At 42.6% G+C, this 144,179-nt stretch overlaps 1 protein-coding gene and 1 long non-coding RNA gene across 4 annotated transcripts; one reads left to right on the top strand and one right to left on the bottom strand.

The window, feature by feature from the left end:
- The first annotated feature begins 61,368 nt into the window (after window positions 1–61,368).
- On the top strand, window positions 61,369–110,630 carry Ppm1a (protein phosphatase, Mg2+/Mn2+ dependent 1A). 3 transcript variants are annotated; one of them, XM_085697543.2, is made up of 6 exons: window positions 61,369–61,609; window positions 98,153–99,006; window positions 101,205–101,322; window positions 105,333–105,441; window positions 108,001–108,058; window positions 108,807–110,630. In XM_085697543.2, exons 1-6 carry the CDS (start codon window positions 61,369–61,371, stop codon window positions 108,834–108,836), a joined length of 1,410 nt encoding a protein of 469 aa, XP_085553669.2. In that variant the 3' UTR covers window positions 108,837–110,630. The 3 variants fall into 3 exon arrangements, with proteins under 3 accessions (XP_085553669.2, XP_085553671.2, XP_085553670.2); XM_085697545.2 differs by lacking the exon at window positions 61,369–61,609 and adding an exon at window positions 64,489–64,509; XM_085697544.2 differs by lacking the exon at window positions 61,369–61,609 and adding an exon at window positions 65,035–65,319.
- LOC125387809 (uncharacterized) lies at window positions 63,500–64,391 on the bottom strand. The gene is made up of 2 exons (XR_007228010.2): window positions 64,257–64,391; window positions 63,500–63,769 (listed from the first exon to the last, which is right to left on the bottom strand). It is a non-coding gene; the product is annotated as an uncharacterized LOC125387809 (long non-coding RNA).
- Window positions 110,631–144,179: the final 33,549 nt, after the last annotated feature.

Raw genomic sequence — 144,179 nt, 5'->3', positions numbered from 1 at the left:
ATCACTTCCCTCGGCTGTCTCATCGGTCCACGGTGAAGATGGGAGGATGTGTCAAGGTCAATTCTGTCTTTCCTGCTTAAGAAATCCCACTGGAGACCTGAGCATTGACCTCAGCCACATAAAGGCACAGAGCTCCTCTCCTTTCTAAAATTATTGGAGTTATGAAATGTTCACAGGCTCAAAGCAAATATTTGCGACTGTTTGGATTTTCTATTCTTTCTTTGGAAGTTAACTTGAAATTCTCTGGGCATATGTCAACACACAGGGACAGAGAACAGCTGCTTCTTGCTAGATCACAGCACAGCAACGAAAAGAAACAAGGGTCAGTGTTGGACAGGTTGAGCCTCGCTGACCTTCACGGTGCACAGGGAAGAGCATCGCTTCAGAAAGATTAAAACACTGACACCTGAGGTTAACCTCCATAGGATAGAAAGACTCCTGTACAAATCTAAATAATATACTAATAAATACACTCAGGCACTTCTCACAGGAAAATGGGCAAGAGAAACCAAGTGATAGTTTATGCTAATAGCTATGAGACCAGCACATAAAACCTTGGGGGTGAATTTGATAATCAGATTAAAAGTGAAAAGCTGTTTTACTAACAAAACAATTTAATTCTTATTTAATTTTGGCAGTTATAGAAGGTGAGGTGGGCATATGCCATATCCATGGCTACCAGCATTGCTAAACAACCTTCTTATATTTGGAGACGTTCCCAAATTGGAAGCCCTGCTTCTTTTGTTGTTAATTGTTTTGTATCTGAGACAGGGTCTCATTGTGTAGCCTTGGCTGTCCTGGCACTTGGGTGAGAGCCAAAGCTACATTTTAGGTTTTAATTACTGTGCCTAAGAGAGCCATGAAACAAAAATACCTCTGATCTGCCAGCCCCTTGCCCAGGGAAAGACAATTCCCAAAATGCTCAGGCTGATGTTTATGGCCAATAACAAGCCAGATGTGTTCACTCCTCTGAACAAGTTTGTCTGACCCATCTGTACCAGATGTGCTTGATCACATGTGGGTGAGAGGTTCACAGGCAGGAAATACATCAGGATGCATGCTTGCCCCTGATTGGACATACTGGAGGTATGTCAGATTGTAAGCTTTCCCGATTGGACCTGATGGCAAATACTTAAGTCGTTGTAAACCATCTCGGACCATCTCCTGGAAACCTGGTAATGGGCCTGACCAGACCCCACCCACCAGACCAGCATTTAAGTAAAACTTGCTTCAGGTTTGGCTTTAAACTGTGGTCTTATTCACAATTAGTAGGATTAACAATTGCTATGTAGACCAGGCCAGCCTTGAACTCCAAGGTCTGCCTGCCTCTGCCTTCAGAGTACTGGGATTAAAGACATGCACCACCGTGCCCATTGAGTCCTGTTTTTTAAAGAAAAAAAAAAAAAGAAGAACTCATATTTCCTGTCTCCTTAGCAGCAGAGATGCAGGCATGCAACACAGACTCCATGGGTTGAAAATGATCAATTGAGACTTCGTTATAGGTGAGTGAAATCAGAGAATGCAAATGCTTCCCAGAATTTACTTGCTCATGAAAATGTGAGCCTGGAAGGTAGCCAAGGCCCAGACACCACGGATAGGTTATAGTGGGGGTCTCCTGCTGATAATAGTCTTCTCAGGAGCAGTGCGATATGGTGATGACATGGGCATCCTTGTGATTGCACAGTCTTCAGACCGCTGCAAGCACCCACTTAGTCCTAAGTGTGCAACTGAGGACATCCATAAATACAGTATTGCTTATTTTACATCCTTGATGGGAATATCAATTAAAACATGATTTTTAAATATACTGTAACGAGAGTAGAATTACATCAGTCCCCAACACTTTTCTCCCTCCAGCTCCTCTCAGGTCCTTTTCCCTCTCACTCTGCCTGTGTCCCCTCCTCTACTCTCAAGTTAATAGTCTGTTTTTTTTTTTAAATTATACTGCTATAGACATAAATTTATATATGTGAATACACAAATATATACACAGAGCCTGCTGTGTCTGTTTTTGCTGTTTGTGTGTATGTGGTTTCAGGGGTGACCACTCTGCAATAAAGGGGTGCATCCCTGGGGAAAGCTAATTCTCCCTCTCCCATCCCTCATTTGTTGCCTGTAGGTCTTGGTCTAGGGATAGGACCCAGAAATGCTCCCCCTTTCACATTAGCTTGTGCATTGATATTGCCATTATTTCAACTTGTTTATTGCTTGTTTACACAGCCATTTCTAGGAGCGACTTCTTCACAGCAGGTTCCTGGTATTCTGGATCTCATATTCTTTCTGCCCCCTACCCTGAGACACCAGTGCAGGAGCTGTGATGCAAATGCTGCAACTTTTATAAAGTGCTTTGTCATTATATTTAATGATCCCAGGGGGAGGAGGGTGTACATTTAACTCACCAAACCTTCTTATAGGATTTATGCTAAGAAAAGAAAATTATGCCAAGGAAATAGTCTAAAGAAGGGAAATGGGGGCTGGAGAGGTAGCTCAGAAGTTAAGAGCACTGACTGCTCTTCCAGAGATCCTGAGTTCAATTTCCAACCACCATATGGTAGCTCACAACCTTGTGTAATGATTGTTTTATGGCCTAGAATATAGCGTGACTTGGTGAATGTAACGGGTACACTTAAAAAGCCAGAGGCAAGTGAACCTCTGTGAGTTCGAGTTCGAGGCCAGCCTGGTCTACAGAGTTAAAAGAGCCATGTCTCAAAAAAAAGGGGGGGGGGGAGAAAAAAGGGAAAGGACATATGGATAAACATGAACTAAAATCCCAATGAATTAGCAACAGTCTGAGGACGCAGTAAGAGATCAGTGAGTCATTTGTGGTCCCTTGTTGTCCAAAAGACCAGCGTTTCTAGGTGACAGGAGTTTGGGATGTTCTTCTGTAAAAGAGGATTCTGGGAAAGCACAGCTGAATTTCAAGTGACTGCTCCTCAAGTGTGTGTGCACGTGTGTGCACATGTGTGGGTGTGTGTGCATGAGTGCATGTGGTCTATGTGCACTTATGTACCAGTAAATATATACAGAATCTTCACAACAGTATCTCAAAACTAAACACAACTTGAGTCTGTAGCGGTTTTCCTAGAAGGTGTATCCATAGCTTTTCTTGTGTCTTGTGACAAAACACCTGGCTAAACCCACTTACGGGCAGGTGAGATGGCTCAGTGGGTGATGGCCACCTGAGCCCACGCCCAGAACCCAGGGAAAGGGAGAACAGGATCCATCCACAAGCTTGTCCTCTGACCTCCTCAGGTGAGCTTTTGTGTGGGCTCACACACTCCTTTTTTTAAAGCAACTTAAGGATGAAGATGTTTATTTTGGCTCACAGCATGAGGTTACAGTCCTCCTAACAGGAGATCCTGGTGGCTTCCATGCTCCTGGTGACACCACATCCTGGCTCATGGCGTGAAGCTGCCATCCTCCTGACAGACAATCATGGCAGCTTCCATGCTCCACATCCCCGGCCACGATGTAGAGAAAGTGATGAACATCAGTGTTCAGCTTGCCTTCTCTGTTTTATTTACTTGGGGACCCTAGCCCATGGCATGGTACCCCACAAATTCAGGCTGGGTCTTCCTTCCTACTCAATAAGACCTTTCTAGGAAGCATCATTATAGACATCTCAGTGGCGTATTTCCATGGTGACCTCAAGGCCTGTCAGGCTGACACAAGAGGCTAAACATCACACCAGATAAACATGCAGTGTTATTGTGTACTATACACTATATACCTGAGCATCTTAACACAGTCTAGATTCAGCCCAGTGGATGAACCTCATAAACAGAGAAATAAATGAAAGTAGCAAGTTATATCATAGTGTAAGAACAGACAAAGATTAAATTACGCTAAAAGTGTGTACGTACAAAATGGAAAAAGCTATAAAGTAAGAAAGTAATTACCACAAACATCAAAATTGTGGTTGTTGTAATTTAGAAAAAGTGGTGCACAAGAGAAAGATGCCATGCAACAGAACTCAGAAGGAAAGGCTTTTTATTGGGGGAAGGTCAATGGGATAAAGGGGGAGGGGAGAGGAGAGACTGACCTCTCGGGACAGGAGTGGCAGAAGAAAAGAGAGAAGAGAGAGAGACAACAGATGGACAGATGGAGACAGAGAGAGATGGGAGGTGGTCCTATTAAAAGGAATCCTAGCGAATGTACACAAGAGGTGCTTTTAGTGGCTACAGCTGAGGACATATATCCCAAGGTCAAGCTAGTACAGACGCCTGAATCCTAACAGTGACTGCCTCTGAGAGAGATTAGGGCTAAATTTAGAAGGGAGCGTCCTGGGACTTGTAGCTCAGGCAGCATTCTTTCTTAATCAGAGAGTCCTTCTGCAAAAGTTCATTTCACCATTTTGTATTAACAATGGCGTATTTGTGGTTACTCTCCTTCCTATGTATATGAAACTGAGTAGATAGACAGATGATAAATAGATAGGTAAGTAGATACAGAGAGCTAGACAGCAGACAGACAGATAGATGGATCATAGGTAGATTTTGTGTATGGTGAGCTGGCATTTGAACCAACAATCCTATCTGTTTGGCAAACACTACCATTGTGCTACATCTCCAGCCCAGTTGTTTATATTTTTTAAAAAAGGAAGAAAGGAAGGAAGGAAGGGAGGGAGGGAGGGAGGGAGGGAGGGAGGGAGGGAGGGTGGGAGGGAAGGAGGGAGGGAGGAAGGAAAGAAGGAAGGAAGGAAATAAGGGTTTCTGCTGTAGAAGATAATGTGAAGAATATAGAAACAATAAACCAACAACTACAGACCAGTAGAAAAAGTTTGCGAACTACATATCCAACAAATAATGGTCTCTCTTTCCACCATGCAGGTTCTGGGGATGAGACCTGGGTCATCAGGATTGGAAGCAAATGCCTTATCTGCCTGCCCTGTGGAGCTTTGTCTGGTCTTGGTCATCGAGATTCTTTTTCATGTTGCTCAGAGGTAGAATGTTTGCCTAGTTTATAAAAGGTCCTAGCATTTCAAAAATAAAATAAAACAATTGAGAGGTTTTTCTTTAAAAATGACTTCTTATGTCTTCTATCTTCAGTAGGCACTGTATTTTTATTGCTGTGCAAATGAGCTTTATGATGACCTTCAGCCCCAAATACAGTTTTTCCAAGTTATTTATTTTAGGGTGTTCCTGCTGTTTGTTTGTTTGGGTTTGTTTGTTTGTTTTCCATCCACGTTTTCTATGTGGAGTACTTGCTGTCTTGGAACTCAGTCTATAGACTGGACTGGCCTCAAACTCAAGAGCTCCACCTGCCTCTGTCTTCCAAGTACTAGACCTAAAGTCATTTGCTATCATGCCAGGCTTATTTATTTATTTTTATTTTTATGCACAAAATTTTCACAATTTTATGTGTAGTGATTTAAATGAGATGCCCCCCCCCCCATAGTCTTAGACATTTGCATACTTGGTTCTCAGTTGTTGACACTCTTTAGGGAGTCTTAGGAGATGTGGCCTTTCTGGAGGTTTCAAAAGTCACAAGCCTTCCCACTTGGCTCTCTCAGCTTCTTGCTTGTGGGTGACCATGTGAGCTCTTAGCTGCCTGCCACTTGCTCTCTCCACTCTGCCATCATATGGCCTCTAACCAGTTTGATGTGAGATTCCCCTCTGTATGCTGTGAATATGTTTTATTACCATTGGTTAATAAAGAAACTGCTTTGGTCTATGACAGGGCAGAATAAAGCCAGGCAGGAAATCCGAACAGAGATAGAGAGAGAGAGTGGGCGGGGTCAGGGAGATACCATGTGACCGCTGGAGAAACAAGATGTGAAGTAATAAACCACAGCCTCATGGCAAAATATAAAATAATAGAAATGGGTTAATTTAAGATGTTAGAGCTAGCTAGAAATAAGTCTGGACCGTTGGCCAAGCAGTGTTGTAATTAATATGATTTCTGTGTGATTATTCGGGCTGGATGGCTAAGAAATAAACAAGCAGACTCAATTTACACCTATTGTAGGATATTTGTACACTATGTGAAAGTTTAATTGCTGTGATTGGTGTAATAAAAGTTGAATGGCCAATAGCAAGGCAGGAGGTATAGGTGAGACTTCCAGGCAAAAAGAGGAAGTAGGAAGATAAATCTAGGCACAAACGAGAGACAAACCCAGTCAGACACACAGAATGAGATAGAGGCTAAATGTCACATGGTAAAACATATATTATTAAAACTATGGACTGTTCTAAGTTATAAGAGCTGGAGAGATGGCTCAGAGGTTAAGAACACTGGCTACTCATCCAGAGGTCCTGAGTTCAATTCCCAGCAACCACACAGTGACTCACAACCATCTGTAATGAGATCTGGTGCCTCTTCTGGCCTGCAGGGATAGATATATACATTATATGCAGGCAGAACCCTGTATATATAATAAATAAATAAATCTTTTTAGTTATTTAAAAACAAGCCTAAACTAAAGACCAAACTTTCATAATTAGTAATAAACCTCTGTGTCATTATTTGGAGCTAACTGGTGGGATAGAGAAAGATTCGTTACACCAATCCTCTGGAACTGTAAGCACCAAAGGCACTCTTTCTTCTCTAAGTCATTTTGATCATGTTTTATCACAGCAGTAGAGAAATGGTTAACACATATATATTCAAGGCAAGTTGCTTGTTATGTCTTCCTTTGTTTTGAGTTTTTCTTTTTAAAGTGTGGGGTGCCACGGCACACTTGAGATCGGAGGACAATGTTCAGAAGCCAGTTTGTTCCTTCTACCAGGGGATCAGACTCAAGCTATCAGGCTTGGCAGTAAGTGCTGATTCATCTCCCTGGCCCTGTTTATGCTTCTTTAACTTGAACTTGACAAGTCCTTTTAAACCCTGAAGGCTGATTTATAGTCATCTTTATCATCTACACTTGCTTTTCATCCATTTATATCCTTTTATTTTAATTATCTTATTTATTATATATTTATTGTACAAAATGATGGGTTTCACTATGATAGTTTCATATGTAGGCTGTACTTTGTTTGTCACTCCATTGCCCTTTCCTGTCCCCTCCCACTTCCTCTGGTCCCCTTCTTCTGCCCATATAATGCTGGTTAATCTTTTGCCAATTTGACAGGAGCTAGCATAGTCTTGAAAAGGAGCACCTCCATAAGGTTGACTTGTAGGAGAGTCTGTGGGACATTTTCTTAATTAATGATTGATGTGGGAGGGCCCCTCCCCATCTCACTGGGAATGGTGCCACCCTGCGCAGATGGACATGGAGAGCAAGTCAGGAAGAATACCCTTCCACAGCCTCTGTGTCAGTTCCTGACCCTAGGCTCTGCCCCAGCTTCCCTCAGTGATGGCCTGTGAGTGGGATACACAAACCGAATAAATCCTTTCCTCCACAGTTCCCTTTAGCCATGGAGCTTATCACAGCAACTGAAACTAAATGAAGACATCTCCTTTTACTTTTATACCATATGTATAATTACATATCGTAGTAATTATAATATATAATACACCTAAAATAATTATAATACATAATAATCTAAATCCCCTCATAGGAGAAAAGCCTTGGGCATATGCCTGAGTCTGACTTCTTTCACTTAACATGATAATGTTTCGTTTTGATCAATTTTTCTGAAAATCACAGACTTTCATTGCTGAATAAAACTCCATTGCTCTATGCACCATGTTTTCTCAACAATTTATCTGCTGATGAACATTCACACTGACTCTATAACTTGGAAACTGTAAATACTGCAGCCAAGAAAACGATGTCTAGGCATCTATATGGTATACTGACTCGTTTTCCTTTCAGTAAATACCCAGGGGTTGAGCAAAGAGGAGCTGTATTTTCAGTTTTCTGAGGCACAGCTTGTCTTAGCCACTGTTCTGTTACTATGAAGGGACACCGTGACCTAGGCAACTTTTATCAAAGAAAGCATCTAATTATAATCCACATTATCTTAAATTAAGCTCCTTAAGGAGAGGAACACTGACTAACCACTGACTCCTTGCCCAGCAGCAGGTCCCTGGCACTCACTATGTGGTCATGTAATATATAAGAAGCTTAAGGAAATAAGTAAGATAAGTAATGGTACTGAATACAAAATTGTTCTGATGATAGGATTTGTTTGTTTGTTCTTTTTTTTTCTTTTCTTTCTTTCTTTTTTTTTTTTAACAGGCAGGTTCATAGTATACCACCCTGCTGGCCTGGAACTTATATTAACCAGGTTTGCCTCCAACTCAAGGAGATAAAGAGATATGCCTGCCTCTGGCTTCTGAGTGCTAGTATTAAAGGCATGGTGACTCTTGGTAGGATTTGAAATAAAATTTATTTCAGGTTTTTTTTTTTCTTGTGAACGTGACTGATGAACCAACCTGCCTCCCAGGCTTAAAAACCATCTTGTAGTAAAGACAAACTAGGCTCTATGATTAAATCTATGTTTCTCATGGATTGGTCTATGTCCCACCCATAACCTTAACTACGAATGGTTCTGTACTACCTGTCCCAGGAAACCAGATCTTTGTTTCAAAAGCTAGTTATGATAGTTATGACTCCCTGTGATATCCACCTTGCAACCATGTCTTTATCTCAGCAAGTCTGTATGACTAACTTGCTATGTTTATGTTCTGCCACTGTAACCCTGCCCATTTTATCCATCAAATTCCCCATAGAAACTCCTGACCCCTGAGCTGTAAAAACCTCCTCGTGTCCAATGCTGACCTATCTATCAAGCCCCACCTTAGGGAGAGGCAGCCTAGGTAAACAAATAAAAAAGATTGTTTTAATTAATTGCTTGTTTTAATTAATTTGGGCGGGTGGTCTTTCTCCTTGGATCTTTTGGGATTAACAGAGGCATCATTGCAGATTTATACACATGTTTGATAGTCTAGGTGTCTTGATCCAGTTTGTTTTCTTTGCCAATTAAAGAATTAAAAGACAGGCTGGGCTGTGGTGGCACATGCCTTTAATCCCAGTGCTTGGTATTATCATTCATAACACGGGTGACCCAGGGCAGGTTCTGAGGCCTCAGCAGGTGGCCTGCGGTCTCAGCTTGAGACAGACAGATAAGAGTTTATTTATGGGTAAGGGGATAGAGAGGAAAGACAGGGAGGTGGGAGACCCGCTTGCCTGGGGAGTAGATTGGGAGTGGGTGGGGCTTGTCTCTTGAAGGGACAGGGTACAGAGGTGACAGGCCAGGTTGGCAGATTACAATGCCCAGAGGCAGATGGATCTCTATGAGTTCAAGGTCAGCCTGGGCTACAGGACAGGCTCCATAGCTACTTAGAAACCCTATCTCAAAAAACGAAGAAGAAGAAGGAGAAGGAGAAGGAGAAGGAGAAGGAGAAGGAGAAGGAGAAGGAGAAGGAGAAGGAGAAGGAGAAGGAGAAGGAGAAGGAGAAGGAGAAGGAGAAGAAGAAGAAGAAGAAGAAGAAGAAGAAGAAGAAGAAGAAGAAGAAGAAGAAGAAGAAGAAGAAGAAGAAGAAGAACTAAAAGACAGAAAAAATCTCCAGCACAGCAAGGAGCAGTAGAAAAATTCCAAGCACCAAAGTCAGCTGCAGACAGAATCAGCAGTGGAAGAAAGGCGCTTATTGAGAGTGAGAAACACCCAACAGACAGACTGACAAAGACCCCTTGCAGAGGGGAACCTCAGAAAGCCAATGATCCAGCCTTTTCCAGAGGGCAGGGCGTTTTCCTCCCCTAATTTAGGATTGGTCAGTTTAAAGAAAGATTGGATGATCGATTGGCCCAGAGCTGTTGAGTGGCACGTCCAGATCCCGCCTTGAGCTTGTTGGAGGGATGCAGTCCTTAAGCAGGGAGCCTGTGGGTGGGAGACAAAAGTCCAAAGAGCCTTTGTTTTAAACTGTCAGGCTTTTGTCTCAAATTAGGAAGGCAAGGAAGAAGACGGCCATTCTGGAAATTCGGCCCCCTCACATGCTAGGATTATAGTTGGCTTGTCATATCCACTTATCATTTCTGATAGTTCTGAGGATCTCAACTCTGGTCATCACCCTTGCCTGGCAAGTGTTTCCCACAAAAAACATACCCCCAGGCCACAGTATCTACCCATAGAATGAGCATTTTACCAGATTTGACAGCCACAACTCATCCTCAGACCAAACTCAGCCACCCATCCTTAATAAGCCAATTAAAAGAGTGTAAAGCAAAAAAAGGGGACCTTTTCCAATATAGACACAGTGGGAAGAGGAGCAAATGATCCCGTGGTTCCCCCTCTCTAAGTCTTCTTTGTGAGGGAATCTGAAGGGAGATTAAAACTTAAATAGAGGGTCAGGACATGCACACCCAAGAGTCTTCTTCTGAAGTGACCCTACACACCTTTGACCCATCATTGTATGGGCTTAGTCTCATCCAGTGAGTTGATCCAACAAGCTGTTAACTCTGTGTGAAGTCTCTTTCACAAGTTCCCTCTCTTGCTGGTGACCTTTTCTTTTCCAACATGAGATTCTTGAAGAAATTCCCTGTTTCCTTGGAGTCCACTGTTTCAATATGATAGCACAATGGAGAGGCACAAAATGTCTCTTTAGAATAACTTTTTCTGTCAGGCCCAGCCTTACCTAAACCCAGAGGAAGAGAGATATTAAAGAGGTAGCTAAAAGTTGAAAAAAATGTTAGGAAACTCATGCTGTCTCCACAAAAACAAAAATCCAGTTATGTCTAGGTATTTCCATACCCTTCCAAAATGGGAGTTTTAATTAGATTTTTTTCCCCATTGTGATTTGATTTCTTAGTGTCAGGGATGTAAAGTTTCAGGGGTGGTTCCTCCCACTCCTTCCTGAGAGCTACAGTCAACACTACACACACACACACACACACACACACACACACACACACACACACCAAGAGAAAGTGTTGTTTCTCTGTCTCCCAAGCTACTTCTAGGACATTTTACTCCACCCTTTTTAAAAAACCTCTTTCTTCCCAGGTTCACACTGTCCCAAAGACACCCACCCCACCCATCTAAAATAACAGCTCACTGGTCACGCCTTTGCTTCCTACTCTCTGATGGAAGAGCCTGGTTTATTCCTCTCACTTCCTGGAGTTCACAGGTATGACCCTCAAAGATTTTATAGTACCTGGGGCCACAGTTCCCTAGCCTCCTGCTTCCTGACAGTTCTCTCCACTCTTACACAGGGTCTCAGGGCCATAGTGAATGCCTAGCTTTTCACCCCCATAAATTTATTACCCCTGTAATCGTCTGTACTGTCCCTTTAAGAGACAAACCTCGCCCACTCCCTCTCCTGGTTGTTGAGGCAAGTGGATCTTCCTTCCACTTCTAGCCTGAGCTCTCTCTCTTTTCTGTCTCTCTACCAAAGAGGTAGCTTCTCCTCTCCTCTCAATCTCCCCTCTGTTTCTCTTTCTCTCTCTCTCTGCCTCTCTCTCTGCTCTTCCCCCTTTTCCCCTTTCCCCCTTTCCCTTCCCCTCCATAACCCACTAAATAAATACCCACTTTCTCTGCATGGCGTGTCTCTGTCTCTCACCTGTTGCATGGCTCCCTGCCTGGGACCTGGCCTGCTGCCTGCTGCTACCCCTCAGGCAGTACAACGTTTTGCCGTTACAAACTCACCAAGGACAAATTTAAACATCCCTTCTCTCAGCCACAGTTTCCTCCTTCTACGGTTCCTGGTTGGACCCCATGGGTTTTTTGACCTGTGATCTTTTTCACTCCTTTGATTTTCATCATACTCAACTGTCCTCCCTTTCGTACCCACTTAGAGGCCCAAGCCTATCATTAACATCATCCTACTATGATAGATGCTGGGCCTGATTGACATTCACTTCCACGGCATCTGCCTACACAACTCAGTCCGAAATGAACGCCACCATTCACCTTCCTTGTGTAAGGACCTGCCCACCTGAGTGTTGGCAGAGAAATCGCAAAACCAATTCAGGTTGGTATCACAACACCATCTTAATTACAGAGTTCCGTGGGTGATCTACACAGCCTAGAAATCTTAGCTTTGGTCCTCTCAACAGCCTGAGATCCCTCTGTCCGCAGCTGCTATTTCTCTGACTCACCCTCAGAAGACAATTTGCTGCAGACACTCTAGGTCTGACCTTGTATGTAGAATCCTAACTATATTTAACTGACATACAATCTCATTTAGTCTGAGCTCAACGGTTTGTAACCTGAGTTAAAACAAACCCCAGAGGAGTACAGGAGCGCTCAAGGGAATACAGACACACATACTCAATTACATTGTGCAAAGCTTTATAAATTCTTAATTGATCCATCTGAAAATGTTCCCATAAACTGTCTGTTCTCACCGCCCCCCTTCTCAGGCTTGTTTTATTGTTGCTATTGTTTGTTTTTTGAACTAGGGTCTCACTACGTGACCTTGACTGGCCTGAAACTCACTGTGTAGACCAGGCTGGCCTCCAGCTCAGAGAGTTCCATCCAGCTGCCTCTGCTTCAGCATCCAGGAGTTCTGGGATTAAGGGCATGCTCCACCACACCCAGCCCATTTTGTTGCTGTTTTTACTCTAAATAAAAAGTGTGTCACATTCCATCCCTCTGAAATCTTACTGTAGTACACTACCCAGTGATGTAAGGTCACAAAAATAATAATTCAAGAGACATTTTAAAGCTTGTTTTCTTCTTCTCTTGTGTGTGTGTGTGTGTGTGTGTGTGTACTTTTTATTCTTTTTCTTTCTCTCTTTCATTTTTTTTAATCGAGACATACTATTTCTCCATAATCCAGGCTGGCCCCTACACTCCTATGTAACCCCTTGAACTGTGTCAATCCTCCTGTTTCTGCCTCTCAAGCACTGTAACTACAGGGGTGAGTCACCACATCCAGCTTCCAGGGTCATTTCTAAATATTAACATCACCGAAGCTTTCTTTAATCAATACACTCTAAGCCCACAGCAGGGATTCATGCCTGTAATGTATCTCCCTTAAGAGTTTCCTAAGTAGAGCGTTAAGCCTAAGTGAAGGTGTTTTGAGTTTGCACAGTTTTGAGTTTGGAAGGTACAGCACAAAGAGTGCTGGCAATTCTGTTACTGACTCATAATTTTGGTGAGAGCCAAAATTATGGTTTACATTTTAATTAGTGTGCCTAAGAGATCCATAAAACAAAATGCCTCTGATCTGCAAGTCCCTGGCCCAAAGACAGATGCTTCCTGAGGTGCTGCAGGGTGTCACTGATGGAAGATAACAAGTCACATGTTTTCACTCCCCTAAACAAATTCAGTTGCCTCAACTACTCCGGATGTACTTGGTCATGTGCGGGTGCGAGGAAGTATGTCAGGATACATGCTTGCCCCTGATTGGACAAAGGTGGGAAGTACACAGCCTTGTGGGTTTGCTTTTTATAAGCATGTAGCCACTATAGCTCAAGGCCATTTTCTGGGAACCTTGGAATGGACCTGGCCAGAGTCCATCATCCTGGCCAGTATTTAATTAAAGCTTGCTTCAAATTTGGCTCAAAACTGTGGTAGTGGCCTTATTCTTGCCTAGTGAAATTCGCACAAGGAAAGTTGATGGGGGTCGGTAAGGGTAACTTCTCCGGCTAGGGCAAGGTTCTAGGACTCAAGGGGGTGAAGAGAGAGAACGATCTGAAGCAAAGTGAGTTTCTGAGTTTCCCCTATTCACACTGAGAATTCTATGGTGAGATTGCTGAATGCTGGTGCAACATTTACCAGTGTGCACCACTGTGTGCTAGTCACATGTTTTGTTGAATTCAAGGAAAAGGAGCTGTGGTTGGTTGTGTCTTAATCTCTGTTTGTGTTGCTGTGATAAAATGCCTCTGACAATAGCAACCGAAGGGAGAAAGAATTCATTCTACCTCAAAGTTCAAGAGCATGGTCCATCATGATGGAGAAATCAGGCAGTTGTCAATGTGAAATCAAAGCTCTCATCTTAAAGGGAATAAGAGACATTGTTCTGGAGGCATTTTGAGTGACCCTGGCCAGAAAATACGGAATTAGGTTACCCCTAATTCTATGTGCCAACACAGAAGCAGTTTCATGACTCAGAAATAAAAAAAAAAATTAAATACTTTGGGGAGTACATGAGAGAGGCAGGTACAGCGAGATGGGGGAGTTTCTGTGTAGCTCTGAGATGCTATCTGATGACATTCTCAGCTTTGGCGGGTGGAAGGCCGTGAGTGACTCTGTTAGGTTTCTATCAGCCGCATGATGTCAGTTCAGACACAGAAGTGGGAAATGAACGAATGTTCTGGAGGGCTGGCACTAGCCCTAGACAAAGTCATCGGCTATTAGACCTGCAACATTCCAGTCTCCCCACAGTACTAAAATTCTGGTCAACGAGTCAGTCTCTGAAGACACCACTTTCTTTCAAGGGTGTCTGTCCACATCCGCCAGAGCTTGAAGCAGCTGGTCACACGGACTTCAGGCTCAAGAAGCAGATGGCAAAGAATACCTCTTGCTGCTCACCCCCTTTCTCCTTTAGACAGCTGTACAGTCCAGGACAGCAGCCAGGGAAGGGTGCCACCCACACTGGGTAGGATTTCTCACCTCAGTCAACATGACAATGAGTGCCTAGGGGCCATCTCTGGGTGATTCTCCAGTTGAGATAACTAACCTGCTCGAGGTAAAAAGCACCCTGTTGACTGTCAACAGGTAAACAACGAAGCTTTTTTTAAAAAGGAGCCTGGCTGTTTTCAACCTTTGTTCTGACTGATAAGGTTTGCATCAACATTTATCCAAAGATTACTAGAATTATAAATTCATATGCATTTTCCCTTTACCTCAGGGAACACTGTCCCAATGCTGTCTTGTGAACAACAATCATGAATGATTCCCTGGTGAGTCTGAATTCACAGAGGCCCATTATTCTTTCTCTTTTTAAGATTTTCCAAATTTGGGGCTGGAGAAATGGCTCAGTGGTTAAGAACACTGACTGCTCTTCCAGAGGTCCTGAGTTCAATTCCCAGCAACCACATGGTGGCTCACAACCACTTGTAAAGAGATCTGGTACCCTCTTCTGGCGTGCTGACATACATGGAGGCAGAATGTTGTATACATAATAAATAAATAAATCTTAAAAAAAAATATTTTCCAAATTTTCACAAAGCAGAGACGGCATCACTATGAAAAGTCTTACGCACAGAGTAGAACAATCAGTTCCCTAAATGTAGCCTTGAATGTAGAGCTGGTGTCATGTTCTCGGGTGAAGATTTGCTAAAATTCTTCATCTGAAGATGATTTGCTAAATTCTTCATCTGTAACAATGATGCTAAATTCATAACTGTACTTTCTCTTTTAACTAGGCATGGAGACACATGCCTATAATCCCAGAATTTACAAGGTGGAAACAGGAGAATTACACGTGTGAGAGTAGCCTTGGCTACATAGTGAGTTTTGGGCCAACCTAGGTTATATAGGACTACTAAGAAGTAGATATTTGAGAGTTGAAAAACAATAATATCATCTCACAGTTAAACAGTAGAAAAAGCTCACTTTCCTAATACTCTTTGAGAAGGACTAAAAATTTATTACTTGAACTAATTGTAGACATTTTGTTCTTGATCAAAATGAAAACTCTAAAATGCACAACTTTCAGTTTTACAGAATATTTAACAGGCTTAATTCAATTTTACTTCCATAAATAAGATCTCTCTAAATAAAAGAGTGACTAATAAAATAATTAATACCTGACACTAAACAAAAGACATTTCAGAAGGTTTTTTAAAAATTCTTCTCTGATATTGAGCAAATTAGTCACTAACATTTGTTGGTAAATTTCTTTTCAAAGCAAATGAATCATAATACCAAACATATATTTATTTTTGTGTATTGGTGTTTTACCTGCTCATATGTCTGTGCACTGCATTTGCAGTGCTTGAGGAGTCCAGAAGGGGGCATCTGATCCCCTGGGACTGGAGTTACAGCCACCAGGTAGGGGAGGGGAGTCACACCTGAGTCACATGGCCAATGGTCTTAACTGCTGAGCCATGTCTTCAGCTCCTTCATAAATAATTTTCTCATTACATTCTTATATTACTTAATCTGTATTACTCTGCTCATTGCAATGCTAACTCAACCCAAATAAAGGTATTTTAACATTTTAAGTCCCACTTATTCAATGTTTAACATTGAAATTTAATGCGTAAGCATGCTGTTAAATGCAGGGACATGTGTTAGAGCAACCTGTGAAAAAAATTCCAGACCACATTAGGACAAAATTCTGTGCTAGAACCAGAGTAAGCCTATGAATTGAAAACTGAAAACAAACATTTATATATTCACTGAGTTTGTTTATTTTTATAACTAATTGTGGTTAATAATTGTATTTGTGTTTCATAGATATATGTAAATGAATTATGTGAAATAATAATTTATATTATGTCAAATAGTGCTTTTCTAGTTTTGAATTTTTGAGACTGAGTCTCACTGGATAGGACAAACTTCAAACTCCAGAGCAGTGGTTCTCAACCTTCCTAATGCTGTGACCCTTTAATACAGTTCCCCATGTTGTGGGAACCCCCAACCATAAAATTATTTATTGCTACTTCATAACTGTAGTTTTGCTACTGTTAGGAATCATAATGTAAATACTTGAAATGCAGGGTGTCTGATACATGACCCCCACGTGGTTGCCACATACAGGTTGAGAACCACTGCTTTAGACCTTCCTACCTAGGTCCTCTGAGTGCTGCCGCCCTGTGTGTGGGTATTTACGGTACAGGGGATTGTACCTGAATGCTGCTGCCCTGTGTGTGGGTATTTACGGTACAGGGAATTGTTCCTAGGACAACACGAATACTAGCAAGGCAAGCATTCTATCTCTAAACTGTGTCTACAGCCCTCATGCCCAGGCTGGTCTTGAACTCATGCTATAGCTCAATCAGGTCTGAAACCTGAGATCCTATTGCCTCAGTTTCCCAAGAAGCTAGAATTACGAGACCCCCACTTACATTTAAACTTTCTGAGACAGGTGTCTTAGGGTTTTTTATTGCTGTGAAAAGACACCATGACCACGACAACTCTTCTAAGGAAAACATTTCACTGAAGAGGTTCACTTGCAATTTCAAAGGTTCAGTCCATTGCCGTGGAGGAGCGCCCAGTGGCACACAAGCAGATGTGGTACTGGAGGGATAGCTGAGAGCCCTACATCTTGCAGGCAGCAGGAAGTCGAACGACCGTTACACTGAGGAAAGCCTGAGCGAAAGAGACCTCAAAGCCCACCCCCACAGGTGGAGTAGACATATTTCCTCCAACAAGGTTACACCTCCTAATAGCACCTCTCCCTTTGGGGGCATTTTCTTTCGAACCGTCACACGGGATCTCACTACGTAGCCCTGCCTGACCTGTAACTTGCTACACAGACCCAGCTGGCCTCAAACTGAGCTCATAGAACTTTGCCTCCCAAATACGTGAATTAAAGCTGGGTGCCACCAGGCTCGGCACTGTTTAGGATGAATGTGTTCAGACATTAACTTTAAAATGTGGAAAGGGTACTGAATTTTCAAAGCTCCTCTTATGAATACCCAAGCAAATTTTTTAATTATTATTTTTAAACCAGTTCCAGTATTTCTATTCCCCTTCCCAGATCTATGGGTGTAGAAATCCCAGAGGTCTCTAGGTGGCCCCTTGGAAAGGAATTCTCTCTTTTTCTTTTGTTTTCAATGCTGTCTCGTGAAGGAAGGAGACTTTTTGCCAACACAGCCATTCTACAAGTTCAAAAGAGACGCAGCTCCCCAACTCAGGGTGTTAGAATGGAAAGATAGAAAGGTTGAAGTCCTTGACCTTGTTCAGCTGCTGCAGCTTCAAAACTGCTCAGCTCTGGACTTTCCACCCAGGGAGAAAAACAAGCTTCTATTTGCATAATCTACTTGGGGTTGGGTTTTTTGTAGCCTGCAGCCACAGCATCTGAACTGATTTCGTCTGTTAATTCAATCTCAGAGAATTCTCAACAATCCCCCATAAAGCTTCCAGAACCCACACACCCTTTCTATTGTTGGCCTTTCTTCCTCTGAAGCCATCACTGCAGTCACTTGTCACCCACCTGAGGACCTTTAGCATCCAACTTCAGATGAACCTTGGAAGCAGCAGCCAGAACATCTTTATACAAACAGACCTGATCTAAAACGATGATTTGATTTAGGATTTTTTTTTCCCTTCCAAATGGTCTCCTTGAGACTTAGGTACCTCTGCAGAAGAGGAAGTGGGAAGTTGGAAAGAGCCAGAGGTGGTGGATGATTGACAGGAGACAGCATTTTCCAGACACAAAAGGGTTGAACAAGCTCAAGGTAGACAAAACCTCTGCAGTGAGGAGAGGAGGTAGACACTGTTATAATTCTGCTGGGTGCCCAGTCACCTGGTATCCTGTCCCTTTAAGAGACAAGCTCTGCCCCCAGCCCCCCACCCCCACCCCAGGCAAGTTGAGCTCCTGCCTCCTCTCCTTCTCTTTCTGTCTGTTCTTCTGAAAAGGCAACCTCTGCCTTCTCCTCCTCCCCACTTTCCTCTTTCCTCTCTGAGTCTCTGTCTCTCTCTCTCCCTCTCTCTCTCTCCTCCTTAACCCCCTTACCCTTATACCTTATATTCTCCCAGTAAACCCTGTACCCAAGCTCTCTCTGCACGGCCTATCTGTCCCCACCAGCTTCAGCCTCGGGTCACCCGCTTCATAAATCATGACAGGTGCCAAATCCCTTCCCTAGCCAAAAAGCTACTTGTAAATGACAGCCGTCATGGGGGAGGGGGTGGTTTTCTTCAATGGTGTGGCAGGAAGCTTATCAACCACACTCTGGGACATGCTCAGTAGTGTAGCAAGCTTTCTTGTTGGATTGCCAGTCCCCAAATAACAACATGGAGACTTATTAATTATGAAAGTTTGACCATTAGCTTAGGCTTGTCCCACTGGCGCTTATAACTTAAATTAACCTTCTTTTATTAATCTACATTCTGCCATGTGACTTGGTTACCTCTACTCTGTACCCAATGTCCCACCTCCTCATTGTCTCCCTGGCTTCTCCTCCTTTCTCTTTCCCTGCTTTCCCCTCACTCCCCAGAAATTCCACCTATTCTCTCCTGCCTACCTCTTGGCCATCCTGCTTGGTACTAAACCCTTCACAGCGACACATCTTCACATGGTGTAAACAAATATCCCACAGCACAGAAGTGTACTAGCCAGCACAAACCAGACTCTATACTGTTGTTGTTTTTAAGAGAGAGAAAGAATATGTAGTTGTGTGGGTCAGAAGTCATAGGAGGATATATAGTGTATGTGAAATTCAAAAAGAATAAATACAATTTTAAAATTTTTACAGTGGTACAAAAGCAATATGCAATCAGTGGAAAGCATACCTGGAATTGTGGATCCTTCCCCCATCGCCCAACCCTCACCATGGAGACAAGATTTCCCTGTGCAGCTCTGGCTGCCCTGAAACTTATAGAGATCCACCTGCCTCTGCCTCCTGAGTGATTAAAGATGTGTGCCACCACTGCGCGGCTTGAATTGTGGATTTTAATTTGCGGGGGGGGGGGGGATGTTTTGTTTTTTGAGACAGAGTCTCTCTACAGAGCCTTAGCTGTCCTGTCATTTCCGTTTGGGCTGTGGTAAGAATTCTAGTCATATCCTCTTTTCCACAGCCCTTACTTTCCTTCTCATCTCTCTCCTTCAGCGCCAATTTCAATCCCAAATCGGTCATCGCTAAGCCCTATGGTAAAACTCCTGTACAGTCCCTGTAATTGACTTCTCTTTGTTTCTTCTCTCACAACCACTAAGAGCGTCTCTGCTGTTTTATTTTGGCAACTGGGACTCACTGTGTAACCCTGGCTATCCTGGAATTCACTTTGTAGGCTGGGTTGGCCTCTGCCTCCCAAGAGCAAGAATTGAAGGCATATGCTACCAGGCCTGACATGTATATATGTTTGTTTGCTTGTTTGTTAATTTAATGTCATTCTATGTGTATAGGGGTTTTGCCTGAATGTATGTCTGCATGTATGTGCCTGGTGACCACAAAGATCAGAAAAGGACATCAGATCCCCTAGAACTGGTGGTACGGACAGTTGTGAGCTGTTATGTGGAAGTTGAAAATCAAGCCTGGGTCCTTTGGAAAACAGACCGTCCAGTGTTCTTAACTTCTGAGCCGTCTTTCTAGCCCCTTTGTTGTTGTTTTTTTAAAACAAGGTTCTGGACCAGAGAGATGTCTCATCGGGTACATCACACAGCAAGCAACTTGATCTGATCTTCATCCTCAGAACTTGCATAAGGGCACAAGAGCAGAATAGATTCTGCAAAGCCTTCCTCTGACCTCCACAGGGGTGTTGGGACACACACACCCACTCACAATAATGCATTTAAAACTTAAAAACAACAACAGCAACAACAACAAATAAACAGGGTCCTGCTATGCTAGCCTGAAACACAAGATCCCCAGAGTCTTGCCCTGGGACAAAAGGAGTGTGCTATCACTCCTGGTTCTATGGTACCTTAGTTTCCTTCATCCTTTATCTAATCCATTATCCACACAGAAGCCAGAGAACAGTTGGAAAGCTAAATCTGATCATGCCATCCTAGCTTTCTCCAATGACTATCCATTGCATTCAGATAAAAGCAAATTACCCTTAATATCGCCTATAAGGCATGAAATGATTATATCCCACAGATCAATAATCTTCTCCCATACACTTCCCCTTGGTTCCCTGTGGTCTGCTGACATTATCCCTCTTCAGGTTCAGGGGTGGGCAGGTAATTCTTTGCTTATACAAGACACATTGAGTATACAATATTCTTTGCTCATTCAAAACACATTCAGTATACACTATTCTTCGCCAGGCTGTGCCTTCTAGGCTAAATTTGAATGTGTTCTTTCTTTCTCCTAGCAACCTAATTCAGTTGTGTTCAGTTGTTAGACACAGTGCTTTTCCCTGACCATATCCATTTTCTCACTTCTCTGTTATTTCAAACAATATTCCTGTAATAGTTTTGTATTTGCATCCAAGAGTTCCTCTGAATCAGTACGTTTTAAACTGTGAGCCATAACATGCTGATGAAATGTGTGTGTGCATTCATGTGCGTGTGTGTGTGTTTAAAGAAAAGAAAAAAGAGGGGCTGAGAATGTAGCTGAGTTGGTGGCGCAGATACAGTCCCCAGCACTGCATAATCCAGATGCCTGTAATCCCAGCGCTTGGAAAATCAAGGCAGGAGTGTCAGCTTTTGTTACACCAAGAGTTTGAGGCCAACCCGGGCTACAAAAGACCCCATCTCAAAATAAAATAAATGAATAAACAAATAAATAAAAGCGTAGAAGAAGATAGAATGTGTGCTGTGTGTCGCTAGTGTAAGTTTTGTTTCATGAAACATCTATTTTAGGGGTGTGTGTGTGTGTGTGTGTGTGTGTGTGTGTTGGGTCATAAAGTAAAATAAATCTATGTCCATAAATTTAAAAAACTGTAGATTAGAGAGATGTCTTAAAGGTTAAGATCACTGGCTTCCTTTCCAGAGGGCCCAGGTTCATTATCCAGCACCCACTCAGAAGCTCATAATTGTCAGGGACTCCAGTTCTAGGAGGTCGGATGCCCTTTTCTGACCTTCCTGGGTGCCAAGCATGAAAACAAAACATCTAAACACATATGACTAAAGCAGAACGGTAGGCTAACTTTTTGAGGTTAGAAAGTCACAATTCCAGCACATATTTTAGGACGGTATGTATTGTTTAGGCCCTGACATCCAGTTGTACTGATGCACGTTCACGATTTCCAATGGAAAAACATCTAAGCATGCATGCCTTTCACACTCTGTTCTTGGATCGCTTGCGCTAGTTTCCATAAACTCCTATTCACATAAACAGTACCTTTTCTGAAAAGGGGGAGATTCTCAGAGTTAAACATCTTAACGAACATTTTACAAGAGTGAGTTATCTATGGAGAAAGTCGTTGTTTGGGTCCACAGACAGTGACGGAAACCAGGCGGTCTGCCGTCTTAGCATGCATTCTCTTTCCATAACTTTCCACATCACCAATTTACATTACGGCTAGGAATAAATCTTCTATGTTTATTTAAACACTGAAAGTGCAGAACACATCCATTTTATTGTATAAAACTCCACTGGAAAAATCCTGCCTGCTTAGGGTAGTAATCCCCAATCCCTGGACAGAATACCATGTTCATGTGCTGCTTTCTATTCTGGGTGGCACTCCGTTCCCTGCTGCCCTTTACCCTACCCTTATTGCACAGACGAGGACTGTAACTTAGCCAACCCAGCAAGTCAGAGCACACAGCTGTCTCTGCCTAGAACTGGAAGGGAATTGAAAGGCAATCTACCCCGAAGCATTTACCCTATCACTGACTTCCCATCATCCAAGGCCTGTTTGGTATCAGCCAGAAGACCTTTGTAAAATTCAAATTACTTACTATGAACGAGGCAGCATTTTTTAGCCATTATCCATTTGTTGAAGGGTAGGATCAAGCCCTTGAATTTGAATGAGTGGGATAGAAATAATTTAGATCTTAAGTCAGTACAAATGAAAGACAAGAAAAGATCTGTGTGTGCGCATGTGTATTTGTGCGCGCGCACATGAACACGTGTGTGCACATGTGCTACATATGTGTAGATGCCCATGGAGACCGAATAGAACATTGGTTCCCCTGGATCTGCAGTTACAGGCAGTTCTAAGCCACCTGACATGGGTCCTGGCAAGCAAAGTCAAGTCCTCTGAAAGAGTAGCAAGCCTTTCAGCCCAAACCATCGCCCTAGGCCCTCGGAAAGGTATGTCTAAAGGGGAACACCTGAGTATCCCTGCTGGGTGAGGAGAAAGAAGAGCAGAAGACAAACTCTCCCCACTTGGCATTAGTGGACTCTTGGGAGTGTCGTGAAGCACAACCAACAACCCCGTCCTCCTCAGTTCTGTCATACACATGTTTCACCCATTGCGGCTCCCGGGTGCCATCCATCCTGCCCCGGCGCCCCAGAAGCCAGTGCTGGATACAGAAAGCATCCAGGCTCAGGAGCCCATCTGGTTTGTCTTTGTCACAATCTCAATTCTATTACAATTCCTTTAGGACCTACCTTGCCCTTATTTTATTAAGTTTTTTTTTTAATCAACCTAAACAGATATTCTACTTGAGCAAAATGAAATGTATAGCCCAAGCCAGCAATGGAAAGAGAAATGCTGAATTAAAAAGCGATTGAAAACAGGCAAAAAACAGGTCTGTGTCTTAGCCAAACGAACCTTTGGCCATGTTGTGAGAGCCACTTTTTGTTTGTTTGTTTGTTTTTTTAACTGAAGGAGACGAATGACAATGCTTTGTTAGACAGAAGCCCTTTATGGCTGATATAACCAAGAGGTCTCTTGAAGAGAGGATAATGAATGAAGATTAAGCTGTTGTTGTGAGTCAAGAATCAGTTGTAAGAAGTGAGCTATAAATAGATCACTTGTCCCATTGCTCAAGAACCCAGGACTCCTTCATTTTGAAGTATGAAGACAGAGTTCCCCACATCAGGAGTCCACAACTTCTCTGATTCCACATCACTGTCTCAGGCAAGATTTCCATTAAACCCATCTGCAATGAGGTATAAAATGACAAAGTCGCTCCTTTGTTTTTTCCCCTCCTCCTGCTCAAATGTCATAGTTCATGTCAGCACACCAAACACTAAGAAGCCTTACATAGAAAAAAACCTGTCTGGTTTTGTTTTATTCCAAATGCACAACATATTTGACGATGGACCTCCACCCTGAATAACTACTAAAATTTAGGGGGAATCTTCAGTCTCGTGAGTCACATGCTCTTTTAGGTGATTTTTCAACAAATAGGCCTGGTATGCACTAGGTATTGGTGAGTGGGCCAGAAGGTGTGGGAGGAAAAGGTGCAAGCGAGAGAGAACAGTGGATATGGTCTTCCTGTTAGAGCCTGAGAAGCAAATGGTGTAATATTGCATTAGGAAATTGATTGGGACAGGATCCGTCTTGATCCAAGAGCCTTGCCCAGTGTTGCTGAAATCACACCACCTCTGAGAGTTGGATACTGACCAGGTCCTAGGTAGAACCTAGCAGTCAGGCTGCTTCTGAGTAGGACACCAAAGGTCACGGAAGCATGTCACCTGCCAAGAGACATGGCCACTCAGAGACTGATTCAGGTTTAACTCTGCGTTGTCTAAATCCAAAGCCACACACTAAATAGCAGACTCCTATCAATACCACCTACTCAGAAGGCCCATGCTATCACAAATTCCCATTCCAGTGTGCTTGCTTTCCAAAGGTTCCTGTGGGAAACCAAGACCAGGGCTTGGGACATAGCAGAGGAGTGATAATGCACATGTCTCTTTCAGTCTTAGAAAACATGGCAGCAGAACATGATATATCATCTTCAGAGGTGTTGTAGCAGTCAGATAACCACAAATGAACACAAATCTCCATCTAAGCATTAAAGTAGCCTGCTGTCCTGAACTTATAACAGAAGAGTAGCCTTTCAAAGTTCTGGTTGCTCTGCAATTCTGAGTTCTGAAGGACAGAAGAATCCTTTACTCACCTGAGAAATGCAAGTGTCTGTATCCCACCCAGGGCTGCAATGCCACTGCAGGCCCCAGGCCTTCTCTGGGAATCTCAGAAGTCTCTAGGGGGAGGAGCTTGTTGCACACATGGCCTCAGGAGAGTCACAGCTGCCACAGATTCCCCCAAAATGGATTATAGATGTTTAAAACAAAGGAGATTAGATTCAGAGTTCTTGTTTTGAGAAAAAAAGGGGTGGGGTGCTATGGGACAATGGTCTTGTACCCTGTAAAGATTTGTCGCTTGTATTGGTTTAATAAAGTGCTGATTGGCCAGTTGCCAGGCAGGAAATATAGGTGGGGTAACCAGAAAAGGAGAATTCTGGGAAGAGGAAAGGCTCAGTCTGCAGTCATCACCCAGACACGGAGGAAACAAGATGAGAACGCCTCACTGATAAAAGGTACCAAGCCATGTGGCTAACACATACAAGAATTATGAGTTAATGTAAGATGTAACAGTTAGTTAATAAGAAGCCTAAACTAATAGACCAACCAATTTATAATTAATGTAGAACTCTGTGTGTTTCTTTGGGACTGAATGGCTGTGGGACCGGGCAGGACGGAAGCCTCTGTCAACAAACTGGCATGCCATTTATGAATAATGAATAAATAAACTGCCTTGGCCTGTTGATAGGGCAGAAATTAGATAAGTGGGAAAGGCAGAACTGAATTCTGGGAGGAAGAAGGCAGAGTCAGAGAGATCCACTGCCAAAGATAGATGCTGTAACTGTGCTGGTAGGACACGATTTTGTGGTGATACACAGATTAGTAGAAAGGGGTTAAACTGATATGTAAGAGTTAGCCAATAAGAAGTAAGAGCTAATAGGCCAAGCAATGATTTAATTAATACAGTTTCTGTGTGGTTATTTCGAAAATAAACTAGCCAGATGGCCAGGGCAAACAAGCAGGCCCTCCTCCTACAAATGTGTGCCAGTTAAATCCACATAAAAACCAGAGAGAACTTGGAAAGGAATTCTTAACACAAAAGAACAGAGTTCAGCATGGCTTCTTGGTAGTGAGCAATTTTTTTTTTCAGATGGACTCTGCTGGCAGCGAGCTTAAGATAGGTCTTCCTGACTCAGCCTTGGCAGCAAAAACCACGCTGCTCCTTTAAGAAGGTTTCCTGGTTAATGCTAGTTACAGGAACAGTTCTGGCTCTTTCAGGAGAATGAGCATTTAAATGGGGTCTGTGAGCAGAGTGTTACAACTTGCTTACTGGCAACATAGCCCACTGTGTGTCTAAAAATAGGGCAATGTACATGGCTTTCAGAGGCAGCAAGCACATGTCCGCCATGTTGGACTTAGCAGAGCAATCAGACAAGGTCATGTTGGCCCATGTCTGCTTAGCAATTTTTTTTTTAAAAAAAGGCACTTCTGATCAGAAAATAATGACAGATACACAATAAAGACAGATTCAGATTAAAAAAAAGACCTCTAAATGTGTCACAGTATCTGATAAATGTACCAAAGCTGGGCAAAGAGAGAAGAGTATAGAGAGTTATGGGCGTATGTACGGGCTGGTGTGGATGTGCAAAGACCAGAGGTTGACTCTGAATGTCTTCCTCAACCTCTTTTCACTTCACTGAGACAGAGTCTGTTGCTGAACCCAGAACTCACCATTCAACTTCCTCTGGAGAGCCATCTTGCCCTGGGGATTTCCTATCTCCTTTTCCAAGTGCTAGGATTACAGGCAAGCTGCCCTGTGCATCTAAACTTTTATGTGAATGTAGGGACCTAAAATATAGCCTTCGTGTTTAAGCAGCAACCATTTTATCCACCAAGCCATCTTCTCCGCAATCTTTAAAACACTGCATCTCATTTCGGGTACAGCCTTTATACTCTCTTATACTAGATGAGGTTCAGGTTAGAGATGCCCTTTGACATGTCCCTTTAGGGCAAAAATAGAGCTCCAGTTCCATCTTAGAGTACTCACACAAATTGCAGATGGTCAATACAGAGCAGTGGGGTTGGAGGTAGGCACTGGGAGATCCAAAGAAACAATTAATTCCTTTAGACAGCTCCTTCCCTCTAGAGTACCACTGTCCCCAAATCTCCCACTTACCCTGACCTTGGTTCATGGCTTTACTGTGGGATCCTTGTATTACATTCAGCCTCAGAAACACATCAGAAAATGAAGACCTAATACCCTCCTGCATGGCATGGTTATAATGACTAAGTTCATATATATCATCAATTCATACAGTGCTGGGCAGTACAGTTTTTGGCAACCCTTTTAAATGGTGGTAGTAACTGACAGACAAAAGGCCAAGCTCAAGAAAGGTGAACAGAAAAGAGTAGCTGGAAACAAGCCTGTAATCCTTGCTTCTGCTGACCCAACCCCTCCCAACTCTGGTCTCAAATCAAATCTAAAGGTCCGTGGAAGAACTGACAGATAGCCTCGGCACCCAGCCATCTCCTTCAGGCCAGGGCATGTCTCCAAGACTGAGGCCACACAGGGTAGTATAGCAGGAATTATCCTCACAGAAGTCATTTCTTCATCTTTTCTTGGCTGTCTCATCTTGGGCAAATCATCTACAGTCCCCTCCTCTTGTTATTCTCCTGTGTAAAATGTCAAATAATAATGACATCTACCCATGATTGTGTGGAAATGAACTTCAGGGTATATGATATTTTATGTCAGAAGAAAAGAGTAATTGTTCAAAAGAAGCCTCATCTAGAAAACTTTTTATAGTAATGCATCAACAGGAAGGTAACTGGATTATTGATTAACAATAACTGTTCAATGGTTTTCTTTACATTTTGGGTATTTGCTTTTCCTTTGAACTCTGACCCATATGGTCTTCATAGCACAAGCCCAGACATTCTAAATCAGAACTTCTGACAGGAAGATTGTTTGTTTGTTTGTTTACGTATTTGTACAACCCCCGAGTGGTATTTGAGGAACAACAGGCTACCCACTCCTGCCTTATTGCCCAAAGCTGAGCAGAGCTGGGGCTACCACTGGTGAGCTCAAGTTCTGTGGGCCAAAAGGACAGAAACGCACCCTGTCTGACTCAAACTCTCCCCTTATTTAGGAGCAGGAAAGGTGATACTGGAGAAATCACCAGTGAGTGTAGACTCTGTGGATTAATGGGACTTATCCTCCAAAAGATTAAACATTAATTTGTTTTTCAAACTGCCTCCCCAGGTATCTCCAAAGTGAGCTGAGAGGACACACAAAGGGTCATGGGAGGGTTTCCTAAAAATGAGTGAGTGAGAAAGAGAGAGAGAGAGAATGAGAATATTGTCAAACTCAGGAGTGATCAGTATACTTAGAGCAAAGTGAGAAGTTAGAAACTTCCTATCTTCTATGTCCCTCCCATCTTCCATGCCCCTCCCATCCTCCATGCCCCTCCCATCCTCCATTCCCCACCCATCTTCTATGCCCCTCCCCTCTTTAGGGGCACTTGTAAATACTTGAAGTTAAACAGCCCCTTTTAAAACATCAAGAATCTTAAATACATACTTCATTTCTGAATATAGAAATGGTTCAGTTCAGAGGTCAAAAATATGTTTTGCTATGGAATGTATCTTATAGAGTAATTTCTTTAAAGTGTGAAGTGAAAGCAATAAAAAAATTTTAAAGAATGCATATTGGTTTCCACGGTAGCATTCTTTTCCACATTCCTCATATTGGAACATATTTATACACCCTCCTACATTACCATGTTACACTGAGTTGCATTTTTCTCCAAGGAAACTGAAAGCTCCAATTCCCACCACTATTGGTGGGCTGACTGGATATGTGAGCCTCAAGAGACCAAGGCCAAGGAACTAGCTCTCTCTTCCCCTTATTTCGTTAGTACAGCATCAGCTCTGGCAGCACAAAAACTTTTTGTATCTATTTCAAAATTCTCTGGGCACAGGCTTTGAAGAGATTTGCTACAGCCACCACAGTTGATACTTCCTTAGTTCTGTCCTTTAAATCCCAAACTGTCCTGAGAATTTCTGCTTCATCGGACACTCTCATTTCAGCAAATATAAAATAACATCTGCCCAGGACCTGAGTTTTCTCTTTTGGAACTTTCTCCCTCCCCAACAGGGTGAAGAAAAGGTGATAGAAACCTGGAGCATAACTTGGGGTATTAGTTCTAGGCCCCCTTCTTAGCACACCCAAAGCTACACTACTCCCCAAAAGTCTCTTTGCTTCTCTACTGCCCTGGGTCATGGAGTATTTTCCCATACCTTCCAGCCCCACTGCTCCTGCTCAGCATGTCACCAGCTCTAATGATACCAACCACACATGTAGAAGCAACGTCTGTAAGATCAGTAAGCAGCAACTAAGCACCGCTATTTCTCCAGCAGTATGGGTATTGTCCAAATCCTCACAGCTACCCTGATGGGCATCCACAGGGATACTAAAGTAAGAAGGTATTTGCTATAGAAAATCAATGATCTGTGAAAAAGATGCCATGTAATTATGACTCTCAAAAATCTGCTTCTCATTGGGTGGTGGTAGTACATGCCTTTAATCCCAGCACTCGTGTGGCAGAGGTACGCAGATTGCTGAGTTTGAGACCAGTCTAGTCTACAGAGCAAGTTCCAGGATGGCCAGGGCTACACAGAGAAACCCTATTTTAAAAAACAAACAAAACAACAACAACAAAAATTAATTAATTAAGAATATACTCCCCTAAATGAGCAATCACTCTATTTCTCCATTTTATCACAGAACTCCAGACAACATATATATGCTTATGTACTATTAACGTAACAGTCCACATGTAACCTTCAGTGTTTGCAGTGGGACCTGTTGGACTTTCTGAGGGAAAGGACACTGTGTTGCCCTTTGTAACTGAGGTGGATTGCTCTGATGTTTTAGAATATGGATAAGAGATTGCTTCTACAACTTCATGACCAAGTAACCCATTCATCGGAGGATTAGCAAATTATATTTACTTAGATTTGTTGCAGGGAGGCTGCTTGTTGGTTCCTGGTTGCTCAACCCCAAAATAAGCACACAGAAACCATATTATTTAAATCACTGCTTGGCACATTAGCTCTAGCTTCTTATTGGCTAACTCTTACATATCAATTTAACACATTTCTATTAATCTATGTATTGCCATGTGCCAGTGGCTTACCAGCAGTGTTTCAGCATGTCTGTCTCTGGCAGGGCTACATGGCTTTTCACTGACTCTGCCTCCTTTCTCCCAGCATTTAGTTTAGTTTTCCCCCACCTACCTGAGTTCTGTCCTATCAACAAGCCAAGGCAATTTCTTTATTCACCAATGGTATTCACAGCATACAGAGGAGAATCCCACATCACCTCCCCTTTTCTATTTAAATGAAAAGGATTACAGTTACAATATTTATATCTATTTTATCTTTTATCATAACTAAGGAAAATTATAATTATCAATTCTTTGACTCCATCAAAGACCCCAGAAACAGAAAGCACATTGTAAGCAACTTCCAAAATTCTAGATTTGACAGAGACATCTTGCTGCCTAGACAGTCACTCAAAGTTCTTCTGTACCATTGGGGCATTCATCTTGGCCTACTGGCCCATAGTATCTGGCAGACTTTTCCATGGAGGAGGAAATTTCAAAGATAGTTCTACCTATATTGGCAGTTTGTCAGTCACTTTCTTCTGTATCCTACAGAATGTCTGGCAGACTCATGAAGCAGGAACCCTAAAGGATGGTCTCACCTTTAGTCAAGTCATTTCTCTGTGGGTCCTGTATGTTCAGTTTACACAGCATAGTATCAAGAAGTCCAGGCAAAAGCAGTTTCTTTCCCAAATGGCTAGCAAACTCCATAATGAGCCTCTTCAATCCCATCTTCCTTTTGAAGTGTATTGGAGCTGCCAAGAACATATGTGTCTCACTGTCATGAAAAGTCCTAAATTCTTAAAACACTTTAAATGCCATATTCTGTAGTCTTTGAAAGATTTGAATAATCCCTGTTCATCTCTGTACATCTAGAAAACCTAGCTAACATGACTACAAGCTTGAACTACTATAGATGATTATCTATTAACCTGTATTTCTTATTATACATAACGTTTTTAAAAGAGCTACACAAACATAATCAAAAGTAAAAATATACAAAGTATAATAAATATACACAGTATAACAAAAACATATACACAGTATAACAAAATTGACCTTAAATTATTTGTATCAATAAACCAAGATCCATACCAATGTAAATTATTCATCTCTATAGCATATCCTCCTTTAAATGGAAACAAACATTTATAGACAATATTTGAGAATTTGGGCATAGTTCTATCCAAACTGCTTCCTGCTGTTTATTGGACAAAGTAATTTTTTGAGGGGTGTTTAAGGCAACCTTTCAGGAGCTCTTGGTCTACCAAACCACATTAGTCTGGAAGTATTCCACAGGTTCTCATCCTCTGTGGAAACAAAAGAAGAACCTTTTTTCCAAAGCAATATATCCTTAGATCCATATTTTGAAATCAAAATATCTTTAAAATATATATGTTGGTTTATCTTAGCATCCCATAAAATGAAATGTCTCTCTGTACTTAGATCCTTCACAGTCAAAAAATTCAAAGAAAACATAATAGTATACATAATCCAGACTCTCTGTGAATTTTCCACCTTTACATGGCTTATTTTTCCTTACTCCTTTTAATCTAGGAATGCCTGTACTCTGTCTCTTTAAAGACTTTACCTTTTTTTAACTATTTACTTCCCTTTATAACTGTCTATACTCTTTTTCTTCTCTCTCCCAAGTCTATGTACATTTATGCAACACTATTACACATTTAGATGTCTTTTCCATCTGAATTTATCTTTACTATGCATTTATAATTATTTTCTGACTAGGACTGCTTCTTAAAATGCTAAGCATTTCTTAAAAACCTAAGCTACAACATTACTAGGGTATAACAGTCCTGCCTGCTTGTTCCATACAGTCCAACATGGTGGAAGTCTGTTCACCGCCTCTGTAAGCCATGCACATTGCCCTAGTTCCAAGTATGCAGTAGCTATATGTCACTACCACTGAATCAGGAAAACCTCTCTTAAAGGAGATGCAGTGTGCTGCCAGCAAGCAAAGCCCATTTGGGGAAAAAAAAATAAGGCTAAACTTTGGTTTTTAGTACCTAGAATTCCTTTCCAAGCCCTCTAAGGTTTTACATAATTTATTTTTACATAATTTATAATGGATTTAGTTGGCCATGTGGGTGCCAATTGTTGTTAGGAGGCCGCTTATTAGTTCCTGGCTGCTTGGCAGATCATACCTGAAATAATCAAGCAGAAACTACATTATTTAAAACAGTTTGGCCCATTAGCTCTAGCTTCTTATTGGCTAACACTTATATCTTAATTTAACACATCTCTAGTAATCTGTGTATCACCACGTGTCTGTGGCTTACTGGGTAAAGTTCCCAGCGTCAGTCTCCAGCAGGGCTACATGGCTTTTCCCTAACTCTACCTCCTTTTTCCCAGCATTCAATAGTTATCCCAGCCTAGCTAAATTCTGCCCTGCTATGGGTCCAAAGCAGTCCTTTATTCACTAATGGTACTCACAGCATACAGAGGGGAATCCCACATTATAGATTAGAAAATATGGCTGCTTATTGATCGAACTTCAGATCAGGGAAAGTCCAAGTTTAAAAACAAAAGATAAAGGCAAATGGGAAGAGAAGTCAAACTTTCTTAATGCAAATAAACCTCTGCAGGCTATTATTAAAATTTCCTAAACTAAGGGGCTGTCTCAGAAGTTAGAAGCACTTCCTGCTCTTGCAGAAAATCCAAGTTCAGTTTCCAGAACCCACAGGGTGGCTCACAACCATCCTTAACTCCAGTTCCAAGGGATCTGAACTCTTCTGACCCCCACAGGCAGCAAGCATACATGTGGTGAGCATACATACATGCAGGCAAAACACTTATATGCATAAAATAAAATAAATCTTAAAAAGGGATTTTTTTATTAGAAAAATTCCTAAATTATGTTGGAGGTTAAAGGCTAAGTAGGTTAAAGAAAAGACGAAACACAGCTGTCAGAGGATTCAGTATGTCATTGTTAAAGAAGTGAGAGCTGGAGAGGACACTCTAGAAAGACCTCTGCTCCAATGGAAAAGTCATCAAAAAACACCGCTACACAATTCATAAAAGAAGCATTGCAAAGTAGGAGAACAGTTCTACACGATGTCTATCTTTAGCAAACACATAAACACAAGTTTAAGTGAGACTAAGGCACGGTTTCTGCCCATCCTGCTGATAGAGGGTGGACTTCCCCTTCTTGTGAGGCATGGTATCTCATTCCTACCCCCCTGGACACGCAGATACTCTAACCTAAGACATCTGTAGCTGTCATCCCGAGAAGCTGGGAGGGAGCAGGGCTCCTTCCGGACCAGCAGCAGCCAGTTTCCAGGAGCCTCCAGGACAGGGCTGCCAACCCCGTGTCTGGTGTCCTATCCAATGTCCAGGCTCAGTGCCAGCATAGGCAGGCTCTCTGGTGGCAGTAACAAAGGAATCCTGGCAGGATTGGATCCTCAGGGAGGCTTTGGCTGGGCTTCCAGCAGCACAGTCTTCCTACCTTCCCAGCCATTTTCAAAGCCGGAGGCTCTGGCTTTCCTGAAAAGTCCGTGGGCTGCCCAACACCTTGCAATAAATGTCTGTGGTAGTTTGTCTTCCTTGACTGACAGAGTCTGGCATTTCCAGCTAGTGAGTCCTAGCGACATAAAGAAACTGGAAACGAGCATCCTTAAGTTCACAGATGTGCTAAGCCCTCTTCATAGTAGCAAGATCATGGAAGGTGTGTAAATCCTCTATCCTAGAGAGGTAATTAGATAAATTATAACAAGGAATATTAAATCGCAGTTAAAAATCTGTTCTTAAAAAACAACAGCTATGTCTTGGGCTGGGGATGCTACTCAGTGGGAAGCACTTACCTAGCATGTAAAAGGCCTTAGTTTCCGTCCCCATTGCTGCAAAACAAACAAACAAACAAATACATGAACAAATAAGCAAACAAATAATTTTTTAAGGACATGGAGACATGAAGATATTCATAGTACACTAAATTTTAAAACGTTTCCTGAACATTCGGTTTTTCAGAGAGCATGGTGACATTGCTTATGTTATCCTACTTCTTGAGGGCAGATACAGGAGAATGGCAAGTCAGAGGCCAACCTACAAGTTAGCCTCATTCCAATGAGGGCTACAGTTCTCTCAAAGATGTGGGAGGGGTATTGGAGAGACGGTTTAGTAGTGGTTACAAGCAAAGGATCCAAGTTCAGTTTCCAGCTCCCACAGTGAGCAACTCACAAGGGACTGTGTGGTGTGAATGAGAAATGTCCCCAAGAGGCTCAGGTATTTGAACACTTGGTTCCCAGTTGGCAGAGCTGTTCTCAGAAGCTCTGGAAGCTTCAGGATGTGTGACCTTACTGGAGCAAGTACACCCATGTGACTGAGTTTGAGTTTGGAGCTTCATCTCACTCTCAGTTTCTTCTTCCTGTATTTCTGGTTAAAGTTGTGGTTTCTCGGCTTCCTGTTCCTGCCGTCTAGCCTGGCACTTGTAGTCATACCTCCCTGCCATGCCCCTGACCCCTCTGGAACTGTGAACCAAAATAAACTCTTTCTGCCTAAAAGGTGCTTTTGGTCCTGGTATTTTATCACAGCCATAGAAAAAGAACTAACTCCAGCTCCAAGGATCCAGTACCCTCTTCTGGTCTCCCTGGCACCTGCACTCATGTGCATATACACCATACTCACATACACACAGTTGCATACACATATACATAATTAAAAATAAAATTCTTAGCTGTGCAGTGGTGGCACACATCTTTAATCCCAGCACTCAGGAGGCAGAAGCAGGTGGATCTCTGTGAGTTCGAGGACAGCCTGGTCTACAAACTGAGTTCTAGGATAGGCTCCAAGGCTACAGAGAAATTCTCGAAAAACAAAAAAAAAAAGAAAGAAAATTTTTTTTAAAGAGGAAGAAATAGATGAGGATTCATGTTGCTACAAATAATTAAAATGAACACAAAATACTGTAAGTTGTTTCTTTGTGTATGACATCCTTCTATTGCAAATACATCTTTTATTACCTATATCTACAAATCAAATACTGTGTTGGACAAATGCATTGATCTGAAACATCAAGTGGAGCAGTTGACTTTGTGCTTAGGTGTGTGCTTGCTTTGTGCACTGTGCTAACAGATCCTCAACCAGCAGAAGCAAGAGGGTGAGTTTCTAAAGAGATCCTATAACCCATTTGATGAATTTGCTCACTGCTACCCCTGAATAAAACTGTTTCAATAATCTTTTTATGTTTGGAAATCTGGTGTTTGTTTGTTTCAGAGTGGAGTTGGATATTTATTTAGTGGGTTATGGAAGGGAAGGAGGAAGAAGAGAGAGAGAGAGAGAGAGAGAGAGAGAGAGAGAGAGAGAGAGAGAAGGGGAGAAGTGGGGAAAAGGGAGAGACAGAAGCTGCCTCTTTGAGAGAGAGATGGAAAAGCTGATTGTTTGTTAAAGTAGACTGGAGTTCACTTTTGTACCTACAGCAAGAGGTTTGAACTGGAGGAAAATTGGTGATGGACTTATGAAGAGACACAGAGAAGATGGGGACTTGAACTCTTCGACATCCAGGGAACACAAACATACCATCCTTCTGAGCATGTCTTTGCCTTAGATGACAGACCAAGAGGCCCTCCTCTCAGGGCACAATTCCTTAGCTGATGAAGCTCTTGGACTTTCCCATCGTATTCTTAGGCTCACTTTCCTGAGGAGAAAATTAAGCCTAGAGGACCAAGACAACTTGGGGAAGATCTCCTGTTTATTGCTCACAGTTACCCTATTCCTAGGCGAACCTGGGCCTGGGAAGCAGGTCTGCTGTTCTGTTTCTGTTTCTGTTTCTGTTTCTGTAGCTTGAAGACCTTGAACTTTGGGGCCAGGCAAGCCTGTGCTGTTGTGAAGGAGCAATACAGCAGCTGTTTGTTTCCTCATTTGCTTTCTGTATGACCTACTGCTGGTGTACAGACACAGTTGACTTTTGTGTGTTGGTCTTCGAGTTTAGAACTTTTATGAATTCATTAACTGGTTCTGGTTGCTCTTTTGTGGCTACTTCGCATAAAGTTTTACTTCTTCCTTTTTGTTGGAAACAGGATCAGAAGAGTCGATTTATATTTAGACACCATAGTATTGGTGGGACTATCCAGTATGAGTACAGTAAAACATGACTGACATCGGACATTCACAGGACTATGAGTCAGCATAAAATGGCTGACACTGGATGCCTGGCAATCCCAAAAGTAAGTAGTGATGTAATCTGTTCTGTCACCATTCCTGGCAGAATGCCACTTCTGTGTGCATTCTGTATGAATATGGCTGTGAGTTCAGAGGCCTAAGTCCTTTCTTGGTGCTTTTACCAAGTCACCTGTGTATATCTGCCTGTGGATATGTGTGCCTATATCCATGTGGCCTGTGTGCCAATCTGTGTCTGGGCCTGCTCCAGCCTGTGTGTGGCCTGGGTGGGCCTGTATGTGCATCGTGCATGCGTGCTTGCCTGTGGCAGCCTGCCCAATGGCTATAGCTCAGATAGACAAATTGAATAAAGTATGTCTTATCTGATCTCAAATCCTTGTAATTGTCAGTCTCCTGACCTGTGACCTTCCTTCTTCCTGGTTCCACACATTTATCAGTCTGGAGACTTTTGTTTCTCTTTTTCTTGCATATTTGGTTTAAAGCTCTAGTATCATGCTGTCTAGAAGTGGCAGTGATTGATATTCTTATCTTGTTCTGAACACTAGAGGAAAAGGATTCAGGATTCTGGTGGGTGTTGTTGTTGTTGTTTTGTGCTATGCTATTTGTTTGTTTGGTTTGGCTTGGGTTTTTTTCCCCTTCTCTTCCCTCCCTTCAAAACCTGTCATAAACCTCTCCTTGCTCTCTTTCAAGTTCATTGCCTTTTTTCCCATTGATTCTTGTTATAATAAAACCTAAATATAACCTACTCAGTCTACATAATGACACTAGTATGTATGTTTTCAGGACTGATTATTTGGTATTGGATAACCAGTTGGTGTCTTTGTCCCTGGGGATGACTGTTTCTCCTGCTCTCAGTGTTTCTTAGTTGTCTGTGGTTCTTTGGGAAAGTTTGAAGCCTTGTAGGCTTTCCGCTATCCACATTGGCATGTCTATTGTTGTCATTAAAGGTGTGTGTCACCAAGCCTGGCAGTGACTATAATTTTTAATGGATGACATTGATTTGGTTTGCTGGTATTTTGTAAGGATTTTTATATCCGTGTTCATATATACATGAATATAGAGTTAAGAGTTCCTTACCTTATGATAATTTGTCTGGCTTTTGTGTAATAGTAACACCAACCCAATAGAATGAATTGGGAAGTGTTCCCAACAGTCTATGTTTTGGGGTAAATTCATGAAGAATTGGTATTAATTCTTCCTTAAATGTTTAGCAGAATTCAGTATGGTCTGTGTTCTCAGGTTTTGTAGGATGCTTGTGATAATGACTAAGTCCGTCTCTTGAGTTGATGTAGATAGACTTCAATTTCCCAATTCTTCTTAAATCAGTGCCAGTAGTTTATGCTTTTCTGTGAATTGCCTATTTTATTTAAATTATCCTATAGTAATTTATGAATTAAGGCTGAGTGGTGGCAGAGAGCACTCCGGAGGCGGAGGCAGGCAGATCTCTGTGAGTTTGAGGCCAGCCTGGTCTACAAGAGCTAGTTCTAGGACAGGCTCCACAGCTACAGAGAAACCCTGTCTCAAAAAAACCAATAAATAAATTAATAAATAAAAATATAAATTAAGATCATTTATTTCATTGATTGTTTCTAGATGAATATATGCATATACATGTATATTCCTAAATATAACCTGCTCAATCTGTGTAATACCCCTTGTATGTATGCTTTCAGGGCTGGCCATTTGTATTGGACAACTAATTGGTGCTCTCTAGCCTGGGAAAGACGGTCTCTCTTGTTCTTAGCATTGCTTACTTGACTGTGCCTTTATGATCCTCCATATTTCTGTAAATTGCCAACCGTGCCCCTTTTTTATTCCTGATTTTAGTAATTACTTGCTCTTTCTCTGTCTCTGTCTCTCTCTGTCTCTGTCTCTCTCTGTCTCTGTCTCTATCTCAATCTCATTTTTTCCTTGGCCTATGTGTTACTTACTTTTTATGACCAAGGCAACTCACAGAAGAAAGAACTTATTTTGTCTTGTGGTCACAAGGACAGGAGTCTCTGAGGGTGGGATGGAGGTGCTGAGGGCTCAGACTTGCACCACATGCATGACACAGGGAGAGCAAACTGGAAATGGCGTGAAGCTTTCTCTCCTGCAAGACTGTACCTACCTAAACCTCTCGCAAACTTTGTTACCAACTGAAGATCAAATCTTCAAATGCCTGGGCCTGTTGGTGGTGTGGGAGAATTGTCTGTATTCTGTCAATCACATTTTAATAAAACGCTGATTGGCCAGGCAGGCAGTATAGGCGGGAAAGCCAGACAGGAAGTAGAGGTGGAGCAAAGAGACTGGGAGTATTTTGGGAAGCAGGAAGCTCCCTCCACCATTCCTGCCCAGACCACCTAAGAGGCAACATGTGAGCTGTTACACTGAGAAAGGTACTGAGCCGTGTGGCTAACATAGATAATGAAAAAGGATTAATATAAGTTACAAGGACTAATAAGAAGCCTGACCTAATGGGCCAATCAGTTTATAATCTTATAGAGTCCTATGTGTAATTTTCTTTGGGGCTTGCAGGCTGTGGGGTACTGGGTAGGACAGATACCCCAACAAGCCGGCCCTCATGTTACACTGTTGGGGTACATTTCTCATTCAAATGACTACAGTCAGCCTAGCTAAATGTTGTTAGTATTTTTGATGGTAAATATTGTTAGTGTTGTCTTTTCTTCTTTTTTTTCTTTCTTTTTGTTTGTTATTTTTTGTTTGTTTGTTTCTCTATATAGCCCTGGCTATCCTGGAACTAGCTCTGTAGACCAGGCTGGCTCAAAATCAGAGATCCTGCACCACTACCATCCAGCATATTAATATTTTCAATAACTAACTTTTGGTTTTCAATTTTTTTCTCTTATGTTCTTATTTTATTTATTCATCCTCCTGTATATTATATTCTCTCTGCTTCTTCTGGACTTAATTATCTCATTGATTTAGTTTTCTAGGCAGTACAAGCAATGCTTTAGATAAACCACTGGGTGATGGCAGCACGTACCTTTAACTTCAGCCCTCGGGACAATCTCTGTGAGTTCAGGCTAACCTGGCCTACAAAGTGAGTTCCAGGCCAGTCAGGGTTGTTACACAGAGAAATCCTGTTTTGAAAAATAAAAACGAAACAACAGCAACAAAAGTAACAATAAATGAATAATATTTGACCTTTTCTACTTTATTCTATTTCACAGCCAATGCTCTCGAGAGCAGAGCCATCTCTCCTAAACTGTTTCACCCATGACTTCTCTTAGCAGATTCAGGGTCTTACATTAAGATCTTTAATCTGTTCTAAGTTTTTTGTTCAGGGTCAGAATAAGGATCTAGTTTCGTTCTTTCACATGTAGATATTCGATTTCCCAAGTGGTCCTTTTCTATTTTCTGATACCTTCACAAAGATTGAATGGCTGACTATGGAGCCACCATACCAGTCTTTCTGGAGTAGTCGGTCTCCATCCTGAGTTGTCACTGTTGGGGTCCATCAGTAGCATTAGCTACCAGAGACCATGAAGAATAACAAAGATATCTTAATCACACAGGAAATTCCAACAATTTTCCCTAAGAAATGAGAGCAAAAGCAACCAAATTCTTTTTTTTTTTTAATCTCCTCCCCTCCCTACAGGGTTGTTGGGAAGCTCCCCCCAGCCCTACTCCTCATTCCTGACTCCCACCATCCGCAGCTCCTCTCCTGGAACTGCTTGAGACCCAGCCATAGCTCTGCCAAGTGCTCTCAAGTTTTCTCTCCTGCCTTTCTGAGAGTCACCCAGGAATGTTCTGGTTTTCATTGTCCTCTTTATTAAATCTGGATTTATTTATTTGGTCTGATTTGGTTTATTGCATCAGCGGCAGAGGAACCCAGTAACTGGGGATCCAATACTTATCAAGGGTTTCTCGGTGTCACAGCCCTGGATGTCCTGGAACTCGCTCTGTAGACCAGGCTGGCCTCAAACTCACAGAGATCCGCCTGTCTCTGCCTCCTGAATACTGGGATCAAAGGCGTGTGCCACCACCACCAGGCCACCCAAATTGTTTATTATAAAAGTTCAATCTTTTGAGAACCAGGAAAAAAAACAGTCAAAAGTCTTTAAGATACAGTATATGCTATGGTCTGGGAAGAAAGTGGAGTACACCTTTAAACCCAGCACTCGGCCAGCATGCCCACACAGGAAACAGTAACAAGGGTGTGTTTACTAACCAAATCATCCGTAGGCACTTCAACTAGACTGGCTATATGTGTTTTTCCTCCGTGTCTACAGTCCTTCCTACTCTATGAAATCGTTTATCTTATGTTTTCCATATTTGAAGTATTTTTTCTATTTTGGTTTTCTTCGGGCTCCTTTGATCTTATAGGCATGACTTCATGTGGCCAGTTTTAATTTTAGGAAGTATCAGTCTTTAGTATCCAAATTCTTCTGTTGTTTGTAACGAGCAATTTTGTCTTATCTTGTTATTACTTCAGATGTAGGGAAGTAAACAGGTATTTACATTACAGAATAAAACGGATAACAATATAGTATCTTTTCAGTAGTCTTTCCAATTACATCATCTGTCTAAAAGTTTCTATTGCTGTGAAGAGACACCGTACCACAGCAACTCTTATAAAGGAAAACACTTCATGGCGATGGCTCACTTAGAGTTCAGAGGTTCTGTAATAGAAAAATTAAAAATGCTTCTGGATCCCCGGTGGCAATAGGCAGCAGAAATGCTGTAGGTCCCCAAGCGGTTGTAGCAGACCACGCGGAGACGGCTGCTGGTCCCCAAGCGGTGGCTGGTTCCAGGCAGGGAGACACGTGGTGGGCGGGCAAGAGACATGGATAGGCATGACATGCAGAGTGAGGTTGGATATTTATTCAAGGGGTTATGGAGGGGGAAGGGAGAAGGGGAGAAGAGCAGAGAGAGAGAGAGAAGAGAGGGGAGAGAAGAGAGAGACAGAAGTGGGGGAAGGGGAGAAGTGGAGAGAGAGAGACAGAAGCTGCCTCTCCGAGAGGAAGACAGAAAAAAGAGAGAGAACTCAGACTGCCAGCAGGAAGGAAGACCTGCCTGCCTCAGCGGATGGGGGAGGGAGTAGGCATGGCTTGTCTCTTAAAGAGACAGAACAGCCATTACAGGTTCAGTCCATTATCATCATGGTGGGGAGCATGGTGGCATGCAGGCAGACATGGTGCTGGAGAGGGAGCTGAGAGTGTTATATCTTGTAGGCAACAGGAAATCAACTAAGAGACACTGGGTTGTATCCTGAGCACAGGAAATCTCAAAGCTGGACCCAGAGTGACACACAAGGCCTTGCAAGGTCAACCCTACTCCAACAAGGCCATACATCCTAATAGTGCCACTCCATTTGGGGGCCATTTTTTCAAACCATCACATATCCTTTCCCATATACCAAATACTGATGACAGGGGTAGAGACAGGAAGCCAGACAGGAGAAATCAAGATTTCAAAGCGTTTGTAGCCAGAGTCAAATCTTGTTTTTTATTTATAATAAAAAATATTGGGAATGGAATATGAATATTTTTACAATATTATCTATCTTCTTCTCACTTACAGAATATGAGCAGTGTTAATGCTTTCTTGGGGTGACCTGGAGCTCATAGCGATTCATCCACTTGCTTCTGTCTCCTGAGTGCTGGGATTAAAGGTGTGCACTACAATGCTTAGGCAATTTTTTTTTCTTTTTAGAAACTGTTTCTTTTTCTTGGTTTTTCCATTTTGCTTGTAACCATTCTGTGGTTGCTCCAGCCCTTTCGGTGGGTGGCTGGGGCAATGGGAGCTGATGACGGTCTTCGTTGGCTAGCTGGGCTCTCTGGTCTTTGGTTGGTGACTACTGGCTAGGCAGGGGCACCCGCACACCTTCGGATCAGCCTGTCTCCTCAGGCTGAGCATCAGTGAACTCAGGAACTACTGCAGTCCATTCCTTGCTCACAGCCTGTTCTGCAGGGCTTGCTCTTCCTTCTGAATTGCTTCAGGATCCCTGCAGAAGTAGAGATCCGTCAGGATCTCCCATGGATGCTCACAGGAGATGGTGATGTGCATGTACAGAACTCTCCAGGCCAGCATCCACAGCAGACCCAGCCAATGAGCTCCCAGGCAGGCGCATGGGATGGCAGCGTGCACACTGCCTCGGGAGAACCTATGTTACACTGAGCGAGGGTAGACAGGTTGAAATAAGATGCCTTTGTGAGGGACTGGTGTTCAGCCCTGGGCTCGGTTGCCACCAGAAGACCCTGAAGGATGCTTGGAGCTGGTTAATGAAGCAGCCAGCAATTAGAGCGGCTCCACTGGCAGCAGCAAATGTCAGCCCAGCTCACTGGCCACTGCTCTGGGAGGAGATGTCAGTGACATCTGCAGGATTCTCCATGGCAACAAAGGCTAGAGCTGTCGGCAGCAGCTTCTCCCAGGTCTCCAGATTGGTGAAGTAGATGCCATCACTTTGCCTTTTGTAGACGATTCCTTCTAGAAATTAAGGTTAGTCCCACCAAAGTGGGCTCCTGCTGAAAGGCCTCCTCCTCCTTCATTTGCAATGCCTTGAAACTCTGGGCATCGTGTGAGCCCAGAAGCAAGAACCATGCCCTATGGGCCACTGCTCTTTGGGCAGTGTCGAAAAACCTGCTTAGTTTTGTTTTGTTTTGTTTTGTTTTGTTTTGTTTTGTTTTGGAGGGGGTGGAGGTTGGAGACTAAGTTATAGCAGTGTAAAGGAGGCATCAAACCACATAATAACCACAATACTGGCTGTGGCTGTTTAGTAATATTTAATCCTTACTGTCCTATGGGATACCGGGAAGACTCATTTAATTGAGAAACATAATCCCTTAAAATGGAGTCTAATTTTAAGGATTCCTTCTTTTTTAAAATAACACTTGCATTATATGCCCTATGTGTGAACATTTCATTGTTTTTAATGCATGTCTTTTTATGATGATAATGGTGACAACTGTTAGTTGATTATGCCCTAAATTCTCAGTTCCAAACCTATACCACTAGAGATGAAGTCTTTGGTTCTAGCATTTGGTCAGTTTTGAGGACATACACACACATACACATGAAAGATGTTCTTTTTGTTGGTTGGTTGGTTGGTTTTTTAGTTTCGTTTACTTTTTTCGTTTTGTTTTGTTTTGAGACAAGGTTCTTCTGTAGCTTTAGTGCCTGTCTTGGAACTAGCTCTTGTAGACCAGGCTGGCCTCAAACTCACAGAGATCTGCCTGCCTCTGCCTCCCGAGTGCTGGGTTTAAAGGTGTGTGCCACCGCCGTCCGGCTATGAATGATGTTCTTATTTGAGATTGTTTTCATATAAATTGGGTAAAAAAGAGTCAACCTGAGCCTGGAGACAGAGCTCAGTGGGTAGAGCATATGCTACACCAGAACAAAGACCTGAGTTTGTCCTCCAGCAACCAATTAAAAAGCAGCATGGCTCTCTCACAAGAATCTGATACTTGTCAAATAGGCTAGGCAAGCCGGTCATCTTCCAGGAAGATGCCCCAAGCATCTTCCTGTTTCAGTCTCCCCAAGGCTGGGATTACAAACGAACCACTAGACCCAGCATGGTGGTGCAGGTCTTTAATCCCAGCACAGTCAGAGACAGGCAGATCTCTTTGAGTTCAAGGCCAGTCTAGTTTACAAGGTGAGTTCTAGGACAGCCAGAGCTGCTACACAGAGAAACCCTGTCTTGAAAAAAACAAAACAAAACAAACGCACCACCATTCCCTACATTGACTCTATCTGTGCTATGGAATACTTTGAAGGCTCATTTAATTGCAAAATATGCACACAAAAAATAAATAATAAAATGGAAAGGAAAGAGACTCAAATTAACTCTGTAGCCTCACTTAAAGATACCCTGTAATAATAGCATGAGATGTTTCTGTAATAGTCTGTCCTGTTCCTTTAAGAGACAAGCTCTGCCCACTCCCCCCACCCCATCCATCCTCTGAGGCAACTAGATCTTTCTTCTGCTTCCAGCCTGAGCTCCTTTACTTTCTCTCTCTTGAAGAGGTAGCCTCTCCTCTCCTCTCCTCTCCTCTCCTCTTCTCTCCTCTCTCTCTTTCTCTCTCTCTGTCTCTCTCCTCGTCCCCTTTCTCCTTCCTTCTCCTCTTTCCCCTTCTCTTCCTCTCTTCCATAACCCACTAAATAAATATCCAACCTCACTCTGCATGGCCTGCCTATCCGCCTCTGTCTCTCACTCACTATGGGCTCCTCGTGGGACCTGTTGACCCGCTGAGGTCTCTCATCCACTGTGTTGCTCCCTACCTGGGACCTGTCACCCCTTGAAGGCCTGCTGCCTGCTGCCCCTTGGGGAACAGTGCTGTTTTATTTTTACAATTACAGTTTCCCTTTAGGAGGCTTGTCTGCTCAGTAATTATTTTTATGAGGAGAAAACTAATTTCTAAATGGGATAGATCTTAGATCTGGAAGAGCTAATGAGAGTCTTCGGCTAAGGAAGTCAAAGGCCTTTGTCAATGTTAATTATTGATTTTTTTTGCCTTCTGTCTATTTTACCATTGATCAGAAAGACCAAAGGTTGTAGGCGCAATAAAAATTCTATACAATAGGTCAAATTTTCTAAGTAAATTTATATTATTTGTCTACTAAAATAGTTTCATAATTACTTTGTAATTTAGTCAGAATACCCCAGGTAGAAACAATGCTCTGTAAAAATAAATAAGGATTCCTATTCTGCAGTTGATATTAAAACTATTTAGAGTTGAAAATGTGTCTCATTTGGCAGAGGCTTGCGTCCAACATGCACCAAGCTCTGGGTTTTATTCCTATCACCACATAAACCAGGCACGCTCGTACATTTTTATAATGCTAGCACTTAGAAGGGGAAACCGGAAGATCAGAAGTTCAGCTATAGAGTGAGGTTGAGGTCATAGAGGAAAATAAAATATGACATTTGCAGGAAAATGGAAACCAGTGTATAAAAACTAAATAAGCCAGACTGGAAAAGACAAACACAACATGCTTTCTCTCATATGCAGAGTTTCTATATATAAATGTACGTTATATATATATATAATATATATATATATATATATATATATATATACATATATGTCTGTGCTTACATGTCTTTGCAGACTGTGGAGCTAGAAAAGGGATCATGAGAGGAGAAAAAGAGATCTTAAGGAAGGTGGAATATAGGCAATAAAAGGTGAGTAACAAGGGGGCAGAGAGGGGATACTATTTAGGGTTGGAAAGGCAAACACTTGGGGCATGGGGGAGGGCAATGGGGGAGGGGAATGACGGAGACCAAAGTGTGAAGACACGTATGTGTGAAGACTTGAGATACAACTTATTACGTTTATTTAAAGAGAAGGCAGGGAGGGAGGGAGAACACACAACATTTATCAAATTTGAGTACAAAGCAAGGTAGTGTTAGAAACACACAAAGAGTAACCTTGATGTTGCATAAAATAATACCCAATCAAAGGGAAAGTAACTTAATGTGGTGATTCTTATTGTCAAAGGTATGTACCAGAACCTAAATCAGTCGACTGGAAGAGGAGGCAATATGGTTTCCTTCTTTTATCCGTAAAGTAGATAGTGGCTGCATCTCATCCCACTGGCAGAGCTCAACTTCACGAGCTGATGTGATTGGCCAACATTGCAAGGGGAAGGGTAAGGAAATACAAATCCTTGCCAGGTTAGCTACCTTAGATAAGGAAAAAAAATTTTCTCACAGTAGAGCATTTATATTTCTATATCTTTGAGATGTAAAGACCCAGTGAAAAGTCAAATGTGAGTTCCTTTTTTAAGAACTTAAGACAGGCTGGATGGTGGTGTCTTTAATCCCAGCACTTGGGAGGCAGAGGCAGGTGGGTCTCTGTGAGTTCTAAGGCCAGCCTGGTCTACAGAGCAAATTCCAGGACAGGTTCAAAGCTAGAGAGAAATCCTGTCTTAAAAAACAAAAACACAAAATCAAAACAAAGAGCTTAGAGAAGTCATTACACATGGAACTGGCTTATAGAAGTGAGAGAAAGCCCTGTTTTATAAGTCAGTGGTGTGCCAGAGGCCAGGAAATTCCTTAGCAGATCCTAGCAGGTCCTGATGACTCAGGAAACCTCATAATCCCATTTTTAGCCCAGTATTTGTCGGGAAATACAGATGGTATCAGGATCACTTTTTCCTCTAGGCTCCGTTTTCACGGGCTGTAAAAATGTTCTCCTCTGATGCAGAGTAGAAAGAGTGAACCACAAAGGAGGAAGGGACCATATCAGAGGAAAGATGAGAATCGGATCTGAGAAAACTTAGGTTCCTTGGTGTTCACCTTTAGCTCTGATATAGCCTCTAAAGGTTTTAGTTGATAGCCTATGTTTATGCCTTTTTATTTTGATAGTTTCCAAAATACTTACTAACTTTTGTAAGTTGCAATCACATCTTTTCTGTTAGGACTCAGAAACCTAGGGCAAATGGTGACTCGGGTTCCTATTAACATATCAAAATGGATGCTGCCCGTTCTTCCCAGCGCTCCTTATCCCGTCCTTCTCCCGTCCTTCTGTACCCCTACACCTCATACCCCCGGAAGCTTCCACTTCCCTTCCCCCAGCCCGGTTCCTGTATAATCCAACCATTTTGGCCTGCACCACCACCTCCCTCTCTTGTTCTCACGGCCCACCCTCTGTTCATGGTCTCTTCATGGTCCTGTTTAGTCCACCATTGGTATTCAGCCTGGACTCTCCCGTCGGCCTGATTTCTCCTTTATGTCTACAATAAAAATCTTCTCCATAGTTAGGAGTAGTCAAGTCCTCCTCCGTTTACTTCATGCTTTCATTCAGTTTCTATTTGGGGGAAGTTACAAACTCCAGTTAAAGTAGTCTGCCCTTTTTGAATCTTTGGTTCTGTTGCCGAGGACTTCTAATTTGTTGTGGAGCAGGGGCGGCGCTTGCTGTAGAATAGTGGATTTTCCTCATTTTTTAAGAATTGGGAGTTGAGTTATTGTAACTTTGCAATGTAAATTCGGCTGTGTACCCAAGGAGGGATTTTTCCAAAGCTTTCTTTCCCTCAATTTCAGTTTCCCATTTTAGGGAGGTTTTGTTGTTGTTTGCTTGGGTTTTTTTTCCTTTCATTTTCTTTTTTCCTGAAAATGTCAACATTCTATGTCAGTTTCGAGGATTTGGGTTTTGGGTCAGATCATGTGCTGTTTGGGGAGGCATTCTCTTGGGGTTTACCATGAAATCAGCCCCCCCCCCACTGCACCTAAGTCTTATGCTTAAACCTATACTAAAATATTGATAATTAAGCCCTAACCCTTACACATAAAAACCTGACTAGACCATTGAACCTTCATTTGAAACAAAAGGGAGGTCCAGGTCCTATAAAGAACTCACCAAGCAGGAACTGGAGAGATGGCTCAGCAGTTAAAAGCACACTGGCCGTTCTTCCAGAGGACCTGAGTTCAATTCCCAAAACCCACACGGCAGCTCACAACTGTCTGTAACTCCAGTTCCAGGGAATCTGATACCTTCACACCAACACATAAAGTTAAATTATTAAAAAAGAAAGAAAAAGAACTCACCAACATTCCCCTGACAAGACAGTGTGGCGGACTGGGCACAGAGGGCTTGCATCGGCACCTGGCATGAGCCTGGGTAACTCCTCTATTGGAGTAGGTCATCCTCAGGGCCCACACTGGCACCACAGTTAACTCAAAACATAGTGAGTCAGAGGTAGTTTGTGCCGATCCACGTGGCCTGGGAAATGTGTCCAGGCTGTCCCGAGCAGTGCGCGATGGGAAATGTGTCCAGGCTGTCCCGAGTAGTGCGCGATGGGAAATGTGTCCAGGCTGTCCTGAGCAGTGCGCGATGGGAAATGTGTCCAGGCTGTCCCGAGCAGTGCGCGATATTGCAGCAGCACTTACCTGAGCTTTGAGTCACAGAACAAAAGAAAGTCGTGCATCGAGGGGACTGGAGAGATGGTTTGCCCAGCAAAGTGCTTGCCACACAAGCATGAAGATCTGAGTTCATACCCCCTGTACCTCCATAAAAACATGGGTGTGGGGGCCAGGAATGGGGGCCGTGAATTCGGTCCCGGCGCTCAAGAGGCAGAGGAAAGCAAGCAGATCTCTGAGCTCCAGACCAACCTGCTCTCTCTATATTGAGTTCCAGGCCAACTTGATCTACACATTGACAAGCTCCAGGCCCAACAGGGATACATAGTGAGACCCTAATTGTTTACAAAGGGGCGGGGGGAGATATGGCAGCATGTTCCTATAGCTCTCCAAAGTTGGAGAGACAGTCAGCAGGATCCCTGAGGCTCATTGCCAGCCGTGCTAGTTGAATCCACAAGCTATAGATTCAGTGAGAGTTCTTGTCTCAAAAAATAAGGAGGAAAGCAACCAAAGAAGACACCCTATGTTGACATCTGACCTCTATATACACATGTGCCCCCATGTATGTACACACCAACACATATAAAGGAAGTCGAACAGGAAGGAAGAAAGGAAGGAAGGAAGGAAGGAGTAAAAAGGAAAAGAGAAAGGCATTTACCAAACACAATAGTGAGGACTTAAGAAAAGTGAGTCACAGGGCTAGAGAGACAGCTCAGAGGTTAAGAACACTGGCTGCTTTTCTGGAGGACCTAAGCTCAGTTTCTTGCACCTACATGGCAGCTCACAACTGTCTTTAACTTTAGTTCCAAGAATCTGATACCCTCTTCTGACCTCCCCAGGCTTGGTTCACAGACGGACATACAGGCAAAATACTCATATGCATGAAATAATATATAATTTATTATATATTAAAGAAAAGTAGAGAAAGTTCTGCTATAGAATGTATCTGGTGGGGTCGGGCAGTGGTGGCGCTCGCCTTTAATCCCAGCACTCGGGAGGCTAGGCAGGCGGATCTCTGTGAGTTCAAGGCCAGCCTGTTCTACAAGAGCTAGTTCCAGAACAGACTCCAAAGCTACAGAGAAACTCTGTCTCAAATAAATAAATAAATAAATAATAAAGAATGTATCAGGTGTTTGCTGTAGTATTCTTAGCTTTGGGTTGAGTTAGTGGAAGCAATTACATTGCAAAGTTAATATACTCCAAATGTTCTACTTCATAGTTGAAAGTATTTTAGGTCAGACAAAGACATAGACAACAAATGGCTATTAAGGGCAAACACAGCCCTGGAGAATTTGGCTCGAACATTCCAATTCTAAACATCAAGAAGTTCTCATCAATTAATCAGGCAGGTAGAATCTTCAGCATAGGAATGGCTCCCTCCCCATTCTCTACCCTCTCCCCCCCCCCCCGTGCCCCTTCCATTCCCTACGCACCCCAGGTACCTGACGTCACACCAAGTCTGAAGTCCTAGGGACTTTCAAAACCTTTGAAAACTGAATCTCAGTGCTTGTCCCTTCTGATGTCTAAACACCTCCTCGTCCTTTGCTTCCAAACCAGAAAAGAGGGGATTCCTAGTCAGGATTCCAGACACAGCTCCCTCCGCTACAGAGTCTCCTCTTCAGACAAATTTCCTGTGGTCGAAGGGTGTACCCGCTGTGACTCCTAGGCACCAAGAGGCAGAAATGCCAACACGATAGAGCTGACGAAACCAGAACTTCCTTGCCTCAAGTGTCTGAATTACTCTGTGGCTTTAGGAACACTCAGAAGAGCCACAGCCTCCTCCCTGTCACTGTTGGGAAGGTTGGGACACTAGGATGCTTGTTTTGGTAATCACTGAACAGTTGCTCTGGCGTCCTCTAACTGGGCCGCTTGGCTTAGGAGTCTAGCCCTACGCCAAATTTTGGACTCACAGTAAGGAATTTACTGAGAAGAAGGGCACATTCTCCTGAAGGTCCCAGGAATACTATGACCAGTACGTTGGGGAAATAGATGCTTGTGAAAGTAGGGTTGTTTTCTTTGTTAGAGATGAATGGTCAAACCTGCAGGGGCCATGAAAGTGAACTGATCAACCATTTTAAATTCACATTTGTAGAAACTTAAAGCTCAAAAGGATGAAATGAATGTTTACCTCATACACGGTGGCCTAAAATCTAAGACTAAAGACTAAGACTAAAATCTAAGATCAAAAGTAAAACCCTATTTTACTCATTAATGATCCGGTACAGTGGTTCTCAACCTGTGGGTGGTGACCCCTTCAGCAAAGCTCTCCCTCCAAAAATAATTACACTACGATTCACAACAGTAGCAAAATTACAGCTATAAAGTAGCAACGAAAATAATTTTATGGTTGAGGGTCACCACAACATGAGGAATGGTATTAAAGGGTCACAGCGCAGGAAGGGTGAGAACGGCCGGTCTGGTTTCTTTTTTAAATGTCAAGGTTAACTTGAAATCTCTCTGTGTTCCCTTTAAATCTTTATTTACTCACGCGCTTTACAGAGAGGACAAGTGGCTTCTATTACTCATCCACAAAGCGTAGGTAGCAGCACCTGCTTCGCATGGACAGTGACATGGTTAAGTAAATGATGTCTAAGTAAAGATTCTAAGACCCAACAAACGGGAAGTGGTCACCAAATGGTAGGTGTTGTTTACATCTCTTGCCATTTTAGTAGGGCTTGACACTGTATTTTTTTTTCCTCTTTATTCCTTTCCTCCTCCTCCTCCTCCTCCTCCTCCTCCTCCTCCTCCTCCTCCTCCTCCTCCTCCTCCTCCTTCTTCTCTCTCTCTCTCTCTCTCTCTCTCTCTCTCTCTCTCTCTCTCTCTCTCTTCTTTTTAGGTGGTGGTGGTGGTTTTTGTTTTTTTCCGAGACAGGGTTTCTCTGTGTCATTCTGGCTGTTCTGAATCTCTCTCTCTGTAGACCAGGCTGGCCTCAATTTCACATAGATCTGCCTGCTTCTGCCTGCAGTACTGGGATTAAAGGCCTGCACCACCACCACTTGGCAATATTTTCATTGTGTACATGGTGTTTAACCTAACTCATTCTTTGTGGATGTGAGGGGTCATGGCTTGCATCATCTAGAACATTTCGATTGAGAACTCACTTATCGTCTTCAAATCTATATTAAATAGACGAAAGGATCTGGCATTGCAAGGAACGAATCATGGCTTTGATTTTTATTTGTTACATTTGTGTGTGTGAGAGAGAAAGAGAGAGAGAAAGAGAGAGGAAAGGTATGTGTCTGGAGATCAAAGGACAATTTATGGGAATTGGTTTCTCCTTCCATATGGATCCCAGTTATCAAACTCAGCTCTCCAGACTTGTCAGCAAGCACCTTTGCCCTTTGCCCATTGAATCACCACGCCAGCTTCTTATGGATTTAAGCACATTTTATATAACATTACCTTTGAGACTCTAAGTGTACGGCAGCAGACAAATTACAGATCGTCTGCTTGTCCGTGTGTTGCCTTTGTTTCAGTTTTGCTGTTTAGTTCAGGAGGCCCTGCTATGTGATGATGATTCCAGTGACAACACCCAATGGTGTGGCCGCCCTCATTTAGTGTTCATGGGGACGTAAACCAGATATGGCACGCATGACTCACCAGACCGTGTAAACCACTGGTCTTCTCTATCAAGCCGAGCCTTTTCTTTTGGCATCGCATGTTTCAAGTACTCACATTGTGCCCCCCAGCCTTTCCAAGCGTTGTTGTGGTTGACAACACAAAAGAGTTTTGTGTGTCTTGCCTATTTGGACAAAGGTCAGTTCGTTTGCTGCCCTCCCAGGCCATATACAAGTAGTTTCTTTGCAGTTCAGATGCATATATTTTATTAAACATTTAAGAATTTGGAATTGTCATAAGATAGGATTTGAACAAAATAATATCAGCAGTGGCATTGAAGAGACATGAGTCTGATAAGTAGGAACACTGCAATATATTATTATATCTAACATATATTAGATATTTAATGGTGTTTGACACATAGTAGGTGTTCTTTTTAAATTTTCCAATACAGGGTTTCTCTGTAGCTTTGGAGGCTGTCCTGGAACTAGCTCTTGTAGACCAGGCTGGCCTCGAACTCACAGAGATCTGCCTGCCTCTGCCTCCCAAGTGCTGGGATTAAAGGCGTGCACCACCACTGCCCAGCCCATAGTAGGTGTTTTATTTGGGTTCTTTCTTTTTTTTCTTATTAAAAAAGGTTTTATTTTTAACATAGTAAGATTATATACAACAAAACAGTTATTTAGTAAGAATTATAGATAAATATCTAGTCTATTTGTATTTGACAAAATTAAAGAAAATACTCTATTATCTACTCTATCATTTTGAGTCTAAAGTTTTATCGGGGCCCTTTCTAGGGGCGAGTTCTTGTTAGTGACCTACCTAATGTGCTGGCTGAGCTTACACTCAGGATTCTGGGTAATAACTCTAGTGCACTGATTCTATTGTTAAGTATCTCTTGGCTGATTTTAATGCCTTAATTTATGTTGTAATTAAACATAAAATTAATCATAGGCCTTTTCCAAAGACCTAATCTAGGTTTACTCTTTAAAATGTGGGTACAGAGCCCACATTTTGTCTTGTTTTGTTTACTGAAACAGATGCTCTCTACGGAACCTCTGGCTAACCTCAAACTCACTGTGCAGCCAAAATTGACTTTGAACTTTCGGTCCTCTTGTCTCAACCTCCTGAGTACTGGAATTACAGGCGCAAGATACTGTGCCTGGCTGTAGATAGATTTTTCTTTGGGCTACCAACTCACAAAAATGACAGGGACTTATTAATTATGAAAACACGGCCTACAGTTTAGGTTTGTCCCACTACCACCTCTTATAACTTAAATTTTGCCTTGTGACTTTTTACCTCTCTTCCATCTTGTATCTCCTGTTTCCTCTTCTCTCTATCCATAAGTCCTGCCTAATCTCTTCCTGCCTAGCTGTTGGCCATTCCGCTCTTTATTAAACCAATCAGAAGGCAACTTGGCAAAGACACATCTTCACAGTGTACAGAAAGATTATCCCGCAACAGCTTTAGGCTTACTTTGAAGATTTGCAACAACAGTGTCTAAATTAGACGAGGGGACCCTGACAGTCAGAAGAAGACAGACCATATGAAGCCAAAGCTATTCCTCACTTGGGTTCCTGAGAAGAAGCTATCCCAGCTGGTGGATAGCTATCCCATCAGCCACCTGTCACTGGTGTTACAGAGGTCTTCGCTTAAGGTTTGTTTTGTTTTTGACTTTAACCCATTTCACCAATACATGCCAAGGCAACTTTCTCCCCATGGGTTAAAACTTTTCTATTCAAAGGACCTTTCGACTGTATCCTAATATAATCCCTTGCCCCGTGTGAGGACATTAGTTATCATCCTCACTGGAGAGCACGAGATAGAAACTAATCGGCAAACTATTTTCTTCAGCATTCAGACATAACCTGAGAGAGAACCAAAAAAGGTCTAAGTAAAGGGATTGTTGGGGACTGTGAAATTGAACCCCTCCAGTGTGCCTCTGCCTTCCTTATACTAAGCCCGGCCTTTTCTAGGAGATTCTTATCCTTGCTAAATTTCCTAAGAAAGGTTACTTGATGAGTCATTGGCAGAAGTATCCAAATATAGTTTCCAGAAAATAGAATCATGAGTCCCAGGAAAACGGAGCTTTCAAAAGGCTACCACCAAAGTGCCACTACTTCCCGCTGGAAACTAATTTCACTTCCTCTTTAGTGACAAATAGAAGTGACATGAAAGGATTTTTTTTCCTGCTCTTACTTCGTTTTCCTAAAAGTCTATTTCCTGTGATACAGGAAAGCAGAACAGAAATCAGAGTGTGCCATCCCTCAAAAAAGCAAACAACAGACAAACCTCCAGGTTTTCTATGGGAAAGTTCTTATCATTGCCTCTATGCCCCCAACTATACAGCACACACTCCCTCCTCGATGTGTGGCAGACCTCCCAGAGTGGCATCTATTCCTGGACATGCCAAACTTATTCTCATTCTTGGGCCTTTGACCTTGTTGGACCGTCCATCCAGACATCATGTGACAGTTTTCTTCTGTCATTCAGGCCAACTCAGCTGCCAACCTCCTCTCCTGACAGACGCGCTCGGACTACCCAAGTATGTCAATACTATATTGCAGTAACCTGTCCTTTGCTCCCTCTCTGACCCCACCCACCATGGCCAGCTTTGCTGTTTCATTTACAGAGTGCTCTCCTTTTGCATTGACTTTGCTTACTTCTCTTGACCTAGGTAAACCTGAAAACCACCTCTCTTTTCTGAATGACCTGAAACATCTAGATCTATGTCTGCCATAGCCTAGGAAGCACCTGTTGGCAGAGAAGGATGTGTGGTGACTCAAGTTCTTGGACAGAAGTGTAAGAATACGGTCACATTGAAAACAAATGGGAGCCAGGCGGTAGTGGCGCACGCCTTTAATCCCAGCGCTCGGGAGGCAGAAGCAGGTGGATCTTTGTGAGTTTGAGGCCAGCCTGGTCTACAAGAGCTAGTTCCAGGACAGGCTCCAAAGCTACAAAGAAACCCTGTCTCAAAAAAAAAAAAGACAGAAAGAAAGAAAGAGAAAAAAGAGAAAAGAAAGAGAACAAATGGGTACTAGAACCTTCTTGAGAATCATTCTAAAAAATACAGTCTAAAGATGATATTCAAAACTCAGTGGTAACCTTTGATACAGATGACACAAAGGAGAAAATGCACACAAAATGGGACAGCAGTGGCAGGGAGGTAGCAGTCTACAGAGCCCTCCGTGGGCCTTCATTAAACTAAAGGACCAGATGTTTAAAAAGTCTTAGAATGGTTTAGTTCTCTCCCTGGCAACTCCAGTGTAACTTACAATAAAGGGTCTTCACTTCTTAACAATGCTCTTGCTGTTATTCAAAACATCACATTGACACATGAGCTTAAAATGATTCTATTTCCTTGCTCTTGTATCAGGCACAATGTGGTATGTGCATTACATGCAGGATCTTATCTGTGGCCAGGGGATTAATCTGTGTTCCAGATGAAGACATCAGGCCCGAGAGGTTAAACAACTCGTACACACGCTAGACAGTGCAGAGATGGCCTCTAAACTCCAATTCTTTGTGACAGACAAGAGAGATGGCCTTCGTGACCACAGTACACTTGAAAGGTCTTGTAATGAGAGTTTTTAAAATCCCCACCATTCCCTGTTTCACTATACCCAGCCTGATGTAACTAACACTTTTTGTTTCAGTCTGGCCCCTACCTGGGTGCTTGGGTTTTCAATTTGGTTTGATTGACCTACAGTGCCAGGAACAGAACCTGACCTCAAGCAGGCTAACAAATCCCATCCTGAGCCCTTGCATGTTCACTCTGGGACCTTAATCTGAATCCCCCACCTCCTCCTGTTCCCCTCTTTGGCTGCTGCTATGGTCATCCCTGTGACAGGAGACCTAAAGATTCAGCCTGAACATGGAGGAAACGTGGGCGTTGTGCCAGGCTTTGTCTTATGATGTGAGATTTATAATAAGTGTGTGGAAAAGAAAGGGTGGTGTATTAGCACAAACAGGGGAGGTCTTCCTGGGTGGAGAGGGAAGAATGGAGAACAGACAGTTGAAGGCGATCTTCTAGGCAAAGAGACAATTCTACAGGGAATGTGATAGAGTTTGTGTGTGACACACACCTCTTCTCTTTCCCAAGACACGGTTGTTGTCGGGATTGTCCCTTTTGTGATCTCATTTGGGGGATTGTTGTTTTGTTGGTAGGGCCTCTATGGTTTTGTTTTCGTTTACAAAATAATGATCTGAAAAGAGTTCCTTCCAGGAAGATAACAAGCCATCCCAAGAAGGCTCAACCAGTTTTGCAACAGCAAATACTGGAACCAGAAAATCATGTTGCCCTGTATTTGCAAAGGAGTTCTTTCTCCAGGCTTTACAATATATGTCAGTGTGTGTGTGTGTGTGTGTGTGTGTGTGTGTGTGTAGACATATATACCATGCATTGCATTTATCTAATACACATATAATTTTTTTTCTTGGCAAAGTTATAAGAATTAAATTTGATCACACTCAAAAGGGGCCTAGTATGAGGCATGCTATATTCTAGGCCAAGGTCTTTCCCTTTCCTATATTGAAAGGAAATTTTCTTTGTAATTCTCATGAGTTAGTTCGGGAGCTCCTCTAATGTTGGACTCTAGTGTCCAAACCGAGAAGGAGTCGCCCCCAGAGACCACCTCAAATACCACAGCCGATGCAAAAGCATGAGGATTTTATTAATTCTGTCATGACAGGGTCCCTCAGCATTCGGGAAGCCGAGAGACCCCAACTAGCTGGTACAGTCTACTTTTAAAGGAGAAGGCCCCATAGAAACAGGATGGGTTGTTCCTTGACCATTATGATTGGCTTGTTCGAGAAGGGCTAATACCAATAATTGACTGGAGAACTATTGTCAGATCAGATGAGGTAAGAGGTCATTTTTACCCCGTTTCCCAGGGGACTGAGTCAAAACATACGTGTATGGGTAATTGTTCAGGAACTGAGTACGTGCATGTGTATCTGTTAGGTCCTTGGTTCCCAGGGGAGTAGGGGAAGCACTAAGGCATGGAGGCTGAGAGGGTTTGGAATTGTCAGAAATGGCTTCAGAATTGTCTAAAATCTTGCACTACAAAATGTAGTGCTTCTGAGACCTTACACATTGAAAAGTAGCCCTTGTCCAGGTTCTTCAAGAGAAAGGACAGTTGTTCTAAACTTTAAATGACTTTACAATTACCATTTCACCAACTAAAAAACCAAACCAAACCACTGTTACAAGAGAATGAGATAAAAATTGCAAGCCAGGGCTATGTAGTAGGACCTTATCTCAAAATCAATTAACTAATTAATCAGTCCCTACTTTACGAAAAGTTCCAGAAGTAGGCAGTTGCTGCAGAAGTAGGCTGAATGCTGTGGCTGTGTGGTACACAGATTGGCCAGCATCCCCCTTCCCTGCCCCGTGTTACTGTAACTCATTGTCCTGGAAAATCCAGGCTCACACATATACAAAACATGGCTGCAAATGGCATGTTTTCATCGTGTGACTCTTTTTTACAGAGCTTTCCAGATTCGTCTCGTCAGGATTTCTCAGGTCCTAATGGCCAGAAGTTGGGCGCATCTATCTGCACCCCAAGATGATGCTTTCTATCCTTTCCATGTCATGATACAACTAGATTGTGTTTGTAGGGTGCGGAGGGTCATGGATGAGGTAGCCGGCAGCTAAAGAGGATTATAAAATGAGAGGAGACAGCTCTCAGACATAGTCTCATTCTGAGATTTCTGGAGGCAGGGTTGCCATTTTGGACTGAGGTCGAGGTAAGAGCCAGCAACTGACTGCTTTGCTTTTCAGACCTTCAGGTTGAACCCCAGTTCCAGTCTCTGAGTTTTTATTAACTGTGCTTTACTTCAGCATCTTAATTGCATTCGGGGGTTCCATTTGCAACATACCAGTGCACTGCTGGTCATAGGCTGGGATATAGTGTTTGTCACATAACGATACTTTAGTGACAGACCACAGACCACAGGTCTGGTGTCGTCTGTAAGTCTGATAAGATTATTTTAGTCCCGTGAGGGGGTAGAAATTCATACTCTCTAGCAACACGACAGCTGTGACGGCATCCTTGCATCACACACATGACTCCTGCTTGAGGTGATGCTGGAACGAAGTTACTGTTCTGCCAGCAATAAAAAAAAAAAAAAGCATAGCAATACAGCCACAAGCAGTATATGGTATTTGAAAAATGATGATAAACAATTATGCTAATGGTTTATATACTTTTGTTTTTTTTATTTATTAATTTTTGGGGGCGATTATTCAAGACAGGGTTTCTCTGTGTATCCTGGCTGTCCTGGAACTCGCTCTGTAGACCAGGCTGGCCTTGAACTCAGAGATCTGCCTCTCCCTCCCTTAAGAAACTGTGCCGTCACCACTCAGTTTATTAATTTTTTATTTTTGATGTTCACCTACATAAAAAATGTTTCCTATGAAACACGCTGGGATGTCATGGTGATCATCTCAAATGTGTCCTGTTTCCCACATCTCTGGACAGCATCAAGGCATGGAGTGACTGAACTTCAACAGTTAGGTTTGCAAAAATCCCCGGACAATGATGAAGCCTAACAGTTCTCAAAGCATCTCCCAGCACTAAGAGGTGCATGACTGAGTCTGGCAGGGGTGGTGCGTACCTTTAGTGAGGTAGATGGATCTTTGTGAGTTCAAAGCCAGCCTGGTCTACAGGAGAGCCAAGGCTACACAGAGAAACCCTGTCTTCAAAACATACAAAGGCAAAAAAAGAGAGGTGTATGATTTGTACTCTGGTCTAGGATAAAATGGAGGACAGAATATACATCCACATACAAACGCTGGCGAGAGAAAGAACTGCCAACAGGGAGGACGTTGTTTGTCGTGGGTACAGCCAGCGTCAACCATGACTTTTCCAAAGTATCTGGCCTCCTTTAACCCTTTTAGCCTGGGAGGAAGAAATTGACATTAATTTAAATGATTTACTTAAGTTTGAAGACGCAGTAATGGGGCCCACACGGTACAGTGACTACAGATCCAGCGACGTGCTGGCCCATGTTTGCCAAGAGGCTCTCCAGTTGTGGTTCTGACATGCCTGTTGGCTAATTTGTTACTGGCATGGGGGACTTTGTGGTCAACTGCATGCTTCTGTAAAAAAAAAAAAAAAAAGAAAAGAAAAGAAAAAAAAAGAAATCCCATGAAGAAGTTAGAGATATGACATGCCTAGTTTAATCTGCAGGAAACATTTGCTCGGTCCCTTTCTTAAATTCGAGTAGAAGGTACCGCCAAGCCTTTATCTGTGCAGTGTCAGTTCTCCCTTTATGGCCAGTTTCCAGTCACCAAAATTAGGTCTCTGGATTTCCGCCGCTCAGACACTATATGCAGAAATTACCAGCTGGGCAGTGGTGGTGCACACCTTTAATCCCAGCACTTGGGAGACAGAGGTAGGCAGATCTCTGTGAGTTCGAGGCCAATCTGATCTACAAGAGCTAGTTCCAGGATAGGATTCAGAGCTATAGAGAAATCCTGTCTCGAAAAACCAAAAATAAATAAATAAATAAATAAATAAAACAAACAAAACAAACCTCAGAAACACAGATAACGCTAAAATTTCTAAAGCAAAGTGGAGGTTACTCATTTTAATCAGGTTTAATCTTTATTTAAGTGGACCTACCTATATTAATGGTCAATTTTTATTTTCTATTTTATTTATTTATATATTAATGACTTCTTTTTAAAAATATTATTTAACTTTGTGTGCACTGGCGTGAAGGTGTCACAACCCCTGGAACTGGAGTTATAGACAGTTGTGAGCCGCCATGTGGGTGATGGGAACTGACCCCGATCCTTTGGAAGAGCAGCCAATGCTCTTAATCACTGAGTCATCTCTCCAGTCCCTATTTATTTATTTACTTACTTACTTACTTACTTATGTTTTTCAAGACAGGGTGTTCTCTGTAGAACAGCCTCTGCTTTCCTAGAGCTCATCTTAGACCAGGCTGGCCTGAAGCTCACAGAGATCCACCCGCCTCTGCCTCCCGAATGCTGGGATCAAAATGGTGCCATCATGCCTGACGTTAGTTAATTTTTAGTACTGACTAATATTTAGCCACAGCTGTAAGAACTTCTGTAAGTTAACTGAGCTTGCAGGTTAGATGTCCACAGCGCTGTCTAACTGTAAGATCCGTGTGCTTCGCTTCTCCTCTCTGCTGCCTGTATTCTTGCCGTGGAGAGGCCAGTGGGAACAGTCCAGGGTACCAGCCATCGCTTCCTGTGTGCCTGAGTAACTGCTGCCTCTCTGGAGCATGGCTTTCTCTTCTGTAAAGGAGGTTCCCCCAGTCCTTGGCCTGCCCACACACAGGGCTTGTTGACAGGATTAAGTCACAGGTCTCTGTGCCATTTATTTGATTGTTTCCAACCAAGCTGTCATTGCTAAAATGCAAAACGATTGCGATTTTACTTTTAAGGATGTGGTTTAGCTTAGGCTCTCCCACAATGCCAGGAATAGAGGGAAAGCCAAGTGAATTGGTTTCAAGGAGCTCCCCTAAAGGTTGCCAGTATTAGGTGAACTTGATAACCAGGCTGAGCTCCCAATGTCCAGTCGAAGAGGGAAGAGCAATAATATGAACCAAGGGGTCAAGACCATAATGGGGACACCCACTGAAACAGCTGACCTGAGCTAATGGGAGCTCACCCACTCCTTCCTAACAAGGGGGGTGTGGGGGGGATGAGACACCAGCATGAGACCAAACTAGGCCCTCTGAATGTGGGTGACAGTTGTATGATTGGGGCAGACTGTAGGGCCAATGGCAGTGAGACCAGGATTTATCCCTCTGTGTGTACTGGCTTTTTGTACATTCTCTTCGGAGGGATACCTTGCTCAGCTTCAATACAGTGTGTTGGGGAGCCTTGGTTCTGCCTCAAAGCAAAGTGCTAGATTTATCCTCTCTGAGGAGCTGATGGGGGATGGGTGGGGAGGAAAGTGGAGGGCTCAGGAAGAGAGTGGAAACTGGAATTGATATGTAAAGTGAGAAAAGATAGGGTTTTGTGCTTTTTGTTTTTTGTTTTTTTCAAGACAGGGTTTTTCTGTAGCTATGGAGCCAGTACTGGGACTTGCTCTGTAGACCAGGCTGGCCTCGAACTCAGAGAGATCTGCCTGCCTTTGCCTTCTGAGTGTTAGGATTAAAGGCATGCACCACCACTGCTCAGCTGATAGTCTTTGCTTTGTTTTGTTTTTTTGAAACAGGGTTTCTCTGTAGCTTTGGAACCTGTCCTGGCACTAGCTCCGTAGACCATACTGGCCTTGAACTCACAGAGATCTGCCTGCCTCTGTCTTCCACGTTCTGGGATTAAAGGTTTGCACTACTACTGACTAGCTGAAAAGATAGTTTTTAAAAATATATAAATTAAAAATAAAAGTTTGCTAGTATTTACTGATTAAAAACAGTTCCCCCAGGAAATGTTCAGTTTGTAAAATGCTTGCTCTGAAAGTATGAGGAACTGATTCAGATCCCAGTAACACAAGTAAAAAACCAGGTATGGCTGGGCTGTAGGGGGAGGCAGAGGCAGGAGGAACTCTGTGAGTTCGAAGCCAGCCTGCTCCTCAGAAGTAGTTCTGGGACAGGCTCCTAAACTACAGAGAAACCCTGTAATCCGATAGAGGAGATGGAGAAAGGAGGCTTGGTGACCATTCAGTCATAACTGAAATGGCAAACTCAGTTCAGTGAAAGGCCTTGTCTCAAAATAACTAAAAAAAAAAAAGAAAAAAGAAAAAGTGGATAGACAGAGGAAGACACTGGATGCCAACCTCTGGCTTCCACACATGCATGTGCACACATGTCCACATACACATAGATATGTACACACCACATGCACAGTTACCTCTGCCTGAAAAGTGTCCCCCAATTCTTTATCAAGCTAAACTTCTTATTCTAAACATCTGGTTTCAATTCACCCCCTCCACTGCCCCAACTACCACCTTCATGACACCTGATTTTATGTATTCCCTCACTTCGTTGTGAATGTCCCTTATTATAAGGCCCCTTCTGTGGGGGCAGGGATCTTTTCCATTGATGTCATTTGCCACCACCTCCAGCCCAGTGCCTGGCACACAATGACTGTCTGTCAAACAGAGGAGCTTATCTGCTAAGAGCCAGTGTTAGGCACAGCTACGTGCCAGGCTTTGAGGAAAGAAGCCCCTCATTAGGACTTGGCTACTAGTGCTTAGAGTTAGCCATATTTTTCTCAGGGACCAGGAGGAGATGCAGAAACAGCAAAAAGTGCCTGGCTCCCTTCTGCCCCACCCTGGGAGAGCTACCCTGCCCCCACCACCTCAGTGGTGATGTCACATAGGGCAAGATTCTCTAACCCTTCTCATTCTTCCCAGTACTGCAAACAGTTGCTTTTCATTAGCATGATATGGTGAGGGGGGAGAGGGAGGGAGGGGATGGGGTGGGGTACCCCACCCCTGAAGGAAATTAGTTTAGGGCTATCTATACTCAAGTTCAGGAGAAAATGGGTAACAGAAATTACATTTTGGATTAAGCTATTCAAATCAAGGAAGAGAAAAATGAAGGCAAGAAAGAAAAATGAGATAAGAGTCCAGAAGAAAGGGAGAAGAGAGACAAGAAGAAAACAGACAAGAGGACTCCAGAAGTGGCTTTGGGAGAGAGAGAAGCACGAACCAGGTAGTGAAACAGAGGAAAAGGCAGAGGAAGGGAGAGCTGGACCTCTGGCGCCCTTGGCTTTCGAACTCTTGGGTAGTCCTTAGTTTGTTGTGGAAGGATGGTTGGCTGGCTGAGGGAGGGGGCTTCTCAGGCATCCTGTGCCGGTCACTTACCTTCCTGAGAAGCATTGTGAGAAGCCAGGTGAGGCCATCTCAGGCCTGAGTCTCTGAGTGCATCCCCAATAGTTATGGAATATGGAATGTAAACCATCTTCCTATGCTTTTTCTTCTTTTAAAGTCAGGATTGTAGAGGAAATGGAGAGAGCACTGAGTGAAACTAGGGTCTAAATGTATACTAATAGATCATCTTTAGAAATGGGGAGACTATTGAGCGTACCGGGCTTTAATTGTAAATTAACAGTGCATTTTAATATTAAGCTTTAGCTCCCTACTGTAGCCCCTAGTCCTTGCCCAAGTCTCTCAGTTCCTAAGCTGCTGGAGCACAGTAAATCCAGCACTCTGAAACTAGCCTTTCAGCTTCCTTTTTCTGTGTTAACTAAAATAGAAACATCAGATTCTCCATGTAGAATACGATAGTTAGAGATTTGTAAAAAATGACCAAACTGATAGCTCACCAAAACTTATTGTGAAGACTTCATACATGTGTTGGAAGATTAAGTAAAGTCATATAGTTCAAAATGGAAAAACATTTAACCCTCTTATTTCTAAAGTTCCTTTCCTCCCAAATACATTTCCCCTTCTTCCTAGGTATAAGATTTAATAAGAGAGCTGGGTGTGGTGGCACATATCTTCAATCCCAGCACTGAGGCCAAGGCAGGTGGATCTCCGTAAGTTCAAGGCCAGCCTCTTCCACTCAGTGAGTTCCAGGGCAGCTTAAGGCTATACAAAGAGACCCTGTTTCAAAAAACAAAGCAATTTAATAAGGTAAGGGAATAGCATAACTAACATTTCAATTAGACAATATTAATATGTCTCATTCCAAGTTTTTAAATGTTAGCTTTACAGCACACAAGTTTCCTCATTCATTCGAAAATGTCCCTGAAAATTGTGTTCAACACTGAGACTTGGTAAGCACAGCTGACTGGCTGGCTGTGACACACTGGGAAGACTCCTGAAAAAAATCTCCTTATGATCGCACTTTTAAATTTTCTACCTCTCTTGTTACCCAGGCTTTCTACCAAAGATAGAACAGAGAGGCTTCAGGAATGTAAACCTAGAAGAAGCCTGACAAAACCCTCCAATTCTCTATAGTAGCCAGATGACTCAGCTTCGACTTCAACAAGAATATTTACTGCTTTGGAGCACACTAGACTTGTGCGGTGACGCCCCCAGGAGTAGGGAGGTGGAAGCCGGAGGGTGAATTAAAACAGAGTTCAAGGTCAGCCTGAGATAAGACTCCAGGCCTGAAACACACACACCCACACACAGAGAACTAAATGATGGCTGTCACATGACTTTGTATGGCAGAATGTTTATGAATTCACTAGCAAGCTCCTCATGCCGTAACTTGTTGGAGTATTAAAAGTACTGAGAATTTAGCCAGGTGTGGTGGCTATCAGCAATCCAGAGGCAGAATCGGGAGGGTCACTGTATGTCTGAGGATAGCCTGATCTACATAGAGAATTCTAGGACAGCCAGAGCCACTTAGAGACTCTGTCTCATAAACAAAATGAAACAAGCACTGGCACATACACACAAAAAAACTACCACCAGCAAAAACCCTAACCAGGGCTGAGGACAGAGTTCAGTGGTTCAGTACATGACTAACGAGCAAAGGGCCTGACTTCAATCCCCAGCATCACCACTTAACAAAAATAAACCCTAAACATATTAATACGGATTATAATATGGTAATATATAATCATTCCAACAAGGCAGCATTTCATTAAAGGATTTTCAATTTAATTTTATTTATTTTCAGTACTTGTGTAGAGAACTAAGAAACGCATAGCGAATCTTATCTTTACTTTAAATTCCTGGAAATCTTACATTTTCGTCTTACTCCTAGATATTGAGTGATTTGGAGGTTCAGTGAGGATGAGGTCATTGCCGTTAGGAGTCAGGTGTAAAAGTGAAGGAAACAGAATCTTCTCTCAAAAGCCATGCTGAAAGTATCGGAAATGGTTTCACAACTTCTGAAGTAGAGACACAGTTTGCTGGACTGCAGACAGAGAAAAGCAGTTTGCATTTGATCTAACAGCCGAGACAATGGAGTAATTTTAGGGGACACAAAGTAGCAGGGTGCAAATTGCGGCAGGAAGTACTAGCGTGAAAGAGGGAAGGCCTTAACGCAATTCATCTTCTTACTGGCCAGAACTCAATTTGGCTAATAGTTTTAGTATTTGTTTTAAAGTACTAGTTTATTTCAACAAAATAATTGGTTTTCCTTTGTATTCTACCAGAATCTCTCTTAAACTTCGGTTCCTGCGAATTTGGTGCAAGGGTTAAACTGGTGACCGAGAAGCTGGGAAGGCACCCCAGCCAATAGGAACTCATACTGGTGATGTACTGCTTTCCAGCTCTGATTCATTGGCTGCCTAGGGTTTGTCATTCTATCTCCCGGCGTCTGCAAGCAGCGTGGGTCGGGTTTTCTGTGGTCTAGCTAGCTAAACTGGATTCTGGCCGCCTGCACGTGCAGTTTCAACTACCTTTAGCGCATCTCTAGCTCTTCGAGGAGGCAGCTGTCACGTTTCTGATTGTCCTCTAGATTTGGAAAAACCCTCGGTTCCATTAACCTCATTGGAGGTCTTTGGAAATGCCCGTTGAGACGGAATCACGTGACCGTGTAACGTGCACATAAATACAATTCGGAATCCCTAGAGCGACACAGGAACAACCTGCCAAAAGCTCTAGGCACGTGTCCCAAGGCGTGAACTGGTTACACATACACACACGTATGCGGTATGTGGCACCCGTGTGGGACTCCTGGGGTCGAAGGGGAGGCGGACTCCCCCACGCCGGGCCCTAACCGCGACTGCGCCAGAAGATCGGCGTCGGTAGGCAGGTGTAAGAAGGCGGTGTGACAACGACGGCCGGGTCTGGAGGGAACCTCAGCGCCCCAGCGCGAAGGTCTGGCGCCTGGCTCCCACCCAGGACTCCAGGGCTCCCTAGAGACCAGCCCCAGGCGCCGGCCGCCCTACAGCAACCCGCTAAGGAGCAGCGCCGGGCAGTGACGTCACCGCAGCCCCTCCCCCGCCCTCGCCGCAGTTCCGGCCCTCCCACATCCGGGTCCCTCCAGCCGCTGGGCCGCGCCGCAGCTGCAAGGCGGGGGAGCGGGCGGCGCGGGGCGGGGCCCGGCGGGAGGGGGGAGGGGCGGCGCCGTCGAGAGCGCGCGTGCGCGGGGCCGCGCTAGAGGCGGCGGCGGCGCGAGGGGCGGGAGCGCGCGCAGGAGCCAGAACGCCGTGGTCTCCGCGCCGGCCGGGTCCGCAGCTCGGGATCGGGTGGCTGGGGCGGGGGGAGGGGGGCCCAGGCAGGTGGGGCGGCAAGCGATGAGTCCTCGGCGCCTCCTCCGCCTCCCGCGGGCCCCACTCTCTGCCTCCCGCTCCGACGCCCGGATGATCTGAGCCGCGAGGGCTCCGAGAGCTGGGGGCCCGGCTCCTCCCCTCCTTCGCCCGGGCCCGGCCGCTGCCGTCGCGGGACCCCCGAGCCCGGCCGCCGTCGCCGCCGCCGCCCCGGCCGATCAAGGGACCCGCCCGCCCGCGGCTGCTCCGGGTAAGCGCGTCGCTCGGGCGAGGGCGGGCGGGCGGGCCTGCGCGGCGGCGGCCAGGCCTGGGGCCTGTAAACAAGCCGGGCGTTTGCCCGGGCGCTCCCGGGAGGAGACGCGACAACTCCACCCCCTGGGCGGCCTCCTCTCGGAGCCCGCGGCTGGCGACGAGGGGTTAACGCGCGGCGGGGGCGGGGGAAGGCTGAGCGCGGTGCCGGGGAGGGGGGCGCGACCCTCGCCCGGGTGGGGCGGGCCCTAGCGGCCCCGGAACTTTCGGGGAGCCCGAAGCGGGGCCGTCTCTTGGAGCTGACCAGCCCGCGAGTCCCCACGATTTGGAGACTCTGCGGTTGGACTGAAAGTGAGGCCCCTAACTCGGTAATGATGCCTCCAGTTCATTCATTATTCAAGCTTCAATCAAACCCATTGAAGTCAACGACAGGTTTTGCATCATTTTGGCCGTGTATATTGGAGGAATATGTTAGAGTTTAGTTCTTTTATTCTTTAAAAGAATTATTTTTTAATAATTCTTTTATTCTTTAAAAGTTTAGTTCTTTTATTCTTTTATGTTAGAGTTTAGTTGAGGCGCGGCTCCTTTCTGTTTGGAGGTTGTAAATACACACTTGGATCCTTTACTTGAAAGACAGCTGGCTGTGGAGAGCCTTCTGCCAACTGGAGTTTTAGATGCTTTTCAAATTTCACCATCCGAAGTTATTTTTCTCTTTTCTCAAGCACCGCATGGTGCTTAGAAATCCACAGAGGTCAGAGTCTTAAGCAACCTACAGTGCCACCACCACCCCAAGTTTCCCGCTAGTTGGAATAATGAGCCTGATGTATTTTAAAACGTGGTTAGTGTATAGGAGAATGGCATTGTTGGGAAGAATAAATGATTTGACGATATGGAAATTAGTAACTTGCAACATTTTTGAGAAGAAAAACAATGATCCTTTTAGACGCGGGCTTTCAGATTTCAAACAGGACCAGTTTCTCGGTGGAGAAGTCTTTTGAAGATTCACAGAATTTAAACGGTTCTCTCTGGGCCTTAGGGTTCCTGAGCCTTCATTCGTCCACTCCGTAGTCAAGTAGTGCTTGCTTCCCACCTCCCTTTAACCAGACAGAATGCCTCACTTTCACACTTTTGTCTTTTATATATATTCTGGGCCTTTTCCAAAGATTATTTCTGTAGTTAGAGATGAAGAAACTTGAGACTTGGAAGATAGATAGTGAACAGTTTTACCCCCTATTTTTAAATCTTAGATACTGTTTTTATTGGTTTAATGTCTGCCTTACCACATAATAGTTTGAAGCACAAACCACATCATCCTCCCGGTGTTAGCAGTTCTTTCCTGGGGTTTTTATGTTTGTTTGTTTTGTTTTGCATTGTTGGGCATAGATCTGATCCAGGGCCTCTGGCCTGGTGCAAGAGTTACACTGTTGGCCCACGGTCTCATTTGTCTACCTTGTATATATCTGATTAACATTCAACTGTGTTGGAATGACTGCCTTTGACCTGGAAGCTTACAGCTTTGCAATTAAAGCGAACTACATGTGTAAGTTGCTTCAAACATTTTTAGTTAATATTAAACACATCTGGGAAGTAATTATGATGGTGGTATGAAATATTAAGACGGATAACATTCCACATTAGTTACCTTAATATGTGTTTGAGAAATAGTATAATTGGCTACTGGAAGCGTCAAGTTGCTTCTTGCAGGGTTTGTGTCTCTATTTTCACATGGACTGGATGACTATATTTCAGTATGAAGGGCTGAAGAGATGAACTATAATTATAGTATAACCTGTTGGAAGGAACGCTGCTCTGCTGAAATTATGTAGGATTGGCTGTGCTCCGAAATATTTGTGTTCATGGACACGTCCTCTAACCTCTGGAGTCTCCGTTCTGAGTCAGGGAAGCGGAGGGGTAGGTTGTGTCGTCACATGTCCACTTAGTGAATTTTTTGTTCTCTTGGCATTCTGTGGCAGTTACACATACCTTTAATGAGTACATGCCTGATACGTGCCAGCCACTTAGATATTTCAGCCTTCTGAAGCTTATTTTTCTTTCTGGCTATGATCCATTGAAGAGAACATGAAGTTTGGGGTTGTGATTTAGGAAACTTCCCGTGGTGGCCCTCACTGGTCTTTCTCTTGCCATTGGGAAGCCTGGAAAAGAACTCTTGGGAGAGAGAGAAGGATGGACATCCTATGTCCTATGGAGACAGCATGTTTGAAGAAGTTGGGATCCTCAGTAATTGGATATGATGGGCATTATAAGAATATATATATATATATACACACACACACACACATATATGGTGTGTGTGTGTGTATATTTTTGTTGGTTCAAGCTGAGTGTTGTTGATTTTGCCTTATTAAACTTTTGTTTGGAGATTTTTGTGATTTAATCCCCCCGAGTGTATAGCAACCTCATTTGTCACCTGGTAAATATTGCTAAGTGGTTACTAAATGCCTTCATCTTTTTAATTTTTTTTTAGACCACACCTTGACTTTTTACTGTATGACCAATTGTATTGCTGATTGTGTTTTCACCGAAATTGTTTACCTTATAATTTTAAACTAAAGACTGGATTATCCTAAGGTACAAAATAATTCTGATATTAATTTGAGTTTTTTCCTTCAAATGATCATCTGTTGTCTGAGTTATAACCTTGAATACTTTTTATCATTAATTAAATCAGAAGACTGTCTTAAACAAAAAACAGCTTAAGCAGAATTTTGTTAAGAGTTAACACAAAAAGAAAAAAAATGTCTTGGCCGTTTGACACACATAGGGATGGACTTTGGGAGAGGGGAAATAGACGATATGAGGTAATTAGGAAAATATTTCTTTGTATGTGTTGTCACGTTTGTCCTGTCTTTAGATAGCAAAAATATTTTAAAAATCAGTTGCCTAAAGAATTATGTTGCTGTTTTTAGCAGGATGTATTTATTTTCTGGCACTTTATTTAGCCATTCTCATAAAAGAAGTTTGGATTAATGTATAGCAAAAGAAAGGGTGATTATAGTCTTTCATGCTTTAAGCTGTCTAATGTTTAATGTCCTCAATATTATTTAAGTTACATTTTTATAAATGTATTCTTGTTTTGTTTTTTGAGGCGGGAGTCTCACTATGTAGCCTTGGTTGGCCTGGAACTCACTGTGCAGACCAGGTTGATCTGAAACTCACAGAGGTCCGTCCACCTGACTCTCGTCTCCCCAGTGCTGGGAATAAAGGCCTGTGCCACCACATCTGGATACAAGTAACAATTTTATATTCCATTATGTTTCCATAATGACTTTAACCTTTACATTACCTATCTACATGCTACCAACACTCTTAACTCCCCCACCCCCGCTAGAGAAAGTATTGAGTGAGATGAGCTCATATACCTTTACCTAAAATGTAGTAAGACTTGACAATTCTTATAAGCAACTGAGAAATGTAAATTTATATACATTGATAAATTAGACTGTGGTGTCTCTGGTTAAGAACATTTACTGCTCTTGCAGCAGAGAACTGAGATTTGGTTCTTGGCACCAACATGACTGCTCATAATCATCAGTAATTCCACTTCCAGGGAATCTGATGCCTTCTGGCCTCCCTCCACCAGCTGTAGTATGCAGATACACGTGAAGGCAAAGCATTCACATACATAAAATAAAAATAAGTAATTGGACTGTAGATACCCCCCCCACCAGGGTTTCTCTGTGTAGCCTTGGCTATCGTAGAACTTTCTCAGTAGACCAGTCTGGCCCCGAGCTCACAGAGTTGTTGTTTTGTGGGGTTTTTTTTTGGTTTTGTTGAGACGGTTTCTCTGTAGCTTTGGAACTTGTCCTGGAACTAGCTCTTGTAGCCCAGGCTGGCCTTGAACTCACAGAGATTCACCTGCCTCTGCCTCCCGAGTGCTGGTAGTATTAAAGGCGTGCACCACCACCACCCAGCTTGAACTCACTGAGATTAATAGTGTGTTTTAATGGAGATGTTTTAAGCTTTCTTTGAGTGAGTGATGAGTTTTCATAATTTTTAGGTTTTTTGTTGTTGTTGTTGTTGTTGTTGTTTTGGTTTTGGTTTTTTGAGACCGGGTTTTTCTGTGTAACAACAGCTCTGACTGTCCTAGAACTTGCTTGGTAGACCAGACTGGACTCAAACTCATAGAGATCCACTTCTGCTCCCTGTGCCTTCTGAGTGTTGGGATGCACCACCTTGTCTGGCTGAGTTTATTTTTTATTTTTATTTATTTATTTATTTTTGAGACAGGATTTCTTTGTAGGTTTGGAGCCTATTCTGGAACTAACTCTTGTAGACCAGGCTGACCTCGGACTCACAGAGATCTGCCTGCTTCCGAGTTTTATTTCGAACCTATTGATTCAAGTATGTGTAGTATAATATTTAAGATTTGAATTTTGTGGCAGATAATGATTTGGAAATCACGAAACTAAGGTTCTTTGATAAATAGCAGAAAGTAAATAATGAAAACTATACTTTCCTGAAAGTGGTGGTGCATAGCTGTAATCCCAGCACTAGGGAGACAGAGACCAGCCTGATCTACAGAAAGAGTTCCAGGACAGCCAAGGCTACACAGAGAAACCCTGTTTCAAAAAACCCTACACTTTATTGATCATTTATGTGTGTCAAGCTAACAGTCCTCTAAAATACATGATGGTAACTCCTCTTGTTTTGTTCTGAGATAGGGTTTTTCTACATGGCCATAGCTGTCCTAGAGCTTACTAGGTAGATCTCATGGAGATCATCCACTTGCCTCACCTCCCAAGTGCAGGGATTAAAGGTGTGCACCGTCACCACCCAACTAGAATTCCATTTTTTAAGTTGGCATACATGCAGGTTTTAAGCTGGGCATAGTGGTGGACACCTAGCACTTAGGAGACTGAGGCAGGAGATACACAAGTTGGAGGTCAACCTAAACTAGTCAGTAGTAAGTTCTGGGCTAGAACGAATCTTTCCCTTACCCCCAACAAACACACACATACATACAACATATACACAAAGACAAAATAGTAGATTTCCTTGTGGTTCTTATTGGTCCCCTTCCACAAAAACCTCCTTTCTCCTTGTTGGATACTTTCAGTTAGTTACCCTTAGCTGTAAAAAGGAGCGGCGGGCTGTGTCCCACCACCTGGCTCCCGGCTAAGCTTTATCCAAAATAATTACACAAAAACTGTATTCTTTTAAACATTGCTTGGCCCATTAGTTTCAGCCTCTTATTGGCTAACTCTCACATCTGATTAACCCATTTCTAATGATCTGTGTAGCACCATGAGGTGGTGGCTTACCAGGAGGATTCTAAGGCTGTCTCGGAGAGGAGAGTCATGGCGACTGCCTCATTGCCTTCTTCCCAGCATTCTGTTCTGTCTACTTCACCCACCTATGTTCTGACCTATCAGGCCAAGCAGTTTCTTTATTAATTAGCCAATGAAAGCAACAGAAATACATAAGACTCTCCTACATCACTTAGCTTTCATGACAGGTGTCTATTCATTCCTTTCTGTTTGTTTTTCAGGATAGGGTTTCTCTGTGTAACAGTCCTGGCTGTCCTGGCTGTCCTGACATTAGCTCCTCTTGACAAATAGTTTGCCTCCTTGATTCAAGCAACCTTGAATAAGTATTTTTAAGTTGCATATGTTTCTAAACATTTATAAACTTTTGTACTTATTCTCTAAACAATATATGCTTAATTTACAATAGCATTTCCATTGTATTTGGTTTTAAGTGAAGTAAAGGTGACTCAATGTATACAGGAGAGTGGTTATAGGTTTCGTGAAGATTCTACACCTTCTTAAATGAGGGACATGTGGAATCCTGCAGCCAATGCCTTGTTAGGTGCCAGTGGATAGCTATATATGGGCTTGGTGAACCTAAGTGACATTGCAGAATCATATCTATAGATTTAAAAATAGTCCGAAAATGCTCCTGAGTGGGTTCTCCTGTTATTCCTGGAACCGGAATTTTAAAAGCTGAAGGTTAGCATTTCTGAATTGTGGCTTTCTGCTGTTAGAATGAGTTCTAAGTACATAGTTGTCATCCTCTGCAAGAATCTCTTCAGAAAGGATATGTGATGATGCTTAGCTTTAGATGTCAAAACCAAAAATGTTGGCCTGGCCCAGCACTGCTGAGGTTGAGGAGTAGAGTCAGTGTTCCTGAGTGCTTGAGAGCCTGAGTGAAGAACTTGGACTCTGTGAGCTGGTGAGCCAGCAGAGCCTCACAAAAGGCCCACAGAGGAGAAGTCGGGCAAGTCATTTACTTAATTAAGTCATTTACTTAATTTTAGGCCTGTTTTCTTTATCTGTCAAATGGAACTATATCTTAGAAGGTTGTCTTAAAAATATGGTGGAATAATTATGTAAAGACTTTCATTGAGCCGGGTGATGGTGACACACACCTTTAATCCCAGCACTCGGGAGGCAGAGACAGGTGGATCTCTGTGAGTTCAAGACCAGCCTGGTCTACAGAACAAGTTCCAAGACTGGCTCCATATCTACTGAGAAGCCCTGACTTGAAATCTGCCCCCCCCCCCCCCCCCCGCTGCTCCCCTGAAAAAGAAAAAAACTTGTATTGGCCATGGTGACTCACACCAGCTACTATGGAATCTTACTCTTTTTTTTTTCCTTTTTTGTTTTTCCTGGAATTCATTTTGTAGACCAGACTGAACTCAAACTCATAGAGATCCGCCTGCCTCTGCCTCTGCCTCTGCCTCTGCCTCTGCCTCTGCCTCTGCCTCCCATGTGCTGGGATTAAAGGTGTGTGCCACCGCACTGGGCTAAGTTTATGGAATCTTAAGATACTTAGGGGAATATTGGTTGAGTGTGAGTAGAAAATTGAGAACACACTATAAAGACTGTTGGGTGTGTAGAGCTTTCATAATGCACAGAATGAATGTTAAGTAAAAGAAAATTAAGTATGAAAATTTTACCTGGCTTTCTGGAGTTGGAAAGGGTCATTCTGGCTTTGGAGTTGGTGATTAAGCAATAGTAGATGATGAAATTGGTGATAAAGAATAGCAGTAATAAAGCAAAGGTGAGAATAATCAATAAGTAGGGAAGAGTTGAGTTGGTATTTTGAAGAGGAGTTAAATTTCATGGTTAGAAACAAGCAGAAAAGATTCTCCTTTTTTTTAAAAAAAAAAAACCTCATCTTTATAATGGACAGTAAGGCTTTGTGTCTGTCATGGGTTGTTTAAGGCTGAGCATGCTAGGTCCTACTCCCTCAACCCAGACCAGCCCCAGCACTGTAACTGGTCTCTGTCCCATTAATCCTGTACCACCAATCCAGTCTATAAATACAAAATTCTTCCCCTAATACTATTATTCATAGTTTCTCTCTCCTCATTCTTCAGTAATTCCTTCTTGTGCCTTCTATGATTAGACACCAGGCATCATGTTTCCATTAAGTTGGACCCTCGTCTCTGGAGTGCATCCATTACTTTTCTTGATAGGGTTTTTCTTATACTAATTTGCAGTCTGGAATTTACACCAGCCACCCTTCTTTTTTAAATCAAAGCTCATTTTTAATAGTATGCCTGTATTATTTCTATGCCTTTTAAGTCATGTATTTTACTTCTAGGGTTGTGTATCTTAGTTATGCTTGATTCTGAAAGGGAAAATAGAATAATTTATTTCCAGGGCCTCCTGCTATGCTATGTGGCTAGTGGACATTCAGATGTTTGGTAAGGAGTAATCAAGGTCTGTCTGACAAGTGAGTTCCTGCTAGAGGAGGTGGAGTGGCCTATGAGCTTCCTGGTAGCAGACATATGACTTTGTGAACATAGTTGTTTAAGTGTGAAGGTTACATAAATCCGAAGTGGGACAAGATTCTTATTGGTATGGAGGTTAGGTTCTCTGATTATGGACTTGACAGCTTCACTCTTAATTTCTTATCTTTGGGCTTTGGGGGTTAATAGGACATTTATGATCATACATTTCTTTTCAGGATATCTGACAATGCAAATATTATCATGTCATAGTTGTCCTTGTAATCACAGGAGAATTATATAGTCACAGGAATTTTACAGTGCATTCGTTAAAGAAGAGTTATCAACAGATTTAATTTCAACCAGATTGCTAACATGTAATCTGTTCATATAGACCTCCAAGCTAAGCTTTACAAGTTTTTTTTACAAATGTACAAATTGTAAATTCGTTCTAGTATTTAGAAAATGTGTTAATATTCATCTTATTAGATTTTAAGTGGGTAATTTCTTATAATTAGTGACTTCAATTCATTTATTGACTATGATCCTAATGAGATCAGAGTCATGAACTTAATCTTTATGTGCTTTTTATTTTTCTGACCTTGACATTGACTAGTAACAACAAGCATTTATATAACAGGAACTGTTATATATATGGAATATATTGATATGGAATAAATTGATATATTCCAATTATCACTTCAAAGCTTTGCAATATTCCTATCAGATAGCATTATTAGTTATATCCTAACAAGGAAATTGAGACAGCTTTAAAGCCAAATGCATATTCTGGGGCTTTTGAAAGTAACTCTAAATGTGGGTCATCGCACTTTTATTGCTGCTGTTGGAAGTCTGTCGGTGGTACTGGTGTGTCAAAGTCTTTGTATACAAAGGATATGACCTCAGTTCTATTGTACCAAGGGTGTGACTCTTGTGATGAGTTGGAATCTAAGATGGCTGTGTACACTTCTAAAACACATCACTATGTCACATTAGCTTCCTTTAGAACTTTTCACCAAGCAGAGCTACACAGACACAGACACACACACACACACACACACTCAAAAGATGGGGATCTAGTACAAAAGAAAGTCCTTGAAAATTGGGTCCTATCTTTACTCATTGGAAATAGATCCTCATTGTGTTCCTGTTTAATCTTTTCAGTCTCTTCTGGTTTCTGATTACATGACAAAAATTGAATGTGAGCCAGAAATATGTCAGACTATGAGAAAGCGTAGGTCATGTGTAATTTAGTTTAAATTTAGACTGGTGCTTTGCATTCATCTATGATGTGACTGTCTGAAGTAGAGCTGGAGAAAATCATTTTTATTCATGCTATATGTATCTTAATTTTAGTGAATATGTTATTCAAGAACTGTTTTCTTTCAAAGAATAACATAATTGATTACCAACTTTGAATGCCTAAACTCTTAGTGAATGACTAAATTCTTCCTGTAGTCTGGTTGATTGAAAATTTAACCAAATTTGCTTTTACATCTATAGGATATGGTTTGCCTTCCTTTGTTAACAGAATTCCATAGTGAAAGATAAGTAAAGCATAGTTATGTATTTTGTCATGTTTTCTATGCAAAATCTCATTTTATCAGCTTTAGAAAAACATCTTTGCAGCTTGTCATCATACTTCAGAATGGTGTGGTAGGGAGTAGGTTGATTGTCCTGGCTGGAATATGGTAGACAGTTAACACTGAGATAGGGAAGACGAAATGTCTTGGAAGTGGCAGGTTGTTACAAGGAGCAGGCCCTCTTGTTTTTCCCGGCTGTCCGGCTAGCTTACACCCAAAATAATCACACAGAAACTGTATTAATTTAAACGCTGCCTGGCCCATTAGCTCTAACTTCTTATTGGCTAACTCTTAGATCTTAGTTTAACCCATTTCTATCAATCTGTGTATCACCACATGGTCGTGACCTACCAGAAAAGTTTCAGCACATCTACCTCTGGCTGCGGATCCATGGCGTCTCCCTGACTCTGCTTTCTTCCTCCCAGAATTCAATTCTGTCTTCTCCGCCTACCTAAGTTCTGCCCTATCAGGCCATGCAGTTTCTTTATTGATTAATCAATGAAAGCAACACATAAACAGAAGGATCTCCTACACCTGCAGGTTCTGTTCTGTGGTCAGCCCACAGTCTGCCTCATGTGAGTTCAGATCTTTCATTTCTCTGTAATGATGCTTCCTTCGACTTCTGGTCAGTCCCAGAACTGTGGATGAGGCTGTGGGCAGTGGGAAAGCAGCGCTCCTCAAGTATGATTCCAAGACCACACAGAGAGTGGCTCCTGATCCCATTAGTTAGTCCTTGTCGTGTCTGAATTGCCTTATAATTTTTAATTACTCTTTCTACAACTCTCTGGAGAGATGGCGATCTCACCAGGTTGACCAGGCTGGTCTCTAAACAACACAAGAGACATTGCCACCTTGTTCTCCCTCCCCCATTTTATACATGCACTGCCATGCCCTGTTGTAGGAGGCCACTTGTTCATTCCCCGCCACCCACACTCTGGAAATAATCACTCAAAAACTGTATTAATTACAACACCGCTTGGCCTATTAGCTTATGCACATTTTTAGCTCACGCTTAGCTCTTAAATTAACCCATTTCTATTATTTTATATTTTATCACAAAGCTTGTGGCCTACTAGCAAGGTTCTGGCTGCTGACTTGAGTCTTTTCTGGTGGCTCCATGGCTTATCTCCGACTCCGCCTTCTCCCAGCAATCAGTGTAGTGCCCCCCTCAGCTCTACTCTCCCCTATCACAGGCCAAGGCAGATTCTTTATTCATTAACCAATAAAAGCAACACATATACAAAAGGACTTCCCACACTAATGCCCCACTCAGTATTTTCATATTTATGATGTATGATTGTTTCTGTGGTGATGAAACAGAATGAACTGTGCATTCTGTAGCCTAAGCAAGATGGAACTGGTTAAGACACTGTTGGCAGCTCAGCTTCCATGACATTATCTCCTTGTGTAGAAAAGAATCACTGGGCAAGTCAAGATGGTTGCTGCCATTCATTTCCTCCACACATGTATCCTAATCCTATTAGGTATTAGCCTCTGCTAAATACTGACCAAAAAGTCATGCTCTCTTGCTTTATGAATCTGAAATATAAAGGGAGAGATTGCTCTGGCAGTGAGTGCTTCTAAGGGAAATAGAGGCTGCTATGAGCATGAGACTCTTGGTGGGTCTGTTTCCTGAGACAAGGAAAATGATAAGGACATGATGTTCCTTTTGGGCTATGGCATTAGAAGCGAGATTATTCAAATCTAGGCGGCAGTTAGATAGGGTTTTTTTCATCTTAAGTTTTATTCTTCCTTATTTTCCGGGTACTCCATCCTACTTATTAGAATGTATGTGTGCCAGTATGTAGATTCAGTGACTGTGTTTGGTTAGGAAGACACATGTACACAGAAATCTTTTCAGAGCAGCTGCTATTGGCTCTTTCCTAGAGGAGACATTTCATGTGTAAAATATTTAGAACCCTATATATTTCATTTGTTGATGAAGCATTTCTTGCCTTAACTGTTAAATAAGTTACATTGCTCCCCTCTTTTCAACTTAAATATATTTCAGCAAATATTGAAGATGTTCAGTTGAGGGACTTGTTTTTAGTGAAATAAAAAGTGTATTGGCTTAGTAAGTCAGCTATTTTTTTTTTTGGGTCAGCCAAATCTGAATCGTTATGCAAGGATTAAAAATTACCAAACTAGGAATTAGCTGTATTTTAAATTTTGTATTCAAAATTGATAAATTTGGATCAGTTAACAGATGAGATTGTGCATATCAAACATTCTTAGAAAACTTCACAGATGAAATAGCTCTGTGCCATTTAAATCTCTACTATAATTGTTGGAGAAAATGAATCAGTCTCTTAATTTTTATGGTCACTAGTATTTTTTCAGGCAGTTATTCAGTATACTTGTAAAATTTACTTTAAAAAATTGTGTGAGGGGCTGGAGAGATGGCTCAGTGGCTAAGAGCCTTTTGTTATTGAAGTAAATATTTAATTGAAAAAAGTATGTAATTGAGGCTATACTGTGAAATATTGGGCAGCTGAGAAATTATCCAGTAATTTCTTTCACCTTTAGAAAAACAAATACAAGTCTTTTCCATATTAATATGTCTATAGCCATTTCTTTTAGCCATTTTATGTTAAAATACAGAAAAAGCTATAGTGATAGTCTTAAACAGCTTTATTACTCACGTCATAAATTTGCCTATTTAAAATTTATAGTTGAGGTTTTTTATGTTCACAGAATTATGCAACCATTATTATAGTTGTGCTGTGTATTTGTTTTTAAACTGTTTGGGGGACAAGATTTTTGTTAGATTGTGTTTTTGGGGGGAGGGTAGGGAGGACAAAATCTTAATACTGTCACCCAAACTGGTCTCCAGTTCCTGGGTTTCCTCAGTCCTTCTACCTCAAGGAACTGAGACCACAGTTGTGTGCTGTGCTCCCTTTCCCCAGTTTTGTTGGTGTTTTCATGGTTCCTAAGATAAACTGTACTCTCCAGCAGTCAGTCCCTGTTCCTTTCTCTCCTGTTTTTAAAAATCTCTTTATCGCTTTTCTGTTTATAGATTTGTCTATGTGAATATTTGACATAATGCATTGCAGGTAACTTTGATCAGTGTTTTAATTTTTAACCTCAGGAAACATAAATGCTTGCAGGAGGGCTAGTTATAAGTAAATCCTCCTAATAATGATCACTGCTTTCTTGTCTGACTAGGAAAAAATACATGGAAATTCAGAGATTGCGTCCAAATTTAAATCAAGAATTAAACTTGTCTCTAGCATAACTGAATGTGTGCTGTAGGCCGCTAGTGCTTTTGGTGGTTGCTCAGTTGCTTCCGCTTTTAAAAATGCTACTGTTGTGGTCTTTTTGTTTTTCCTCCCCTTAGTCTGAAACTCAGACTTCCCTGAGTTCCACTGAAATGGTTTTCTTTGCAACCTCAGCCTTGGATTTAACTGTTCTTCTTTAATCCTAAATTCTATAAGGAAAACTTAAAAGCAAGATGGTTACATCGTGTAACATTGTTCAAGGTGTGAAAGAGTATAATGGTAAGAACCGAATTAGAATGGCTAATTTGGATCTCCATCACACTGAATTTGTGGACAATAGAATAAAACTTGAAGTTGTTTATAGTGTTTTTATTTTACTTTTTTGTTTTTGTTTTTGTTTTGTTTTTTTGTTTGTTTGTTTTGTTTTTGAGTCAGGACTTCTTCTGTAACAGCCCTGACTGTCCTGGAACTAGCTCGTGTAGACCAGGCTGGCCTCGAACTTACAGAGTTTACAGAGATTTGTCTGCTGCTGGGTTTAAAAGTGTGCGCCACCACCGCCCGACTATAGCAGAGTTTTATGTTTTAATAAACAGAGTTTTCCTGAATATCAGAAGGGCAAAGCTAAGCCACTAGAGGTGAGGCAATGGTAGCACACGTCTTTGATCCCAGGATTTAGGAGACAGAGGCAGATGGACCTCTGTGAGTTCAAGGCCACTCTGGGCTGCACAAGATCAGTACAGAAACAAATCCAAGTGATAGTGCCTCACACCTTTAATGCCAGCACTAGAGGAGACAGAAACTCGGTCTACTTAGTCTGCAGTCGCCCAGCCTTGGTAGAGGTAAGACTTCTCTGGTGGCTACTTTGGTTTGTTTTTGTTGTTGTTGGGTTTTTTGGGTTTTTTTTTTTTCTGGTTTGACCTTAATACCTGTCTCTGGGTTTTTATTATTCTTGCTACAGTTGTTGAAGAAAAGAATAAAGCTGGACATTATAGGATACAACTATAACACCAACACTTGGGAGGCAGAGGCAAACCAATCTCTGGTTCAAGGCCGCACCTGGTCCACACAGCAAGTTCTAGGCTAGCCAGGGCTACAGACGAGACCTGGGAGAGATGGGGAAGGAAGAGGAGCACTTCAAGCAAAATTGTAATGTGATAAAACGTCACAGATGGATGAGTTTAGAAAACAGTGCTGTGTGGTCCCAGTCACACTTCAGTGACAAACAAAATTAACTACCTTTCTGAACTTAAATATCTTTAAGAGTTTTTGTTTTTCTAGACCCTTGTTTAGGAATTTTGAAGGTGAGCATTAGTCTTGTCTATTATTCAACCTATTCAGTTTGGAGCTAGTGAGTAGTAAAGCCATAGAGTAACCTTAAAATAGGTTTTTGGAGGAATTCCCCAAAGAACTCAATAGCCTCTGCCTGGGTTTGAATACTGCCCATACTGGGTTGTGATCCATTGATTTAATTATTCTTTATTGATAAGAACTTGGGAGGCAGATACTGGGATAAGAACCTGAGTGATTAGGAACAAGACAAGTTTGGTCACTCTCTCCATATCTATTCAATATAGTACTTGAGGTTTTAGCTAGAACAGTAAGACAACAAAAGGAGATCAAGGGGATTATAAATGGGACAAGAAGAGGTCCAACTCTCACTGTTTGCTGATGATACGATAGTTTACATAAGTGACCCCAAAAGTTCTACCAAGGACCTTCTACAACTCATAAACACTTTCAGTAATGTAGCAGGACGCAAGATTAACTCAAAAAAATCAGGAACCCCCCTTTACACAGATGATGAATAGACTGAGAAAGAAATCAGAGAAACATCACTATTCACAATAGCCACAAATAACATAAAATGTCTTGGAGTAACTCTAACCAAACAAGTGGAAGACCTGTATGACAAGAACTTTAAATCTTTGAAGGAAGAAATTGAAGAAGACACCAGAAAATGGAAAGATTTGCAATGCCCATAAAAATCCCAACAAAATTTTTCACAGACCTCGAAAGAACAGTACTCAACTTCATATGGAAAAGCAAAATACTCAGGATAGCCAAAACAGTCCAGTACAGTAAAGGAACTTCTGGAGGCATCACAATCCCTGACTGCAAACTCTACTACAGAGCTACAGTACTAAAAACAGCCTGGTATTTGCATAAAAACAGATAGGAGGACCAATGGAACCAAATAGAAGACTTGGATGTCAATCCACACACTATGAACACCTGATTTTTGACAAAAAAGGTAAAAAAAAAAAGCATATTTAACAAATGGTGCTGGCATAACTGGATATCAACCTGTAGAAGAATGAAAATAGATCAATGAATCTATCCCATGCACAAAACTCAAGTTCAAATGGATCAAAGACCTCAACAGAAAATCAACCACACTGAAGTTCATAAAAGAGAAAGTGGGAAGCACACTTGAATGCATTGGCACAAGAGACCACTTTCTAAATACAACCCCAGTAGCACAGATACTGAGAGAAACAATAATTGGGATCTCCTGAAACTGAGAAACTACTATAAAGCAAAGGACACGGTCAACAAGACAACATGACTGCTTACAGAATGGGAAAAGATTTTCACCAACCCATATCAGACACAGGGCTGATCTCCAAAATATACAAGGAATTCAAGAAATTTGTCATCAAAAGAACAAATAAATAATCCAATTTTAAAAGTGGGGTGCATGTTGAAGGAGGCTGCTTGTTTCTTTCCCGGCTGCCCAGACCCGAACTGCTTGGCCTATTAGTTCACAGTTCTTGTTAGTTAGCTCTTACATCTTAAATTAACTCATTTCTATTAATCTGTGTATTGCCACATGGTTGTGGCTTCCTGATAAGATTCCCGCGTCTGTCTCCTGCGGTGGGTACATGGCTTCTCCCTAACTTCGCCTACTCTCTCCTCTATTTGCTTGGAATTCCCGCCTTGCCCTATTCTACCCTGCAATAGGCCCAAAGCAGCTTCATTATTAACCATCAGAGAAATACAAATCAAAACAACTCTGAGGTTTCATCTTAAATCTGTAAGAATGGCCAAGATCAAAACACTGATGATAACTTATGCTGGAGAGGATGTGGGGTAAAGGGAATACTCCTGCATTGCTGGTGGGAATGCAAGCTGGTACAGCCCCTTTGGATATCAGTATGGCAATTTCTCAGAAAATTAGAAAACAACCTTCCTCAAGATCCAGCAATACTACTTTTGGGTATATATCCAGAGGATGTTCAATCATGCCACAAGGACATGTGCTCAGCTATGTTCATAGCAGCTTTGTTTGTCATAGCCAGAACCTGGAAACAATCTAAATGCCCCTCGACTGAAGAATGGATAAGGAAAATGTGGTACATTTACACAGTGGAGTACTACACAGCAGAAAAAAATAACGGCATCTTGAAATTTTGGGCAAATGGATGGTTCTAGAAAACATCATATTGAGTGAAGTAACCTAGACCCAGAAATACAAATATAATATGTATTCACTCATAAGTGACATTTAAACATAAAGCAAAGAAAAACCAGCCTATAATTCACAATGCCAGAAAACCTAAACAACAGTGAGGACCCTCAGAGAGAAATACATGGATCTAATCTACATGGGAAGTAGAAAAAGACAAGATCCTCTGAGTAAATTGGAGCATGGGGATTATGGGAGAGGCAGGGAGAGGAGTGGAGAAAAATATACAGCTCAATAAAAACAATTAAGAGAAAACCTGAATGATCGGAGAATCTGCAAAAAAAAGTGAGCGGTGACCTCTTATCTCTGTCATTCCTCCATCCAAAAGGGCTGAGACCTCTCTCTCCTTCTGGCTTCCTATCTGTCCCCAGTCCTTCAAAGTCTCTACGGTTAATTTTGGTCAATTATTGCTAGTTCTGTCCTCTAATTCAAAGCAATTTTTTTTTGTCAGAACATGATCAAAATACCACACAACAGGGTTACTTTGGAAGTCCCTCATTAGCCAGCAAAATAGAACTAAATTATTCAATGGGGGAAGAGAAGGACTGTCTGGTTTAGTCAGAATTACTCGTGAAATTTTAGGGTCCGTCAGTGAAAGTGCCTTCCAGAAGTCAGAAAGCCATGTAATGTAGAATTTGAAACAGTAAAGTGCTATGGTAAAGAAATTGGAAATTTGAGGGCGCAGGGTATGAACTATCAGAAGTCATAGTATATGTGTGACCAGTTGGATACTATAGAGTAAACATTGTATTCAGCTTTTTTGTTTTTTGGTTTGGTTTGTGTGTGTGTGTGTGTGTGTTTTGAGACAGGGTTTCTCTGTAACTTTAACTCTGTAGACTAGGCCGGCCTCGAACTCACAGAGATCAGGCTGCCTCTCCCCCCAGAGTGCTGGAATTAAAGGTGTATGCCACCACTTCCCGGTTTATAGTCACTTCTTTAGATTAGAAAGAGTGCCAAGAATATTTTATGTCTAGTTTATTTTATGTGTATGAGTGTTGAACGTGCATGTATGTCTGTGAACCATGTGTACCTGGTGCCAAAGGAGGCACCAGGGTCAAAGGAGTCACTGGATCCTCAGGAATTCAAGTAAACATGATTGTGAGCCACCATGTAGAATCAGAGAAGCAAAGTCAAGTCACTGTAAGAATGACAAGGGTTCTTAAATGCCAAACCTTTTTAGCTCCATGTATGTACAGGCTTTTACCCCTTCCCCCATTGGCTTATAAATTGTTTCATTTTTTTGTTCTTATACAGAATAAAGGATTTGATTGACATCTTTGTACATGTTATCACTATACTTTGCTCTCATAGGTGGCCTCCTTGTTGCCTTTCCCCACTCTGCTTTCACTGGTCACGTCTTCTCTGAAATAGTTCCTATTGGCTGGGAGGGTGTGTATAAAGCATGCAATGTTGGTCTTTTACATTTTATTTCATTTAATATGCCTTTCATGTTCCTGCAGATATTTAGTTCTTTGTATCCAATATTGCCTAGTTTGTTTTTGCTTGTTTGTTTTTTGTTTTTGTTTTTCGAGACAGTTTTTCTTTATAGCCTTGGCTGTCCTGGAACTCACTTTGTAGACCATGCTGGCCTTGAACTCACAAGAGATCTGCCTGCCTCTGCCTCCTGAGTACTGGGATTAAAAGCGTGTGCCGCCACCGCCCAGTCTGCCTAGAATATTTTTTACATAATTCTTTTAAGGACCAAGTGGGAAATGTGTTGTTTTCTTACCGCAAGTAGGGTTCCTTTTTGGGGGGGGGGGCATTTCAAGGCAGGATTTCACGTTGAAGCCCTGGCTGGCCTGGAACTCACAGAGATCGGCCTGCCTCAGTGCTAGGATTAAAGTCATGTCCCCATCACCTGTTGAGGTTCATTATTTTAACAAAATTAACTGTTTTATATTGAACTTGTAATGGAAGCAGGTTTATAATATGTGTATTATCTGTTTTAATAATGAGGGTGCTTTGTAAAGAACTTCCATATAAATCTGCGTTAACTTTTATAAATTACTCTTATAAAAAACTAGGAGAAACTTATGAGAAATTTATTATTTTTTAGCTAGTTAATGTGCAGATTACATTGGGTGTTTTGTTTTATAATAATAATTGAATCAAGAGAAATCTAAGAAAATATTTATAATCCTGAGAAGGAAGTTAGTGTGACATTCTAAAGATGTTGGCTTTGTAAACTACCGACTAATAGACCTTGTCAGAAAATCTAAGTGTGCCTAACATCAACATGGTGGTTCACAGTCACCTGTTAATTCCAGTTCAGGGCATCTGGTGGCACAGATTACTCCTTGTATACAGTATTTAGAAAACATGAACTGTCAGAATATTTGCTAAACAAGGTTTTGCTTGTAGGTGCCACTGCTTTGCTGGCTGAGTGTCTGTGCAATAGGTGACACTAGCAAACTCTGCTACCACCTTAAACCAGGGAATCAGTGGAACAGAGCTGAGTTAATAATAGACCATGGGCTTCAAATGCCCCATGGTGCCTGCATCTTCATTCCTTAGAGCCGCTATCTATGTTTGTTACTCATTATTCTAATAGAACTTGCATATCCTTTAGAATGATACTAGTATGAGATACTTTAAAAAAAAAAAACTCCTTTGCCAGTAGTGGGAGTTATGAATAACCTTCAAGAAGGCAGGAGAAATGGCTCAGGTAATACGCTTGGGCCTGACTCAACCAAAGAACTCATGCAAGGTTTCTGGCACCTTCAGACATCCGGGAGACCAAGCACACAAATGATGCACGTATGTACGTTCAGGCAAAGTACCTATGTATGTAAGTGTAAAAAAACTTTAAAGAAGTAAGGTAATATGACTAGTGAGGTTGGTCATTGTTCCTTGTATTTATTAGCCATTTGTTTTATTCTTCATTCATTTAATCACCTATTCATATCTTTTTTTCTCTTCCATTTCTTTTGAAGAGTTCTTCCACTGGTGGAAGGTGGAGGATTAGGACTTTTAAGTGGCCTTGGGCCTCACCTAACTCCATGCCCCTGACTTCCGTAGACTCAAATCTCAAAATGATTCTTTAAAGAACCTTTTACACATTTTAGAAATATTAATTTTTGTTTCATTTATTGCAGATACTTAAAATTGCTTGCCCTTCTGATTTTTTTTGGTGTTCATTGTTGTTGTGTTATTTTGTTTTTGAACTGCATAGGGTCTTGCTGTCCTCAAATGTGTGACCCTCCTGTACAGAAGGGTGCAACACTAAACACTCCCCTACAGGTTTATGAGCTTTGTTTTGAGTATAAGAGTTTATCAGCTGCAGCTCCTTTCTCTCCCAGAGTTCGTACTTCCCTCTGCACAGCACTGCCACTCTCAGAAAACGCCTTTCTACCATACGATTATAGAAACCTGTCCAGGGGGACCAGGATGGCTTTGTTATTAAATTCAAGACAGAACTCGTAACTCTTGTGTTGTTTTTAAGGTGCAGGGTAGCCTCCCACTGCAGAGGTGGGAAAGGTCAGCTAGTCTCACTATTGCTGAACCTGTTCCCACATTCCCTCAGAAGTCATCATAGTTCTATCTCCCTCATCAGTTTTTTCTGTTTCAGCACCACTTCTTACCTTGATTGTGCAAATTCTCATGATATTTGAGAATATGCCAGACATCCACTTGCTTGGTGTTTTTTTCAGTGTATTTTGAAAAATACATTTTTCATCCAAGTCTGGGAACCAAAAGGTCTACTTATGATTAATTGAGTTTATAGCTCACTAAAATGAGATGGTAGCCATCTTTACAATGAACCTGTCTTGGTAAAGTCTCCTTAAAGCCCTACTTCTTTCTGACTCTGCTGCAGGGCCTTGCTGTGCTGCTGCTGCTGGCCTTGAACTTGATAGTCTTCCTTAGACTCCTATATGCTGGGATAATGGACATGTGCTGCCATAGCCAGTTTGGAAATGTCTTATTTGTATCGCTGTTTCTCTTGATTTTTCTGAGTGATGGATCTTAATAGTATTCTTGTGATTCTTCTATATCCCTATGATCTCACAGTCTTTTCATGTAGGTGTTAGGTTTTGAATAGCTGCTGGCAACAAACAGTTTGATCTGTTATCATTTTGCATCTCTTTATTTTATCCCACTGTATTGACAAGTCTTGCTAGACATTGCTAAGTTACAGGAATAATAATCTTGTTCTTGTGTTTTTCCTAGGAATTGTTCTAATCACAGTGTTTCATCTTTGATTTTAAATATGAATTACCAAAGAATGGGTTTTACCAAATGTCTTTTAGGGAATGATATAGTTGTGCTTTTTTAAAAAGTTTTTAGGGCTTTTGTTTTGTTTTGAGTTGGTCTAACTATTATAGCCTTTGCTGACCTGGAACTTACTGTGTAGACTGAACTAGCCTCAAACTCAAAGAGATCCATCCATGCCTACCTCTGCTTCCTGAGTGCTGGGATTAAAGGCGTGTGCCACCACACATGACTCCTTTGAATTTTTAAAGAAATAATATATTGATATGATTTCTGATACTGGTCCATAGCTATCTTTCTGAAATGAACACTGGTGGTTTATTTGTTTTGTATCAGTTAACGAGCATGTTTGCACAATAATATATAATAGTTGGAGTGTGCTTCTTTAGCCACAGGATGTGCAGACATCATTTCATCATTGCCTATTGATATCCTAAAGATATCTGAAGCCAGGCTGATGTGTCTCTTTCTGAGAAGAAGGGGACATGTTAAGTTTGTCTGAACTATTGTATCCCTGAAATGTGCTTTGGTGTTGGCCAGTTTCTACTAAATTTAAATTCATTTTGTGATTAATGAGACATTTCAGGCATATGCCCCCAATATAAAACCGTAAACTTCAAACATCCTGAGATTCCCACACACACTGGATTGGGCTGCTCTTGATGATGACAGTCATGCCGCACTCTAGCACTCTTGTGTTTTCCTTCTGTGTAGATCCTTTCTTCTCAGGAGTTCCGTTTCCCTCCTGTTTGATTTTCTTAGTGTGCTGTTTAGAGCTGTAGTCTGCACCCTTTCTCCATCTGCTCATTTGTCTCAGTGGTACTGGCTGGGTGCTTTGCTCGTTTCTGTCTCTCCTATGGTGGATTGTTTGCTGTGGCCCTTGTGTCTCCTAAGTCATCTCATGCCACCTGAAATGTTGCCATGTTTTTTGTTTTTTTAAAAATCTCTTAAATTTATATTCTTACATTTTTAATGATTTTTTTCTTATTTTGCATACTTCACCAACCAGGGTGTTTTTTTAAAAATAACTTATTCTTACTTTATGTGCATTGCTGTTTTGCCTGCTGTGAGGTTGTCAGATTTTGGAATTACAGATAGTTGTGAGCTACCACGTGGGTGCTGGGAATTGAACCTGGGTCCTCTAGAAGAGTAGTCAGTACTCCTAACTGCGGAGCCATCTCTCCAGCCCCACAAACCAGGTTTTTAAAATTTTTTTTATGTATAAGTGGTTTAATTTTCTCGAGTAAACCATACTCAGCAATTCTTGAATACTTTTTTAGAATTTATATATTTAGGTTACATAATTTTTTTGGAATATTTTTACTCTTGACAATTTCATACATGCATATAATGTATCTTGATCATAGCCAATCCAAATCCCTCTCCCCCCAGACACCCCTCCCACCTTAAGGCCCTGTCATCTTTTTAATTTTTTTTATCAGCTCACTGAATCTGGTTAGTGCTACCTGCATGCACATTTATGTGAGGCCATCCCCAGTGGTGAGCAGCCTGCCCACAGCCATCAGCTGCCAGGAGCTGCTCAGCTGGGAACTAGGAACTCAGGAGCCCGTGCTCTAAAGTTGACTGGCTGGGCCTTGTGCAGGGAGCCATTGCTGCTGCTGAGTCTGCCGCATTTCATAGTACTCCCATCCTCTGACTCTTCCATATCTCCACCCCACTCCTCAGTCTTCCCAGAGCCTTAACTGACTGGGGGAGGAGAGCAGGGCAGGGCAGAAACGTTCCAGTTAGGGCTGAGCCCTCAGCTGTCACAAGTGCTATTCTCAGGACTTCAATGTCCTCGTTGACTGCTACCCACCACAAACAGAAGCTTCGCTGACCCAGACTCAGACCAAGAGCAGCATTAGCTTTTGGGTATAAACATAAATATTTCAAGGCAGTTTGACAAGAATTTAACAAAGCTATGGTAGTAAGTTTCCTACTAGAGCAATGGTTCTCACCCTTGCAAATGCTGCAAACCTCATGTTGTGGTGACCCCAACCATAAAATTGTTTTTGTTACTACTTCACAACTTTAATTTTGTTGCTGTTATGAATCGTAATGTAAGTATTTGTTTTCCAGTGGTGGTGTGACCCCTGTGAAAGGGTTATTCGACTCCCTAATTGGTGCCGGAAAATTATCTGTATTCTGTCAATCATGTATTTTAATAAAACGCTGATTGGCCAGGCAGGAAGTTTAGGTGGGTCGACCAGACAGGAAGTAGAGGCGGAGTAATGAGAATAGGATAAGGCTAGGGAGGAAAAAGGTTCCTCAGCCATTCCTGCGTAGACCACCGAAGAGGCAATATGTAAGCCATCACACTGAGAAAGGTACTGAGCCCATGTGGCTAACGTAGATAAGGATAATGGGGTAACATAAGTTATAAGAGCTAATAAGTAGCCAGAGCTAAGGGCCAATCAGTTTATAACCTAATGTAGACTCTGTGTGAGTTCTCTTTGGGCTTGCCGGACGTGGGATACTGGGCGGGACAGAAACCCCAACAAGCCGGCCCGTCATGTTACACCTAATGGAGTCACAGTACCTATGACCTTAGCCCTGGACTCTTGACCACATTTCTAGTACCAGGCATCACTTCCCTCCAGTAGAGCAAGCCTCAGATCCAGTCAGAAAGTAACTGTTAGACACACACACACACACACACACACACACACACACACACCAGTGAGCACATCATGTCTGAGAGGTTGGTTTTTTAATCTGCAGGGTCCACCTGTGTAAATCTATTGATAACTTTTCTCTCCCAGTGGTATGATAGCACCTTCCAACACGATGAAACTGGGTAGGAAGTTTCCAGATACTCATTTCTGTTTCCTATTTAAAGGTTACTAATTTTCCCTGTTATTTACCCCAGAATACTATAATTAGAAACTTGTCCGAATATCTGGACACCATTCATATCTTCCCTTTGGAATTCAGGCTGACAGACTGAGTTGTATGTATTATTATGATGGTAGTCCTCTTGTAGCTAGTCCTTAGTTGGTTCCACTGCTGGTCTCCCATTGCACTTACTGCAGATTACCATCTTTCTCAGAAGTCAGTCCTCACAGCTGACTTAATAAAGGTCATAAACTTGTTGTTTTAGCATTCTAGGGTAGAGTGGGCTTCATTAGGTCATTGTCAAGGTGTTACAAACATGCTCGCTCCGGTGGCTCTGGGAGAATCTTTTCCTTGCTTTCCCCACCTTTTGTGGCTGCTACCTTCCCAGCCCCTTGCCTTGTAGCCAGCCACATCACCCGAAACATCAAGGTGACCATGGGGATTTCTGTTCTGTTCTGTCAGATGACTTTTGTGTGCCAGATGTGTTCTAACTCTTGTGAGAACATGGGGCTGCACTTGTAGACTTGGATCGCCCAGGATTACTTTCCCATCTCAAATTCCCAATTTAACTGTATCTGCAAACACTATCTTCCCCTAACCTCCAAAATCAGGTGAATAGGATTAAGGCCTGGTGATTTCAGGAGCCATTTTTCAGCCCACAGACATGTATCATTTTGTTTTTGCTGCTTTAAATGAGATAGCCATGTGCTCAAAATTAGACTGAAGCCTCAGATTTTATGCTGCTAATTAGAACCTAATGGTATTGTTCTCCTTATAAAACAGTGGTGCTCAGACCCGGTGGTGGAAGTGGTGAACAGAGCTCAGTCTAGTTCCTGGGAGCTGCAGATTCCATGGTGTGTGTGTGTGGGACTGACAAATGGTGATGGTCAGAGAACAATAGGTGTCGGCAATCTGCATTTTTAGCTACCTTTTTTTTTTTTGCAAATTTATCTTTCTGTAGTAAAATAATACCACAATTTTTAAGAACAATGGGTTTTTGTTTGTTTGTTTTGAGATAGAGGGTTTTTTTGTATAATTATGTAGGCCAGGCTGGCCTTGAACTCAAAGATTCCCCTGTCTCTGCCTTCTGAGTGCTGGGGTTAAAGCTACACCAACAGCAACCAGCTGTTTTTTGTTTTTTTGAGAAAGGTCTCTCTTTGTATTCCTTGCTGTCCTGGAGCTTGCTGTGTAGACCAGGCCCGACCTCAATCTCACTTGAGAAATTTGCTTGCCTCTGCCTCCCGAGTGTTCGAATTAAAAGGTGTGCACCACCAAGCCTGGATAATCTTCTGATGGTGCTTGCAGTTGATAGTTCGAGTTCAAAATATATGAGCTATTTCCCTGGTGTTTTAAAATGATTGGGTAATTTTCTTAGCTTTTTAAATTTTTTTTTTAAAATGTATGAACACTTGCAGGGCTGGAGAAGATGGCTTAATAGTTAAGAACTGATTGCTGCTCTTCCAGAGGCCCAGGTTTGATTCCAGTACCACATGGCAGTTCTCACATGGTGCAGAGACAACCGTGCAAGCAAAACACTCAACATAAAATAAAAATAAATGTAACAAATATTTTAATTTAAAAAAAATACAGTTTGGAGTAGTGCCAGCCTGCAAAGGGGCAAAATAAAAAAAATGATATTATGAACTGACAATAATGATAGCTTGGAGATTGTTTGATAGAATATTTAAGAAACATAATGTATGAGACTTGATGGAAGAACTTAGGAAGGCAGCATGTGGAAGAAGACCTAGGAAGAAGTCTGAGGAGTGCCAGTACTCAATGGCTGAGAGATGAGGTGAACCTCCCAAAGAGACAAGTTTGGGCAACCTGGAGTAGTGTGGAAATTGCGGGGGGCGGGGTGGCAGCTTAAAGTCAGGGAAAGAGTATGTTTTCAGGAGGAATCATAGTGGGGAAAGGTAGTGTGAGCAGTGGGTTAGATCGACCATGCGATGGTAAGAACGCTGGCTGTACTTCCAGAGGACCCAGGACAGTTCCCAGCACCCACGTGGCAGCTCACAGTTGTCTGTAACTCCACTTCCAGGGGATCTGGTGCTGCCTTCTAGCCTCTGTGAGTACTAGGTAGGCTTGTGGCCTACAGACATACATCAGGCAGAACATTCATACACAAAGTAAAAGCACGAATCCCCCCTACTCCCCAAAAAAGTATCACTCCAAAGTGATACTTTGGAGTATCACTGCTTTTCATAAAGGTTAGCTGAAAAGGAGGAGAGGCAGGCGGGTAGCTAGAAGACTGTACGCCGAGATTTTGGTGGGCAACATGAGTAGTGCTTGAGCGTCTCTAAGCGTCATGCTTCAAGGCCTGGTACAGAGGCACATTGTTTTAACCAGCACTCCTGAAACTGAGTGCAGGGCTCTGTGATCGGGAGACTGCTCTTATTTATACAGCCAGCCAGGGCTACTGTGCGGAAACCCTGTCTCAAAAAAGAAAGAAGTTAGTCCCGCCTATTGACAGATGATGATGTGAAGATCCAGGGAAGATAATAGTGTGGGCCCAGAAAAGTAGCCAGGACTCCAGAGCTCTCACAGAAGGGTCATCATGGACAAGAAACAGTCTCCATCAGAATAAAAATAGAAGAGGCCAGAAGAGTTGTGAGAGGAATTTGATCTTATTTCCCGACCACTACCATCTCTGTGTCCATTGCAGCTCTCCATTTTTCATCTTTATTTTTCATTTCCAGAAAACTATTTTCAGAATGCCGTTTTAAAAATTGATAGCCACATTCAGTGTCATCTCATCTTGATAGGTGACTTCCGATTTGGAGTTAATACAGTCCATTACTGCAGCATGAATAGTAAAGCCCAGGGACAGATACTGGGGTTTGAGCTGAAGATCAGAGAAGCAGAGCAGCCAGCCACTTTTACCTCCACCTAATCTCTACCGAAGGGTGAGATGTCTCCACGGATCCTCAGACTCCACACTCCACACTCTCTTCCTCTTTATAGTCCTCTCTCCATCAGCCACATCATTCCTGTCTCCACCTCCCTAGTGCTGGGATTAAAAACCTGTGACTCCCAAACACTGGGATTAAAGATGTGAACCACCACCACCTGGTTCTGTTTCTGGATCATTCTCATCTCAGCCCATGTTGGCCTTGAACTCACTGAGATTAGTCAGCCTCTGGCTCCTGAGTCCTGGGATTGAAGGTGTGTGCCACCACTCCCTGGCCTTTATGGCTGACTAGTGTGGCTGCTTTGCCCCCATTTTCATTCCTAAGCTTTATTTATTAAAACACAAATAATGTACCACTATAACCACTTCTTGACTTTTGATGTCAAATACAACCTTTTATGTGTAAGATGCTACATGCTTCTGATGTGTGTGGCCTTTAATCATAAATTTTAGATTTTTTTCCCTCTCTTGAAAGTATAGGAATCTAAAAAATTATAGACTTGTAGGCAGGGAATAATATTAACTCTGAAGGAGTTTTAACTTTGTTCTCTGACAACCTTGAGTACTTCATATCACCGTCAAACATATACCTCCCATATTTTAAGTTTTCCGTTATTTCATTTCCATGTACATGTGATGGCATGTATAAAATTGGAGTGCAAATCTAGAAATGTGGGTCCTCTTTTCAGCCTTACCTCTACTATTTCCCTGTACCTTCTTGTTTGTAAAATTAGATTTTGACAGATTGCTTCTGTGTTTATACCAGAACTAAATTTGTGAATATGTATTACTGTTTTTGTATGTTTTTCCCTTTTTATTAGCTCTTCCCTCCCAATCTGTTGCAGTTTTTTTTTTTTTATGTGCTTCTCTCTCATTTCTATAGATAACCTTGAGGTAGCTGCCTTCATTAGTCATGGCTTGGGAAATTAAAAGTGCTTTGTGTGGCCAAGTTATCCTTCTCAGGGATGTGACAGTAAGCAGTTTGTGTTGCTTTCCTGAGCTGCAGCTGTTTGATGTGTTGCCCAACACTACTCGTCAGTGTACACTTCAGAGGCCAGCTGACTCTGAGGCCAGCAGCACTGATGGACTGTGTGCACTGCAGAGATGGGTGGCGCTAGTGCATCTCTGCATCCTCCGCTTCCTGTGCTCTCAGCCAGGGCCTTTGCACTTCTTCTCTGTGCCTTTCTTTTCCATCTTTAGGTTCCTATCTCTTAGGCAGATCTATTCCCGATATCCCCTCCCTTTTTTTTATAACTGAATCTATTTTAATGCCCACCAAAGGCCCTCTAGTTCCCAACATCCTTCCTGTTAGAATGCCAGCTTAGCCGGGCTCTTTGTTATTTGAGTATATCCTTGAATCTTACCAACCCCCGCTATAAATATCCACATTAAATAGTGCTTCCCAGCATGTAGGGCTCCATATGAGAATGATGCAGTACCAGTTGCTAAGAGAGTATCATTTTCCCCACATTGTTCACATGGGTCTGTTTGAGATAGAAACTTGGAGGATTGTTTCATTAGACTGTCCACAGGCAAACAAATACTTGTAAAGTTTGATTCAATTTTTTAGACTGCTCAAAATGGATTTGCGTAGAGATGGATAGTATAGTATAGTTTAGTTTAGTTTAGTTACAGGGAACGGGGCCCCTTTTTCCAGCCACCCGGCTAGCTTACACCCGAAATAATCGCACAAAAACTGTGTTAATTAAAACACTGCTTGACCATTAGCTCTAGCCGCTTATTGGCTAACTCTCACATCTTGATTTAACCCATTTCTATTAATCTGTGTTCACCACGAGGTCATGGTTTACCAGGAAAGATTTAGCATGTCTGACCTGGCGTCTCCATGGCGGCTCTCTGACTCTGCTTTCTTTCTCCCAGCATTCAGTTCTGTCTTCTCCACTTACCTAAGTTCTGCCCTATCAGGCCAAGCAGTTTCTTTATTGATTAACCAGTGAAAGCAGCACATAAACAGAAGGACCTCCTACACCATAGTATAGTATAGTGTAGTATAGTGTAGTACAGTAAAGTACAGTATAGTATAGTATAAATAGTATCCCCTTATTTATTCTTATGCCTTTTGAGGAGCAGTCAAGTTGTTTCCATGTTTGGCTGTTTTCAGAGAAGGTCAACCATAAAATATGTAAAACTTGTTAAAACTACCATTCAGTGTGACTCTTAGTGAATTAAACCTCTTGATACTAGATTATTACATTAGCTTTGCTTCATGAAAGGCACAAGCTGCTGAGGGGTTGCTGATGTAGTTTTGCTATCGACTGTATCATACACCAGGTCCTGGGCATTACAGGAAAGAGCAGGCAATGGTTGACCTTTGATGAGTGGATTTCTCAGTTTAGATGTTGGTTTCATTTTAAAGAACTCAAAATGTTTACCACAGCACTCTTGAAATTCAGATCAGTTGCTAATATTTGTGATGAGATGCAGTATATATTCAAGTAGATATAAAACTCAGAAACTGAGTTAAACTTTCATTCCCAAACACACACACTTGTTCATTTAATAATTGTACTAAATAAAACACTTTGTAGTCATCCATGTATACAAGAGGCCTATGTAAACAATATTTATGTTAGTAAAGACTTCCTGACATAGTTATATAATCAGCATCATATTTTTTATGTAGTTTACATTTGGCTACTTCACTTATAAATTATTCAAACTCTTAAGTAGATAAGATTCATAAATTGCATACTTTAGTTTTGAGGAATTAATTATTTGGTAATTTCATATGCATATCTGGTAAATAAGTTTTGTACTTGTTTCTAAAGGGGAGAGTAAGGTTTCTGTTATGCAAAGTGAAAATCTAGACTTGCTGTTTGTAGGAATGTAATAGTGATTGAATAGTGTTCCTTTGCTCGGTGCCGTCATTCTTACCAGACTGTCTGACTGCATTGAAGTATCATTCAGAAGGTCAATATTGGTATGTCCACTGCACAGTGAAGAAATTGAGGGATGCTAATCTAGATAGGCATCTGTCTAGATTTGTTAATCATCTAGGTGTCTTAATCACAACTCACACATAACTGGCTAGTCAACCTAGCAAAGGCAGTTCATTCCCAGATGAGGCAACTTGCTGTTGGCCTTTAGTAGGTAACTTAATGGCTCAGTTTCTTCATTGGTAAGGTAGGGGTATAATAATGCCTATATAATATTGCATAATGATTTAAAAACATTAATAAATTCATAAAACTTCTGAATAGTGCTTGGCTGGTACCCCTCCTCCACGTGCAGCCAGTCTCTGTGATATGTTACTTCTAGGCCAGTAATCATTCACTAATACCTTCTCTAGTTGTTGAGAGGTGAGGGTGTGGGCTCTAGGTCTTAAGAGAATGTCATGTGCTTTTAAAACATGTCTTGTTTCGGTTTTCTTTGGACTTCTCGATAGAGAAATACACTTTAGAGGAAGCAGTGTTCTCAAGTCCCTTTGTCCCTTTAATGCAGCCAAACTCCCATGTTGGACTTCTTCCTGAAGCCATGCTGTCTCTTTTTCTTTCCAGAGAGAAACCAGTAGTATTGTATGCTATTGAGTTTCTGCTGTTGGGCTCTGAGTGCTGGGGACACACCAGTGAAAGTCCCTGTTCTCATGGAGTTTGCAGCCACTGTCCTTAAGCTGGCTACTGCCCTCGTTATATGTACTGTATTGTATATTATGCAGAATTGCTTTGCTACATTACTCAAGGTACTGCCTTTTGTTGGGAAAAAATGATAGAATTAAGTGTCTATTGTTAAATGCTATCTACTGTACCTTCTAATAAGTAAGTTGTTTCCAGTGTTTGCCATTTATAGCTCTTAGTAATGGTCACTACACATTTTCTTGGTAGATAGGACAGTTTCTTTAAAATGCTGTATGTCAGGTTCTTTAATCGACTACAGTTAGAATCGTGGCGTGCTTGAGCCTGTTAATGCGAGTGGACATGTGGAGCAGAAACCTTACCTTTGCTGCCTTACTCCAGCCCTGTAAGATGCAGGTCAGACACGACCACAGAGGTGACTCCATCACCTGGGCATTGCCTGCCCTTGCTAGCACACTGCTCTGGAATGGTCATAGGCTCGCTGTTCTGTCGTGTAGTCCATCTTCCAGCTTTTGCTGTTAGTACAGTTACTGGAGTTCCTGTTTTTCTCACATTCTCCCTGCTTCTGGTATGTTAGGCGGGCAGGAAGTGACTTTCTTAATCGCCTCCCCCATTTACTAATAATGTGTTTAAAGTATGTTTTAAAGTATATTACACAAAGGATAAATGTGTAGCTCATTAGTAGACTAGCATGAGTGAGGTTTTGAGTTTAATCCCTACCACTCCCAAAACTATATTAGGTACAGTTTTTTTACTAGAGGATGGACAAAGCTGGTGTCTAGGAGAAAAACATCATTATAACTGACTCCTTGCACTGGTAGAAAAATAATACTATATAAACATTGCTTAATAATAAACAATTTTACTATATTAAGTGTGTATAGTGTACTAGACATGCTGCAAGTGCATTATACATTTATTCTATGTAAGAATCCCATAAGATTAGGACCTATGCCAGGCATGATGGTACACACCTTTAATCTCAGCACTTCAGAAGCTGAGGCAGGTGGATTTCTGTTATTCTCAGGCCAGCCAGAGCTATACAGTGAGACCCTGTCTTTTGATGTTTTTGTTTTTGTTTTTCTATGTTTTTTGAGACAGGATTTCTCTGTGCAGCCCTGGCTGTCCTGGAACTTACTCTGTATAGATCAGGCAGGCCTCAGACTCAGAGATCCCTGCCTTTGCCTGAGATTAAAAGTGCTGGGATTAAAGGCATGAAACACCATACCCAGCTGTCTTAAAAAAAAAAAGTTTAGCTGGGTGGTGGTGGTGCACACTTTTAATCTCAGCATTCAGGAGGTAAAGGCAGTCAGCTCTCTGTGAGTTCAAGGTCAGCCTGGTCTACAAAGTGAGTTCCAGGACAGCCTAAGCTCTTGTTACACAGAGAAACCCTGTCTCTGGGGTGCGGGGGATTAGCACCTTATTACACAGATGAAGAAAGCAGTTCAGAAAAACTAGCATGCTTGCTATGGTCACACTGTTACAAAAAGATAGAGCCAGTCAGGTCTAAATTCTTAACTTTTATTCTTCAATGCTTGGTTCCATTGGGAAAGTCTTAGAGGAGTCTGTGGTTCATGATCTTTCTTTTGGCTTGTCTATGAAATAAACTTCAATTTGAATTTTACTCCCACCTTCAAATAGTTGTTTCTAGTAATCATATTTTGAGCTGTTTTTCTCTTTGACTCTTACCCGTTGGCGTCCTTTCCCATCCCTCCCCGCCGTTGGAGGGTGTGATGGAGAGTGAGGCAGAGTGTCTCTATGATGTCGTCATGGTTGCCCTGGAATGCTTCTCATAGAGACACCTGCCTCCACTGGGATTCTAGGCTTTACCTCATCTTTTACACTTTTTGTGTAGTTCATCTGAGTTTTTTTTACCCTATGGTCTGCAACTTTGGTATGCCTTATAAAATCACATAGGAATTTTAAAACTGTAATCCTTTGAGTTTTTACAGAGAGAGAGAGAGAGAGAGAGAGAGAGAGAGAGAGAGAGAGAGAGAGAATGTGTGCATGTGCACACATATCTGCAAATAGTGGAAGTAGTGGAAGCCAGAGAACTTGGAGGAGTTTTGAGCTTTCTCTCCCTGTGCATCATTTGGTCAAAAGGAAAAAGGAAGTAGTGGAGAGGGAATGTCTACGAAACAGAATCCTTTATTTCTTTCCCAAGGAGTTTCCATACTATTTCTCTCTTGAGTTTATCATTGCTGGTATCTTTAGTCCCCTAGTTTCAGAACGTCACCTGGACACTGTCCTTTCTTGATTACATACATCTCCTCTACCTCCTTTATCTCTTTAGTATTCTAGTTTACTTTAAGATTGTCTTTAGTTTATAATTCATTTGATTATTTGGACTGCATTATTAAAATGTTGCTTGATCAAGAGCTAGCCTACGTCTTGACCCGCTGTGTCTGCCTTTGTGAGTCCATTCCAAATCAGGGAACTGGCTGTTAAGTGTTTGCAAAGGATTACATGAGCCAAACTAGGCCCTTCGAATCTTTTATGATTTATACCTGGTGGTCATAAAGCATATAATAATGATACTTATTATTGCTATAGCTTAATTATCAGATTAATTCTGTTAAATTTTTCATATAATAAAATTTGTCATCAAAGCACATTATTACTTGAAAATTGAAGCTGACCGCTTTAGTAACTGACTGGATTTGTCAAAGACTGCAAAGTCTGATGAAGGGAGTGGAATCTGAGCTGGACTTTAAATGATAGATACAGGTGTTTTTTTTGTTTTTGTTTTCTGTTAGTAAAGAGATGAGGTAGGGGATTCAAGCTAAGGAGTATGGCCTGCACTTAAAGAAAGGCACTGAAAATTTGGACCAGTGTGAGTAATTTACTGAGGTTTCTTGTTATGGAAACAAAATGAAATAGCTTGCAATCAAACTCTCAAAACTTCTTAGTACTCAGCTAAGGTTTCTGAAGTAGGAGATACTCATATGTCTTATGAATTAGCCTTTTTATTGGCACACAACAGAATTTCAAGGTTACATATGATGAGTGCACCCTGGAACCTTGCCTGGTTCGTGTAAGTTAATGGTCACTGCTAGGTCTCCTTGGTATCAGAGAGAGGCAGACAAACTCTTCTTTTCCTGGTGACTTAGTTCCCTCTGCTGCTTGTCTAAGTGAACTCTATTCGATCATCCTCTCCCTTTCTTATTAACGGCACATTCCAGGTCAGTAACACAATGTTTATGGCGATAGCCCTATGAGTTTTTACAATTTCCTGTATCTCAGAGGTGCTTCAAAAAGACTGTTGGGTGTGTGTTTTGTTTCAAAGACAGTTAACTGACTTTCTTATTTCTCTTCCTTTACAGACCTAGAGGATCAAGTCATAATGGGAGCATTTTTAGACAAGCCAAAGATGGAAAAGCATAATGCCCAGGGGCAGGGGAATGGGTTGCGATATGGCCTAAGCAGCATGCAAGGCTGGCGTGTTGAAATGGAGGACGCACATACAGCTGTGATCGGCTTGCCAAGTGGACTTGAGACATGGTCATTCTTTGCTGTATATGATGGGCATGCTGGTTCTCAGGTTGCCAAATACTGCTGTGAGCATCTGTTAGATCACATCACCAATAACCAGGATTTTAAAGGCTCTACAGGAGCGCCATCTGTGGAAAATGTAAAGAATGGAATCAGAACAGGTTTTCTGGAGATCGATGAACACATGAGAGTTATGTCAGAGAAGAAACATGGTGCAGATAGAAGTGGGTCAACAGCTGTGGGGGTCTTAATTTCTCCCCAGCACACCTATTTCATTAACTGTGGAGACTCGAGAGGTTTGCTTTGTAGGAACAGGAAAGTTCACTTCTTCACACAAGACCACAAACCAAGTAATCCGCTGGAAAAAGAACGAATTCAGAATGCAGGGGGCTCTGTGATGATTCAGCGTGTTAACGGTTCTCTGGCTGTGTCAAGGGCCCTTGGGGATTTCGATTACAAATGTGTCCATGGAAAAGGTCCCACAGAGCAGCTTGTCTCACCAGAGCCGGAAGTCCATGATATTGAAAGGTCTGAAGAGGATGATCAGTTCATTATTCTTGCATGTGATGGCATCTGGGACGTCATGGGAAACGAAGAGCTCTGTGACTTTGTGAGATCCAGACTTGAAGTCACTGACGACCTTGAGAAGGTTTGCAATGAAGTCGTCGACACCTGCTTGTATAAGGTAGCTAGGCTTTTTCTCTTCAGTCAGCTTCATGCCGTTAATTACTGTTCCTTTTAATTATTGTGGAGCCTGTAGATATCAAAAATAAATTTTTGGCACAATTACAGGATACTCTACCAACTGAGAAAATATAGGGATACTTTAGAAATTAGCCAGTTACCATCTGTGCAAGAGCTGAATCTAAATGCTTGCTCTTTAACCATGGGTACTCAAGCTTTTGGTACTAGAGAAGAATTAGAGAGAAAAATTCTATCTGAGTGCATGAGAAAGGGTGGGGCGGTCTGGAGCTCTGTGTCTCTCTGTAAGTTCTGGATGTGCTTTAGGACGCTAGTTCAGTGTTTCCACCACTTGAACATGAGTTCTGTAGCATCAGGACAGCAGAGTTCAGTGAGTGCTGGGTATGGGGCAATGCAAATAGCCTTGGTTGTGGGCTCAGAAGGACCTCGTGTGAGACCCTGTGACTTGAGGTAAGCTCTTGTTTCCTGAAAGAACAGAGATTGCCCTGTCTAGTGGGGCTGTTGGGAGGAGGATTAAATAGGCTCATGTACATTGATAACTAGCTGAGCCCCTTTATTTTACAGATAAGGAAGCTGAAGACAGAGAAGGTTCTGTGAACTTAAGAGTCAAACAGGCCTGGAATCAAGGCTTACCTCTATTGCTTTTGTACTCTTCAGTCTCTGCTATAAAATATAGATAATATGTAACTTCTAGGACTCTTAAGGATTTACATGTGCATACATGCCTGCCTGCGTGTGTGCTTGTGTACACTCTAGTCACATAGGTAATTCCTAGTTGACTCGTGCTGGAGAGCTCAGAACTCGTTTCTACATCACACAGCTTTAGTCGCAGCACCCTTGAAAAGCTGGGTCGGTGGCCTGGCACCAGTGGTGCTTGTGCCACACTGCTGTGTTTGTCAGTGGTGCTTGTGCCGCACTGCTGTGTTTGTCAGTGGTGCTTGTGCCGCACCGCTGTGTTGTCAGTGGTGCTTGCTGACTTGACTATTTGAAAGCAAACATTTATGTATCCACACATTCAGCTCAGTGTAAAATCCTAATTCTGTTAGAAGTAGAATTTGTATACCTTCCAGCTCGTGTGTCTGTCAAGGGCAACAGTGATGGTGTGCTGTCAGTCTATCTTCGATATAAATGGTTTGAGATATTCGTGTATAAGACCAATGTTTCCATATAGCTGAATAAAATACTAAAAGTAAGGAAAATGTGGGAAGGCTATCAATTCAAGTGTTCTATTTAACAACAGTTTGAATAATTTGAATGTACTTCCTAAGTTAAATCAGTACTTTTATTATATAAGTAATGCATAATATGTATTACAAAAGTATAAACTTTTTCTAGTTTTCCTATTTCTACTGCAGAAACAAATTCATTGACCCCACAGTGCGTTGTGACTAAAGTGTAAGTTTGTGACAGGGACAGTAAAGACTAGTACTGACAAGCTCCGCCACATTATATGGCGTGTGTAGCTGCGTGATACTGACATGGCAGGTGACTTCAAGCAAAGCGGCCACCAGAGACGATTTAGGGAAATTTTTATTTTACAGGCTCTTTGTCAATAATTCTCACAGAATTAATGATTGCTGCTTATAATAGTTAATATATTATGTGGAGGCAACTGTCCCCCACCAACATGTTTGCTTTTTTTTCTCCTTAAAAGTAACTTTTTGGTTTGGTTTGGTTTGGTTTGGTTTGGTTTGATTTGGTTTTTTGAGACAGGGTTTCTCTGTAGCTTTGGAGCCTGCCCTAGAACTAGTTCTTGTAGACCAGGCTGGCCTTGAACTCACAGAGATCCACCTGCCTCTGCCTCCTGAGTGCTGGGATTAAAGGCGTGCGCCACTGCTGCCAGGCTAAAAATAACATTTTTATAGACACGATATAGTTATAATTGGCATAGGTATAAAGATTCTCAAGGTTTTAAAAAGTAGAAAGAAGGGGCTGGAGAGATGGCTCAGAGGTTAAGAGAGCATTGCCTGCTCTTCTAAAGGTCCTGAGTTCAATTCCCAGCAACCACATGGTGGCTCACAACCATCTGTAATGGGGTCTGGTGCCCTCTTCTGGCCTGCAGGCACACACACACAGACAGAATATTGTATACATAATAAATAAATAAATAAATATTTAAAAAAAAATAAAAATAAAAAGTAGAAAGAAAACCAAATATTTTCTTGCCCTTTCTCTTTCCAGGGAAGTCGAGACAACATGAGTGTGATTCTGATCTGTTTTCCCAATGCGCCTAAAGTCTCAGCAGAAGCCGTGAAGAAGGAGGCAGAGCTGGACAAGTACCTGGAATGCAGAGTAGAAGGTGGATCATTTAACAAAAAATAAGTAGCTTTCTTTAAAAAACAAAACCTACAACAGAAAGTTTAACACTCTAGAGTTTTTAGTTCTTTACATGCCTTTAACATCTAGTACTTACCGTATAAAAGTGGAAAGGACATTTCGTAGTAAGCCCAAGGCACCCTGTCAGATTAGAGATAACTAGTACAGCCTCATGCGAACATGAGTTTTCTGGTTAGGAACTTCCATTCTGAATGGTTGAAGTGTGGCTCTAAAATTCTTGCTGACCTCACTGGCGTGAGCAGTTTCATGCCCGGAGAACAGTTTGTCCTGCATTTGAGTATTTCATCTTCCTGTGAGAAAGCCATGTGAGCTAACTTCAAATCTCCGGAATAGTTTGTGTATGACCTGTGTTTGGTTGGTTGTTTGCTGGGTGGTTTGGTTTTTTTGTTTGTTTGTTTTGTTTTGTTTTTAATAACTTGGAAGGTCAGATGGTTGCTAACAACTGTCACATCCCGCAGCTTTCCACACTTACTTTTCAGGTATTTGACGGCTTCCCTCCTAAGCCATGAGCTCTTTCACCTTACAACTCAGACCGGGTAGGAATCAGCTCTCAAATGAGATCAAGGAAAGTGGTTTGGAACTGTAGGAGTATGGTTCTTAGATTTCTGCAGTTTATTTATAACAAATGGAAAGCATTTGTACCTCCAAAAAATGTGATGCTTTTAAATATTGGAAGAAATTTATCTTTTGTTGGTGGGGTGGGTAGGTTGGTTGGTTGGTTGGTTGTAGAACTGGGGACCAAATCTAAGATTTCTTGCACAGTGAGCAAGTATTTCCCTCTGAATCCCACCCCAACCCTTACATGATCTTTGAAGCTGCTCACTACGCATAAGCGTAAGCATTGTCTCCCCAGACATTAGGTTCACTGTGTGGACAGATACAGTAACCACGTAGATTATGCATGCCCTATAAACAAACACTTCAGGGTAAAAAGTGCACTTTGCTCTCCTGATACCATAATTGGCATGCAAGCATCGACCTACCATACTATTGCATCCCATTGTGTCTTCATTATTAAAATTAGTGTGCATCTTAATTTTATTTTCTCTTTTTATTGCTTAATATCATTTGTAATCCGTCTATTAGAGTTGTGCTTGATTTGGGTTGTTAGTGTACCTAGAGATTTGAGGTTTTGTTACTACCCTCCCTCCCCTGATGGTAACATCTGTTTGTATTGTTTAGTATTTCATTCATTGAATATACTAGTCAATGCATTTTTTCCTTACTATTTTCAAGGGTCTTGTAATTTTTCATATCTTAAGTTATTTCAATTGTTATTCTAAAATACTCTAAAAATACTTAGAATGTTACAGAGTGTTTGGTCTAAATTGCTGTTTAGTAGAAAATTATGAAACCAAAAAGATGTGTACGGGGTAAGTTGATGTTGCTGTTTTGGCACCTTAGCCTGGGGATACTTTTTATTGGTATAAAGAAATAATAAGTAACTTAGTATTTTTACTATGAAATAGGATCCAGTTTTAGGAATGAATTATTATTTTTCTCTTCAGTGTGCTTATTTTAAAGTAAGTTTTTGGTGGAGTTATAAAATAGTCACTGCATATAATTTTATTATAATAAGTTTTATATTTCATGCTATCAAGTGGCAGTTGCCACCTGGGCAGAGTTTACATTAATAGTCAATATTGTACTATGTTCAACTGTTACACCGTGCAATTGGAGGTAATTGTCATAAATTAAGTATGGTATTTTTAGAACTGATGAGATGCAACTAGAAAGAAAGTCGTGTTAAAGTTGCTGCTACTTAAAAGCACAGAAGGAATGTATCTTTGCACTGTAAAAGATGTATATCTAAGTGAAAAAGTGCGCAGCTTCTAACACAGACACCAGTACCTTTCTCCTTGTTTAAATACATGCCTTGACTAAATTGCTGTGACCTACTAAGCCTCATTTGATTTCAACATTTTTGGCTTCTGTGTCTACAACATCGAAAGGACAAAGCTCTCAGATGCTCCCTTCTTCCACTGTGTCACCTGTACTGAGGGGAGGTGATGAGGAGGCTGTTGCACTGCGGTCCTTAGGCAGTTTAAGATTATACTCACCTGTGTGTGGCTCTCTCATCTGCTACTGGCCTGACTCCCTGAAAAGTTGCTAATGTGGAGGAAACTGAAAATTCCTTAAGCTTTCTTGAGAAAAGAGGGGGATCAGGGTGTGTTTGTCTCTGTTTATGAAACAGAATTCTTGACATTTATATTCTTTATGGAAGCACCGAGTTTTTGCAGTCTAATTAAAATGTATAGTCCAAGAACAATTACAGGAATTTTTCTTGACATCCAGAACTTTTCTAGAAGCTGAAGGAAGCGGGGTAGTGTAAGTGTTCAGTTTAAATAACTGTCCCACATCAAATAAGAGATTCTAATTGTTTCTAAAGTCTTTATTATTCTTAAAAGAATTTGCTTTCCTGTATTCTTAACAATTAAAATATCATAACATATTCTAATGAAGATGTAAGCTACATCAAATACAGCGGGTTTTTTTTTTTTTAACTTAGAACCGAAACCATTATTGGTTAAATTTATCAGTGTTCATTTCTCCTGTATCCAGAGCTCAAACCAAATGATTGTATTGGCTTAGTAGACACTATGTTGTGTGTTACCCTTCTAGATTGTGAACTTGTGTAGCATAGGCAAGCATCAAATCCCTTTATTTTTGTATAGTAGATCTTCAGCACTAGCACCATGTAGAAAATCAATATGCCAAAATGTTAAAGACTTTACAATAAAGGAGCTTGGCAAACCAAATCTGAGATCCTTGCTTTTTGTTCAGATTTAAGACTGCTTTATTTTGTTCATTTTTTTTTTTAAGGAAAAGAAGGCATAATATAATACATGCAAAGTTTGGCCTTTATTTTAGGAGGATAATTTTGAACCATTTAAAGAGATTTCATGAGAAGCGATGTCTGTCTTTACATGTGCCTTTAATGGTGAAGAAACATTTTGAGGCTTGATAGAGAATGAAGTTTTTGTGTTATTTTCAGAGGGATTTACAAATGGAGAAATAGAATAATTTCTTGCTCTGGTGGCCTAGGAAATACCATTCCTTATTATAAATATTGAGAAGCAAAAATGTTGTGGTGCCTTGGGCTGGGATTTGCACTGAGAGTAACTGCTTAGTCTCCAAATGAGGCCTTGTACTTAGTTTAGAGATGGGGTGAGGGTCTTTGTTCACAGCTCACATGGTCTCTGATAAGAATTACAACCTCTGCCTGATAGCACTGCAGATCCCCTCTGTGCCCTCGGGGGGAGTCTGATGTGAAACTAATCATTGTAAGTGCAGCTGTACAGTTACTAAGTCTTTCTTTCTGCTCTTAATTGTTTTGTCATGAAATTTAGATCCTTTCATTTAAAGTCTTGCTTAAGTAACAAATGAGGTGGGTGGTCTGTGTTTATGTCATTTCCTAAAGGGAAAATTGATATGCAGAGTGATGTTCAACTATATCGTTCATTTGTTTACGCTACTTAAGTCATATTGCCACTATAAAAATATAGATTAAAAATTTAGGAACTAGTATATCTTTAATAAATTGCCTTATACTTAAAGGTGCCTTTTCAAATCTTGAGTTTTTATTTATTTATTTTTATGTGCAATGTGTTTTATATAAAATGTCCGTGTCCTGTGTAAGGACAGAAGTTGATTTCCTTAACAGTAACTAGTTAACATCTTAAAGGAAGTCATTTATACCCACCTTGATTGTGTAACACATCAAGTTAACACAAACTATCTTTTTATTTTCACATATTTATCTTGTTTTCATTCATTGAAGTTGATGTTTTGTGTCTTTTTCTGCATTCCCTGGCCTTACATTTTTGAAGATGAGTGATTATTTTCAAAGTAGTTTAGAAAGTCTCAGGTGTAGGACAAGTAATTTGGCTGTGATAACCTAAGGTGTCTTTGCTTCAGTGTTTAAAATTGAGTTTTGATAACACTTACAAAAAAGGTACTTCTGATTCCCAGAAATCATAAAGAAGCAGGGGGAAGGAGTCCCTGACTTAGTCCACGTGATGCGCACGCTAGCCAGCGAGAACATCCCCAGCCTCCCACCAGGGGGTGAACTGGCAAGCAAGTGAGTATGTTCTGTATGTTCAGCCTTTGTCTGTAGGAACTGTGCCTTTACTCCGAAGGTCCATGCTGTGCCTTCACTGTTAGGAAATGTGGTCTTTGATTGGGATCAGTACTTAATTGTCACTGTTTATAATTGTACTAAGAATTATCCTTAGTGGAAGCTTGTGTGACACTGATTTCCACAAGGAATAAATGAGATAATGAAATAGCACGGCTGCAGAAGGGTAAGTGGCTGTAGTAGTGGTTTCTGTCGTCACTCCTTGTATGACCTAACACTCCAAAGACTCTTCAGTCTGGGCAGTGTTTACTTGTTTATTGCTGATTGGTGTTTGGTGTCAGAAAGAGTAGACACATTTTTCCTTTATTTGTTTTTCCTTTTCTATTGTTTTATAGAACCATACTAGGTTGTGTTAGATATTAAGCTTATATCTATAGTTAACAGTGTACATTGTACAATTCAGGTGGTTTGTTGTTGTTATTTGGGTGTTTGTTTGTTTGTTGCAACAGCGTTTCCCTGTGTAGCCCTGGCTGTCCTGGAACTGTGTAAAGCAGGCCAGCCTTGAACTCACAGAGATCCACTTGCCTCTGCATTCCTAGTACTGGATTAAAGGCGTGCATCACCACTGCCAGGCTTCAAGTGTTTCATTTTGTCTTGTTTTAATTCAATGCTTGGCGTACAGATGGATATTGTGGCTGTTTCTCTGATTTTCTGTAGTTTGCACATACTGCTATCTTTATTCTTTGTGGACATTTCACCAGGGATTCTAAAAGTTCCTGTTGAAACTTGTAGTTTTTGAAAACTTTCACATCACCATCTTTGATATGACTGTCTATAAAATTGCTTCCCATCAGTTTTAGAAGTGTGAAGGCTGTAACTGTAAAAGCACCGTTGCATTACAGACAGACACAGGTGTGTGTGTGTGTGTGTATGGTTTGTGATACTGAAGAATAAACTCAACGTCTCACACTTGCTAGATAAGTTCTCTGCCATTGAGGATTAAAGAGGTATTCCCCCACACCTCCCTTTTTTGTAGAAGGGGGAGGGTCCCTTGTTCATTCTGGCCGCACGAAATAGCCACATAAAAACTGTATTAATTAAATCACTGCTTGGCACATTAGCTCTAGCTTCTTATTGGCTAACTCTTACACATTAATTTAACCCATTTCTATTATTAATCTGTATATTGCCACATGGCAGTGGCTTGCCAGCAAAGATTCAGCAGGTCTTACTGTGGTGGCAGATCCATGGCGTCTCTCTGACTCTGTCTTCTTCCTTTCAGCATTTAGTTCTGTCTTCCCTGCCTGCCTAAGTTCTGCCCTATCAACAGGCCAAGGCAGTTTCTTTATTCATTAATGGTAATCACGGCACACAGAAGGGAGGGAACTTCCACATCACCTTTTTTCACCTTTTTTCTTTGAAGGAGATGGGCGGATGTGATCTCCTTGTATAGCTCAAGATTTCCTAACTCAAGTAACCTTGCTCAGCTGTTCAGTGCTGGGATTAGGCATGTACCAACACACGGCCAGACTTTAAAACAAAATATTCAAAAACTAATCCTTATACTTGTCACGGAAGTATTCAACGTTCTAGTTTTTATGGAAGTTGTTTGAAGGAATGTTAAGAGAAGCAAAGACAAGATGTATGCGGGATTGTTGTACTTTGACAGGTTAACGTTGCTTCTACTTGGAAACTATGATGCCAAGTATGAATAAGGAAACTATTCTTAATTAGTATGTCTGCGGATTGGTACTGCTGCTGCTCACTTGTAGCCATTTAAGTCAGCTCAAATAGAAGTAGGACCATATAGACTTTTTAGTCTGCACATGTGTATATGTGTATATGTGTGTGTGCTTGCATGTGTGTACATGTGAGTGCATGTTCTTGGAGGCCAGAGGTTACATAAGGCAGAAGACAGGCGACATCTTCCTCTGTTGCTCTCCACCCTGTCTTTGAGATTATCCTCACTATACCCAGAACTCACTAGCTAGCTGGCCAGTAAACTCCAGGGATCCACCTGTTCTTGACTTTCTTCCAGTACTAAAGTCACAGATGCAGGCCACTGTGTGGGCACTGGGGTCCCAACCAAGGTCTGTGCTTGTACATTTCTTGGGAGGCTGCTTTTGTTTTAATTTTGTAAAGGCTACTGCTCCCCAGCCTGGTGACTGCCTTTGATCCCCAGAACCCATATAGTGGAAATAGAGAAGAGACTCCTGCCCGCTGTCCTATGACCTCCATATGTATGTGCACACAGTAAATGAGCTGAAAAGAAAAAAATCACCAGTTGGTTTGTTAACTAACTAAAATAAACTGTGACTTTTGCTCCAGTGTTATTTAGATCAGTGGAGTGTTAGAGTATTTCATGTTAGAGAGACCGTGCCTCTGCTTTAGCATCGGGACATAGATGTCTTAAAGACAGACTTGGTGTTGACGGCAGGAACTAGAACCAAATGTATTTGAAGTGTAAGATTATTTTTTAAAGTTTTAGTGAACACTGGACTGGGGTTATTAGCTGTGATTTACTTTCTGAAAGATTAACTTTCTGCATTTTCTAACATTTAGGCGGAATGTAATTGAAGCCGTTTACAATAGACTGAACCCTTACAAAAACGATGACACTGTGAGTAGTGTTCGCGCCTCTGCTCTCCTGTCCTCCCTGGGGTCTGCTCTAGCACACAGCTGAGTGGGTCAGTGCTGCTGCTCTGGGCTCGGCCGGCCGCCTCTGCAATCAACTTCAGAAGACCTGCCTTCCCTTTTTTATTAAGTTAGGGATCTCTTTCCACAGAATCTTGGATTATTCTGAGTTTTACAAGGAGCATCAGCGAATTCAGAATGTTCATCGTGAAGCGTTTTTATGCATGCAGATATCTTTGCCGCAGTCGTGAGGCCGAACCCACACTAAGACGCTAGAGAAGTCCCTTGCAGCTGTTAGCTCAGAGCCACTGAGTGCGGCTGTTCCGGGTTGTGTGCTGCATATGGAGCTCTCTTAAACTCTCCACTCCCACAATGCAATGAGCTTAATGAAAGTGGAGGTTTAAGATAAGTTAGGCAAAGCTTTTTAGTAATTTTGTTGGTTTAATGATAAATTTGTTCATACTTGTAGTAAAATCATTCAAATATTTTTTTAAACCAAAGGATTTGTTTGTTTATGGAAATTTTTGGTCGATGGGGCCAAGCCAAAGATTTCTTATTTTTTAACTAAGCAGATTAAATATTAGTATTTCATATGTAGACATACATATTTTTGAAGCCAGCTAAATTCTATAATTGGTATCTTATAAAAACCTTGTCTTTCTGCACTCTCCAGGGAGTGGTACATCTGAGTTTCTTGCATCTAATGCCCTGTTTGTTTGTTCTCCCCTGTGAAGGACTCCACGTCAACTGATGACATGTGGTGAAGCCGCTCATGGCCATGGGTCGCCTTCGCCGCCAAAGGAGAGTGCAGCTCAACTTGGCCGAACCTTTGAACAGCCATCATCAACTTTAAGGAAGAAGGGGTACGACGTGGCTGGGGGACTACACCAGAGAGCTGGAGCGGTGGAACAGCTGGCCCAGAACGGATTTTTTTTTTTTAATTGTAAATTTGAGACTTATGTAAACGTGATTTCAAACCGTAATTCATGTTGTAAATCAGACTCCAGCAATTTTTGTTGTATGATTTTGGTTTTTTGTAAAGTGTAATTGTCCTTGTACAAAGTGCTCATATTTAATTATGAACTGCTTTAAAATCACCGTCAACGATAAAGGAAATGTTTGGCTTGTTGTGTGACACAGCAGATACAGTCGTGCTGTGGACAGGGAGAGCAGCAGCCACATAGCTCGACGCTCATGTGCGCATGATTATGAAGAATTCCAAAATCTTACAAAGCTGAACACCCAGGGAGTTATGGGAAGCTGTCTCTGTGTTCTGGCGAGGGACTGGTTGTTCATACAGCCGCCCCTCCTTACCTGTCTCTAGGATGGCCTCTCCTGCAGCCGAGAGCACTGCAGGTGACACCGAGTGTTGGTGAGAGTATCGATTTGGGGCTGAAATGCCTTGATTCTTTGCACCTCTTTATGAGTCCTACATTCAGTTACTAATTGGTAAGCAGCAGCTTCCTACACAGTAGGAGACTGCCACATTTTTTTTCCTATCATGATTGGCTGGGCCTGCTGCTGTTCCTAGTAAGATATTCTGAATTCCATTTTATCAATAAAGCTTGGTTTAACAAACAAGAAATTTAATCATGTACGCGTAGTTCCTCTTGCCCCGGCTTTCAGAACCCCATGGTATTGTAAATGGGACATGCCTCCTAGGGAAAGGTGTTAGTCTCCTTAAATTGGATGGTGGTGTTACCCCAGGTACAGATGGATCGAGAACTCAAAGTCTGTGTTGTCCTAACCTGTTTTTAAAATGAGTTTCTTCCAGGCTGCTTGCTTGTCAGTAAGATGTGCATCAGCTTGGGTTTACCTACTGTTAATGAAAAGAATTGTCCAAGTTTGACAATCTTAACACTATGATAGATGTGTGTGTGTTGAATGTGTGTTTGTCTAACTTTTAATTGACCCACGTCTTTAGAATCTAAGAGGTTAAGATGTATTTGTGATTTGAAATATAGCATGTTGATAATATTTAGCTGTTGGCCTTTAAAAATAAATTTCAAAGCTTAAGGAATTGTAGATATAAAATACCTAATTTAATTTAGGCTTAACCCCCTCCGATTAAGCATGTAAGAGTAAGTTTTCTGGTCTGTCACATTATAAAGACTACTGTTCTGTACCCGTCTGTGTTTTCGTCTCTGTAGGTTGAGTGCTGCATTTACCAACATGTGACTGAGTCCCCACTAGGAACAGATTCAGATACGTTAGATACAAAGTCATAACTTTGTGTACAAAAGTTAGTGTAATACATTTTGTTCTGTGTGTTTTCCCCAAACTTGGAAATAGACATGTTTGTATATACAGCCTTAAAACCACTGTAACGTTAAGGGAATAGGAGAGCACTGAGAAGTGTTGCAGACTTCCGTAGCTACAGTACCAGCGGACTCTTCGTTATCCCTCTCGTGAGCTGATGTACCTTCATTGTATTTAATTTATATCTTAGTCCAGCATGAATGAAGAAAAGCTGAAATACTCTTGATATTTAGAAATTCATAACAGCTGCAATTACAGAACCAATTCCAAACTTAATAAATGCTTAATGTCTAAATCTGTGGGAGAGTTGGAAGTATGGTAATGTTCGAAGCTGTGGCTTACAGAGATGGGCCTGTGCATTCCAGTGCTCCTGCACAGCCTGGGTGCTAGGCTGACAGCGGAAGCTGAGATCCTGACGGATGACCTGGGTCCTTCGTTTTTAGAAGTAACATGAAAACCTTTAGTTTTAGAATTTTCAGAACCTCCAGCCGGGGTTTGCTTGTGGTCGGCTTTTGAAATTGAAACTACCATGGTGGAAAGCTAGATTTCAAACGACAGCAGCTTAGTTAGGTAAACCTGATTTGAGATTGTCTCAACAGAAAGGGAAATTCAAATGCTCTTCTGTTGAAATCGTTAATTCTGAAGACTGAAGTAAGAAAATACTGTGATCTAAGGAGACTAGATCTTTTCACGAGTCAGCGCCACACTGGGTGTCATTTTGCATTATGGAACTACAGGAGGGAGGTGTGCCTTGTAAAAGAGATCGTGCCGACTTCCTGGGAAAATGGCCGTGGTGGAAGCCAGCAACACTTTTTTGAAGGGGGATGTTCATGCCTACATGGTACACTTCGTTCTTGTTCTCCGTCCCCTTTCCTGCTAATTAACATCTCAGGACAAATGCCTCAAGATATTTGGATGTGTGGGTTTTGTTTTGTTTTTTTTATTTGGAGAGGAAAAGTTCTTGTGTGATGGTAATATAATATGCAGAGTATACTTTTATGTCCGTGAAAATTTCAGTTTTGCATAGCAGTCTTTTGCTAACTTACATTAAAAAGTTTTGAGTAAGCCAGTGGACACCTTTAATCCCAGCACTGGGGAGGCAGAGGCAGGTGAATCTCTTGAGTTCAGTGCCAACCTGGGCTACAGAGCAAGATCCAGGACAGGGCTACCCAGAGAAGCCCTGTCTCAACCCCTCCCATAAAAATGCTTTTCATATCTCTTACTATTTTAACAAGTGATCATAAGAGTAAAATAAGCCAGGCACAGTGGTGCACGCCTCTAATTCCAGCACTCCAGAGTCTTGGCAGGTGTGTCTGAGTTCAAGGCCAATGTGATCTTCAGAGTTCTAGGACTACACAGTGAGACTCTGTCTCATCTGATTTTCACTTTCTTGTAGCGTGTCCTTCCACTCATCTCATGGCCAGCATCTCATGGCCAAAAGCATCTCATGGCCAGCATAAACTTTATGAAAACCAAAGTGATCACTTGCTTGGCTTCAGAACACTTGTCAAACATCTTCAGTTATTGTGCATTTATTTGACTCTAGATCACGAAGCAGCTGTTCTTTTGATACCACATAGTATTAGGAACTCGGGGTGGGAAAGCCAGGTGTGAAGGCTCTGCCTGTGATCTTAGCACTGGGGAGGCTGAAGCAGGAGGAGCATGGGTTTGAGACTAAACTGTCCACAAAGTGATACCCTCTCTGAATTTTTTTTAAATTAAAGAGTTATGTGACACAAATAGTTTGAATTACAATACTGCTTACAAAGACTGTGTGTTTGAACACATTAAATCAGCTAAGCTCTGCTTTCCCACAAAGTGTTCAGTGTTACCAAAATACTGTTCTAGGTTAAGTCCCTGGGGACTGTAAAGAGATGAAGTGTAGGTCCTTGTTCTCAGGGAGTTCACATTTGGGCAGAATTTAGAATCCAGTGTATGTATTATAAGTGGATCATTCATATAAATAAAGAAAAATGCATTGCCTGCCCCCTCTTTTCCTAGTACTTTCTTCAGCAAAGTAGTTCACCACCTGGAAGAATAGTTGCTATTCCTTTATTCCCCAAAATTGTTTAGTTTCTTCCCAAAAGTTGAGATCATTCAATAGAAGATTATGCTCAGCATAAGAGTAAATTGGACTGCTGAAGTGTGTCTTAGTATCTATATAGAATTCCTGGTTCTCTCTTGGCCTTGACTTTTCCTGCTGACTATAGCAAGTCACAAGCAAGTAAGTAATGGATGTCCTAGAGTTCTCCAACCCCCAGGATGAGGTGGGATCTAAGCTTAGGGCCTCCTGTAGGTTCTTCCTTAAGTAAGACTGTGGTTCTCATGTTACAGCACCAGTGTTCATATGAAATTGTTGTGCTATCTAATGCACGTTAGTGTTTTAGAGTAGCCGTGCTTACTGCCTGTTCTTACTGAACAAATTAGCCTGGGAATTTAGCAATGGATTCCCAAAAGACTGATGAATTGGCTTTGTTTTAGTTTTTAATTTGATGCTATACTTCTAGTTCAGACTTCTCTGATTTTACAGTATAGATTTGGTATCTGAGAAGATGTAAATATTTTAGCATGTAAATGTTTCTCATTTAAGGTTTTTGTTTGGAGGGACCTTCAAGGATGTTATATATTCTCATATATTCTGGTAATGAGATAATGAGATGACCATTTTAAATTTGCTAGTCTTCTAATTAGATTTTCTTTCAGGCTTTTGAATGTCTTTTAGAAGCCTGATTTTACTTTATATCTTACAATGATGTGTTGTTTGTTTTGGTTTGCAGTTGTTTTAAATTATATATTATTTCAGAATATGCTTGAAGTATTTAAGAGCGTGTTTTCATGTTGGTCAGTCACTCACTAACCGTCATTACTGGGAGAATGCCATGTGACAGGCATTGGCTCTGCTGTGTTGTCAAATGAGCGGTTTCCATTCAGGGTCAATTCAACACACGTTCTTTGTTTTTATCTGCTCCGTACTCAGCTATTGGCTTCTGCTTTCTTCCTATCCATTTAAACAGCATGGTGGAGCGTCAGAAAAAGTCAGATGGAGCCAGGTGTGGTGGTACACAGTTTTAATCCGAGCACTCAGGAGGCAGAGGCAGGTGGATCTCTTGGAGTTGGAGGCCAGCCTGGTCTACAGAGCAAGTTCCAGGACAACCAGGGCTACGTAGAGAAACTCTGTCTCAACCCCCCCCTAAAAAGAAAAACTCAAATGGTATTCAAATTGCAGTTGCTTTTACAAGATAAGAAAGTTGTTTAAGTTGAAATAACAATAAATGACCGTTTTTCCTCCTTATTCTTCATGAAGTAATGCCCCCCCACTTCCATTTTCTCTCTTCCCTCGGTGCCACCCCCTGACACACACACTTGTTAAATAGGCCAGTTCTATTCTCTTGAACAAGAAAAACCATGTATTACCTCATTAAGGCCAATTAATAACTTTAGTTTACTGGGTTGAAAGTAGGAAAACTCGGGATGTGGAATAGTGGGGGGCGGGGCACTGTAATTGCTGTGGACCTGGCTGTCACTGTTCCAGAACTGAGCGTCACAGAAGTCAGCCAGAGACAAATGGGTTTGCTTTTCTGGTTTGCTGATAGTTACTGATTCAGCACAAGCAGCTGAGAAAAAAAACTGTGTTTATTCACCCACATCCACTCCTTTGCTCTTCATTGCTCCAAATCCCAATTTCTACTGGCTGCCTTCTCATTAAACTAAATGTTTAGGACAGTTGTTCATTTTGTGTAGTCCTGACTAGTGAAAGACCCCTGAGTAATATCTGTGTCTGTATGGTCCTGTCTGAAGTGAGCTAGTTCATATAGAGCTTCAGTAGCTATAGAACAAACTTAGATCTTGATTGCGTACATCGAATAGCACAGGTTTGTTCTCGAGGGTGTTAAGCTTTTGGGGGTCACAACCCTTTGAATCTGACTGCACCTAGGAAAATGCGTATGATGTATATAGCTCCCAAGAATGTCTCTTTGGCCCGGTCAAGACCCTCTCATGTCCTTCTCCAGCAGAGCTCAAAATATTCCAAGAGTACAACAGTCTTATCAGAAGACATTGTTTGTTTTACTTTGAAAAGAGAAAGGAGGAGAGCCGGGACCTGGCTGGAATCTGGTGTGAGGGTGTTTTTTGTTTTGTTTCTTTGGTTTGGGTTCTTCCCCCTGAGGTCCTATGTTGTGGGAACCTACCTGTAAAGGTGGAAGGGTGGCACCAAGGCCGGCTTTTGGAGGTTGATGTCATTTAAGGTTTGCCAGCCTTGTAACTCAAAAAGTAGAATGGAAATTGAATATGTCTTGCGTGCTCCTGACTCTCCAGAGTGTAGGTTAATTTGTTAACATATGTTAACAGCACATTAACTGTTGGCTCTCACTCAGGCTTTAAGATTTTCATTAACTACTAACTTAATTTCAGATTCTAAGGAATTAAGTACTTAATAAAGAACGTTTAAGATGAGGTCTTACATAGCAGTGTAGAAAGTTGATACTGCTACAAAGATACCGTAATTACATTGAAAGTTGATTGTTAAATTTGTTGCCAAAATTTCATGTTCAGTTCTAGCTTGATTTATGTCTGTGGAAGTAGAAACAGAATTCATTATTTTACCTGACTAGTCCTGAACTAACGCCATAGCATATCTGCAGGAGAATCCTGTGCAGCAGTGATGCCCAGCACCAATTAGTTTTACAATTGTAATTATTTCCCATCATTTCTGAGTGTTTTGAGTGGGGAGACATTGTACATGTTACAAGCATGTTGCATTACACATAAATTCAGTTTTTTAAACTTATTGATGTAAGAACTGCAGAAATATTTTTCTTAAACATAATATGTAACAGAATTCTCCACTTTGCAGTTTATGTGACCCACAGTTTTAAAGGAATTCCATAAATGTATGTACCATTTCCTGGTCCAAAGAAAATATGTGAATTTAGTTCTAATTTTAAGACTGTACTTTTGTTTTCTAGTTCTGAAACACTGCATTCCGCCTGTGGATGGTTACAGATTGTATGTGAGGTGGGAAGAAGTTTCTAGTTTGCAAAAATTGGTGCCACTAAATAAACAGGCAATTGCATAATGTGTGTGTTCATGATTGTTTGCTGCCAGGAGCGTGTGTGTTGTGCTGAGGAATCTAGAAATCTGGGGATTAATTATTATGTGATCTTAAGAGAATTTTTTCCCTAGTGGAACTTGGTAAATTGGCTGATCAGATCAATGAAATCATAATTTGAGCTAGAATTGTCGATAATTTTTGGGAGGCAGTTGATAGCCACAAAGGTTGGGTTGGTGGTTATTGTTATGAAGACTCCAGAAATACAGATGCCGGTTGTTTTCCTCTTGGACTAGAAGAGTGGAGACTGGGATTGGAAGTGATCTGGAGAAGGCCTGTCAGCTGATAGCAGCCCTGGTGTATGTGTGTATGAGGAGGATGCAGAAGGAGGCACTTGCTCGGCTCCTAATGATTGGCTCTAGCGGATATTTCATCTTCACCCAGGTCTCAACCTCCAGATTTCCAGTCTGGGCTTCACTTCCACCACTAGAAGTTTGAAAACTGAGTAGGTGATTTAATGAAAGTTCTGTATGTTGCAAGCAAGCTGCTTTTACTCGATGCTTGCTAAAATCTAGTGTTCTGAAATGTTCCTTTCCTTGTTAGCCCTTAGTAGCGCAGACTGAACTTGCTGTCAAATCAAATGGGATTCTAGTTGAAGATATATTCTTGACGAACTGTGTTAGAGGATGTAAGGTTTACAACAAAATTCACATGGCCCCAGAGAAGATTTTGTTTCACTGGTTGCCTGGAGGCAGCATGAGATTCATATTGTATGTTTATGTTCTAAGGGTTTTTATAAAATGGTTTTATGGTGATAGGATTAGCTACTCCAAGAGTGTCATGGCTTTAGTTTTTAGGCACAGGCTGGCATCTTCCAGACCAACGTGCTCCTACAGCTGTCCTTATAACCACATACAAAGTGTTTTCCAGATGTTAATTTGAACCAGCAGGATTTCCAATATTTGGCCATTATTGATTTGCAAAAGTTGTTTTAAACTCTTCAATTTGATGTCCTTTGAAATCAGTTGTTTTCAACTAGCTGGAGTGTCAGTAGCAGGTATTTCTCACTATAGTTTATATGCCTTGGAACGAGTGAGAAAAACACATGAATGTATCTGTATAGAGGTACCTACATGAGCAAATTTGCAAGGAGTTAGTTTGGTAATAGGCAATGCTACGTTTGTACAGGTTTGGTATACCCAAGCCAGCGTACTGCTTGCGTGTCACTCGGGGTGTGTTTCTCCGGCAGCGGTGAGGGAAGGAAATGGCGCCATGCCGAAACGTTCAGAGTGCTGTTGTCTCATGGACAGTAAACTGAAGATGGCAACATAATCCTACCTTCAATCAACAAGGCCACTCATCCGGTAAAAGCACTCGCCCGTCCTGGCAACCTGAGTTCAATCCTTGGGACCCGTGGAAGGAGAACTAACTTGACAGCTGTCCTCTCACCTCCACGCATGCTGCAACTTCTGCGCATGCGCACAGCCCACATACCACAGCATGCTCACAAACACAACAGTATAGATTGAGATGGATAGAAAGTTCTTTTAAATATTTTAATGGAATATTGGTGTTGGGGGGCTCCAACTCAGTTTTTGAAAAGTTCTCTGGAGATAACTGTTCTTTAAATTCAGCTTTCCTTCTGGATGGGAAACTAATTTAAACTGGCAATTTGATTGCCTTTCTAAAAATCTTTTTTAACTTGTATTTTACTATTATATTTGTCTACGGAATGATTGGCAACATTGTATAGAATTAAAAAATAAGTCAAATGCCAGTGTGTGGCTGTGCCCGGGCCTGATGGTAGACCTGGAACTTCCCATTCTCAGTATATCAAACAGTCTTGACCGCATCTGATTCTGTATAACAAAAGATTTGTTTAAGTAGTCACTGTTTATTATGATAATAACATAGTTATTCTCAATTATTTAACTTTTAACTACTCAGAACTGCAGAAACCTTTTTACCCTAACAGTTTCAAGAATGTTTGTAAAAAGACGACACATTTTTGGTGGTTATAGTAAATAATGGTATAGTCCCAGTTTATAGGAAATGATTGAAAAAAAAAAACCAAGTCATTGTTAGGCAAAGAAAGCAGATACCTCTGTAACTGACCCCCACTGCCTCCTTTGGGCACCCTGCTACACTCATCCTTGGAATGAAAGTGGTCTTGGTACTTCCTGGATGCAGTCAAACTGCGCGTGTGTGCGTGCATACATGCGTGCGTGCGCGCCACAGAAAGGAAATGGACTTGCCATTCTTTTTAAATATTTACTTGCTGGTCTAGGATCTAGAAATTCTAGGCCCTGCTCCCCCATCCATTGTTTTTGTTTTAAATATGCACGTTCCCAGACTGCACTCTGCATTAGGACTTCGGTGAATACTTCTGAGAATTCTGAAATCCAACCTCCATCCTTGCACGTCCTTGGAGGCTCTTGGCTGTATTCTCTCCTGATTTGTGCAACTCCGTAGGCATGCTGCAGTATGGGTCGAAGTCTATTACATATGCTCATGTCCTTATTCAAAGTCAACTCCACAGTCACCTTGACCTTCAGAGGGGCATGGGGGATCTGTCTGAGAAGTTTCAGTCCAGGAGGAGCAGGGCTTCATGAAGGGAACTTCTGTAGAGCAAGTCTCCATAGTGAGCTAGGAATGGAGTGTTAGGTTTTGAAGATGACATGGTTGGCTCTCTGGGAGCAGTTCATATTCTGATTTCCTGGGTGGAATGTCAGATATTTTTGTTTAAAAATCTTTTGTTCAAGTATAAAACTTAAGGGCTTTCTTGGGGGAAATGGTTGAACTCTGCACCTTGAAGTTACTTAATAAAATTAAATAATGAACTTGGCCGGATGGCAGTGGCGCATGCCTTTAATCCCGGCACTCAGGAGGCAGAGGCAGGCAGATTTCTGTGAGTTCGAGGCCAGCGTGGTCTACAAGAGCTAGTTCTAGGACAGGCTCCAAAACCTACAGAGAAACCCTGTCTCGAAAAAACAAAAACAAAAACAAAAAAAAAATGAACTTGACATTTTCCTGTTGGATGACAAAGAAACAAAGGGAATGTGGAGAAAATGATATAATGCTTAAGGTTAGAAGAGAGTTGATTTAAAGTTAAAAACAAGGTTACAATTATTTAAGTTGAGAAAACCCTATTTTCTGATGTTGACGTGAAATTAGTCACCATAAATCATCACTATGCTCATAGTGATCAAAGTTGAAGACATTACAGATGCCCCTCTATTGCCAAACCTCCGAAGCCCCAGTCTGCACCTAACCAGCAAGATGGAATGACCTGGGAGCCTGAAAACCAAACACTTTACAGTGACTGCTTTCTGGGGAAGTTCCCACGGAAAGTTAAGCTCCTCCCCAGGGAAGCCTGCACCCTCCCCTACCTCCCCTTTGCTCACAGTCAGCTGATCCACCCTTCAAATCCCCACTCTGGGGCTGGGCATGCAGCTCTGGAAAGAACCTGGGCTGAGGGCACACTCATAATCTCAGCACTTGGGACAGGGACGCAAGAGGATCAGAAAGCTAAGGTGCTCTGATACAGACAAAGTCTGAGGCCACCTACGTCACTAGTGACCGTGTCCCAAAGACATCCCTGGGCTGCTCTACAAAGCCTCTATGTCTGGTTCCTCTGCCTAGACTTGCCTCCCTCTCCCTTCTGCCTTGGCCACACTTCTGGCTATTCCTGACTGCACCTGTCTCAAACCCTAAATTCTTACAGGTATTTGCTCTTACCCCTTCTCGGGTGTCTCATTGGCCAAAGCTGGTCACAGGAGAATTTAAGGAAACCTGAAAGAACAAACCGGGGTCTTTACTGGGGGAATCCAGTGTGCATTCGATTGAACAGGGATACATGTGTGTCTGTGCAGACAAGAGATTGGTCTTGTGTCGAGAATACAGTCTTGTCTCCTACTGCGCCATTTCATTTGTGGGTTTTTGTTGTTTTTAGATACGGTTTTTCACTCTGTCGCTAGCCCAGAACTATGTAAATCAAGCTGAGCTTGAACTCACTGAGATCCACCTACCTCCACCTCCCGAGTGCTGGAATTAAAGGTGTACAGCACCATAGCAGTGATGTTACAACCATGTGAAATGGCTTAATGCTGTAAATGCTCATTGTGGTGGTGGTTTGAATAGGTTATGGCCCCCTATACTCAGGTGCTTGAATGTTTGGCCGATAGGACTGGTACGATTAGGAGGTGAGGCCTTGTTGGAGGAAGTGAGTCACTGTAAGGACAGGCTTTGAGGTCTCATATATTCAAGCTACACGCAGTACACAGTTTTTCCTTCTGGTGCCTGTAGCACAAGATGTAGGACTCTTAGCTTCTTCTCCAGCACCCTGTCTGCTTGCCATGTTCCACCATGATGATAATGGACCAAACTTTCAAACTGTAAGCCAGCGCCAATGAAATGTTTTCCATCAGCTGGGCGGTGGTGGTGCATTCCTTTAGTCCCAGCACTTGGGCGGCAGAGGCAGGAGGATCTCTGTGAGTTTGAGGCCAGCCTGGTCTACAAGAGCTAGTTCCAGGGCAGGCTCCAAAGCTACAGAGAAACCCTGTCTCAGGAACAAAAAAAGAAATGTTTTCCTTCATAAGAGTTGCTATGGTCAGCTGGGTGGTGGTGGCGCCTTTAATCCCAGCACTCAGGAGGCAGAGGCAGGCGGATCTCTGTAAGTTCAAGGGAGTTCCAGGACAGGCTTCAAAGCTATATTGAGAAACCCTGTCTTGGAAATAACAAAAAACAAAAAATAAAAAAAACCTTGCTGTGGTCATGGTGCCTCTTCATAGTGATATGTAACATGAGGGGCCTGCTTGTACCACCCAGTACCCCACAGTCGCAAGTCCCAGAGAAAATCAATCACACAGAGATCTCTATAAGTTATAAACTGATTGGCCCGTTAGGTCAGGCTTCCTATTAGTCCTTGTAACTTATATCAATCCATTGTCATTATCTATGTTAGCCACATGGCTCAGTACCTTTTCCTGTGGGGCAGCTTACATCTTTCCTCTCCGGTGGTCTGGGCAGAACTGTGGAGGGAGCTTCCTGCTTCCCAGAATACTCCCAGTCTCTTTGCTCCACCTCTACTTCCTGTCTGGTTTTTCCGCCTATACTTCCTGCCTGGCCAATCAGCATTTTATTAAAATATGATTTTCAGAATACAGATAATTCTCCCGCACCAGTGATAAAATCCTAAGACACTCATAATGAGGGGAAGTGTTCTGGGGGAAGAGGTTAAGTACAGTGAGATTGGAGTTACATAAGCCCAGTTAACCAAGTATCTATGCAAAAGCAATAGCTGAGCAAAGGAAAATATGGTGGCAGGAGACAATGAAGATGTCGGACTCAGTACGAACTTTCTACTCCAAGCCCCCAGAGGCAAGAGGTTACTATGAAAAGACCCCTTATGTCCTGTGTGCTGCCCCTCCCACCCCTGAGACAGGGTTTCTCTGAGTAACACTGGCTGTCCTGGAACTCACTTCATAAGCCAGGCTGGCCTCGAACTCACAGAGATCCACCTTCTTCTGCCTCCCCAGTGTTGGGATTAAAGGTGTGTGCTGCAACCACCACCTAGCTTTTCCTTTGCTTCTTGAAAAGAATTTTGACTATTGTTTAGCAAAACCTTGCTTTCCTCTCAGACTCAGTGGTATTTTAATAATCCACAAGAGGGCTGGAGAGAGTCAAGGGCAGTGACTGCTCTTCCAGAGGACCCAGGTTCAATTCCCAGCACCCACATGGCAGCTCACAACTCTCTATAACTCCAGTTTCAGGAGATCTGACGTCTTCACACCAATCCACATAAAATAAAGTTAAAAAATAACAGTAATACATGAGAATCATCATCCTGGCCTCAACGGTGCACCCTAGCCCTAGATCTAGCTGTGATGAACGATGTTGGTTGGCTGCTTGGTCAAGAACACACTCACCTGCTAGATAACCAAGTGGAATGTCCTAGAACCCAGAAGTAGAGATTACAGACATGGCTATGGTTCTGGCAGAACTGGGCTTGGTGAGAAAGTGCTTATTGTGACCAGCACCACCTTGCTGGCCTGGTTAGCTGTGGGCCAGCAGTTGTCAACGGTCAGGATCTAACTTGAACTGTGCATACTGAATCAAACACATGAGTGCAGAGGGGCCAAACCACAAATACTGTTGGAGTTTCCTGTTTTCATTTGGGCACTGCTGCAGGCAGCCTTAACCCCAGCTTCCAAATGAAGCAGCAGAAGATGGAGATGATTTAAACTAGTCTCAATTTGATGGTCTGTGATTTTTTTCATGTTCCTTCCAATGAATACCACCTCTATCTGGTTCATTAAGAATTTATTTTTAATATGACATATATGTTAGGTGAATATTGTCAAGCTGCTTCGTAAGTCCACTCACCTGGGTCTTGGGACCAGTCTGGTCTGTGTGCTTGATATAACGTCCTCTGGCCCATGGATGCTCCACTTTCTCAGCATCATTTTTTAAAAGATTACCAGCCCCCCTTTTTTTTTCATTATTTCTGCTTTTTGATTTGTGTGTGTTGGTGTATGTATGTGGGGGTGGGGTGCATGGACCCAAGCACATGCATCCAGAGGCCTAAGTACAGTCTTCCTCAGTCGCTCTGCCTCCATCTTTTGAGACCGACAAGAAGCTTGCCATTTTGGCTACACTAGTCTGCCTATTATCTCAGTCCTGGGGTTACAGGTCCAACATGACCATTTCAGCTTTGATGTAGTTGCTGGGGATTTAAACTTGCGTTCTCTCTCCTCCATGCATAGCTAGTGCTCTTATCCACTGAGCCATCTCCCCAACACTAAAGATTACCAGTTTTATTTACAATGGATTGAGTAGCTCCTTTTTTCTTCCTGTCTCACCAGCCATGGCCAAAGATGGAGACAGAAAGGCCAAAAGGTTATTTCCTGTTCCTGTTAGTTGGTGAGGACCAATGACTGATTCCTGTGATGATAATGGCTCCTGAATTCCCATTCAAATTTTCTAATTAGTCAAGGAAATGGGGTCTGTGAGTCTGGTTTACCAGCAATTTGCTTTTCCATGCTTGTCTTCTCCAAGAAAGTGTTAGAAAATAAATGTATAAGACACCTAACACACTGCCTGTCACACAGAAAACAACAAACAAAGACCAACATGTGCCTTCTTATTGACTTGTTACTTTAAGCCTACAGTGAAATGTATACAAAGTCTATTAGAGGGCTAGGAATATAGCCCAGTAGATAAAACACCTGCTTATCCACAAGACTCGGGACCAGGGCTCTGATCTCCAGAACCCATGCAAATGCTGGGCAAACATGGTTGCCACTTGTAATTCCAGAACAAAGGCAAGCTAACTAGCTAGACCAACAAGAATCAGTGGGTTCTGCATTCAACAAGAGACCCTGCTTCAATAAGCAAAGTGGAGAGAGTATGTGCCCACAAGCATCCGTATGAGCATACTTTCATGGACACCATGCATATATATTTTTTAAGTCCACTAGAAATGTGTGTGTGTGTGTGTGTGTGTGAATGTGAAGGCTACAAAACAGGTTGGAAATGGGTAGATTCGGGTAACTAGAGGAAAGATCTGTCCTTAGCATATATGGTGGGGTAGGGTGGGTTTGAATGAGAATAACCCCACCCTCACCCAGGGTTCAGGATTTGAACATTTAGTTCCCAGTTGTGACAGGGCAAGACAGTGCGAAGATTCCACCATCTTTTATTTTTGTTGAGGCCATGTCAGGTTAAATTGCAACTTGATCTTGATAGAGAAACCTATGGAAAATTACCTTACTCTGTTCCAGGATCTGAGGCCAAGATGCCTCCGCTAACTTAACTTCTGTTAAGCACCTTGCTTATGCAAACTACCTCCTATAGCTGCTGAGCAAGATACCAGAATGTGGTTTTTGCCTTTAAAAGCTCCTTAGTCTAAATGCTTGAGGGGCTACATTTGGGTTCCCAAATACCTGAGTGTAGTCCCAGCTGGATGGAATAAAGATTTTTAATTGTCTGTGCACTGGATTTGGTCAGCTCCCTTTAATATTTTAGAGGCCCCAGCAACATCACTAGACACTGGATTCTTATACTTAGATGCCTCAGGACCCCCAGGATTGGAGAAGGGTGAATCTGCTACAGAGGACTCATTGTTGTCCAAATTCTCTGGGATTATGGTTTGTAGGCTGGCTTTCTTTGCTTTATGTTTAAAAACCACCTATGAGTGAGTACATGTGATAATTGTCTTTCTGTGTTTGGGTTACCTCACTCAAAATAATGTTTTCTAGCTCCATCTATTTTCCTGCAAAATTCAAGCTGTATAGTACTCCATTGTGTAAATGTACCACATTTTTCTTATCCATTCTTCGATCGAGGGGCATTTAGGTTGTTTCCAGATTCTGGCTATGACAAACAAAGCTGCTATGAACATAGTTGAGCACATATCCTTGTGGCACGATTAAGCATCCTTTGGATATATACCCCAAAGTGGTATTACTGGGTCTTGAGGAAGATTGTTTCCTAATTTTCTGAGAAATTGCCACACTGACATCCAAAGGGGTTGTACCAGCCTTGCATTCCCACCAGCAATGCAGGAGTGTTCCCTTCTCCCCACAACCTCTCCAGCATAAGTTGTCATCAGTGTTTTTGATCTTGGCCATTCTTACAGGTATAAGATGAAATCTCAGAGTTGTTTTGATTTGCATTTCTCTGATGACTAAGGATGGTGAACATTTCCTTAAGTGTCTTTCAGCCATTTTAGATTTCTCTGTTGAGAGTTCTCTGTTTAGGTCTGTACTCCTTTTTTTTTTTATTATTGGATTATGTGATCTTTTGGTGTCCAATTTCTTGAGTTCTTTGTATATTTTGGAGATCAGACCTCTGTCTGATGTGGGGTTAGTGAAGATGTTTTCCCATTCTGTAGGCTGTCATTTTGTCTTGTTGACCGTGTCCTTTGCTTTACAGAAGCTTTTCAGTTTCAGGAGGTCCCATTTATTAATTGTTTCTCTCAGTGTCTGTGCTGCTGGGGTTATATTTAGGAAGTGATCTCCAGTGCCAATGCATTCAAGTGTACTTCCCACTTTCTTTTCTGTAAGGTTTAGTGTGGCTGGCTTTATGTTGAGGTCTTTGATCCATTTCGACTTGAGTTTTGTGCATGGTGATAGACATGGGTCTATTTTCATTTTTCTACCTGTTGATATCCAGTTATGCCAGCACCACTTTTAAATATGCTTTCTTTTTTCCAATTGCTATTTTTTTGCTTCTTTATCAAAGGGAAAGAGGTGTTTTTTTGTTTGTTTGTTTGTTTTTTTCCCTCACAATTTCATCATCAGAAGGAATGAGGGCAGGAACTCAAGCAAGGCAGGAAACTGGAAGCAGGAGCTAATGCAGAGGTCATGGAAGAATGCTACTTACTCATTTGCTCAATATCAACAAAGCTTGTTCGCTCAGCCTGCTTTCTTATAGAACATGCCCAGCAGCCCAAGGATGGCACCACCTACAATGGGATGGGCCCTCCCCATCAATCATTAATTAAGAAGATGCCCTACAGGTTTGCCTATGGCTTCATCATGGAAGAATTTTTCTTAATTGAGGCTCGCTCATCTCCAATGACTAGCTTGTGTCAAGTTGACATAAAACTATCCAGCACACTCTGTGTGTGTCTGTCACTTCTGTTGAGTTGGAGAAAAAAGTTCTAAAATTGAAGCGGGGAATGTAGATCCAAGACCACAGCCATAGCTACCAGAAGTGTTACATTATTTTCTCCAGACTCACCAGCCACTCCAGGGCTGCCCACCCATGCTGTGGTGTCCCCCTTCTAATGGTGACTGGCCGCATATAGGTGGCTGGCTAGTGCTGTTGTTATGGCAATACCTGCTGCTTTGGAGCCAGCTGTCGTTACCAGCTTCCATGTAATAAACAATGGCTTTCTCCGGTGTGAGATGCCATCTCCACCCATCCCTTGGCTTAAGACCTGTGCCTTCTTCTTGGGGACCCAATTCCTTTTAGCCACCCCCCAGGTCACCCAGAGAAAACCAAAAATCTCTATCTGTTCTCTCAGCCCCACCTGCCATTGGAAATTGATCTGCCTCCCCCTTCTCACTCCTGAGTGCTCAATTCCAACTTGTTTGGTAGCTTGGCCCTCACTCAGTCCTGGGGTCCTGATCCTGGTCTCTATGTGGAGGGCCCCAGAGTGCTTGGAGGGAGAAGTAGGTCCCGAGCCGTGTGTTCTGTACTCATTTCCCAGACTGCTCTAGCACCTGGTTGCACCTGACAGGAAGAAGTAATTCCCCAAGTCATGGCTGGGAAAAAAATGCAACTCAGCTCCTCTACACTCACAGTTTGCATCTTCTTTTCCACCAGTGTCTTGGATAATTCGAAGACCCCCAAACCCTCCAGTTTTCAACAGACTTCAGGTTTTTGCAGCCTGCTGGAAGCTGTTTTAAAGTAAGAGGGCACTGGACTTTCTTTTCTGCCAAACATTATTGGGGGAATTAAAAGAGGCAGTCAGAAACATGCCAACTGATCCCAGGTAGATCAGGTTACTCAAGGACTGCTGGGTTTCTGGAAAGGCTCTGTGAGATATATTGTATATTTTACTCCCAGAGACCCAGAGACTGCCCCCCAAACCCAAGCAAGCCACTGATATTGCATTTGTCATGAAGTTGGTCCCAGACATAAGGAGAAAGCTCCAGAAATTAAAGGGATTTGAAGGGACGAATGGGTCTCAACTTTTGGAAATTTCTCAGAGTTTATAATAGTCAAGATTCAGTCAAAAACAGACAGGGAAATAAACTAGTTACATTCTGTGACCACTGCCCTTAGGGAAACAGATGAGAGAAAATGGGGTCAATGGACCAGGAGAGGGGATTCAGGGACTCACCAACATTGCTTTATGGTGCCCTGAGTGCAGATCTATTGGAATTTAGACAAAGATATGTTGTGTCCTGCATCCAGGTGACAACTGCCGGGTCCTACCTGGTTTATTCTCCCATGCTTGGAGGGAAGTGTGAGGATTAAGAAAGAAATAGACAAGAGACAATAGATAGAGTCAGGAGGGCATCTAGTAAATACAGAGATTTGCTTCTAGTTTATTTCTTACAGCCTTTATATACCCCAGTCCATAAAGGAGGGGGAAGGCAAAGACTTCTTTACCAAGATACAAAGAACGAAGTATTACATTCTCAATACCCAAAGCAACAAGTAACCACACCCTAGTTCAAAACATTCTGTTAGTAGCCATGGCTTAGGTCAAACCTGTCATAACCTCAAAGGAGCAAGAATAGGCCTGAACTCTCTGACCTTTAGTCAAGCTAGAAAGGATCCACTTCTGTGGGTTCCCACCCAGATATCCACAAAACACTCTGCTCCAGTGTGTGGATGCCTCCTTGTAGCTCTGATCACAGAGGAGGAATGTAGACAGGCAAAGAGAAGACCTTTTCAGAGGTCTTCCAAGCCTCGGTACAGAGTCTAGCCAAGAAGTCTCAGCTATGTGTCCCTCAGGGCAAATACCCAATCTACAACCTAGATAAGGAAAGCTATTGCTTTTCCAAAATTATTTCAGCCATCCTGTTAACCTCACACTCTCACATCAAAGAGAGAGAGAGAGAGAGAGAGAGAGAGAGAGAGAGAGAGAGAGAGAGAGAAAGAAAAGAAAAGAAAAGAAAAGAAAAGAAAAGAAAAGAAAAGAAAAGAAAAAAAGTGCAGAAATACCTGGGGGTGGTTGGATACTGCCATCTATGGATAATGGGATTTTCTGAGACAGCCAAGCCCCTTTATACCAGCACTGGGGGTATGCAGCCATTAGAATGGACTGAGACAGAGTCTTTGTGGTGGTTTAAAAGGAAAATAGTCCCCAAAGGGAGTAGCACCTTAGGAGGTGTGGCATTTTGGAGTGTGTGTGGTCTTAGAGAAAGGGTGTCACTGTGGAGGTTGGCTTATATATGCTCAAGCCATGCCCCAGTGAGTCAGTTCACTTCCTGTTGCCTTTGGGTCAAGATATAAGGACTCGGTTCCAGCACCCTGTCTGCCTGCACGCTGCCTTGCTTCCCACCATGACAATAATGGACGAAACCTCTGAACTGTAAGTGGCCCACCCCAGGTAAATGTTTTCCTTTCTAGGAGTTGCCTTGGTCATAGTGTCTCTTCACAGCAATAGAAACCCTAACTAAGATAGTTTTCAAAGCCTTGACAAAGGCCCTGGTGTCTGTCTTGGACCTGGGCCTCCCAGAGTTTACTAAGCCATTCCACTTGTACGTGGCTGAGGCCAGAGGTAGTGCCAGTGGAGGTCGGCATGCAAACCCTGGAACTCTGGGAAAGACCGGTGGCTTGTCTCTTCAAGGCACTTGACCTATTTGTAGCTGGATGGCTGCCACACCCCTGCTGGTAAAAGAAGCTGAGAAATTAACTTTAGGTCACCAACTCTTCCTGACAGTCCCACACTCTGTTGAGTCCCTCTTTAGGGGGGCACTCGAGAGATGGATGTCTAATTCCCAAGTGACCCAATGAAGCCCCGCTTCTAGATCAGTCCCACATTTGGTTACACAAGATGTCAGCCCTCAACCTTGCCAATCTCCTGCTAGCTGACAACCCCACAGGTCCCCTGCATGATTGTCTTGAGGTGACTGACCTGATTCAGCCGATCAGACCTGATATGACTGATGTCTCGTTGGCAATCTCAGATGAGGTATTGTTCACAGATGGGAGCAGTTTCATCCAAGACAGGAGCAGGTATACAGGGGCCGTGGTGGTCACCCAAGGTAAGAGTAATCTTTAAGCAGGGTAACCTCAGCTCACTGAGCTGAGCTTTTTGACTCAGCCACTCTGTTGGGGGAAAGCCAAGGCTATCATCACATACACTGATAGCCCATATGCTTTTGCCATGGCCTACGTACATGGGGCTCTACTCAGGAAAAGAAGATTGCTAAAAAGAGATTAAAATAGAGAAGAAATCTTAGCCTGATTGGAAGAGATCTGATTACTCAAGAGGATGGCCATTGGACATGCTGAAAAGGGATTCCCCAGAAGCCAGAGGCGATAGACTGACTGACTTGGTCACCAGGGAAATGGCCCTAGAACCATTGGCGTCTAGCTTACCTGACCACCCGGAATACACCCTGGAGCAAGGAGGACTGGGCAAAACAACAACTGGCCAAACAGGATAAACAAGGATGGTGGAAAACTCTTGGTCACAGCTCTCACCAAGCCACCCACCTAGGAACAATAAAGACTGCACAGCACCCCAACTGTTATCAAAGTAACTTGGGTCATCCCTTGGGAAAAAGGTCACTGAGGACAGGGCAGAGGAAATGTCACTTGGGCCTCAGACGCCTTAGAGATAAGACTGACCAGAGTTTACTAACCCCGGATACACAATCCTTATCAGTCTCAAAATTAGACACAGGAATTCAGCAAAGTCAAAGGTGGGAAACCCTCTTTCAGGTGGACCGCTACTCTCCTACATCCCTTCCAGGGATGGAACAGCATGGGTCGAGGGGAGGGGCAAGGGTCAGTAAATAAGGTGGTGGGGAAGACTGGATAGCAAAAGGCCTTCCAAGATTACAGTCTAATGCATGACAAGGTACCTATATCATGTCCTAAATTACCTGATTGACTTGTGCTAATGGTTTGACTACATGTGCCTCTCCCAACTCACGGGAGTTTTATTTCTAGACTGGAGAGTCAGGTTGGCCTCACAGAGGTAGTACTACAGATGTGAAGGAGGCTGGATTTCCCCACCCCCACCCTACCCCATTTTTTATTGTTATTTATTTTTATTTTTTTATTTCTGGTTTCTCAAGACAGGGTTTCTCTGTAGTTTTGGAGCCTGTCCTAGAACTAGCTCTTGTAGATCAGGCTGGCCTCAAACTCGCAGAGATCCACCTGCCTCTGCCTCCCGAGTGCTGGGATTAAAGGTGTGCACCATCACCACCACCGCTTGGCCAAAACCTCCCTTTTATGAAACAGAGGGAACTTTACATGGCCTTAGGAGAAACTTGCTGTTTCATGCCAACCAATCAGTGGTAGTTAGAGAAAATCTTAGTCAGAGAAAACCTCAAAGAATAGAAAGAAAGTACATAAATCATATAATTGGTGTCAGTCTCTATTTACCTGGTCTCCACCTTACTTACATTAGCCAGACTGTTGATTGTTATCCTCATCAGGCTAACAATGGGACCCTGCATCCTCAACTGCATGGCCAGCTACATCAGAGACTAAACTAAGGAAAGCTATTGGTGGGACCAGCTCTGCCCTAACACAGGACAAGTCACTGTTTTGACCCACACCCATAGAAATAGTGAGGAATGTGAGAGGGTGAAGCAGTACACAGGTTCTTCCCTTTTACATTATCACCAAGGCCACTTCAGCTGCAACTAGTATTTGATCTCCTTGATAGATCTCCCATGAAAAATTACCCAACTCTATTCTAGGACCTAAGGCCAAGATGCCCCAGCTACCTTGGCTTCTGTTAAGCTGCTTGCTTGTGCAAATCTCCCCCTGGAGCTGCTGAGCGAAATACCAAGATATGGTTTTTGCCTTTAAAAATTGCTTGGTCTAAGTGCTTAGGGCTACACTTGGGTCCCTGAGCACCTGAATGTAGCCCCAGCTCGCTGGAATAAAGACTTCCAGTGGGCTATGAACTGGATCTGAGTAGTCGTCTCTGATGGGCATCCTGTGATAGCTCATGGTACTGTTTGGAGCGATGGTTTAGGTGCTACAGTCTTCCTGGAAGAAGGTCATCACTGGGGGGCGAAATCTGGGACAGTAACCTTGCCCTGCTTCCAGTTTGCTTTCTACTATTTGCAGTTAAGGATGTGAGCTCTCAGCTCCCTGCTATGTTTTCCTGCCATGATGGCCTCTCATCCCCCTGGAACCGTACGCCAAAACAAACTCTCCAGTAAGTTGCCCCAGTTTTAGTATTATATCAGAGCAACAGAAAACTAGCTAATACATACAGGCCAAGTGGCAATTTGTGTCAACTACCTGTAATCAAGGTTCTCACTCGCAGAACCCGTACACTATTGCTGGTTATGTTTTGAAGTCCAGGCCATTTCTATTATGGCTATTGGTGATTTCTTATTGTTTGGTGGTGGGGGTGGTAAACTTCTGGGATGTTTTGGTTTTGAAATAGCTTTCGCTGTGTAGCTATGAGTTGACCCAAACTCATCATCTTTCGCCCAAGTGCTGGGATCACAGGTAAAGGTCACCCCACCTGGCTTCTGTGATGTCCCCCATCACAGTCTCATCCTGCCATTCAGTAATTTATATATTGAATGGCAAATTTAGCCCACAACTAACTGTAGATTATGGGTGAATAGATAGAAAAGGTAATATTTGAAAATTCAGCTGCATACTGTGGTGGTCTGAAAGAAAATGGCCCTGAAAGGGAGCTGCCCTATTTGGAGGTGTGGCCGTGTTGCAGGAAGTGTGTCACTGTGGAGGTGGGCTTTGTGATTTCATGTATTCTCAAGCCATGCACAGTGAGACAGATCACTACCTGATGCCTGCAATCTGTAAAGCTCTCACCTACCTCTCCAACCATGTCTGCCTGCATGCTGTCATGTCCCACCATGGTGATAATAGACTGTATTATAAGCAAGCCACTCCATTAAATGTTTTCCTTCATAAAAGTTACCATGGTCATAGGTCTCTTCACAGCAATAGAAACCCTTAAGACATGTACCCTAAGACAGTTGCCCTAGCTATTGTGTTTTCTCCAAGATATACCATGGCCTTCTCTAAAAGTCCTGTGGGTCATTCCCTTGGAAGGTTATACATGGATGTCCCACTGCTGCCAGGCTGGCCAAGAAGATAACTTAACCAAGTGATGCTGCTAGCCCCACAGTTCCATGGAGGAGATATTTCATTTTCCTAGGTCCCAGAGTGAACTGCACATGGGCAGAGCCACACCTAGTTGTTGGAGGAGGGGCCATTTGTTCTTCCCGGCCGCCCAGACTAAAATAACCACACAGAAACTATATTAACTAAAACACTGCTTGGCCCATTAGCTCTAGCTTCTTATTGGCTAACTCTTACATCTTAATTTAACCCATTTCTAGTAATCGCCACATGACAGTGGCTTGCTGGCTAAAGTTTCAGCATGTCTGTCTCCAGCAGCTCCAAGGCGTCTATAAGACTCTGTCCTCCTTTCTCCCAGCATTCAGTCCAGTGTTCCCCAGCTACCTAAGTTCTGCCCTATCAATAGGCCAAGGCAGTTTCTTTATTCATTAATGGTAATCACAGCACACAGAGGGGAGGGGACTCCCACATAACCTAATGGTTTATGATTTATGTATAGTTTGTTTGAAAAATAAATTTGTAACCGTAAGCCAGTGAGAGGGGGCAGTCACTTGTCAAAACAGAACATAATATATCTATCAACAACAAATGGAGAACCTATGTTAGTCCCAATTCCCCAAGAGAGATCTGATTGACTATACTAGCTATTCAACAGCCATTATCAAGAATCTTTGCTGGGCTGAGCTCCCTTGTTGGACTCTCCCATATGCAAAAGGCCAAACTACAAGACAGCTGCCTTTGACTAAGATAGGTGCCAACTTCTGACACAGAACAAAAGTACATGTAAGATAAAGCCAGACCCCCGATAGAGGCTGTGAGTGTGATATTCATACTCAGTATTTAAGTAGGATTTAATCATACTCAGTATTTAAGTAATTTATTCAACATTCAGCCATCCCTGCAGGCCCCTGTGCTAACTGTAGGGAGTAAAGTTTGAGGAAAGACTTGTAGCAGCTGCTGAAGTGCCGTGGATGCTGTGCAGAGAAGATGGACCAGGGCACATGGAACGGGTGGAGGAACGGCGACTGCTTGAAAAGTTAGCTCCACCCCGAGAAACACGTGAGTCAGTTCTTAACTGTATAGGGAGATTGCCTTGAGGGAGGGCCATTGCTATGGAGACAGACAACACAACTGAGGCGTGATTTCATGCTCCACTCAGTTATGCTGGATCAAGAAGGGCTCAGGAAAGTCAGGCTATGGTGTGCAACGGTCTTTGTAAAACACAAGAGAACTGGGCAGGGGGAATGTCCACAGGGTTGGCCCCGTCATCCTAAAGAATCTCCAATGCTATATCCCTCAGGCTGTCTGAGTTAGAGGGACATTTCATTTAGGGGAATGTGGGGTGCACGCACCAGAAACTTCCATGCGAGCAGGCACATTAGGAAGATTTGTGTGGTCTTGGAGTTTTCCAGTACTTCGTCCTTCCTGATCCCCCGAAATCTATGGAAATCTAGCTGGGTTCTTTGTCCCCAACCCCTGCAGAGCTTGCATGGTAATCATTCCATGCCTGTGGAAGGCTCATATGGGGAGCCATACGATTGTGTAGACGAGGTGGCCCTGTTCTCAGACAGAACTCTTTGTGGATCGTGGAAAGTCATAGTGAACAGCCAGGGATACTTCAGGCAACAGCAGGAGCCGTTCCCCGGGTCCGTCTGATTCTTTAGCGCAAATCCACCTGTTAGGAAAAATCCTAAGATGAGCCACTCCATCGGCGCAAAGAAATCCAATCAGGCCAAATCAAACTGAATTAAAATGCCCATGTTTTATTAAATGCAGCACTCTCAGTGGCCGAGAGTATGGCAGGGGAGACAGAAAAACCAGGGAGCACATGCAAAACCCAGGACCACGTGTCCTTCCTCTGGGTGCCCACTTAAATACTCTGTGGGAGTAGACCCTCCCCCGGGAAGGGGTCAAGACTTGACATGCTGGGATTTGGAGTCCAGACCAATGCAACTCCCAGGCCAAGGGGCTGGTGCCAGGGGCTCGGGTGGCACTCCCAACTTAACATTACATCACCACTTTATCTTTTTCTCTCAAAAAGAGCACACGATAGAGGCATGGCTGGAAAAGTTACCATGGACTAACTTTGGGAGAGAGGGACCCTTCACCTTTGGAGGTACAGAAGCCAGCACGGTGATGCACAGGTACCCCTGAGGAGTGAGGACAAGAGCCAGGACTGCTGACTTGACAGCATGTGGCTACCAGTTGTGTCACTTAGACTGAATTTGGCCTAAATTCTAACCAGTCAATTGTGATCAGTCATTTTAGACGGAATGGACAGGCTGTGCGGCTGTCCCAGAGTCCAAGAGAGGGGTCTTGTGGGTTCAGTGTCACACTCTCCATCTCAGCTAAGGTGTCTGGTCTTCCTGATGAGAAGAGAACATAGAAATTGGCCAGGTAGGGCAAGGCCTCCAACCAAGGCAGCAGTTCCAGGAGGTCCTTGCCAGAGGCCAGGGATGTCGGAAGAGAGCTGTGGTCTTGTGTCTTTCTTGTCTCTTAAAGAGACCCTCTGCCCGGCCTGTGTGCAGCTGCATGCTTGAAACTGAGAGGAGGCACCTGCATGCCAGGCTGGGTCTATAAACTCCAGCTCACTCCTCATCCCTCGCCCAGGTTTCTACCATAAGTTCTTTCAAAGTAGGCTCCAGGCGAGCAACTCAATGGTCCTCTATTCCTGAACCCCTTCCTGACACACAGGAAGCTCCCTACCACCACACACATTTAAATTACCAACAATGCATCTATTAAAAAAAAAAACTCGCTAAAACTCAACCTATGTGTTCATGAATTCCACACTTGGGATTTTCAAGGCAAGAACCTGAAGACACCTGGCTCTGGCAGCTATGGTGATCACTAACTACAGAATCCTAACTCCTTGGGAAAGGCAATCTCCCCAAATACGTCTTAATAATCCTTTCCACTATCCCTCGTGGGCCCTCTCCCTCCCAGGTGCCACATATCACTGCTCCATTTTATTCCCAGCCCTTGACTTCTTAGAAAGAGGGAAGCAGCCAGGAACTAGCATCCCACCAACTCCTTAAAGGCGGCAAGACCACAGAAGGGCTAGTGAGACAGGGCCGTCAGGAAGCCTGATCTCTAGAAAGGGTCGGGCAAATCTTACAGAAGTAGCTCCTTAGAAAATGCTTTGGTTTGGAGCTGACGCAAGCTCCTCCCTTGCCATGACATCTTGGGCTCTGTTGCAGCCCCAGTGGGGTCTGGCACTCATTAGCCCACTCCTGAGAAAACCCAGAGGAGACACGCAGAGCACTTACAGCACAGGGTCCCCAGGGCTCGAGTCATAATGTCATTTGTCCATCCCTTCGTTACCTGGGATGAAAGCTCGTTACTAATTACTTCCTTGTCTGTTTCAGTTCATAGGGCACACGTTTTCCATCCTGACCGTTCAAACTCCAGACAGTGACAGAGAAGAAGGGGAAAGATGCAGGCTAAAACCTCTAGAAGCAGGGGACACAGAAAAGGTTCAAGACACCAGATACCACACACAGGCTGCTTGCTCCCTGGCCTGAGCCTGGTTGCAAAGAGCCAGGCAATGCAATCAAACAGATACCACCCAAGGCTGGCATTTATAGTCCACCTGCCCTAGCATAGTCAGGTGGTTACTGAGTCCTAATATTAAAATCTTCCAAATAACACCAGGACACAAGGATGCAATTGCCGTGACTGGGCTGGCCATATGGCTAAGCGTCAGAGTGCTTATCTAGCATGTGTGAGGCCCTAGGTATGATCTCCAGCATGGCAAAGAAAGAGGTGGAAGAGCCAGGAGGGGGAAAGAAAACAGAGAAAGGGAGGAGGTGGGGCAGAGATGGGGGGGGGGATCTTCATCATTATGTAAATAAAAAAGGTTTGAGAAGGCGTGTGACCAGTAGGATTTGAACCTAAGAAGTCTGCCTTTAAGACCATCTTAATCGTTCTGGGGTACCCACTTACAGCATGTTGTGTGGTTGCTTCATTCTAATTTGGCACTGGAACAAATAACGCACATCGGCACTTAGGGCGCAGTAGCACCCTGCGCCCATACTTCGGCCCCGCCCATACTTCGGCCCCTTCCTTTCCCCGTTCTGGACAGCCGCTGTCCCCGCAGAGGCAACAGTCAATCCCACCCTATCCAGGGCTAAAGAAAAGTGAGCTGCAGACTCCTTTGTTCCCGGGGTAAATTCTATTTCCTCTTCTATTGTCTCGGGCTTCGGAGTGATGTAACATGACACCCAGCGTATCCTGCCTTTGAAAGGAAACTTCGGTGGTGGTTGGCAAATTACCATTCACAGCTCTGACTGCTGGAGTCACCGGAGAGGAGGGAGAGCCGCCGCACCTGGTGTCTGTAATTACAGGCTTTCACCGGAGGAAAGAAGGGATGAAACAGCCAAATACAGCTGAGCGCAGAGAAGGGGAGGGTTGGCGCAGGGCTGGGCAGGAAGAGCCAGCAGCTGAAGATGCTGCCCCGCCCCGCCCCAACTCTGCACCCTCCTCTGCTTACTTGGGGCTTGTCTGTTTCCTTTTCTCTCTGTTTTCGCTCATCTCAAAACTCTTTGTCCGGCTTCCCACAGCAGCGTCAGGTGGGTCATCACGAGGAAATCAAAGCTCTTGAGCCATCTACGTTTTGGTGGCAAGCAACCTGTGTTTTGCTTCAGAGGCGCCCTCTCAGATGTTATGTCTGAGAACTTGCCAGAACACTCAAGCATTCCCTTCAGAGACAATGCTGGGGAGACTTAACAAAAACAGACCATGATGCTCGCTGTTCCCTAAGCCAGGCCTCTCGTCACCCCCTTTTAATTCTGAAGTGGTATGAGAACATTTTGTACCTGGAAAGCAATCTAGTGTCTTGCACCGGAACTGTAGCTGGCTGGTTTCCTCTCTTACCCTCTCCTCCCCTCCCAGCCTCTCCAGGCTCCTCTCCCCCTGCTTCTCTGCTTTTTTCTGTGCCGGATCAGAACCTCATGCAAGCAAGCTGTCTACCACTGAGCTACATTCCAACCCTGGGGCTATTTAACTTATAAATTAAAAGACATCAGATGTATACACGTGAAATGACAAGTCTACTTTCAAGGAGAGGAAAAATAGTTTATTCCCAGCTTAATATAAGTGATCATGGCCTGAGGAGAGATTCGGGTTACCTCAAAATGACACCTTTCACAATGGAGATTATCGTCTTATAGCCACAGAACAACACCATCAAAAAGTCAGATCAAGATATCAACCAGTTATATTGGTGGGAGCTTCAGGGTTACAGGAAGGTTGAGAGTCTACCTTAGGTTTAGAATGTGACATTTTTAGCTCTAGGGTTACTGGAGCCCAGAGGGGGGGTCTCCATAAATTTTATCCAGCACAAGAATGTTAGGTCAAATACAAAACTTGAGGCAAATGGCTGTTAAAGGGCTTAAATAATTCAATGTGATTTTGACTCACAATCTATAACGTTTTGTCTCTCCATACTTGCAATGTTTTAGCAAGTCAAAGGCAAGCATTCTGCAAGATTTCTGAACCAAAGCTTCCTGTCTATCACAAAGGAAAGTGTGAATTCAGGTTGGATGAACGGTACTTCAAAGGGGGGTGAGGGTAGACCATTTCTCCCACAGCAGCAAAGTCTCCGGCACTAGGATCCTTGCCCTGATGCTGACTCTTTGCTAGGCAGAATTTCCAAAGAATGAGCTCGAAGATTCAGTTTGCTGTCAGAGCTGTTAGCCTCCGAGCAGCCCACTTAACACTTTTTGGGAACCACCTAGCCAAAGATCTGTCTTCTGTTTCCGTCTCTCTAAGTTCTGAAATGGGGACTCCAAAAATTATCCTGGCATTGAGGGTGGGGCATCTGAGCCACGTGACATCCCTTTCCCGGCCTGGAGATACTGTTTCTGTTCCCACTGGTTACATAACCTGCACTGCCTTTTCTGAAAAGCGCTGACTGCTAGCTCACCACGGCGTCAGGTAACTAAAAGTGGGGAACATTGCCATCTGTCTTTATTCCTGTCTGTCTCTTTTACTTTGGACCAAGCTCCTGCTTAGCTCCACACAGACATGCCAATCACTTGAAGAGCACCTGGCAACAGCTCGCCTGCCTCCCTCCCTCCCCTTCAAGACTGAAGGCACAGACAGTGATGAGGCATTTGTGGTCATCTCCACACAGTCCTAGACCAGACTCCAAAAAGGCAATGGTCCTTGTCCTAAACGGCTGTCACCTTGGATCTCAGGACAGCTGAGCAAACATCTGACGCCAAACAGATTGTTTCCTCAATTCACCAGGACTCTCTCTGGGCTGGGGAGATGGCTCCATGGGGAAAGTGCCTGCCGTGCAAGCACGGGGACCTGAGTTCAGATCCCCGACACACCCAGGTAAAAATCCTGAGAGTAGTGGTCACATGTGCAACCTTAATCCTGGAACGGAAGTCAGGGAAAGGGGGAGGACATGCTGAAGGACGGCTTGCTGGCCAGCCAATCAGTCATGGCGAGCACCAACTTAAAAAAGAAAAGACGGAGAGTCACAGAGATCAAAGAGCACAGCAGATGTGAAGCTGTCAAGCTCTGGTGGTCACACTCACATGGACACCTCCTGTACACACACACGATGAATGGCAGTGGACACCCATCCCTTCCTTTCTTCCCGTCCCTTCTTTCTAGGGCCAGCAGCATTATGATGTCAACACACACACACACGTGGACACACACACACACGTGGACACACACACACGTGGACACACACACGTGGACACACATACACACGTGGACACACACAAATAGTGAGGACTCTTTCACATCACCTTGAAGAATGAGAAGCAAAGATAATGATCAGCCAGAGGGCACCTTGATATTCCTGATTTCTGCTCCAACTCGCTCTTTGGGCTTAGCTTGGAATGGGCTCTGTCTGTCCTCCATGACTCAGGACACTCTAAGCTCTTGTCGCAGTTCCTGAAATTCTAATTCTCACTCTGCTCCCTTTTTCTCTATAGAACAAGCTTGTCTCTTTTGCTGGGGGAAAACATCGTCACCGTCATCCCCCCACCCCCGACACACACACTTCTTACTCTCTTTCTCCTCTCTAACTTAGTTAGGCAAGAGTCAGAAAACCTGCCGGAAGAGGCCAACAGCAAGAATTTTTTGCTTTGCAGATTCAGTTTCTTGCAACTCAACCCTTTTTGCTCTAAGTGCAAAACACTCGCAGACACACAGGACTGCGTGGGCATGGTTGTGCTTCAATAAAAGTTTATTTTACAAAACTTTAACCCTGCTTGTAGTTTGTTAGCCCCTGACTTATAATGGAACTTTGCCTCCAAGGTTCTCTTTTTATTTTGTTCTTTAAAGATTTATTTATATGTCGGGCAATGGTGACAGCGCACGCCTTTAATCTCAGCACTCAGGAGGCAGGCAGATCTCTGTGAATTTGAGACCAGCCTGTCCAGCAACGTCTAGGACAGCCAGGGCTACACGAGAAACTGTCTCAACAAACAAGCAGACAAAAAAAGATTTATTTATTTTGTTTTATGTGCAAGCGTCTTACTTGCCTGTATGTATATGCACCATTTGTATGCTAGTGTCTGTGGAAGGTAGAAGAAGGCATTGAATTGCCTGGAAATGGACTTACAGACGGCTGTGGGCCACCGGGTGGATGCTGGGAACTGAACTGAGGTCCTCAGAGAGAGCATGCCTCCAGACCCGTGCTCTTCATTTTAGAACAAACGTTTATAACAATAGAAAAAAAAAATAGTTGAACTACTTTGCACATGAAGGTGAGCTGAAGCCAGGCGGTAGTGGCAAATGCCTTTAATCCTAGCACTCAGGGAGGCAGAGGCAGGTGGATCTTTATGAGTTCGAGGCCAGCCTGGTCTACAGAATGAGTTCCAGGACAGTCAGAGATACACAGAGAAACCCTTGTCTCGAAAAAAGAAAAACAAACAAACAGAAAAGAAAGTGAACTGCATCTGCTATTAAAAGTCACTGAACTTGGGCTGGCGAGCTTAGTGGCAGAGCCCACCACAAGGCCCTGGATTTGATCCATAGCATTGGGGGTAGAGGGGCTTGTTTTGAATTCAAACACCAAGAATTTTATTCTTCCTTTTAGGCACTCTAGTCGTACCTACAGAGAGATCATGTAGAAATGTCTCCAGATGTTGAATGGTAAGAGAGAGGATGAGGCAAAGGATTAGAAAATCATTAAGACCGGATATCTGAACTGCATTGACAAAATGGACCACTGGTTCTTCCGGAGCAGCGATTGCCAGGATTCATGATCGAGACCATTAGTAAAATGCAGTTCAGTAACTGACAATCTTGTGATTAATGTTCAATACACACCCATCTTTTCCCTTCCCTCCCCTCTAGAATTAATTACTGGAACATCATTAGAGCAATAGTAAGAAGTTAACTTACTCTGAAAATACCCATTGTTTCTATTGCTGTGAAGAGACACCATGACCATGGCAACTTTTACAGAGGAAAACATTTAGTTATGCTGGCTTTCTGACAGTTCAGAGGTTTAGTCCATTATCATTATGGAGGGGAACATGGTGGTGAGCATGGGCTCATTCAGGCAGACATGGTGCTGCCTACATCTTGATCAGAAGGCAACAGGAAGTAGCTAGTCTCACTGGGCGTGGCTTCAGCATATATGAGCCCTCAAAGCCCGCCTCCACAGCGACATAGTCTCTCCAACAAGACCACACCTACTCCAACAAGGCCTCCTAATAGCACCAATCCCTCTGGGAGCTGTTTTCTTTCAAACCACTACATCCATATTCGTAAATTTCTTTCTTCCTTTTTCTTTCTCCCTCTGGTTCCTTCTTTCTTCTTTTCTTCCTTTCTTCCTTCCTTCCTTCCTTCCTTCCTTTCTTTCTTTTGTTTTTTCTTTCTTTCTTATTTTTTATTCTTTTTTTTTGGTTTTTCGAGATAGAGTTTCTCTGTGTAGTTCTGGCTGTCTTGGAACTCACTCTGTAGACCAGGATGACATCAGACTCATAGCTCCACCTGCCTCTGCCTCTTTTTACCTTAAACAAATAACCAAACAACAAAAAAAATTCCCCAAAGTGGCTTTGACGTTCTCAGCATTATATTTTTCTTTTCTTTTTTAAGATTTATTTTGATGATTTTTAATTATGTGTGTGTTGGGGGTGGGGTACATGAGTGCTGGTGCCCCTGGAAGCCACAGATGTCAGATCCTCCTGAAACTGCAATTAGAAGTGGTTGTGATAGAAGACTTCTGTGACAACCCCTAACCCTCCAAACCCCACACCCCTCCCAAAAGATAACAACCTAGCAGCCAAAGGGAACTCTTAAAAGTGTGGCAGGGATGCTGAATGGCAGCTCTCCACAATTGATGGCTTCTGGCGGTGGTTCAGGAGGGGAAGGATTCAGTTCTATTTAAGGGGCCGGCCACTGAGAGTTTGACCATGCTCCACTGAGTATATAGATAACACAAATTGATTTGTTTCTCTATCTATTTTGTTTTGTTTGTTTTTTGTTATCTGTTTTGTTTTTTGAGACAAGGTTTCTCTGTGTAGCTTTGCCTGTCCTAGAACTTGCTCTGTACACCAGGCTGACCTCAAACTCACAGAGATCCACCTGCCTCTGCCTCCTAAGTGCTTGGATTAAAAGTGTGCTCCACCAGCTTCCCAGCTTTTTATTTTCATTTTTACCTTTTTTTTTGGTGGTGGTGTCACAAGGGTTGGGTGCAGATGTGGAAGGACTTGGAAGTGAGTGTGATCGGGGGCATGATGTGTTCTCAGAAGATGGTGAGGAGTCACATTTTGTAGCGGTCTATAAAGGCAAACCCACAAGGTTAGCATTTCCCCCCAGGTCCAATAGGGACGAGCATATATGCTGATATATTTTCTGCCTGCGTACTTCCCACCTACACGTGATCAAGCACATCCAGCGCAGAAGGGTCAAACAAATTTGTTTAAAGGAGTGGAAACGTGTGGCTTGTTATTTCCCATAAACAACAGCCTCCAACAATCTCGAAGTATCTGTCTTTGGGCAAGGGACTTACAGGTAAGAGGCACTATTGCTTTATGGATCTCTTAGGCACAGTAATTAAAACTTAAAATATAACTTTGGCTCCCACAACATCTTAGCATGGAATGAAAGCAGGCTGGTGACCACTCCTACCTTCAGTCCGTCACAGGGTGTCTAGTGACACACATTCCTTTTTCTTCTTTCCCAGTTTTAAAAGTCCCAGGAAAGGATCCTGGTTGGCCCTCCTTGGGTTCATTATCCTCCCAGTTAGTAGAAGGAAGGCTGGAGGTGGATCACAGCTATGCCCACAGCTGCCAGCTGCCTGAGGCGGACGGTAGGCTCAGACTTCATCCTGTATTTTCTCTGGGTGGCCCAGCCCACCCCATCTTTATCGGAGGAGACAGCAGTGACTTTGTGTGCCTGTCTTGTGTCACATGTTTCTGTGCTGACTCACAGCTCACAGATTTGCTCTTCTCAGGCAAACTGTGCGTTGGGTTAATTTAATATCCTGGAAATCGGTCCCGACCAGAGTGTGCGGTGATGTCGGATCTCTGCGAGGTATTTACTAGGGAAACTCAGAGTGTAGACAGGCCTAGGAGGGTGCCTTTCTGGCCCCTAAGTGCCCCCCCCCCGTTATGCTGGCCTAATGCAGCCCCCTGGGGTTCTCTAGGGCTGATGATCTAATCATCCATGGGGCATGATTCCATTCACGTTGAAGATGGGTATTAAGTCTTTTTGCTCCTGGTCTTGGCAAGAAAAACAAATAATGCCTGCTATCAAAGGCTTGGGAAGTACATGTGTACTTCCAAACAGCAGTGTCTGTGCTCAGTGGTTCGGAAGAGACTGTGGGTCCCCAAGCCTGCAAGGCAGCTCCATCCAGGTCAATCCCACTGATCTTTTCTCGATGATAACCCAAAAAAGGATTAAGTTTGCATCTGACCTTTAAAGAGTTTATCTCTGGGGAACCAAGCTAATTTTAAAATTAAACGGTTGCATTTTAAAAATATTTAGACGGACGCCTAAGGAAAGCACGAGCATGCTGCTTTGGTGGCAGAAATAGCTACAGAAATTCCAACCCATGAGCCAGGATCTGTTAGTGCACGTCTGTGCTTTGAGCGGGGGCTCTGGGATTAAGGGAAGCCGAGTTGATTCCCGGCTCTGTCACTTTCTTTCTACTGGGCAGGCAGGCAGGCCTTGGTCCAGTTTCTGTTTCTCCTCCTCCTCCTCCTCCTCCTCCTCCTTCTTCTTCTTCTTCTTCTTTTTTTTGAGACAGGGTTTCTCTGTGTAGCTTTGGAACCTGTCCTGGAACTCATTTTGTAGACCAGGCTGACCTGAAACTCACAGAGATCTGCCTGCCTCTGCCTCCCTAGTGCTGGGATTAAAGGCATGTGCCACCCTGGGGTTTGGACTCTTCTTTGTAAAATAGTAACCATTTTGTAAAATGGTCCAGAAGAACACATGAAACAGTACTTGTTAAGCTCTGTCACTTAGGCTCACTCTGTGTGTGTGTGTGTGTGTGTGGTTTCCCTTCCTTCAGTTCTGAAATGCAGGGCTTTATACAGGTTAGACAAACGTTTTACCATCCAGTACTGCGGGTCGCTACTCTGGATTTTTTTTCTTTTTTCCTTTGACAGGATTTCATGTGTCCCAGGTTAGCTTCATACTACGTAGCCGAGGGTGTCTTTGAACTCTGATCCTCCCGCTTCCTCCTTCCTAGTGCTGAGATTACAAGCACGCACCATTCCACCTGGTTTATGCAACAATGGAGATCAAATCCCGTGACTTTGTGCAAGCCATGCAAGCAAGCACAGTGTCAACTGAGGAACATTTCCAGCTCCTACTGGGACGCTTTCTAAAATTTGCTTGACATTTATGTAATGAAGTTTAGTTGTTTTGTACCCCTTTCCCCTCTACCACCTCCCTGCCTCCGGCTGGAGCCTTTCTCTTACCTTGTATCTTCTTGTGTATGTCCCTTTGAATTTAATTTGTTTCCTCCCAGGAGTAAGTGGGAGGATATTTACTGAAGCAGAGGCAATTTATTAGCCTCATGGACTATCTCCCCCATTCATGATGAAATGTTGATGGGCACATCTTTTTTTTTTGTTTGTTTTTTTTGTTTTTTTTTTTTGTTTTTTTTTTTTTTGAGAAAGTGTTTTTCTGTATAGCCCTGGCTGCCCTGGAACTTGCTCTGTAGACCAGGCTGGCCTTGAACTCACAGAGATCCATCTGGCTCTGCCTCCAAGGGTGTGTGCCACCACCTGGCAGATTGGTCCAATCTTATGCAAATGACCCCAGTGCTTGTAGTTTATTGATGCAGTCCTTATATCATGCTCCTGTGGATACTTTTTCTTTTCTTTTCTTTCTTTCTTTTCTTCTTTTTTTGTTTTTTGAGACAAGATTTCTCAGTAGCTATGGAGTCAGTCCTGAAACTCGCACTGTAGACCAGGCTGGCTTTGAACTCACAGAAATCTGCCTGCCTCTGCCTCCTGAGTGCTGCAATACCTTTAATTTTATTTGTTTGGTTTGTGTTATCTGCATACTCCATTATGTTGACAGTTGAATGGGATCTCTTGACAAAGAAGTTTGTTCTCCCTTCCAATGTCTACAATCCAGAGAAATTAATGGAAGGCAATGGGTTTGTGCTTGGTGAGTGAAGCTCCCAAAAGCACTCAGAAGACAAAACAATGAATAAGGATTTATTACTTACAGCAGGTCAGGATAGCTCTGAAGTTGAAACCGGTGCCTTCCTGGAATAGGAAGTGTGATAGTTTTATTTTTGAGCCTACATATACGTGTTCCACCCGGGATCACGTGTTTGAACAGCCCAATGCTGTTTGAGGAGGTCCGTGGAGTCTCTGGGATGTGGGGGCTACTGAGTCGCTGGGCATGGGTGGGGCATGAAGAGCTTATCAGCCTCTTGTTCCAGCTGGAGCGCTCAGCTTCTGGATCCTCCAAGATGTGAACAGACTGCCCTGCAAGCTCTGACTACCAAGTACTGAGTCACCTCAGCCACCGCAGATTCCTGCACTGATGGGCTGGTATTCCCTGAAGCTGGGATCCAGAATGTAGGTCGCTTCTG

The sequence above is a fragment of the Myodes glareolus genome, chromosome 11 (assembly GCF_982192425.1).
Source record: "Myodes glareolus chromosome 11, mMyoGla1.1, whole genome shotgun sequence".
Classification (NCBI taxonomy): Eukaryota; Metazoa; Chordata; class Mammalia; order Rodentia; family Cricetidae; genus Myodes; species Myodes glareolus.
This window is presented reverse-complemented; position numbering and strand designations above follow the sequence as displayed.

What these genes read in the sequence shown, in the direction of transcription:
- Ppm1a (XM_085697543.2), top strand. Translation starts at nt 61,369, where the DNA reads ATGGGGTGGGGTACCCCACCCCTGAAGGAAATTAGTTTAGGGCTATCT. An exon ending in GAGAGAGAAGCACGAACCAG is followed by an intron (nt 61,610 to 98,152) that starts GTAGTGAAACAG and finishes CTTCCTTTACAG; the next exon opens with ACCTAGAGGATCAAGTCATA. An exon ending in CTTACAAAAACGATGACACT is followed by an intron (nt 108,059 to 108,806) that starts GTGAGTAGTGTT and finishes TCCCCTGTGAAG; the next exon opens with GACTCCACGTCAACTGATGA.